Source organism: Ranitomeya variabilis, chromosome 2 (genome assembly GCF_051348905.1).
Source record: "Ranitomeya variabilis isolate aRanVar5 chromosome 2, aRanVar5.hap1, whole genome shotgun sequence".
In the NCBI taxonomy this organism is placed as follows: domain Eukaryota; kingdom Metazoa; phylum Chordata; class Amphibia; order Anura; family Dendrobatidae; genus Ranitomeya; species Ranitomeya variabilis.
The window spans coordinates 262934750-263057251 of NC_135233.1; the positions used below are offsets into that span (position 1 = coordinate 262934750).

Here is a 122502-nt window from a genome sequence, read left to right on the forward strand (position 1 = left end):
AATTTAACACTATATGCTAATTTTTTGAGAAGGACCCGTATAGACATATTTGGTATCGCCGCGTTCAGAATCGCCTGGTCTATGATTTAAAAAAAGGATTCACCTGATCGCTAAACGGCGTAGCGAGAAAAAAATCAAAACGCCAGAATTACGTTTTTTTGGTTGCCATGACAAAAGGTTGATACATAAAATGAGAATAATGGGAATAGGGGAAAATATGTGTAAGTGGGTTAAGAGCTGGCTCACGGATAGGAAACAAAGGGTGGTTATTAATGGAGCACTCTCGGACTGGGTCGCGGTTAGCAGTGGGGTACCACAGGGGTCAGTATTGGGCCCGCTTCTTTTTAACATATTTATTAATGATCTTGTAGGGGGCATTCAGAGTAGAATTTCAATATTTGCAGATGACACTAAACTCTGCAGGGTAATCAATACAGAGGAGGAAAATTTTATATTACAGGATGATTTATGTAAACTAGAAGCTTGGGCTGATAAATGGCAAATGAGCTTTAATGGGGATAAATGTAAGGTCATGCACTTGGGTAGAAGTAATAAGATGTATAACTTTGTGCTTAATTCTAAAACTCTGGGCAAAACGGTCAATGAAAAAGACCTGGGTGTATGGGTGGATGACAAACTCACATTTAGTGGCCAGTGTCAGGCAGCTGCTACAAAGGCAAATAAAATAATGGGATATATTAAAAGAGGCATAGATGCTCATGAGGAGAACATAATTTTACCTCTATACAAGTCACTAGTTCGACCACACTTAGAATACTGTGCACAGTTCTGGTCTCCGGTGTATAAGAAAGACATAGCTGAACTAGAGCGGGTGCAGAGAAGAGCGACCAAGGTTATTAGAGGACTGGGGGGTCTGCAATACCAAGATAGGTTATTACACTTGGGGCTGTTTAGTTTGGAAAAACGAAGGCTAAGGGGTGATCTTATTTTAATGTATAAATATATGAGGGGACAGTACAAAGACCTTTCTGATGATCTTTTAAATCATAGACCTGAGACAGGGACAAGGGGGCATCCTCTATGTCTGGAGGAGAGAAGGTGTAAGCATAATAACAGACGCGGATTCTTTACTGTAAGAGCAGTGAGACTATGGAACTCTCTGCCATATGATGTTGTAATGAGTGATTCATTACTTAAATTTAAGAGGGGACTGGATGCCTTTCTGGAAAAGTATAATGTTACAGGGTATATACACTAGATTCCTTGATAGGGTGTTGATCCAGGGAACTAGTCTGATTGCCGTATGTGGAGTCGGGAAGGAATTTTTTTCCCCAATGTGGAGCTTACTCTTTCCCACATGGGTTTTTTTTGCCTTCCGCTGGATCAACATGTTAGGGCATGTTAGGTTAGGCTATGGGTTGAACTAGATGGACTTAAAGTCTTCCTTCAACCTTAATAACTATGTTACTATGTTACATTGCATTAAAATGCAATAATGGGCAATCAAAAGATTGTATCTGCACAAAAATGGTATCATTAAAAATGTCAGCTCAGCACACAAGAAATAAGCCCTCACAAAACCCCAGATCACGTAAAATGGAGACGCTACGGGTATCGGAAAATTGCACAATTTTTTATTTTTTTTTTAGCAAACTTTGGATTTTTTTTTCACCACTTAGATAAAGAACCTAGACATGTTTGGTGTCTATGAACTCGTAATGACCTGGAGAATCATAATGGCAGGTCAGTTTTAGCATATAGTGAATCTAGCAAAAAGCCAAGCAAAAGCTAGTGTGGGATTGCACTTTTTTTGCAATTTCACCGCAGTTGGATTTTTGTTCCAATTTTCGAGTACACGACATGCTAAAACCAATGGCGTCGTTAAAAAGTACAACTTGTCCCGCAAAAAATAAGCGTTATGGGTCTGGGAAGGAGGGGAGCGAAAAACGAAAACAGCTCCGGTCATGAAGGGGTTAATCTGTGCACACTCTGTAAACGTGATATGCGCCACATCATACTGCATTGGCCCAGGCTATACAACATGACATACTGCGTCAGGGCACGTTGCCGCTGCCACAGTCGCTGCAACATGTGCAGAGTGGAATTCCACCGTGTCGGCACATCGCATATCAACCTGTTAACTGGCACGGACAAAGACCTCTGTATCGTTGCAAGTCGATGACCTGAGGAGTGAGAACGGCGAAAGTGAGCACACAACTTACGTGCTTTCTGGAGCAGCTCACCCAGGCCAGGATAGTGGCGGAGAAAACGCTGTACCACCAGGTTGAGGACGTGAGCCATGCAAGGCACATATGTGAGCTTGCCTCGCCGTAGGGCCACCACCAGGTTTGCACCCTTATCGGGCACGGCCTATCTTGGATGTAGGTTCAGTGGAGACAGCCATTGATCAAACCCTGCACGGAGAGCTGTCCACAACTCTTCAGCTGTATGACTGCGATCTCCAAGGCATATTATTATTATTATTTATTTATAAAGCACCATTGATTCCATGGTGCTGTACATGAGGCATATTAATTTTAATACTGCCTGATTGCGGTGAGCCCTGGCTGCACAATACAGAGGTTGTAGGGATTCGCTCGGCACTGCTGGAACGCATGTTTCTCTTTAAGGCAGAGGTTGAAGGCGCAGGTGGAGGCCCTAGAAGAGATAGCGGAGGATGCAGAATCAGTAGAGGAAGTGATAAATGTAGAGGTTTGTCCTGCAAGCCTTGGAAGTTTCAAGACTTGTGGAGCAGTGCCTGCCCCCAAAGCCACCAGAGTCACCCAGTGCCCAGTCAGGGCGATGTATCACCCTTTGCAATGCTTACTGTATTTTTCAGACTATAAGACGCACCGGACCATAAGACGCACCCCAAATTTGGGGTGAAAATTGCAGAAAAAAGATTTTTTATAAGATGGGGGTCCATCTTATTGTCCGAATTTACAGTATCTTACCTGAGGGCTGGCGGTGGCAGAGCAGAGTCACAGGAGGCATGGTGTCGGCAGAGGTGGGGTGATGCGGTACGGCGTGCACCTAAGCAGGGTCCTGCTTAGGTGGGCAACGCCACAGCCTGGTGTCCATGGGGGGGTTGTAGCAGTGGTCTGAGCAGGGTCCCTTCCACAGGTGAGGTGACGCAGCGGCCCGCTATCCAATGTGAGCAGCAGAGCCGGGTTAATCACCGGTTTCTCGGTGGCGGCGGCCATCTTCCTGAGGCCGCGTGTGCGCAGATGGAGTGCTCTGCTTCCCGGGGCTTCAGGAAAATGGCCGCAGGAGGCCACGCGTGCGCAGATGGAGATCGCAACGGCCATTTTCCTGAAGCCGAGATCTAAATCTGTGAACTCGGCTTCAGGAAAATGGCCACCGCGATCTCCATCTGCGCACGCGCGGCCTCCCGCGACCATTTTCCTGAAGCCCTGGGAAGCAGAGCACTCCATCTGCGCACGTACGGCCTCAGGAAGATGGCCGCCGCCACCGAGAAACCGGTGATTAACCCGGCTATCCTGCTCACATTGGATACCGGGCTGCTGCAGCACCTCACCTGTGGAAGGGACCCTGCTCATGCCATACCACTCATCATCCCCGCTGTTATGACCCCAATGGCGAGGGTCTCAGAGGAACGTGGAAGTCTGCAGAATACAAAAATCCAGCTCATAGGGCAGTGGTAACTGGGTTGACCATATATCTACTCCTAACGCAAACACTAGAAGTAGCCGGGGATCATTCCTACATTGATTCTAGATGACACGCGCCAGCCGGAGAATCTAGCTACCCCTAGTAGAGGAAAACAAAGACCTTTCTTGCCTCCAGAGAAGGGGACCCCAAAGCTGGATAGAAGCCCTCCACAAATAATAACGGTGAGGTAAGAGGAAATGACAAACACAGAAATGAACCAGGTTTAGCACAGAGAGGCCCGCTTACTGATAGCAGAATAAAGAAAGGTAACTTATATGGTCAACAAAAACCCTATCAAAATCCACACTGGAAATTCAAGAACCCCCGAACCGTCTAACGGTCCGGGGGGAGAACACCAGCCCCCTAGAGCTTCCAGCAAAGGTCAGGATATAGATTAGGAACAAGCTGGACAAAAATACAAAACCAAAACAAATAGCAAAAAGCAAAAGGCAGACTTAGCTGATATAACTGGAACCAGGATCAGTAGACAAGAGCACAGCAGACTAGCTCTGATAACTACGTTGCCAGGCATAGAACTGAAGGTCCAGGGAGCTTATATAGCAACACCCCTAACTAACGACCCAGGTGCGGATAAAAGGAATGACAGAAAAACCAGAGTCCAAAAAACTAGTAACCACTAGAGGGAGCAAAAAGCGAATTCACAACAGTACCCCCCCCTTAGTGAGGGGTCACCGAACCCTCACCACGACCACCAGGGCGATCAGGATGAGCGGCATGAAAGGCACGAACTAAATCGGCCGCATGAACATCAGAGGCGACCACCCAGGAATTATCCTCCTGACCATAGCCCTTCCACTTGACCAGGTACTGAAGCCTCCGCCTGGAGAGGCGAGAATCCAAGATCTTTTCCACCACGTACTCCAACTCGCCCTCAACCAACACCGGAGCAGGAGGCTCAGCAGAAGGAACTACAGGCACAATGTACCGCCGCAACAAGGACCTATGAAATACATTGTGAATAGCAAACGACACAGGAAGATCCAGACGAAAAGATACAGGATTAAGGATTTCCAATATCTTGTAAGGCCCAATAAAACGAGGTTTAAATTTGGGAGAGGAGACCTTCATAGGAACAAAGCGGGAAGAAAGCCATACCAAATCCCCAACGCGTAGTCGGGGACCCACACCGCGGCGGCGGTTGGCAAAGCGCTGAGCCCTCTCCTGTGACAACTTCAAGTTGTCCACCACATGATTCCAGATCCGCTGCAACCTATCCACCACAGAATCCACCCCAGGACAGTCAGAAGGCTCCACATGACCCGAAGAAAAGCGAGGATGGAAACCAGAGTTGCAGAAAAAAGGCGAAACCAAGGTGGCGGAACTAGCCCGATTATTAAGGGCAAACTCAGCCAACGGCAAGAATGTCACCCAATCGTCCTGATCAGCAGAGACAAAACACCTCAAATAAGCCTCCAAAGTCTGATTGGTTCGCTCCGTCTGTCCATTAGTCTGAGGATGGAAAGCAGACGAAAACGACAAATCAATGCCCATCCTACTACAAAAGGATCGCCAGAACCTGGAAACGAACTGGGATCCTCTGTCTGACACAATATTCTCAGGGATGCCGTGCAAACGAACCACGTTCTGGAAAAACACAGGAACCAGATCGGAAGAGGAAGGCAGCTTAGGCAAAGGAACCAAATGGACCATCTTGGAGAAGCGATCACATATCACCCAGATAACGGACATGCCCTGAGATAGCGGAAGATCAGAAATGAAATCCATGGAGATATGTGTCCAAGGTCTCTTCGGGACAGGCAAGGGCAAGAGCAAACCGCTGGCACGAGAACAGCAAGGCTTAGCTCGAGCACAAGTCCCACAGGACTGCACAAATGACCGCACATCCCTTGACAAAGAAGGCCACCAAAAGGACCTGGCCACCAGATCTCTGGTGCCAAAAATTCCCGGGTGACCTGCCAACACCGAGGAATGAACCTCGGAAATGACTCTGCTGGTCCACTTATCCGGGACAAACAGTCTGTCAGGTGGACAAGACTCAGGCCTATCCGCCTGAAATCTCTGCAACACACGTCGCAGATCCGGAGAAATAGCTGACAATATAACTCCATCTTTAAGAATACCAACAGGATCAGCGACTTCAGGAGCATCAGGCACAAAGCTCCTAGAAAGAGCATCGGCCTTCACATTCTTTGAACCTGGTAAATACGAGACAACAAAATCAAAGCGGGAGAAAAACAATGACCAGCGGGCCTGTCTCGGATTAAGGCGTTTAGCAGACTCGAGATACATCAGATTTTTGTGATCAGTCAAGACCACCACACGATGCTTAGCACCCTCGAGCCAATGACGCCACTCCTCAAATGCCCATTTCATGGCCAACAACTCCCGATTGCCCACATCATAATTTCGCTCGGCAGGCGAAAACTTCCTAGAGAAAAAGGCACAAGGTTTCATAACAGAGCAACCAGGGCCTCTCTGCGACAAAACGGCCCCTGCTCCAATCTCTGAAGCATCCACCTCAACCTGAAAGGGAAGTGAGACATCGGGCTGGCACAAAACAGGCGCCGAAGTAAACCGGCGTTTCAACTCCTGGAAAGCCTCCATGGCAGCAGGAGCCCAGTTGGCTACATCGGAGCCCTTCTTGGTCATATCCGTCAAAGGTTTCACAATGCTAGAAAAATTAGCGATAAAACGACGGTAGAAGTTAGCGAAACCCAAGAACTTCTGAAGACTCTTAACTGACGAGGGCTGAGTCCAATCAAGAATAGCTCGGACCTTGACTGGGTCCATCTCCACAGCAGAAGGGGAAAAAATGAACCCTAAAAAGGGAACCTTCTGTACACCAAAGAGACACTTTGAGCCCTTGACAAATAAAGAATTTTCACGCAAAATTTTAAAGACCAACCTGACCTGCTCCACATGCGAATCCCAATTATCAGAAAAAACCAAAATATCATCCAGATAAACAATCAAAAATTTATCCAGATACTTCCGGAAGATGTCATGCATAAAGGACTGAAAAACTGAAGGCGCATTGGAGAGCCCAAAAGGCATCACCAAGTACTCAAAATGACCTTCGGGCGTATTGAATGCGGTTTTCCATTCATCACCTTGCTTAATGCGCACAAGGTTGTACGCACCACGAAGGTCTATCTTGGTGAACCACTTGGCACCCTTAATCCGGGCAAACAAGTCAGACAACAGCGGTAAAGGATACTGAAATTTGACAGTGATCTTATTTAAAAGCCGATAATCAATACAAGGCCTCAAAGATCCGTCCTTTTTTGCCACAAAAAAGAATCCCGCACCAAGAGGGGAAGAAGACGGACGAATATGTCCTTTCTCCAGAGACTCCTTGATATATGAACGCATAGCGGTATGTTCAGGTACCGACAGATTAAACAGTCTTCCCTTAGGAAATTTACTGCCTGGGATCAAATCTATAGCACAGTCACAGTCCCTATGAGGAGGCAGTGCACTGGACTCAGACTCACTGAAGACATCCTGATAATCAGACAAATACTCAGGAACTTCCGAAGGCGTAGAAGAAGCAATAGACACAGGCAGGGAATCCCCATGAATACCACGACAGCCCCAACTTGAGACTGACATAGCCTTCCAGTCCAGGACTGGATTATGGGTCTGTAACCATGGCAGCCCTAAAACAACCAAATCATGCATTTTATGTAAAACCAGGAAACGTATCACCTCGCGGTGTTCAGGAGTCATGCACATGGTAACCTGTGTCCAATACTGCGGTTTATTTGCTGCCAATGGCGTAGCATCAATACCCCTAAGAGGAATAGGATTTTCTAATGGTTCAAGAGTAAAACCACAGCGCTTAGCAAATGACAGATCCATAAGACTCAGGGCAGCACCTGAATCTACAAACGCCATGACAGGATAAGACGACAGTGAGCAAATCAAAGTTACAGACAGAATAAATTTAGGTTGCAAATTACCAACGGTGACAGGACTAACAACCTTAGCTATACGTTTAGAGCATGCTGAGATAACATGTGTAGAATCACCACAGTAGTAGCACAAGCCATTCCGGCGTCTATGAATTTTCCGCTCATTTCTAGTCAGGATTCTATCACATTGCATTAAATCAGGTGTCTGTTCAGACAACACCATGAGGGAATTTGCGGTTTTTCTATCACATTGCACCGAATTAGGTGTCTGTTCAGACAACACCATGAGGGAATTTGCGGTTTTGCGCTCCCGCAACCGCCGGTCAATTTGAATAGCCAGTGCCATAGTATCATTCAGACCTGTGGGAATGGGAAAACCCACCATAACATTCTTAATGGCTTCAGAAAGGCCATTTCTAAAATTAGCGGCCAGTGCACACTCGTTCCAATGTGTCAGCACGGACCATTTCCGAAATTTTTGGCAATACACTTCAGCCTCGTCCTGCCCCTGAGACATAGCCAGCAAGGCCTTTTCTGCCTGAATCTCAAGATTGAGTTCCTCATAAAGTAAACCGAGCGCCAGAAAAAACGCATCAATATCAGCCAATGCCGGATCTCCTGGCGCCAGCGAAAAAGCCCAATCCTGAGGGTCGCCCCGTAAGAACGAAATAACAATTTTAACTTGCTGAGCAGAGTCTCCAGATGAACAGGGTCTCAGGGACAAAAACAATTTACAATTATTCATGAAATTCCTAAACTTAAACCTGTCTCCGGAAAACAGTTCAGGAATCGGTATTTTAGGTTCTGACCTAGGATTTCTGATAACATAGTCTTGTATGCCCTGCACACGAGTAGCCAGCTGGTCCACACTTGTAATCAAGGTCTGGACATTCATGTCTGCAGCAAGCATAGCCACTCTGAGGTAAAGGGGAAGAAGAAAAAAAAAAAAAAAACCTCAGAATCTTCTTTCTTATAATCCCTCTTCTGCAATGCATTAAACATTTAATACTGGCCTGGCAAACTGTTATGACCCCAATGGCGAGGGTCTCAGAGGAACGTGGAAGTCTGCAGAATACAAAAATCCAGCTCATAGGGCAGTGGTAACTGGGTTGACCATATATCTACTCCTAACGCAAACACTAGAAGTAGCCGGGGATCATTCCTACGTTGATTCTAGATGACACGCGCCAGCCGGAGAATCTAGCTACCCCTAGTAGAGGAAAACAAAGACCTTTCTTGCCTCCAGAGAAGGGGACCCCAAAGCTGGATAGAAGCCCTCCACAAATAATAACGGTGAGGTAAGAGGAAATGACAAACACAGAAATGAACCAGGTTTAGCACAGAGAGGCCCGCTTACTGATAGCAGAATAAAGAAAGGTAACTTATATGGTCAACAAAAACCCTATCAAAATCCACACTGGAAATTCAAGAACCCCCGAACCGTCTAACGGTCCGGGGGGAGAACACCAGCCCCCTAGAGCTTCCAGCAAAGGTCAGGATATAGATTAGGAACAAGCTGGACAAAAATACAAAACCAAAACAAATAGCAAAAAGCAAAAGGCAGACTTAGCTGATATAACTGGAACCAGGATCAGTAGACAAGAGCACAGCAGACTAGCTCTGATAACTACGTTGCCAGGCATAGAACTGAAGGTCCAGGGAGCTTATATAGCAACACCCCTAACTAACGACCCAGGTGCGGATAAAAGGAATGACAGAAAAACCAGAGTCCAAAAAACTAGTAACCACTAGAGGGAGCAAAAAGCGAATTCACAACACCCCGCACCTCTGCCGCCGCCACCACACCACTGCCGGTAAGCCTACATTACGACTATAAGACGCACCCCCCATTTTCCCCCCTTTTTTGGGGGGGAAAAGTGCGTCTTGTAGTCCGAAAAATACGGCACTCGTCCAAGTGTCTGGTGAAATGCACCCTGGCAGACAGAGATTTAGTCAAGGAATGTGTGATGTCTGCAACATGCTGGTGTAGCGCGGGCACAGCTTTCTTAGAAAAGTAATGGCGACTGGGCAATTAGTTCTGGGGGACTGCGACAGCCATCTGCTTTCGGAAATCATCTGTATCTACCAGGCAGAAAGGCAGTGATGGAGTTCAACCTCTTAGCTTTGTCATGCTTAGGAGGAAACAATCTTTTATGTGACCACAACTGCGGAACCGTGGGTTGGCTGCTGTGGTTAGAGAGGATGGAGTACGGTGAACCGGACAAACTGCGGGACCGTGAGAAAGGTGCAGGCGGAGATGTTACGGTGGATTGAGAAACTTGTGGTGTGCTCATTGTCTGAAATTGGTCAAAAACAACAGGCATGTCAGTTTCTGTTACAGCTGACGGTGGGCTCTCAGTCAGTGTGACTGGAGCAGGTAAAGAACCCAATTTTCTGCGGTCAAAGACCTGCATCTCAAAAGTTGGCACTGTAACAGAGGAGGAAGAAGCAGCAGATGCGATTGATAGGGCGGCTGATGGTTGTTGAGGTCCGCATTTTTGCGCACTGGGATTCCCACAGTAAAGCATGTTCATTGCGCATGTGAAGGTTCATACATGTAGTAATCAAATTATTGCACTTTTTACCTCATCTCTTTTTTTTTTTGCAAAGTTGGCAGATTACGTGAGTTGGCTCATACTTTGCAGTGTCAAAATAGGCCCAGGCTAGGCAACCCTTGCCACCCCTGCAAGCTGCAAACCTGTGGATGTTGCTGGTCACAGCCACAGTTGTGGCTAAGGATGTATTGCTCGTTGTTGATGCATCACTACATGTCTGCGACGTACGACACAGCATAACCTCATCTTCATCCTAAGATGACCTACTCAGCTGTGTGCCTCTATGTTCACGCCAACTGGGATCTAACACCTCATCATCATCATCATCCTCTGTGTTATCACATTCCTCGCCCTTGGAGTCACCCTCCTCCTCTTCCTGTCCTGACAGCACAGTACAGTCAGCTGGGGCCTCAGATATCTGAGTCTCATCAGGATCACCTCCCCTTCCAGTGGTTAACGTCTGATGATGAGGGTCAGGATGCTGTCTGGACCCTACTTCATCCTGCCCCGGATCCAAGCTAAAAAAAATTAGGGGCATTGGTGCAGACTTCCTCCTCTTGACTCTGGGAAGCTTTTGAGTACAGTTCTGATGACCATGGCATAGAATGTGTGAACATCTCTTCAGACTCACCCATCTGTGGTTCCGTACAGTCAGTTGCCATCCACTTGAGCACATGCTCTTTCTGGGCCTCATTAACAAGGTGTACCGCTGTGCATCTGCCAAAGGAAGGTAGTGGTGTAGCCTATCTAGTAGCATAAGTTGTCAGTTGTCTTTGCATAGGATGTGACGTTGGTTCACTAGTGCTTTCACAAATATTACCACCTACCCTGTTGTGAATTTGGATTCTGGGCTCCCCCGGTGGCTACTGGTGGAATTGAACTTGTGACATCATCTTCCCTGTTCACCTGTTCTGATTAGATCTGGGTGTCGCTATATAACCTGGCTTCTCTGTTAGATGCTTGCCGGTCAACAATGTTATCAGAAGCCTCTCTGTGCTTGTTCCTGCTCCCAGACATCTACTAGATAAGTTGGACATTCGTCCATGTTTTGTTTTTGTATTTTGGTTCCAGTTCACAGCTGCAGTTTCGTTACTGTGTCTGGAAAGCTCTTGTTGATCAGGAATCTAGATAAGTTTGCCCCTGTTTTTTCAAAATGTTGTTCGTTTGCATGGTATTCCTGAGAATATCGTTTCTGACAGAGGAACCCAATTTGTGTCTAGATTTTGGCGGGCATTCTGTGCTAGGATGGGCATAGATTTGTCTTTTTCGTCTGCTTTTCACCCTCAGACTAATGGCCAGACCGAGCGGACTAATCAGACCCTGGAGACATATCTGAGGTGTTTTGTGTCTGCTGACCAGGATGATTGGGTTGCTTTTTTGCCATTGGCGGAGTTCGCCCTCAATAATCGGGCCAGCTCTGCCACTTTGGTGTCCCCGTTTTTCTGTAATTCGGGGTTCCACCCTCGATTTTCCTCCGGTCAGATGGAATCCTCGGATTGTCCTGGAGTGGATGCGGTGGTGGAGAGATTGCATCAGATCTGGGGGCAGGTGATGGACAATTTAAAGTTGTCCCAGGAGAAGACTCGGCTTTTTGACAACCGTCACCGTCGTGTTGGTCCTCGGCTTTGTGTTGGAGATTTGGTGTGGTTGTCTTCTCGTTTTGTCCCTATGAGGGTCTCATCTCCTAAGTTTAAGCCTCGGTTCATCGGTCCGTATAAAATATTGGAGATTCTTAACCCTGTTTCCTTCCGTTTGGACCTCCCTGCATCCTTTTCTATTCATAACGTTTTTCATCGGTCGTTATTGCGCAGGTATGAGGCACCGGTTGTGCCTTCCGTTGAGCCTCCTGCTCCGGTGTTGGTTGAGGGTGAGTTGGAGTACGTTGTGGAAAAAATCCTAGACTCCCGTGTTTCCAGACGGAGACTCCAGTATCTGGTCAAGTGGAAGGGATACGGCCAGGAGGATAATTCTTGGGTCACTGCATCTGATGTTCATGCCTCTGATCTGGTTCGTGCCTTTCATAGGGCCCATCCTGATCGCCCTGGTGGTTCTGGTGAGGGTTCGGTGCCCCCTCCTTGAGGGGGGGGTACTGTTGTGAATTTGGATTCTGGGCTCCCCCGGTGGCTACTGGTGGAATTGAACTTGTGACATCATCTTCCCTGTTCACCTGTTCTGATTAGATCTGGGTGTCGCTATATAACCTGGCTTCTCTGTTAGATGCTTGCCGGTCAACAATGTTATCAGAAGCCTCTCTGTGCTTGTTCCTGCTCCCAGACATCTACTAGATAAGTTGGACATTCGTCCATGTTTTGTTTTTGTATTTTGGTTCCAGTTCACAGCTGCAGTTTCGTTACTGTGTCTGGAAAGCTCTTGTTGATCAGGAATTGCCACTCTGGTATTATGAGTTAATGCCAGAGTCCTAAAGTAATTTCTGGATGTGTTTTGTTAGGGTTTTCTACTGACCATGAAAGTATGCTTTCTGTCTTCTGCTATCTAGAAAGCGGACCTCAAATTTGCTAAAACTATTTTCCTGCTGCGTTTGTTGTTTCATCTCATATCACCGCCAATATATGTGGGGGGCCTCTGTCTCCTTTCTGGGCATTTCTCTAGAGGTGAGTCAGGTCTTATATTTCCCTCTGCTAGCATTATTTAGTTCTCCGGCCGGCGCTGGGCATATAGGGATAAAAAGTAGGACATGCTACCTGGCTACTTCTAGATGATGCGGTAGGTTTAGTTCATGGTCAGTACAGTTACATCTTCCAAGAGCTTGTTCCTATTGAGGCTTATGCTAGTTCTCTGGCCATGGAGATCATGACACTACCCCACGTACACCTTGAGCACCAATCCTAATTCTCCTTCCACCACAGCCTCGCTTTTTCCCAGGGCATGTTGCTCAGATAGTGTAGTAGGAGCACAGTATTAGCAACAAGAAAATTAGATTTTAAACTCTGCACCATCTCTGCAAACAGCTGAATTTCAGCGACAGTAAATTACAAGGTGAAATATGGCATGTTTTATCATGGTTCGAACGAAAGCAATTGTTACCATTCACCTCTCGTTACTCCCCTTTTTCCCCATCGTTTGTAAGCTTGCGAGCAGGACCCTCATTCCTCTTGGTATCTGTTTTGATCTGTGTTTATTGTTAGGCTGTAATGTCTATTGTCTGTACAAGTCCCCTCTATAATCTAAAGCGCTGCGGAATATGTTGGCGCTATATAAATAAAATTATTATTATTATCGTGTTAGTCACAGAAGAAAGAATTGTTTGAGTTTGCATGAGGCCTGTATGACAAAGAAGATATGCTGCAAATAATTTGAAAGTCAGATGTCCCCTAACTACTGTATGACATTAGGAACACAATAATTTTTGGTGGTCTCTGGATAAGGCCTCTATAACACACTAGATGCTGCAAACTGTTGTGAAATTGGATTCTGGGCTCCCCCGGTGGCCACTTGTGGAATTGAACTTGTGTGCATCATCCCCTCTGTTCACCTGCTCCTATCAGGATGTGGGAGTCGCTATATAACCTTGCTCCTCTGTCAGTTTCATGCCGGTCAACAATGTAATCAGAAGCCTTTCTGTGCATGTTCCTGCTACCAGACAACTCCCAGCTAAGTTGGACTTTTGTCCTTGTGTGTTTTTGCATTTTGTTCCTGTTCACAGCTGCTGTTTCGTTACTGTGTCCGGAAAGCTCTTGTGATCGGAAATTGCCACTCTGGTGTTATGAGTTAATGCTAGAGTCTTAAAGTAATTTCTGGATGGTGTTTTGATAGGGTTTTTTGCTGACCATGAAAGTGCCCTTTCTGTCTTCCTGCTATCTAGTAAGCGGACCTCGATTTTGCTAAACCTATTTTCATACTACGTTTGTCATTTCATCTAAAATCACCGCCAATATATGTGGGGGCCTCTGTCTGCCTTTTGGGGAAATTTCTCTAGAGGTGAGCCAGGACTGTCTTTTCCTCTGCTAGGATTAGGTAGTTCTCCGGCTGGCGCTGGGCATCTAGGGATAAAAAACGTAGGCATGCTACCCGGCCACTTCTAGTTGTGCGGCAGGTTTAGTTCATGGTCAGTATAGTTTCCATCTTCCAAGAGCTAGTTCTCATATATGCTGGGCTATGTTCTCTCGCCATTGAGAATCATGACAGTTTGACCGGCCCAAAAAAGGGTTAAATTACTGGCTGAGAAAGGAGAGAAAAAAGAAGTCTGCTACAATTTTTTTTTTTTCCTCTAGTTCTGAGTGTGCTCTTAATTGAATCACTTGCTAGTCTGCCTATACTGCAGCCTTCCTCTATTTCTCTCCTTCTAATCCTTGAATGGCTCTGTGTTCACCTGTTTCAAATGGATCTTCAGAGTGTAGCTACAGGTTTGAATAATCTCGCCACAAAGGTACAAAATTTGCAAGATTTTGTTGTTCATGCACCTATGTCTGAGCCTAGAATTCCTTTGCCTGAATTCTTCTCGGGGAATAGATCTCACTTTCAAAATTTTAAAAATAATTGCAAATTGTTTTTGTCCCTGAAGTCTCGCTCTGCCGGAGACCCTGCACAGCAGGTCAGGATTGTAATTTCCTTGCTCCGGGGCGACCCTCAAGACTGGGCTTTTGCATTGGCACCAGGGGATCCTGCGTTGCTCAATGTGGATGCGTTTTTTCTGGCCTTGGGGTTGCTTTATGAGGAACCTCATTTAGAGCTTCAGGCGGAAAAGGTCTTGATGTCCTTGTCTCAGGGGCAAGATGAAGCTGAAATATACTGCCAAAAATTCCGCAAATGGTCGGTGCTTACTCAGTGGAATGAGTGCGCCCTGGCGGCGATTTTCAGAGAAGGTCTCTCTGATGCCATTAAGGATGTTATGGTGGGGTTCCCTGTGCCTGCGGGTCTGAATGAGTCCATGACGATGGCTATTCAGATCGATAGGCGTCTGCGGGAGCGCAAACCTGTGCACCATTTGGCGGTGTCTACTGAGAAAACGCCAGAAAATATGCAATGTGATAGAATTCTGTCCAGAAGCGAGCGGCAGAATTTTAGACGTAAAAATGGGTTGTGCTTCTATTGTGGTGATTCAACTCATGTTATATCAGCATGCTTTAAGCGTACTAAGAAGCCTGACAAGTCTGTTTCAATTAGCACTTTACAGTCTAAGTTTATTCTATCTGTGACCCTGATTTGTTCTTTGTCATCTATTACCGCGGACGCCTATGTCGACTCTGGCGCTGCTTTGAGTCTTATGGATTGGTCCTTTGCCAAACGCTGTGGGTATGATTTGGAGCCATTGGAGGCTCCGATACCTCTGAAAGGGATTGACTCCACCCCATTGGCTAGTAATAAACCACAATACTGGACACAAGTGACTATGCGTGTTAATCCGGATCACCAGGAGGTTATTCGCTTTCTGGTGCTGTATAATCTACATGATGTTTTGGTGCTGGGATTGCCATGGCTGCAATCTCATAACCCAATCCTCGACTGGAGAGCTATGTCTGTGTTAAGCTGGGGATGTAAAGGAACTCATGGGGACGTACCTTTGGTTTCCATTTCATCATCTATTCCCTCTGAGATTCCTGAATTCTTGTCTGACTTTCGTGACGTTTTTGAAGAACCCAAGGTTGGTTCACTACCTCCGCACCGGGAGTGCGATTGTGCCATAGACTTGATCCCGGGTAGTAAATACCCTAAGGGTCGTTTATTTAATCTGTCTGTGCCTGAACACGCTGCTATGCGAGAATATATAAAGGAGTCCTTGGAAAAGGGACATATTCGTCCTTCGTCATCTCCCTTAGGAGCCGGTTTTTTCTTTGTGTCTAAGAAAGACGGCTCTTTGAGGCCGTGTATTGATTATCGACTTTTGAATAAAATCACGGTTAAATATCAATATCCGTTACCACTGCTTACTGATTTGTTTGCTCGTATAAAGGGGGCCAAGTGGTTCTCTAAGATTGATCTCCGTGGGGCGTATAATTTGGTGCGAATCAAGCAGGGGGATGAGTGGAAAACCGCATTTAATACGCCCGAGGGCCATTTTGAGTATTTGGTGATGCCTTTTGGTCTTTCAAATGCCCCTTCAGTCTTCCAGTCCTTTATGCATGACATTTTCCGCGATTATTTGGATAAATTTATGATTGTGTATCTGGATGATATTCTGATTTTTTCGGATGACTGGGACTCTCATGTCCAGCAGGTCAGGAGGGTTTTTCAGGTTTTGCGGTCTAATTCCTTGTGTGTGAAGGGTTCTAAGTGTGTTTTTGGGGTTCAAAAGATTTCCTTCTTGGGATACATTTTTTCCCCCTCTTCCATCGAGATGGATCCTGTCAAGGTTCAGGCTATTGGTGATTGGACGCAACCCTCTTCTCTTAAGAGTCTTCAGAAATTTTTGGGCTTTGCTAACTTTTATCGTCGATTTATTGCTGGTTTTTCTGATGTTGTTAAACCATTGACTGATTTGACTAAGAAGGGTGCTGATGTTGCTGATTGGTCCCCTGATGCTGTGGAGGCCTTTCGGGAGCTCAAGCGCCGCTTTTCTTCCGCCCCAGTGTTGCGTCAGCCTGATGTTGCTCTTCCTTTTCAGGTTGAGGTCGACGCTTCTGAAATCGGAGCTGGGGCGGTGTTGTCGCAGAGAAGTTCCGACTGCTCCGTGATGAGTCCTTGTGCTTTTTTTTCCCGTAAATTTTCGCCCGCCGAGCGGAATTATGATATTGGGAATCGGGAGCTTTTGGCCATGAAGTGGGCTTTTGAGGAGTGGCGTCACTGGCTTGAGGGGGCCAGACATCAGGTGGTGGTATTGACTGACCACAAAAATTTAATTTACCTTGAGTCTGCCAGGCGCCTGAATCCTAGACAGGCGCGCTGGTCGTTGTTTTTCTCTCGGTTTAATTTTGTGGTGTCGTACCTACCGGGTTCTAAGAATGTTAAGGCGGATGCCCTTTCTAGGAGTTTTGAGCCTGACTCCCCTGGTAATTCTGAGCCCACAGGTATCCTTAAAGATGGAGTGATATTGTCTGCCGTTTCTCCAGACCTGCGGCGGGCCTTGCAGGAGTTTCAGGCGGATAGACCTGATCGTTGCCCACCTGGTAGACTGTTTGTTCCTGATGATTGGACCAGTAGAGTCATCTCTGAGGTTCATTCTTCTGCGTTGGCAGGTCATACTGGAATCTTTGGTACCAGGGATTTGGTGGCAAAGTCCTTCTGGTGGCCTTCCCTGTCACGAGATGTGCGAGGCTTTGTGCAGTCTTGTGACGTTTGTGCTCGGGCCAAGCCTTGTTGTTCTCGGGCTAGTGGATTGTTGTTACCCTTGCCTATCCCGAAGAGGCCTTGGACGCACATCTCAATGGATTTTATTTCGGATCTGCCTGTTTCTCAGAAGATGTCTGTCATCTGGGTGGGTGTGACCGTTTCTCTAAGATGGTCCATCTGGTTCCCTTGCCTAAGTTGCCTTCTTCTTCCGAGTTGGTTCCTCTGTTTTTTCAAAATGTTGTTCGTTTGCATGGTATTCCGGAGAATATCGTTTCTGACAGAGGGACCCAATTCGTGTCTAGATTTTGGCGGGCATTCTGTGCTAGGATGGGCATAGATTTGTCTTTTTCGTCTGCTTTCCATCCTCAGACTAATGGCCAGACCGAGCGGACTAATCAGACCTTGGAGACATATTTGAGGTGTTTTGTGTCTGCGGATCAGGATGATTGGGTTGCTTTTTTGCCTTTGGCGGAGTTCGCCCTCAATAATCGGGCCAGCTCTGCCACCTTGGTGTCCCCGTTTTTCTGTAATTCGGGGTTTCATCCTCGATTTTCCTCCGGTCAAGTGGAATCTTCGGATTGTCCTGGAGTGGATGCTGTGGTGGAGAGGTTGCATCAGATTTGGGGGCAGGTGGTGGACAATTTGAAGTTGTCCCAGGAGAAGACTCAGCTTTTTGCCAACCGCCGTCGTCGTGTTGGTCCTCGGCTTTGTGTTGGGGACTTGGTGTGGTTATCTTCTCGTTTTGTCCCTATGAGGGTTTCTTCTCCTAAGTTTAAGCCTCGGTTCATCGGCCCGTACAAGATATTGGAGATTCTTAACCCTGTGTCCTTCCGTTTGGACCTCCCTGCATCCTTTTCGATTCATAATGTTTTTCATCGGTCATTGTTGCGCAGGTATGAGGTACCGGTTGTGCCTTCCGTTGAGCCTCCTGCTCCGGTGTTGGTTGAGGGTGAGTTGGAGTACGTTGTGGAAAAGATCTTAGACTCTCGTGTTTCCAGACGGAAACTCCAGTATCTGGTCAAATGGAAGGGATATGGTCAGGAGGATAATTCTTGGGTCACTGCCTCTGATGTTCATGCCTCCGATCTTGTCCGTGCCTTTCATAGGGCTCATCCTGATCGCCCTGGTGGTTCTGGTGAGGGTTCGGTGCCCCCTCCTTGAGGGGGGGGTACTGTTGTGAAATTGGATTCTGGGCTCCCCCGGTGGCCACTTGTGGAATTGAACTTGTGTGCATCATCCCCTCTGTTCACCTGCTCCTATCAGGATGTGGGAGTCGCTATATAACCTTGCTCCTCTGTCAGTTTCATGCCGGTCAACAATGTAATCAGAAGCCTTTCTGTGCATGTTCCTGCTACCAGACAACTCCCAGCTAAGTTGGACTTTTGTCCTTGTGTGTTTTTGCATTTTGTTCCTGTTCACAGCTGCTGTTTCGTTACTGTGTCCGGAAAGCTCTTGTGATCGGAAATTGCCACTCTGGTGTTATGAGTTAATGCTAGAGTCTTAAAGTAATTTCTGGATGGTGTTTTGATAGGGTTTTTTGCTGACCATGAAAGTGCCCTTTCTGTCTTCCTGCTATCTAGTAAGCGGACCTCGATTTTGCTAAACCTATTTTCATACTACGTTTGTCATTTCATCTAAAATCACCGCCAATATATGTGGGGGCCTCTGTCTGCCTTTTGGGGAAATTTCTCTAGAGGTGAGCCAGGACTGTCTTTTCCTCTGCTAGGATTAGGTAGTTCTCCGGCTGGCGCTGGGCATCTAGGGATAAAAAACGTAGGCATGCTACCCGGCCACTTCTAGTTGTGCGGCAGGTTTAGTTCATGGTCAGTATAGTTTCCATCTTCCAAGAGCTAGTTCTCATATATGCTGGGCTATGTTCTCTCGCCATTGAGAATCATGACAGCAAACTATTTGAAAGTCAGGTCTCCTACTGTATGACACTAGGAACAAGATTTTTTTGTGACCTCTGGATCAGGCCTCTATAACACACTAGATGCTACAAACTATTTGAAAGAAACAATGACCCAGGTACAGAAACCATAGTCATACATATACCTTGGCAGGATCAACAAAGATCCAATTGGGAACAATACCCTGAGATACTTCCTATACAAATAACAACCACAAAAATTGAAGTATAAACAAGCTCATAAAAGATGTTAATTTAATCAGAAAAGTAAGTTTATTAAATAAAATATAAAAACATACAACACAAATTCATGAAACATATACAGAGAATAATCCACTACAGAGTGCTTAGAATATTGGGTGCAGGTGCACCAAAAGAACACGCTACGTGTCACAGCATGGAGAGGGAAAGAAAATAAGAGGGTAAAGTCACATGATTACCGCAACTGGGTCAAAACTAATTTTAGTCCATATGACAATTTCTATCACTAAGGTGAACCACCACTGCACTAGCGCTAATCATAAGCCAGCATAGCAATACAGTAACCACATTTCTCAAATGCGCGTTTCGCCCACCGCTTCGTCTGGAGGCTAGCACGGTCTAGACCGTGCTAGCCTCCAGACGAAGCGGTGGGCGAAACGCGCGTAGGGGCGTGTGTCTGCACCATGGAGAGGGAGAAGGGTAAGAAACTTGAAACGTAGTGTTCCTCCTGCATCTGAGAAATGTGGCATTTGAGAAATGTGGTTACTGTATTGCTATGCTGGCTTATGATTAGCGCTAGTGCAGTGGTGGTTCACCTTAGTGATAGAAATTGTCATATGGACTAAAATTAGTTTTGACCCAGTTGCGGTAATCATGTGACTTTACCCTCTTATTTTCTTTCCCTCTCCATGCTGTGACACGTAGCGTGTTCTTTTGGTGCACCTGCACCCAATATTCTAAGCACTCTGTAGTGGATTATTCTCTGTATATGTTTCATGAATTTGTGTTGTATGTTTTTATATTTTATTTAATAAACTTACTTTTCTGATTAAATTAACATCTTTTATGAGCTTGTTTATACTTCAATTTTTGTGGTTGTTAAACTATTTGAAAGTCAGGTCTCCTACTGTATGACACTAGGAACAGAAGAGTTTTTGTGGCCTCTGGATCAGGCCTCTACAGCTTAATTTCAACCCAACAAAATGAGAAAGTATGATACAGTGGGTTGTCTAACTTTTTGCAACTGAAAAATTATATATTTTTGCTAATGTGTCTTAGGTCTGCAGACAGTGTCATATCACCACAGCACAAAATGACAAGGTGGGACACAGCAGGCTGTTTCACATTTAGCTAGTAAAAAAAATATTAAGCTGCTCAAAAAAATAAAGGGAACACTAAAATGCCACATCCTAGATATCTCTGAATGAAATATTCCAGTTGCAAATTTTTATTCATTGCATAGGGGAATGTGTTCAGAACAATAAAACATAACAATTATCAAGGTAAATCAAAATGAGTATCCCATGCAGATCTGTATTTGGAATGATACTCAAAATCAAAGTGGAAAATCAAATTACAGGCTGATCCAACTTCAATGGAAATGCCTCATGACAAGGAAAAGATGTATTGTGTGTGGCCTCCACGTGCCTGTATGACCTCCCTACAACGCCTGGGCATGCTCCTGATGAGGCGGCGGATGGTCACCTGAGGGATCTCCTCCCAGACCTGGACTAAAGCATCCGCCAACTCCTGGACAGTCTGTGGTGCAACGTGACATTGGTGGATAGAGCAAGACATGATGTCCAAGATGTGTTCACTCGGATTCATGTCTGGGGAACGGGCTGGCCAGTCCATATCTTCAATGCCTTCGTCTTGCAGGAACTGCTGACACACTCCAGCCACATGAGGTCTGGCATAGTCCTGCATTTGGTGGAATCCAGGGGCAACCGCACCAGTATATGGTCTCGCAAGGGGTCTGAGGATCTCATCTCGGTACCTAATGGCAGTCAGGCTACCTCTGGCGAGCACATGGAGGGCTGTGCGGCCCTCCAAAGAAATGCGACCCCACACCATTACTGACCCACTGCCAAACCGGTCATGCTGCAGATTACTCTCCACGGCATCTTCAGACTCTGTCACGTCTGTCACATGTGCTCAGGGTGAACCTGCTTTCATCTGTGAAGAACACAGGTTGCCAGTGGCGAATTTGCCAATCCTGGTGTTCTGTGGCAAATGCCAAGCATCCTGCATGGTATTGGGCTGTGAGCACAACCCCCATCTGTGGACGTCGGGCACTCAGACCATCCTCATGGAGTCGGTTTCTAACATTTTGTGCAGACACATGCACATTTGTGGCCTGCTGGAGTTCATTTTTCAGGGCTCTGGCAGTGCTCCTCCTGTTCCTCCTTGCACAAAGGCGGAGGTAGTAGTCCTGTGCTGGGTTGTTGTCCTCCTATGGCCCCCTCCCCATCTGGTGTACTGGCCTGTCTCCTGGTAGCGCATTCAGCCTCAGGACACTATGCTGACAGACACAGCAAACCTTCTTGCCACAGCTTGCATTGATGTGCTATCCTGGATGAGCTGCACTACCTGAGCCACTTGTGTGGGTTATAGAGTCTGTCTCATGGCATGGGGGGTGGGGTTAAAACAATTAATAACACTGGTCTACAAAAAAAAATTTCTGGCATGGACTTTAAGAACAGTTTTAGACTAATTTGAGGGTACTGAATTCAAATCTGATCTTATAATTTCTCTATCACATCATGTTTTTGCGCTACAGGTATATAGCCCATTTTCAAGAATTCTATGATAAATATAAGTAGTGTATGAAAAGTGCCGGTTTTTACGGTTCACTAAGGTAAATTTAGTTTTCATTTAGTCTCCCAATAAATGTGAGAATATCTTTGTTTTCTTTTAACATGCATAATTCCCATTTGTTATGATAACACCCTTGTTTTCTGTGCTACTGGACAGTAGAGCTATAGCAGAGCATTGGGTGAAAACTGAATGGCCTCAGCAACAGAGTTTGGCATCTGGCGATAAGAATGTCATCCATGATCCTCTAATGGATAGGAAGAATATTGTCTTTCCTCCCTTACACATAAAACTTGGACTGATGAAGCAGTTCGTCAAAGCTCTCAATCACAGTGGAGAATGCTTTAACTATATATGTTCAACTTTTCCTGGTCTTAGTGAAGAGAAGAAAAAGGTTGGAATATTTGATGGACCTCAAATAAGAACACTTATGAGAGACCCAAATTTTATCACATCAATGAATGAGACAGAAGAAAGAGCTTGGAATGCATTTTGTAATGTGGTGCAGAATTTTCTAGGGAATAAGAAAGCAGACAACTATGAAGAGATTGTGGAAGAGCTACTAATGAGTCTGCGAAATCTTGGATGTAGAATGAGTATCAAGATTCACTATTTACACAGCCATTTGGACTTTTTTCCAGAGAACCTTGGGGATGTGAGCGAGGAACAAGGGGAGCATTTTCATCAGTACATTAAAACAATGGAAGAACGGTATCAAGGCCGGTAGGACTCACATATGATGGCTGACTATTGCTGGAGCTTGATGAGAGACAACCCAGAAGCTGTACATCACAGATCAGCCAAGAAAAGAAAGTTCAAATAACTGCCATTTGTCATTCATCTGTGTGCCATATGTGTTTTTATATTTTGTAGTTTAATTCTGTAAGTATATTTGATTTGCTGTGCATAGACTTTGTAATCTTTGTTATTCCTTAATATATATATATACAATGTAGAATTGGAAATCATGTGTTTTTATCATAAAACATTAGATAGGAGTAATTTTCATCAAAAATTGAAAATCTCAAAATCCTGATGTGATAGCCAAAAAAGGAGTTCATATTCGTAATTAGCAGCCAAAATTGACTTAAAATATGTTTTAAAACCTTTTGCCAGAAAAATTACGTTGATCAGTGTAATTTAAGAAAGAATAGAGGTATAGAGAGATACGTAAAGTGTATGTATACTAATGCCAGAAACCTCGCCAACAAAATGGACAAATTTGAATTAATGTTGTTGGAGCATAATGATGACATAGTGGGGATATCTGAAACGTGGCTGGATGAGAGCCATGACTGGGCTGTTAACTTGCAGGGCTATAGTCTGTTCAGAAATGACCGTACAGATAAGCGAGGGGGAGGTGTGTGTCTATATGTAAAATCATCCTTAAAACCCATCCTGCGTGATAATATAGGTGAATCTAATGAAAATGTAGAGTCCCTGTGGGTGGAGATAAGGGGAGGGGGGAAAAATAATAAATTACTGATAGGGGTTTGTTATAAGTCTCTAAAAATAATGGAAGCAACGGAGAATATCCCCATAAAGCAAATAGATGAAGCTGCGACTCAAGGAGAAGTCATTATTATGGGGGACTTCAACTACCCTGAAATAGATTGGGGAACAGAAACCTGCAGTTCCAGCAAAGGTAATCGGTTTTTGACAACTATGAAAGACAACTACCTTTCACAACTGGTTCAGGACCCAACAAGAAGGGGGGCACTGCTAGACCTAATAGTAACCAACAGGCCAGACCGCATAGCAAATATAAGGGTTGGGGGTCACTTGGGGAATAGTGATTACAAAATAATAAGTTTTCATGTATCCTTTAATAAGATGTGTAGTAGAGGGGTTACAAGGACACTAAACTTCAGGAGGGCAAATTTTTGGAATGTTTACAAAAAAAAATGAACATTTAACTTTTTTTTCACAAAAAAATTACTTCAGCTCCAATTTGTTTTATTTTACCAAGGGTAACAGGAGAAAAGGACCCCAAAAGTTGTCGTACAATTTGTCCTGAGTACGCCGATACCCCATATGTGGGGGTAAACCACTGTTTGGGCGCATGGCAGAGCTCAGAAGGGAAGGAGCACCGTTTGACTTTTCAATGCAAAATTCACTGGAATTGAGATGGGACACCATGTTGCGTTTGGAGAGCCCCTAATGTGCCTAAACATTGAAACCCCCCACACGTGACACCATTTTAGAAAGTAGACCCCCTAAGGAACTTATCTAGATGTGTGGTGAGGACTTTGACCCACCAAGTGCTTCACAGAAGTTTATAAGGCAGAGCCGTAAAAATAAAAAAATCATATTTTTTCACAAAAATGATCTTTTCGCCCCACATTTTTTATTTTCCCAAGGGTAAGAGAAGAAATTGAACCCCAAAGATTGTTGTACAATTTGTCCTGAGTACGTCGATACCCCATATGTGGGGGTAAACCACTGTTTGGGCGCATGGCAGAGCTTGGAAGGGAAGGAGTGCCCTTTGACTTTTCAATGCAAAATTTACTGGAATTGAGATGGAACACCATGTCGCATTTGGAGAGCCCCTGATGTGCCTAAACATTGAAACCCCCCACAAGTGACACCATTTTGGAAAGTAGACCCCCTAGAGAACTTATCTAGATGTGTTGTGAGAGCTTTTAACCCCCAAGTGTTTCACTACAGTTTATAATGCAGAGCCGTGAAAATAAAAATTCTTTTTTTCTTTTCACAAAAATTATTTTTTATCCCCAGTTTTGTATTTTCCCAAGTGTAACAGGAGAAATTGGACCTCAAAAGTTGTTGTACAATTTGTCCTGAGTACGCTGATACTCCATATATTGGGGTAAACCCCTGTTTGGGTGCACGGGAGAGCTCGGAAGGGAAGGAGCACTGTTTTACTTTTTCAACTTCCAGAATTGGCTGGAATTGAGATCGGACGCCATGTCGCGTTTGGAGAGCCCTTGATGTGCCTAAACAGCGGAAACCCCCAATTCTAACTGAAACCCTAACCCAAACACACCCCTAACCTTAATCCCAACAGTAACCATAACCCTAACTACACCCCTAACCCGAACAGGCCCCTACTCCCATCCACACCCATAACCCCAACACACCTCTAACCCAACACACCCCTAACCCTAATCCCAACCCTAACCACACCCCTAACTCCAACACACCCCTAACCCTAATCCCAACCGTAACCCTAACTAGACCCCTAACCCTGACACACCCCTAACCCTAATCCCAACCGTAAATATAATCCAAACCCTAACTTTAGCCCCAACCCTAACTTTAGCCCCAACCCTAACCCTAACTTTAGCTCCAACCCTAACTGTAGCCCTAACCCCAATCCTAACCCTAGCCCCAACCCTAACCCCAACCCTAACCATAGCCCCAACCTTAACTCTAACCCCAACCCTAGCCCCAACCCTAACTCTAACCCTAGCCCCGCCACTAACCCTAGCCACAACCCTAACCCTAGCCCCAACCCTAACCCTAATGGGAAGATGGAAATAAATACATTTTTTTAATTTTATTATTTTTCCCTAACTAAGGGGGTGATGAAGGGGGGTTTAATTTACTTTTATTGCAGTTTTTTTAGCGAATTTTTATGATTGGCAGCTGTCACACACTAAAAGACGCATGTTATTGCAAAAAATAGTTTTCGCGTCTCCACATTTTGAGAGCTATAATTTTTCCATATTTTGGTCCACAGAGTCATGTGAGGTCTTTTTTTTTGCGGGATGAGCTGACGTTTTTATTGGTACCATTTTCAGGCATGTGACAGTTTTTGATCGCTTTTTATTCCGATGTTTGTGAGGCAGAATTACCAAAAACCAGCTATTCATGAATTTCTTTTTTTTTTGGGGGGGGGGTGTTTATACCGTTCTACGTCTGGTAAAATTGATAAAGCAGTTTTATTCTTCGGGTCAGAACGATTACAGCGATACCTCATTTATTTTTTATGTTTTGGCGCTTTTGTACGATAAAAACTATTTTATAGAAAAAATAATTATTTGTGCATTGCTTTATTCTGAGGACTATTACTTTTTTATTTTTTCGCTGATGATGCTGTATGGCGGCTCTTTTTTTGCGGGACAAGACGTTTTCATCGGTACCATGGTTATTTATATCCGTATTTTTGATATTGTTATTCCACTATGGTTTTCACTACAGGGGTTAACTAGTGGGACAGTTTTATAGGTCGGGTCGTTATGGACGCGGCGATACTTAATATGTGTAGTTTTATTGTTTGTTTTTTTTAGATAAAGAAATGTATTTATGGGAACAATATATTTTTTTTCTTTAATTATTTAGGATTTTTTTTATTTTTATTTTTTTACATATGTGACTATTTTTTTTTCACTTTACAACATTGCCCCGGGGGGGTGGGGGGCATCATGTTATAGGGTCAGATCGCTGATCTGACACTTTGCTGTGCACTGTGTCAGATCAGCGATCACACAGGCACAGCAGGGAGGCTTACCAGTGCTTGCTCTGAGCAGGCGCTTGCAAGCCACCTCCCTGCAGGACCCGGAAGCAGCCCCGCGGCCATATTGGATCCGGGGCCCGCAGGGAGGAGGAAGTAGGAGACCCTCGGAGCAACGCGATCACATCGCGTTGCTCCGAGGGTCTCAGGGAAGCACGCAGGGAGCCCCCTCCCTGCGTGATGCTTCCCTGTGCCGCCGGAACGCTGGGATCATCTTTGATCGCAGTGTGCCGGGGGTTAATGTGCCAGGAGCGGTCCGTGACCGCTCCTGGCACATAGTGCCGTATGTTAGCTGCGATAGTCAGCTGACACCCGGCCGTGATCGGCCGCGCTCCCCCCGTGAGTGCGGCCGATCCACTATGACATACTATTCCGTCACTGGGAATTAAGTCCCAGGTCACCTTGACGGGATAGTACGCCATATGGGATTAAGGGGTTAAAAATAGTCTGGGTGAAGTGGTGGATGAGGAAAAAGCCAATATGCTAAATGACTTTTTTTCATCAGTATTTACACAAGAAAATCCCATGGCAGACAATATGATCAGTGATAACAAAAATTCCCCATTAAGTGTCACCTGCTTAACCCAGCAGGAAGTACGGCGGCGTCTAAAAATCCCTAAAATTGACAAATCTCTGTGCCCGGATGGGATACACCCCCGAGTACTGCAGGAATTAAGTACAGTCATTGATAGACCATTATTTTTAATCTTTAAAGAGTCCATAATAACAGGGTCTGTACCAAATGTATAGGTTTGTATAGCAAATGTGGTGTCAATATTCAAAAAGGGGACAAAAACTGAACTCGGAAATTATAGGCCAGTAAGCTTAACCTCTACTGTGGGTAAAATCCTGGAGGGCATTCGGTTTACTAGGGACCGTTCATGTCAGACTAATCTGATCAATTTCTATGAAGAGGTAAGTTCCGGACTGGACCAAGGGAACCCAGTGGACATAGTGTATATGGACTTTTCAAAAGCTTTTGATACAGTGCCACACAAAAGGTTGATACATAAAATGAGAATAATGGGGATAGGGGAAAATATGTGTAAGTGGGTTAAGAGCTGGCTCAGGGATAGGAAACAAAGGGTGGTTATTAATGGAGCACTCTCGGACTGGGTCGCGGTTAGCAGTGGGGTACCACAGGGGTCAGTATTGGGCCCTCTTCTTTTTAACATATTTTATTAATGACCTTGTAGGGGGCATACAGAGTAGAATTTCAATAAGATGTATAACTATGTGCTTAGTTCTAAAACTCTGGGCAAAACCCTCAATGAAAAAGACCTGGTTGTATGGGAGGATGACAAACTCACGTTTAGTGGCCAGTGTCAGGCAGCTGCTCCAAAGGCAAATAAAATAATGGGATGTATTAAAAAAGGCATAGATGCTCATGAGGAGAACATAATTTTACCTCTATACAAGTCACTAGTTCGACCACACTTAGAATACTGTGCACAGTTCTGGTCTCCGGTGTATAAGAAAGACATAGCTGAACTAGAGCGGGTGCAGAGAAGAGCGACCAAAGTTATTAGGGGACTGGGGGGTCTGCAATACCAAGATAGGTTATTACACTTGGGGCTATTTAGTTTGGAAAAACAAAGACTAAGGGGTGATCTTATTTTAATGTATAAATATATGAGGGGACAGTACAAAGACCTTTCTGATGATCTTTTTTAATCATAGACCTGAGACAGGGACAAGGGGGCATCCTCTACATCTGGAGGAAAGAAGGTTTAAGCATAATAACAGACGCAGATTCTTTACTGTAAGAGCAGTGAGACTATGGAACTCTCTGCCGTATGATGTTGTAATGAGTGATTCATTACTTAAATTTAAGAGGGGACTGGATACCTTTCTGGAAAAGTATAATGTTACAGGGTATATATATTAGATTCCTTGTTAGGGCGTTGATCCAGGGAACTAGTCTGATTGCCGTATTTGGAGTCGGGAAGGAATTTTTTTCTCCAATGTGGAGGTTACTGTTTGCCACATGGGTTTTTTTGCCTTCCACTGGATCAACATGTTAGGGCATGTTAGGCTATGGGTTGAACTAGATGGACTTAAAGTCTTCCTTTAACCTTAATAACTATGTTACTATGTTACAGAACCACTCCTTTATTGATGGTGTCTTGATAATTGCCAATAATTTCCATCTGTTGTCTATTCCATTTGCACAACAGCATGTGAAATTGATTGTCAATCAGTGTTGCTTCCTAAGTGGACAGTTTGATTTCACAGAAGTTTGATTTACTTGGAGTTATATTCTGTTGTTTAAGTGTTCCCTTTATTTTGTTGAGCAGTGTATTTAGAATGCTATACTCGTGCATGTAGCCATGCTGGCTTTGTCTGTTTACATTTGATAATGGCAAAAAAAATGCTGGAAGGTAAATTTAACAGCCACACTGGACACTTCGACCTCTCCTCTTCCCCATTTCCGACCTCTCCTCTTCCCCATCTCCGACCTCTCCTATTCCCCATCTCCGGCCTCTCCTCTTCCCCATCTCCGTCCTCTTCTATTCCCCATCTCCGACCTCTCCTCTTCCCCACCTCCGGCCTCTCCTCTTCCCCATCTCCAGCCTCTCCTCTTCCCCATCTCTGACCTCTCCTCTTCCCCATCTTCTGGCCTCTCCTCTTCCCCATCACCTTCTATTCCCAATCTCCTACCTCTCCTCTTCCTCATCTCCGGCCTCTCCTCTTCCCCATCTCCGGCTTTTCCTTTTCCCCATCTCCGGACCTCTTCTCTTCCCCATCTCCATCACTTTCTATTCCCCATCTCCGGCCTCCTATTTCCCATTTCCGACCTCTCCTCTTCCCCATTTACGACCGCTCCTCTTCCCCATCTCCGACATCTCCTCTTCCCCATTTCCGACATCTCCTCTTCCCCATCTCCGGCCTCTCCTCTTCCCCATCTCCGGCCTCTCCTCTTCCCCATCTTTGGCCTCTCCTCTTCCCCATCACCTTCTATTCCCAATCTCTGCCCTCTCCTTTTCCCCATCTCCGACCTCTCCTCTTCCCCATCTCCGACCTCTCCTCTTCCCCATCTCCGGCCTCTCCTCTTCCCCATCTCCATCACCTTCTATTCCCTATCTCCGGCCTCTCCTATTTCCCATCTCCGACCTCTCCTCTTCCCCATCTCCGACATCTCCTCTTCCCCATCTTTGGCCTCTCCTCTTCCCCATCACCTTCTATTCCCAATCTCTGACCTCTCCTTTTCCCCATCTCCGACCTCTCCTCTTCCCCATCTCCGACCTCTCCTCTTCCCCATCTCCGACCTCTCCTCTTCCCCATCTTTGGCCTCTCCTCTTCCCCATCACCTTCTATTCCCAATCTCTGACCTCTCCTTTTCCCCATCTCCGACCTCTCCTCTTCCCCATCTCCGACCTCTCCTCTTCCCCATCTCCGACCTCTCCTCTTCCCCATCTTTGGCCTCTCCTCTTCCCCATCACCTTCTATTCCCAATCTCTGACCTCTCCTTTTCCCCATCTCCGACCTCTCCTCTTCCCCATCTCCGACCTCTCCTCTTCCCCATCTCCAGCCTCTCCTCTTCCCCATCTCCATCACCTTCTATTCCCTATCTCCGGCCTCTCCTATTTCCCATCTCCGACCTCTCCTCTTCCCCATCTCCGACCTCTCCTCTTCCCCATCTTTGGCCTCTCCTCTTCCCCATCACCTTCTATTCCCAATCTCTGACCTCTCCTTTTCCCCATCTCCGACCTCTCCTCTTCCCCATCTCCGACCTCTCCTCTTCCCCATCTCCAGCCTCTCCTCTTCCCCATCTCCATCACCTTCTATTCCCTATCTCCGGCCTCTCCTATTTCCCATCTCCGACCTCTCCTCTTCCCCATCTCCGACCTCTCCTCTTCCCCATCTTTGGCCTCTCCTCTTCCCCATCACCTTCTATTCCCAATCTCTGACCTCTCCTTTTCCCCATCTCCGACCTCTCCTCTTCCCCATCTCCGACCTCTCCTCTTCCCCATCTCCGACCTCTCCTCTTCCCCATCTTTGGCCTCTCCTCTTCCCCATCACCTTCTATTCCCAATCTCTGACCTCTCCTTTTCCCCATCTCCGACCTCTCCTCTTCCCCATCTCCGACCTCTCCTCTTCCCCATTTCCGACCTCTCCTCTTCCCCATCTCCGACCTCTCCTCTTCCCCATCTTTGGCCTCTCCTCTTCCCCATCACCTTCTATTCCCAATCTCTGACCTCTCCTTTTCCCCATCTCCGACCTCTCCTCTTCCCCATCTCCGACCTCTCCTCTTCCCCATCTCCATCACCTTCTATTCCCTATCTCCGGCCTCTCCTATTTCCCATCTCCGACCTGTCCTCTTCCCCATCTCTGGCCTCTTCTATTCCTGATCTCCATCCTCTTCTTTTCCCCATCTCTGGCCTCTCTCCTTATGTGAGCCATCAACCTCAGTTGCTGTGAACTATAAAATGATAGTTACAGTCAAAATTATCTCTATAACTTTCTTCAATCTAAAAAAAAAAATCACAGACGCCGCAATTTGTTTTATTTTTACAGGGCAAAAAATGCCCCATTCTTTACAGATTGTCCTGGAATTTGTGGACGGTTGGCGGCTTTGGTCTCTTCCCTCCGGCCTCCTGCACTGACCGTTCAGCTCTGGCCCCGCCCATCTATTTCTCCCAGCCCTCTTCGCTGCTCCGCCCTTTTCTCCCTGTGTGCGCGCTCCTGGGCTGTGTGTCCACGAGAGCGCGCACTAAATCAGAGCTGAGGGCTCTGGGTCTGGCAGAGAACAGCCGGGACCGATTGCCGTACCGTGCCGATAATGCGGGAACCGGGAGCAGAGTCCTGCCGACAATAGAAGACCGAGAGCCGACTCCAAGGGAGCCAAGGACGCCGGAACACCAGTACAGCCTGACACCCAGGATACACTGGGCGCCCGGAATAGCGTGCCCCCTGACACCCTGCGCCCGGAATAGCGTGCCCCCAACACCCTGCGCCCGGAATAGCGTGCCCCTAACACCCTGCGCCCGGAATAGCGTGCCCCTAACACCCTGCGCCCGGAATAGCGTGCCCCTAACACCCTGCGCCCGGAATAGCTTGCCCCCTGCGCCCGGATAGCTTGCCCCCAACACCCTGCGCCCGGAATAGCGTGCCCCCAACACCCTGCACCCGGAATAGCGTGCCCCTGACAGACTGCGCCCGGGTTAGCGTGCCCCCTGCGCCCGGATAGCGTGCCCTAACACCCTGCGCCCGGATAGCGTGCCCCTAACACCCTGCGCCCGGATAGCGTGCCCCTAACACCCTGCGCCCGGATAGCGTGCCCCTAACACCCTGCGCCCGGATAGCGTGCCCCTAACACCCTGCGCCCGGATAGCGTGCCCCCTGACACCCTGCGCCCGGAATAGCGTGCCCCCAACACCCTGCGCCCGGAATAGCGTGCCCCTAACACCCTGCGCCCGGAATAGCGTGCCCCTAACACCCTGCGCCCGGAATAGCGTGCCCCCGACACCCTGCGCCCGGAATAGCGTGCCCCCGACACCCTGCGCCCGGGATAGCGTGCCCCCGACACCCCGCGCCCGGGATAGCGTGCCCCTGACAGACTGCGCCCGGGTTAGCGTGCCCCCTGACACTCTGTGCCCGGAATAGCGTGCCCCCTGCGCCCGGAATAGCGTGCCCCCTGACAGACTGCGCCCAAGATAGCGTGCCCCCTGGCACCCTGCGCCCGGGATAGCGTGCCCCCTGACACCCTGCGCCCGGATAGCGTAGCCTGCTCCCGGGTTAGCTTGCCCCTGACACCCCGCGCCCGGGGTAGCGCGCCCCCTGACACCCCGCGCCCGTGGTAGCGCGCCCCCCTGACACCCCGCGCCCGGGGTAGCGCGCCCCCTGACACCCCGCGCCTGGGGTAGCGCGCCCCCTGACACCGCGTGCCCCCTGACACCCCGCGCCCGGGGTAGCGCGCGCCCCCTGACACCCCGCGCCCGGGGTAGCGCGCCCTGACACCAAATATACAATTTCCACTGATATACTCAGTGCTCATAATACACCCCCACTACAAAGTGCCCCCATACATAGACTGCAACCTGACCATGCGGTGCCTGTCTGTGTGATCTGCTCCTGGAGGTATTGTGCTGGCAGAATGGAGGAGTGGCGGCAGTGCGGCCGCTGGCTGATAGACAGTAAGGTGTTGCCTCCAGACCACCGGGTGGTGTGGCCCTCTGCGGTGGTCTTTGACTTGGCTCAAGCTCTCCGGGATGGCGTCCTGCTCTGCCAGCTACTACATAACCTGTCACCGGGATCCATTGACCTCAAGGATATCAACTTCAGGCCTCAGATGTCTCAGGTATGGGTGGTGGATGGGGGGCTCTTTGTGTCTTAGGCCTCATGGTTGCTGCAGAATCCTGTGTCTTGTCTGTTTGAGATAACTGTTCCCCTGTATAATAGTGATGTACGGGACAGAGACGCTTATTATCCAGGGGTAAATGGCAATGGATGGCACAGAGACACTCTTCATCCAGAGATAAATAGGTAAATGGCAATGGATGGGACAGAAACGCTTATCAGGGATAAATGGGTTAAGGGCAATGGACGGGACAGCGATGCTTATCTGGGGATAAATGGGTCAATAGTGATGGGCGCTACCGTGACACTTTACATCCGGAGATAAATGAGGTAATAGTAATGGACAGGAAAGAGACACTTATCATCTGGGGACAAATGGGTTAATGTGGATGGACAGGACTGTGATACCTATTATCCAGAGTTAATAGTGATGGACAAGACTGTGACTCTTATCATCTGGGGATAAATGGGTTAATAGTACTAGACGAAACCACGACACTTATCATCCTGGGATAAATGGCTAAATGGTAATGGAAAGGACTGCAGCGTTTATCATCTGGGGATAAATGGGTTAATAGTGATGGATGGACCCTCGGACAGCTGGGTGACTGCCCCTGGAGTCACAGTAATGGCGGAGGGTTCACAGTTCGTCCACTTTCCTTGCACACCTGTTACTTGATGCAAATCGTTCTCACTTCTGTATTTCTGACCCTGGTGATGGCGCTGAGTGAACAGTGTCATCGTCGTCGCGTCCCTGGAGACGTTACCAGAGAGGCCTCATTGATCCATGTGGGGGATACAGCCGGTGGTCCCTCTGGCTGCCATATTGGATTTGCTCTCTCTCGTGTTGTGACTTTTGGCTGAATGTGACATTCTTGTTTTGGTGGTGTTAGTTCACCGTCCCAGCGACATTCCTGCTCCTCCGCACAGGGGGTCTCCTGCACAGTGGCGTAAGAGGAGGAGCTGTATAGTAACAGGTGATGGGGTGGAGCTTTATCTGTAGTGGGGCTTTAACCCGCCATATTGGTGCTAATCCAAAACCAGTATACCGCCAGACACCATCACTGTTGGCTGATCGTCAGTTATGTGACGGCCCAAGCGCCTCCACTTAAACACACCCACGCAATATGGCGGATCTTTACCTCTGGGGGTTCTGGTTCTCATGGAGGAGATGCTGCTTAAGGCAATGCCTCACGGGAACAATATACAAATGATTCCTTACCTTACATTGGAAGGTTTGTTACAATGTAGCCAGCTTACACCTGATATAAGCATCTTGGACTCCTGAGTGATACATTGTAACAGACCAGCAGAACAGAAGAATTTAGAGCTGATTTGTGGCTTACACAGATGCATTGGAACAAACCCTCAGCTATGAGGTGACAAAGTAAGGAAGGCTCTTTGCCTCTTTTCCGTTCATTGATGACAAGTGGAGAATGGTGATGACTTTAACAGTGTTATATCGGGGTCCCCATTCTGTTATATAGAGGTATCTCCCCCCACTGCTCATTTCATCATGGAGGTCTCTGATTCTCCAGCGGATGTTGGTGTACTGACGGACGCTGCTGATTTTTGCTTGTTTCCCTCAGGAGATCTCATCACTTCGAGATGATCAATAAAAGAGATTGTCCGGTATCAAAGCCTCGCTCGTCGCCGCTGCTCTTTTCTCCCGCGGTCTCCAGCAGATGGTCGCAGCCTTCTCACATTCTCTGTGATTCGTTGCAGACGTTCCACCGTTCTTCTTTTTATTTTTTTCTGCTTTGATGCGAAAAACTCAACGAAGCAACAAATGTAAATGTCATGTACCTGTCACCTCGCCGCTGAGCGATCATCAACCTGCGATCTCTGTAAGCTCACCGAGGCGCGAGGCAGATACAAGCTTGTCAGCGGGTTTCCTTTGTGTTAAATGGAGCGTGAGCTGCTGTTCTCTGGTATCAGCCATTACTCTAACAATGGTGGTGTGGAGAGCGCTGCCGCTTCACTTGGGTGCGGGCTTCCCCCCACTTTTTGCAGTTTCAGGGTTGTCATATTTGTCGGCCTCTGTGGGTTCAGGTCTGGCACATGTTTGTGGCGTCGTAAGGTACAGCCCGGTGCTGTCGCCATGGACACTGTCTGGGAACGGTGCCAGCGTGAGTGCTGCCATGTGTATTAGTTGGTGCAGCTGCCAGGCTCGGGTTGGCATTGTCAGTGTTGTATTATTGGATGTGGGCGCCGGGCTGTGATTTCCTTACCGCAACACCCGGGCTGCTTCATGCCCTCAGGACAGTGTCACACAGGCTGGCAGCCATTTATTTGCCATTTATATGTGTGTCCAGAAATAAGGGAAAGTGACGCAACATCTGGACAGAATCTGCTGCGGGTCAGGACGGGCAATCGGATGGGTAATTACTGCTCACAGCAACATCTGGGGCTGGAAAGCCGCTTACACTGGACATCGATATGGGGAAAGTCATTAACCACTCATGTCATGTGGAATTAGGCCCAAATCCGATAATCTGCGGCTAGTTGTCCTACGGGCGGGAGACGGGGGTGCGGCTTTGTATTTTACCCTTTTGCACTTGTCCACATCACTTTGGTTTTCTGCTTTCACAGTAAGAGAATGGTGGACATAAGTGATCAGCTGTGTTCAGCGTGAACATCCTGGTTCATGAAAAGATGCTAGAACTGCTATGGATAGACACACTTGTCCCCTACACTTCACCCTTCAGGTACAGGTGACTTGGCGTTGATCCGTAGTGAAGAATAAAGCTATGTTTTCTGTTGCCCCCTGTCCCCAGGGAGTTAGCCACTGTATGTTAATTAGTGTCTGCGTATAATGATGGTGTGTGGTGTTGCTCGTCATCAGATTCACGCCGTTGATTGTCACTTTTAATTGCTGAAACAAGAAATAATCAATTCCAGAGATAGTTATAGAAAGGCTTGTAGGTGTGATGACGCCAATCGTTCGCCATCTTTACATTTGCATGTAAAATCTCTCAGACACGGCAGCGACAACACGTGAAGAAATCCGGAGGCTGCATATGGTGTCATTGTGGTGGGGCGAAGATGCTGCCGATTAGGAGGTTCTCTGTTGCCTGACAGGACAATTCTGGACTCTGTCAGCAGGTGGCTGCTCACTCATATTTTCTGCTCTCACAGTAATGATCCATGGCCTTAACATGCAATGGGTTTATTGGGCACAGATGATTTTCCTTTTTATTGTGGACTGCGGGCAGCTGGCATCTTCTAGCCTGGCTATGTGCCCTCTGGTGGGCTCAGTGTGGGGGTACCGGGTACAGTTATGGTCTGTCCAGCTGTGTATTGTGGCTCCATTGTCTTGTGCTCCACAGCTGTGTACGTCTACCATCCGGCCATGTTCCTCATCATGTCTACGGCTCTGACAATGTGGCGGTCTGTCCAAAGACTACAAAAGTGCGTGACCTCACCCTTTCTCCTCCGTCAGTGCCCAGTCCTCGTACAGTCACCCTCTCAGTACCTGACCCTCCTACAGTCGCTCCATTGTATGTCTTCCCCATACCCGGTCCTCGTACAATCGCCGTCTCAGTACCTGACCCTCCTCCAGTCGCTCCATTGTATGTCTTCCCCAGTAACCAGTCCTCGGTACAGTCACCCTCTCAGTACCGGACCCTCCTCCAGTCGCTCCATTGTATATCTTCCCCAGTACCTGGTCCTCGTAAAATTGCCCTCTCAGTATGTGACCCTCCTCCAGTCGCTCCATTGTATGTCTTCCCCAGTACCCAGTCCTCGTACAGTCACCCTCTCAGTACCGGACCCTCTTCCAGTCGCTCCATTGTATATCTTCCCAAGTACCTGGTCCTCGTAAAATTGCCCTCTCAGTATGTGATCCTCCTCCAGTCGCTCTATTGTATGTCTTCCCCAGTACCCGTTCCTCGTACAGTCACCCTCTCAGTATGTGATCCTCCTCCAGTCGCTCTATTGTATGTCTTCCCCAGTACCCGATCCTCGTACAGTCACCCTCTCAGTATGTGACCCTCCTCCAGTCGCACTATTGTGTGTCTTCCCCAGTACCCGGTCCTAGTACAGTCACCCTCTCAGTATGTGATCCTCCTCCAGTCGCTCTATTGTATGTCTTCCCCAGTACCCAGTCCTCGTACAGTTACCCTCTCAGTATGTGACCCTCCTCCAGTCGCACTATTGTGTGTCTTCCCCAGTACCCGTTCCTCGTACAGTTGCCCTCTCAGTACCTGACCCTCCTACAGTCACTCCATTGTATGTCTTCCCCAGTACCTGGTCCTCGTACAGTCACCCTCTCAGTATGTGATCCTCCTCCAGTCGCTCCATTGTATGTCTTCCCCAGTATCCGGTCCTTGTACAGTTGCCCTCTTAGTACCTGACCCTCCTCCAGTCACTCCATTGTATGTCTTCCGCATACCCGGTCCTATTACAGTCGCCCTCTCAGTACCTGACCCTCCTACAGTCGCTCCATTGTATGTCTTCCCCATACCCGGTCCTATTACAGTCGCCCTCTCAGTACCTGACTTTCCTACAGTCACTCCATTGTATGTCTTCCCCAGTACCCGGTCCTCGTACAGTCACCCTCTCAGTATGTGATCCTCCTCCAGTCGCTCTATTGTATGTCTTCCCCAGTACCCGGTCCTCGTGCAGTCACCCTCTCAGTATGTGACCCTCCTCCAGTCGCTCCATTGTATGTCTTCCCCAGTATCCGGTCCTTGTACAGTCGCCCTCTCAGTACCTGACCCTCATACAGTCGCTCCATTGTATGTCTTCCCCATACCCGGTCCTCTTACAGTCGCCCTCTCAGTACCTGACCCTCCTACAGTCACTTCATTGTATGTCTTCCCCATACCCGGTCCTATTAGTGTCGCCCTCTCAGTACCTGACCCTCCTACAGCCACTCCATTGTATGTCTTCCCCATACCCGGTCCTATTACAGTTGCCCTCTCAGTACCTGACCCTCCTACAGTCACTCCATTGTATGTCTTCCCCATACCCGGTCCTATTACAGTCGCCCTCTCAGTACCTGATCCTCCTCCAGTCGCTCCATTGTATGTCTTCCCCAGTACCCAGGCCTCGTACAGTCACCCTCTCAGTACCTGACCCTCCTACAGTCGCTCCATTGTATGTCTTCCCCATACCCGGTCCTATTACAGTCGCCCTCTCAGTACCTGACCCTCCTACAGTCGCTCCATTGTATGTCTTCCCTAGTACCCGATCCTCGTACAATCGCCCCATTGTATTTCCTCCCCCAGTACCAAACCTTCATGCAGTTGCTTCCTCATACAGTTGCCCCATTGTATCTCAACCCCCCCCCCCGTACCTGCCCCTCATATGTCCCCATAGTACTTGCCCATCATACAGTCACCCTCTCAGTACCTGTGCCATGATGTGAAGAACGGCGCTATCCTTGTATCCTGTTACACATTTGCAGGATGCAATGACTCCATTGTGCAACGGTGTTTCATGGCTTGTGGGCTGACGGCTGTGTTTGGTGGTGTTTTCATACAATGGCCGCCTCGTTAATGCAACCAGGATCCTCTCCAGCTTTCTCTGACCACTGAATGACGCTTCTGAGGACAAAGATCTGTGGCCTTCAGTCTGGTAAAGCTGGTGATATCAATGTGGTGAACGTGATATTGTCCCCCAGCTTCCCTCAACCTCTCCAGTGGTTGTACACCGATATAGCATCAAAATTTACAAAATGGAGTTGTCCTACTGCTGAACCAGAGATTAGTGCATGCAGGGGGAAATATCACATCTGTGAACGATCACCCTGAGGGGAGAGCCATGTGCTCTATACTCACCAGTATGAGGTGCTCAAGGCTGGAGAATACGATAGTAAAATCTACAACTCCCTGCATGTAAAAAAAATCAGTTAACAAGAACTGCCCGGTTACTCATAGCAACCAATCACCATGGAACTGCTGAGGTAAAGCGAAAGCTGTGCAGTGATTGGTTGATATTGGTCACCACTTTACGCTGCTGTTGAAGCTCATGATCCAAAGTTACCAACGCGGAAGTTGAGTGACTCAAATCCAACAACATGGCGTCTGCGGTATGAACGATTATCAATATTCACCAGGGACGGTATCTGCTGCTTTCCTTGACACCAAAATCAAAGTAGAAAATGAAGTTACAGGCTGATCCAACTTCAGTGGAAATGCCTCAACACAAGGAAATGATGCTCAGTAGTGTGTGTGGCCTCCACGTGCCTGTATGACCTCCCTACAACGCCTGGGCATGCTCTTGATGAGGCAGCAGATGGTTTCCTGAGGGATCTCCTCCCAGACCTGGACTAAAGCAATCCGCCAACTCCTGGACAGTCTGTGGTGCAACGTGACATTGTTGGATGGTGCGACACATGATGTCCCAGATGTGTTCAGTCGGATTCAGGTCTGGGGAACGGGCGGGCTAGTCCATAGCTTCAATGCCTTCATCTTGCAGGAACTGCTGACACACTCCAGCCACATAAGATCTGGCATTGTCCTGCATTAGGAGGAACCCAGGGCCAACCGCACCAGCATATGGTCTCACAAGGGGTCTGAGGATCTCATCTCGGTACCTACTGGCGGTCAGGCTGCCTCTGACGAGCACATGGAGGGCTGTGCGGCCCGCCAAAGAAATGCCATCCCACACCATTACTGGCCAACTGCCAAACTGGTTATGCTGAAGGATGTTGCAGGCAGCAGATCACTCTCCACGGTGTCTCCAGACTCTGTTACGTATGTTACATGTGGTCAGTGTGATCCTGCTTTCATCTGTGAAGAGCACAGGGCGCCAGTGGTGAATTTGCCAGTCCTGGTGTTCTGTGGCAAATGCCAAGCATCCTGCACGGTGTTGGGCTGTGAGCACAACCCCCATCTGTGGATGTCTGGCACTCAGACATCCTCATGGAGTCGGTTTCTAACCGTTTGTGCAGACACATGCACATTTGTGGCCTCCTGGAGGTCATTTTGCAGTGCTCTGGCAGTGCTCCTCCTGTTCCTCCTTGCACAAAGGCTAAGGTAACGGTCCTACTGCTGGGTTGTCGCCCTCCTACAGCCCTCTCCACGTCTCCTGGTGTACTGGCCTGTCTCCTGGTAGCGCCAGGTGGGTTGTAGAGTCCGTCTTATGCTACCACGAGTGTGAAAGCACAACCAACATTCAAAAGTGACCAAAACATCAGCCAGAAAGCATTGGTACTGAGATGTGGTCTGTGATCCCCACCTGCAGAACCACTCCTTTATTGAGCTTGTCTTGATGATTGCCAATAATTTCCATCTGTTGTCTATTCCATTTGCATGTGAAATTGATTGTCAAACAGTGTTGCTTCCTAAGTGGACAGTTTGATTTCACGTAAGTTTGATTTACTTGGAGTTATACTCTGTTGTTTAAGTGTTCTCTTTATTTTTCTGAGAGTGTATGTATGTATTTGTGTGTGTACATATATATATATATATATATGTATATATATATATATATTTATTAGTGGATAGCTACTCCTGAAGGAGTCCTAGCGACTTCAAAACGCGTTGAGTAACATAAACCATCATCTTTATTTCAGAATTGTATGACTGAGTTTTTAACAGCGGCGCAGATATCATCCACAAGTTTTTCTCCAGTTTAACACCAGTTGTCAGTAGTCCTCTTATCTATGTGCGAGACAGCAGGCTGACAACCATAATCATTACTATTACTGCCCCTGCAGCAGTGGCCAGAGGCCATCTTGGCTCCTATCTGTGTGCAGTTAGTCATGCGTTTTGTCCCATCGGTTGGGTCAGGAATGTTTCTGTTCCTCTTCCGCAGCTCTGCCATTGTTTCCAAGCAACCAGCACTGCTCCATGGCATTACTGATGGTGTCGGAAGCCTGGTGACAGTGAATGATCTTCTGAGGACTGCAACTTTGGGCAGTCAGCCAGGAAACGTGGATCCCAGCCAAGTCTGCTGTGTGGGCCTTCCCGAAAACCCCGCCATCCAGGAAGCGGAGAATCAGCGGGCGGATTTGTCCCAAATATCCTCTCAGCTGCCTGGAATTCCCGGGATTTCTTATTGGGAGCGTGCACCGCTGTCCTGTTGACAAGCGCTTGCAGTGTGCCGCTTATCTCCTCACACATTGTGCCAAGATGGCAGATGATCATTTGTAGAAATGGTTCAGGATTTATCGCCTTTTTTTTGCATATGGCGGCGGCTTAACCCTGCTGTGGAACCATGGGAAAAAATCACTGCTTTGTTACCATGGGGTCTATATGACCCCAGGCTCAAAATCGTCATATTTCATTAAAATGAACGTGTTGGCTGTTCAGAATAGTCAAGTTTTATTCTGTCATCATTTCAGAACACCGTTATGAAATCAAACGTAACTTTGAAGTGATTTATTTGTCATCATCAAACACAAACTGAAATTTATACCAAAATGCTTTACTAATAACTAAAAGTGTTCAAATTCAATAAAAAAAAATTCACAATAACGGCAACTGTGTGGATTTTAGTAAAAACATAATGACAACGAATGATCTGGCAATAAATTTAGCCCTTGCATTCACTGCACGTCATAGCGCCATGTTCTTCACAAATGAATTTCTTGCAGTCATTGCAAACAAATCTCGGCTTTTTGTCCTTCGATCGAGGACAAACATAGCACCATTTGCGCTGTCCTGTAACACTGCTGGTGTCACTTGGAAGTGACTAGCCATTGTTTATTTACAATTATATTACAAAACCTGTGAATAAACAGAAAATATTAAAAAAAAAAAAAAAAAGTCAGACAAAGGTACTATGGGGTTAGGAGAGTCCCAAACACAGAATATTGAAAATAACTTTAAAACAAAATTGAAAAACAAATTCAAAATATCATCAACATAAGCAGAAATGTTATTTGAAAATACATTGAGGGTCAATGTCTGAGATTGACCAGTTTTAGAAATATTTCAATTTATTAAGCACTGGGGTCTTTATGTCCCCATGGTTCCGCAGCAGGGTTAATCTCACATTTCTATCAAGACGTTCTGGAGTAAGGTTATGTCGGTCGTGTATGCGTGCAACGTCCCTTGTCCTGACTTCACTGCGTCCTATCTGCGAGGGACAGAGATCACCTTTTGTGGCGCAGGGTAAAGGTCTCCTGTCATGGAGGCCGCTGCCTCATGCTCGTGTTTTTTTTTTTGTTTGTTTTTTTTTAAAGCTTTTCCTGCTCGACTGGTTACAGGGAAGATTCCTCTGGTGTCAGTCATCTCCTGGGCAAAGTTCACAGTTTGTCTCTGCTGCGATTTTCCTCATATTTCCTGATCTGATGAGTGAGAAGCGCATCACAAAGGTCACTGAGAGCCGCCGGAAATTCAGCGCAATTCTCCCCTGAATTACTCTGTGCTTTTGGACACTCTTCTTGCTCCACTAAATATCTACAGTTATATGAAAAATTTGGGCACCCCAATTAATCTTAAGCTTAATGTTTTATAAAAATGGTTTTTTTTTTGCAACAGCTATTTCAGTTTCATATATCTAATAACTGTTGGACACAGTGATGTTTCTGCCTTGAAATTAGGTTTATTGTACTAACAGAAAATGTGCAATCTGCATTCAAACAAAATTTGACATGTGCATAAGTATGGGCACCCTTATCATTTTCTTGTTTTAAATACTCCTACCTACTTTTTACTGACTTACTAAAGCACTTTTTTGGGGTTTTGTATCCTCATTGAGCTTTGAACTTCATAGCCAGGTGTATGCAATCATGAGAAAAGCTACTTAAAGTGGCCACTTGCAAGTTGTTCTCCTGTTTGAATCTCCTCTGAAGAGTGGCATCATGGGCTCCTCAAAACAACTGTCAAATGATCTGAAAACAAAGATTATTCAACATAGTTGTTCCGGGGAAGGATACAAAAAGCTGTCTCAGAGATTTAACCTGTCAATTTCCACTGTGAGGAACATAGTAAGCAAATGGAAGAACACAGGTACAGTTCTTGTTAAGGTCAGAAGTGGCAGGCCAAGAAAAACATCAGAAAGGCAGAGAAGAAGAATGGTGAGATCAGTCAAGGACAATCCTCAGACCACCTCCAGAGAGCTGCAGCATCAACTTGCTGCAGATGGTGTCACTGTGCATCGGTCAACTATACGATGTGCACACTGTGTTTTTTTGCCGCCATCCATAACGCCTTTTTGTATGACCAAACAACTCAATCTTGGTTTAATCAGTCCATAGGACCTTCTTCCAAAAACAAATTGGCTTCTCCAAATGTGCTTTTGCATACCTCAGCCGACTGTTTGTGGCGTGCTTGCAGAAACGGCTTCTTTCGCATCACTCTCCCATACAGCTTCTCCTTGTGCAAAGTGCGTTGTATAGTTGACCGATGCACAGTGACACCATCTGCAGCAAGTTGATGCTGCAGCTCTCTGGAGGTGGTCTGAGGATTGTCCTTGACTGATCTCACCATTCTTCTTCTCTGCCTTTCTGATGTTTTTCTTGGCCTGCCACTTCTGGCCTTAACAAGAACTGTACCTGTGTTCTTCCATTTCCTTACTATGTTCCTCACAGTGGAAATTGACAGGTTAAATCTCTGAGACAGCTTTTTGTATCCTTCCCCTGAACAACTATGTTGAATAATCTTTGTTTTCAGATCTTTTGACAGTTGTTTTGAGGAGCCCATGATGCCACTCATCAGAGGAGATTCAAACAGGAGAACAACTTGCAAGGGGCCACTTTAAGTAGCTTTTCTCATGATTGCATACACCTGGCTATGAAGTTCAAAGCTCAATGAGGTTACAAAACCAAAAAAAGTGCTTTAGTAAGTCAGTAAAAAGTAGGTAGGAGTTTTTTTAAACAAGAAAATAAGGGTGCCCATACTTATGCACCTGTCAAATTTTGTTTGAATGCAGATTGCACATTTTCTGTTAGTACAATAAACCTCATTTCAAGGCAGAAACATTACTGTGTCCAACAGTTATTAGATATATGAAACTGAAATAGCTGTTGCAAAAAAAGCAATTTTTATAAAACATTAAGCTTAAGATTAATAGGGGTGCCCAAACTTTTTCATATAACTGTATATCGCCTGGCATAATCAGCACACTCCTCGCCTAAAATCCTCTGTGCTGCTGGGAAATCTGCCGATTTACAACATGTATCTGTTATCGTCTTACAGTTTGGTCTGCACCCTGCATTTCTGACATCCTCTGTGCTGCAGTCTGCATATATAGATATTGTCCAGCTCAGTAAGCGGGGCTTGTTGTTTATCTTGTTATATTCAGCCCCCCACACTGTGAGAATAACAGGTTTATAATGATCCTGTCCTTCCCATAATGCATTGCTCCCCACTCATTAGCAAGGCCTTGTGGATACAGTGGGGCTAATCTCGTACTCTGCAGTTAATGCACCCCCTGCGCGGCGCTGGAGATTAGTGGATTAGAGGCCTCCACGTTTCCGCGCTCGGTGATTTTTTCCCAGATTTTGTTGTGAATTAATTCAAGGACAAAAAGATTAAAAATGTCTTTCATTGGTTCTGCAGCAGGAGGCCGGGGTGTCTGTACGGCTGCTAGCGCCACTTGCAGATGGAAAATGTTATTAACTTCCCCAAAATATTACTTTTGTAACTTTCTAGCATAGCTTTCTACATCTCTGCTTGCTTTCAGTGAATGTAAACAGTATATCCTGTCCTGCTCTCACAACTGCGGGATAGATATTAGTAGCTATATAGGAAAGGGTTCTTTACGGTTAGAGCAGTCAGACTGTGGAATGCCGACCACAAGAGGTAGTAATGGCCGACATAAACAGCTTTTAAAGAAAAGCCGGATGGTTTCCTCGATACACATAACATTGCAGGTCTTTTTTCAACCTATGTAACTATAAAATGTGGGATAGTGGACTGTAAGGGATGATAGGGGTTGTGCCTGCAGGAGGAGGATTAGAGACTCCTCCAGTGATTAGGACGAGTCTATGGAGAATGAGAAATCAGGAGAGTACAGAAGTTAGATTTCCAGAGCTGCGTTCCATTAAAATTAGGTGTATCTGTGCCCCACATGTTCCTCAGTCGTTCTCCCCTGTGAACAGCTACATCGATTTTTATATTTGTCATAATTTAACTTGATTGTTTATATCAGAGGACGAGCACCAGAAAAGGAGCCATATACACCCTGAGCTAGCAGAGAACCCTGCGGATAGGTGCATTGTGCTCTAGTCACACCCAGAACTGTGGTCATTATTCTGCTGTTCCATCCCTTCTTATCCTCCTGCCACATCCAGAGCTGCAGACAGTCAGCTGTGTAGAATAGCTCCTTACAGTGAGGTCTATATGTAGTGAGGCTCTCGGTGGCTGGTGCACGTGTTTGCTGTCAGCCCCACTGTCTCTCCAGATTTTATTCAGCAGCATCTCTCGGGGCAGAACAGCTGTAAACTGTCAGATCTGTAATCCACGTATAATAAGTCGGTGCGGGTGGGAATGAATAATTCATTGGTCACAGCGTCTGCCGGACTCTTTGCTGGGAGTTGTAGTTCTTAGGCTGTAGTAAGGACGGTGACCTGCACTTTCATTCCAGCCACAGGAGATTGGTTCGCACTACGGCACATTTGGGAGTCAGTTTTTCATTCTGGTTCCTTTTGAGGTCCTGTCTGACCTTGGTGACCTCCTATCGTGTGCTTCATATTTCTGGGAATTTTCCTTTTCCGTGTATGTAAATCAGCCTGATATTGTGAGATGTGACCACCACTGTGCCTCTGACATTACTCCTGCTCAGTGACCTTTGAACCTCCCACTTGTTTCTCTGTAATGCATCTTTTTCAGGATCTCTGCTTCCTGTAGGTGAATGCAAACATTAGTTACAGCTGAGTATGTCCTGGCCTAGTCCTGTTGTGACCGCTGAGGGCTTGCTGCAGTGTATCAGTGCAGAGTCCAGACTGGATACTACTGCAGCAGATCCTCAGCTGTTACACGGAGGGGCAGCTCTTTGTCCTGTTCCACACTTTGTATCAGTGAATAATTAATGAGGCTGAGTGCTTCCAGGGATATTGACAAGGGGCGAAGGCCATTGCTCTGATGGGAGTGCAGCATGCTTACTGTCCCCATGTGTCACCATGTAGCCTGGCTTTAAATATTCTCTGCTTGCTGATAGTGAATAAAAACATCCTTGTGATAACCTGTGCTAACATGATGCCTCTCAGAGCGGAGGCTTTGTTGCCCTCTTCTCCAGCTCTCCAGACTGTACTGACACATTGTAGCGAGCCACCGCCTGCAATGTGAAGATTCCTGTGTCCTCGGTCCTGATGGGATCAGTTTGGTGCCGAGTGTTTGGACCCTGGCATTTGTTGCCCTTGACACTGGTTCTGCTCCCTGCGTCTCCACTCCAATTAGATAATTTGAGGTTACCGGCTAGTCATCCACTGAATTATTCATGGAGCGCAGTTCTGAGGCGAACACATGTTCTGTGGGAACGTGCCCCTCCCTCGCTGGTCAGCTGGCCACGCACATTGCTTATATGTGCACCCCTCCGAATCTCCTCCATCATTTGCATTTTCATCTTTAGACCTTGAGGAAATCTTCAATTCCTGTAAGTTTAACCCCGTGCAGTCTAAACCGCTCATAAATGCTCACCAATAGATGGACACTCAGCTGGTTACAACTCTGGGGAGACAACTACTCCCAGCAGTGCAGCACTGACTAGTTCTGACTTCAGGTCTTATGGTGCATGGTAAAGCTATAGCTAGGAGGTGCCAGATTAGCAATATGGCAGGTTTATAGCCTCTCTCACGGGCACTCAGCCACCTAATGTCCTGTAGCATGCTCCTCCACCTCTGGACCCTGACACATTACTGATGAGTTGCACCCCGTGATAATATCACTGCCCTGACAGGTGTCAGGCTGGAACAGGCGCACTGTTATGTTGTGGGATTTCTGTTCCAGTGACACAGGAATGATGGTGGCAATGGTGACTGATGAAAGCCCATGCTGAATGTTGGTGTCTCAGTACCGGGCTCTGCTGGCTGTTGTAGTCTCAGTGCTGTACACAATGAGTGTTGGTCATCAGTTGCCTGTGTGCCGGCCCTCTGCTGGCCGTCGCAGCCTGTGTGCCGGCCCTCTGCTGGCCGTCGCAGCCTGTGTGCCGGCCCTCTGCTGGCCTTCGCAGCCTGTGTGCCGGCCCTCTGCTGGCCTTCACAGCCTGTGTGCCGGCCCTCTGCTGGCCTTCGCAGCCTGTGTGCCGGCCCTTGTCATGTCGGACGCTATTCACACTAGGGCGTCCGACAGACCGCGGTAATTCCGCATTTGTCCACTATGCGCTCAGTGGCACCGGCTAGATTTCATCTAGGTTGTCCGGGGTTAATCTAGCTGGTACTCGGATTGAAGGCTGGGCCCACTGCCTTTAAATAGTTCTGCTGAACTTTGGGCATCACCGATCATAGCTTGTGTCTTGTGCCTGGTGATCTCGGTCTGGAGCGGTGGTCTAGGAGAGGAAATATAGTATCTGGTGGTGTATTATCCTTCGTCATATTTCTCCTTCCTATATTTGTATTTGTTTTGCCCTGTGCACATTATAGTGTTTTCCTGTGTGTCTGCGACGTGGTGCATTTTTTAGTTTTCCCTGTCTGTGCTTTCTGTAGGGGTTGGTGTGAGGTTTTATCACTGGGTGGTGGGTGGAGGTTTCAGCTTAGTACTGAAACATGAGTCAGGGTCAGGTCTGGCAGCCCAGACATGCACACCTTCAGTGTAAACTCTGGGAAAGGGACAGACAGGGTATCCCTAGTCTGAGGGATATTGCAGGGGCCCGGGTAATCAGCTGTAGTCTACCCAGTACCCCCGTGACATTATAATCGGCCGAAAAAAAAAAAATATATATATTTTTTTTTTTTTGTATGTCATGGATCCCATGACTTCCATAAACCGCCAGTTGAGGGTGCTGTTCTTACAGGTCACTGAATTGAAGGGGGCAGTTCAGCAGCAGGGTCTTGTGGTATCTAATGTGCAAGTGGAAACTGCAGGTAGAATTGCAGAGCCAAAAATCCCTTTACCTGAGAGGTTTGCTGGGGAACGCAGTAAATTTGTTGTTTTCCGTGAAGCCTGCAAATTGTATTTTCGTATGCGCCCGCTTTCCTCAGGTAATAAGGCTCAGCGTGTGGGCTTGGTTTTGTCATTACTGAACGGAGACCCCCAAGCATGGGCGTTTTAATTACCTTCTGATTCAGCTGCATTTAACTCAGTAGAGAGTTTTCTTTCTGCTCTTGGACTCATTTATGATGATCCTGACAGATTGGCTCTAGCAGAGTCTAAAATACGCGCTCTCTGCCAGGGGGAGCGAATGGCGGAGGATTACTGTTCTGAATTTCGCCGCTGGGTGGTGGACACACAATGGAATGACCCGGTGCTGCGGAGTCAGTTTGTATGTGGGGTTTCGAGAAGGGTTAAACAAGCCCTTCTGATGTATGAGACTCCTGCATCTCTAGAGTCTGCTATGAGTCTTGTTGTTCGCATTGATCGCCGTTTGGGTCAGGGGGTGCAAGAGACGCCGCCTTTGGGTGAAGGCGTAGGTGCATGTGAGGTTGCTGCAGGTGAGCCCAAGGAGCCTATGCAAATCGCAGGGGTGTCACATCCTCGAGTCCCCTCGCTCAGGAAGCAGGTAGCCTGTTTTTGCTGTGGTAAAGATGGGCATTATGTAAATGCTTGTCCTCTGTTACCTAAGAAAAAGCGCATCAGCGGAAAACTACTAAACTCAGAGGGTGTGGAGGAGACTAATCTGAGTTTATGCATATCTTCCATGGTGGTCTCTCAATGTATGCTCCCTGCCAGCGTTATGGTCGCTGGCAGAGAACTGCCTATCACTGTTTTTGTGGATAGTGGTTCGGCCACTAATCTCATTGATGAGGAGTTAGCGCGCATGGCCGGGTTCACGGTCAAAAAACTGCCTCATCCTATCCGGGTGGTCACCATCAATGCTGCTCCTCTCCCACAGGGGGAAATTAATGAGTTTGTGGCTGAAGTGAAACTCCACATTGGGGTACTACATTTCGAGCAGGTTACATGTAGGGTGCTCAGTAATCTTCCTGCACAAATGGTTTTGGGTTTTCCATGGTTATCTTTTCATAATCCGGTGATTGACTGGAAAACTCAGGAAATAATCCAGTGGAGCGGATTTTGCCAGGAGAATTGCCTGGCCATATGTGTGTCCGCCGTGACTCCTAGCATTCCTGAGTCACTGCTGGATTTCGCGGATGTGTTCTCAGAGAAGGGTTGTTCAGAGTTGCCACCACATCGCCCCTATGACTGTACTATCAGGTTTAAACCTGGGGCCAAATTGCCTAAAGCTAGGATGTTTAACATCTCTGGTCCTGAGAGGCAAGCTTTAAAGGACTACATTGCTGAGAGTTTGAGCAAAGGGCACATCAGGCCTTCGTCCTCGCCTGTGGCAGCGGGGTTCTTCTTCGTTAAAAAGAAAGATGGCGGACTACGCCCGTGTCTGGATTTCTGGGAGTTAAACCAGATTACGGTTCGTGATCCATACCCTATGCCACTTATACCTGATTTGTTCAACCAGGTGGCTGGTGCTAAGTGGTTCTCCAAGCTTGACCTCAGGGGGGCGTACAACCTCAAGAGTCCGTCAAGGTGATGAGTGGAAGACGGCTTTTAATACTCCTGAGGGTCATTTTAAAAATTTGGTGATGCCATTTGGGTTGACAAACGCGCCTGCAGTGTTTCAACATTTCATAAATGATGTGCTCTCGCATGTTTTGGGGAAAATCGTTATTGTGTACTTAGATGACATTCTCATTTATTCATGCGACCGTGATACTCATTTAGAGCATGTCAGGCAGGTGTTACAGCTTCTCAGAGAGAATAAGCTCTATGCTAAACTTCAGAAATGTGTATTTTCGGTTCAGGAGTTGCCTTTCTTGGGTTATATTGTGTCCGCTTCAGGGTTTAAAATGGACGCCGCTAAGGTGCAAGCGGTGCTGAGTTGGGAACGGCCTGATAACCTAAAAGCGCTTCAGCGGTTCCTTGGGTTTTCTAACTACTATAGGAAGTTTATCAAAGATTTTTCTACCATTGTGCTAAGCCGCTTACTGACATGATGAAAAAGGGTACCAATTTCTCCGCCTGGCCTGAGGCTGCTGTGCGCGCATTCAAATTTCTTAAGAACAGTTTTGCTTCGGCCCCCATTCTGGTGCAGCCGGACGTATCGAAACCATTTACCGTGGAAGTCGATGCGTCTGAGGTTGGAGTGGGGGCGGTGCTGTCACAAGGCTCATCTTTGGGCGAGTTGCGTCCATGCGCCTACTTTACAGGGAATTGTTGGCTATCGAGTTGGCTTTTGAGGAATGGTGACACTTCTTGGAGGGGTCGGTCCACCATGTTACAGTTATCACCGACCATAAAAACCTGCTTTATCTGGAGTCAGCCAAGCGTCTGTCCCCCAGGCAGGCTCGCTGGGCATTGTTTTTCACGCGGTTTAACTTTTTTGTTACTTACCGACCGGGGTCTAAGAACACTAAAGCGGATGCTTTATCCAGGTGTTTTCCTGGGGGAGAGCCTCAGAAAGATCCGGTACCCATCCTCCAAAAAGGTGTAGTGGTCTCGGCCCTCACGACAGAGGTTGAGGCTGAGATTGCCGAGGCTCAGGTGGAGGTACCACCAGAGCTTTCCATTAACAAATCATTTGTACCGCTCCATCTTCACCTAAAGGTGTTGGGTGAGCATCATGATGCTGTCCTGGCTGGCCATCCAGGGGTTAGGGGTACCTTGGAGTTGGTGTCGCGTTGGTTTTGGTGGCCCAAAATCCGACAGGACGTGGTCTCGTACGTGTCAGCATGTACCACGTGTGCTAGGGTTAAGACGCCTCGCTCCCGTCCTGCTGGCACTTTACATACGCTAGGGGTACCCAGTAGGCCATGGACGGAGATCTCCATGGATTTTATTACAGATTTGCCCTCTTCAGCTGGGAACACGGTCATCTTAGTGGTTGTTGATCGGTTCTCAAAAATGTCTCACTTTGTGTCCTTACCTTCATTGCCTAACGCTAAGACTCTGGCTCAGGTATTTGTACAGGAGGTGGTCAGACTTCACGGGGTTCCGTCTGACGTCGTGTCTGATAGAGGTACTCAGTTTGTGGCAAAATTGTGGAAAGCATTTTGCTCACCGCTGGGGATCAAGTTGTCACATTCTTCGGCGTTTCATCCTCAGTCAAATGGTCAGACCGAGCGTATGAACCAGAATTTAGAGCAGTATTTACGCTGCTTTGTTTCTGATAATCAGGAGGAGTGGTCGAAGTTCCTTCCTTTGGCGGAGTTTGCGATAAAGAAGCACCGCCAGGAATCGTCTGGGGAGTCCCCGTTCTTTTGTGTTTACGGGCATCATCCTCAATTTTATACTCTGCGTCAGGGGGGCTCTGCTGGTGTCCCAAAGGAGGACCAGCTAGGAGCACAACTGTCATCTGTCTGGAGGAGAGCTAAACAGCGCTTGCTTAGTGTGGGAGCTAGGTACAAACGTGTGGCTGACAGCAGACGTGTGCCAGGTCCGGACCTGAGTGTGGGTGACTGGGTGTGATTGTCCACAAAAAACATCAAACTCAAAATACCATCCCTGAAATTAGGTCCAAGGTTTATTAGTCCATTTAGGGTCGCCGCCATCATTAACCCAGTAGCCTACCGATTGGAGCTTCCTACGGTTTATAAGATACACAACGTGTTCCACAGATTGTTGTTAAAAAAGGTGGTGGGTTCCGTGGACACGATGCCGACGCCATCTCCAGTTTTGGTGGATGGCAATTTGAAATCTCCAAGGTGGTTGACTCTCAAGTAGTGCGCCGCACATTACAGTACCTGGTACACTGGCGTGGTTATGGGCCGGAGGAGAGGTCTTGGGTACCAGCCTCGGACATTCATGCGGACCGGCTGGTCAGTATGCTTCACCGCCACCATCCGGACAAGCCGGGTCCTATAAGTCGTGAGGGCCCTGGGGTCCCTCGTAGAAGGCGGGGTACTGTCATGTCGGACGCTATTCACACTAGGGTGTCCGACAGACTGCGGTAATTCCGCATTCGTCCACTATGCACTCAGTGGCGCCGGCTAGATTTCATCTAGGTTGTCCGGGGTTAATCTAGCTGGTACTCGGATTGGAGGCTGGGTCTCGCCCACTGCCTTTAAATAGTCGCGCTGGACTTTGGGCGTCGCCGATTATAGCTTGTGTCTTGTGCCTGGTGATCTCGGTCTGGAGCGGTGGTCTAGGAGAGGAAATATCGTATCTGGTGGTGTATTATCCTTCGTCATATTTCTCCTTCCTATATTTGTATTTGTTTTGCCCTGTGCACATTATAGTGTTTTCCTGTGTGTCTGCGACGTGGTGCATTTTTTAGTTTTCCCTGTCTGTGCTTTCTGTAGGGGTTGGTGTGAGGTTTTATCACTGGGTGGCGGGTGGAGATTTCAGCTTAGTACTGAAACAGGAGTCAGTGTCAGGCCTGGCGGCCCAGACATGCACACCTTCAGTGTAAACTCTGGGAGAGGGACAGACAGGTATCCTTAGTCTGAGGGATATTGCAAGGGCTCGGGTAATCAGCTGTAGTCTACCCAGTACCCCCGTGACAGCCCTCTGCTGGCCTTCGCAGCCTGTGTGCCGGCCCTCGGCTGGCCATCGCAGCCTGTGTGCCGGCCCTCTGCTGGCCGTCGCAGCCTGTGTGCCGGCCCTCTGCTGGCCGTCGCAGCCTGTGTGCCGGCCCTCGGCTGGCCGTCGCAGCCTGTGTGCCGGCCCTCGGCTGGCCGTCGCAGCCTGTGTGCCGGCCCTCTCCTGGCCTTCGCAGCCTGTGTGCCGGCCCTCGGCTGGCCATCGCAGCCTGTGTGCCGGCCCTCGGCTGGCCGTCGCAGCCTGTGTGCCGGCCCTCTGCTGGCCGTCGCAGCCTGTGTGCCGGCCCTCGGCTGGCCATCGCAGCCTGTGTGCCGGCCCTCGGCTGGCCGTCGCAGCCTGTGTGCCGGCCCTCTGCTGGCCGTCGCAGCCTGTGTGCCGGCCCTCTGCTGGCCGTCGCAGCCTGTGTGCCGGCCCTCTGCTGGCCTTCGCAGCCTGTGTGCCGGCCCTCTGCTGGCCTTCGCAGCCTGTGTGCCGGCCCTCTGCTGGCCTTCGCAGCCTGTGTGCCGGCCCTCTGCTGGCCTTCGCAGCCTGTGTGCCGGCCCTCTGCTGGCCTTCGCAGCCTGTGTGCCGGCCCTCTGCTGGCCTTCGCAGCCTGTGTGCCGGCCCTCTGCTGGCCTTCGCAGCCTGTGTGCCGGCCCTCTGCTGGCCTTCGCAGCCTGTGTGCCGGCCCTCTGCTGGCCTTCGCAGCCTGTGTGCCGGCCCTCTGCTGGCCTTCGCAGCCTGTGTGCCGGCCCTCTGCTGGCCTTCAGACTCAATGCTGTAGATAGAGTATTAGTTATGTTTCCTGATGTGGGGGAGGGGGGCTATTGGCTCTGCCGGGTGTTGTAGTCCCCTAACCTGTTTTCTTCTCCCACAGTTCCTTTGTCTGAAGAACATCCGCACATTTCTGAAGGTTTGTCACGATAAGTTTGGATTACGGAACTGCGACCTCTTTGACCCCTTCGATCTCTTCGATGTCCGGGACTTTGGGAAGGTGAGTGACTGCTGCAGCCTGTCCGATCCTGTGCTCTGATGATTAGGGTGTTAATTGGAGAATGTCTGCAGTGCTTGGGCCTACTATGGGGGATACGTCATGTCTATACACCCCCTTTATGACATCTAGGTACACACACACACACACACACACACACACACACACACACACACACACACACACACACACGTTAACCCTTTCATGTCTAATTTGTTTTTTTTTTTGTTTTTTATCGAAGCTTCATCATCGCAATAGCAAGTTCTGCAACTTTCAGACACAATTTTTTCCCCATCTCAGCCTGCTTTCAGTGACTGGAAGCATTAATCGTTTATATCTAGAGGCTAAAGCTCGATCCAGGCCTCTCAGCTGCAATACAGAACCTTGGCAAAGTGCGACCCGCGGACCGAGATAGCCGTAGGGCTGAAGCACTGCACAGAGCCCTCCCCCAGGCGCCGACCAGGCGCCGACCATCCGCCACCGCTGTCCACATCCTATGGATGCAGACCGCAGTGAATACATTGGTGGAGGAGAGGCCATCTGCCCTTTCTTCCACCAATCAGCATGTGAGAGAGTCAGTGCACCCGAGACGGGTGCAGAGGCAGAGTCGGGGGAACGGAAGCGAGGCGAGTATGTGGGGGTTCGCGCTGTATATTGGGGTCTGTATGGGGGATCATGCGGTATATAGGGGAGGCCGTGTGGGGGCTCATTTGGTATATAAGGGGGCCATGTGTGGTATATAGGAGGCCTGTGTATGGCCTCATGCGATTTATAGGGGTGTCGTGTACGGCATGGTGTGGTATATGGGGGGCTGTGTGCAGGCTTGTGCGGCATATAATTCACCTCAGTGTGGGAATCTTTCCTTTTTATCTGGTCTTTCATCCTCTGCTGATCTGGTTGTTGTGGGTGGTCTCATGTGCAGTGGTCTTGGCCCCAATAGTGCAAAGGAAGACGTGAGCTAAGAACTGTGAGAGTGAAGTGTATGATGGTTTGGAGCGGCAATTATCAGGAATGTGCAGGAACCGTGTCCGGCATGTCCTTCCTTGTATGAGACCATGTATGTGCGCTGGAGGTCGAGGAAGGTTAGGTGTTAAACTTATAGATAAGTCCTGAAAATATCAAGCCCTACCCTCCTGAATCATCTTTTATATGGCCCTCCTTCTGCTTGCGTTTTATCAGATGCAATGTCGCATTATAGCAAGAAATCCTGACATCACCAGAACCTCCACCTTTAGAGACCGCAGGATTTCTTGCAGACTTTACAGTCAGAGGTTCTGGTGATGTAATGATTTCCCTTGGTTGCTTCAGGCGGAGGTTCTGGTGACGGCAGGATTTCCCTTGGTTGCTTCAGGCGGAGGTTCTGGTGATGGCAGGATTTCCCTTGGTTGCTTCAGTCAGAGGTTCTGGGGATGTCATGATTTCCCTTGGTTGGTTCTGGTGACGGCAGGATTTTCCTTGGTTGCTTCAGTCAGAGGTTCTGGTGACGTCATGATTTCCCTTGGTTGCTTCAGTCAGAGGTTCTGGGGATGTCATGATTTCCCTTGGTTGGTTCAGGCGGAGGTTCTGGTAACGGCAGGATTTTCCTTGGGTACTTCAGTCAGAGGTTCTGGTGATGTCATGATTTCCCTTGGTTGCTTCAGTCAGAGGTTCTGGGGATGTCATGATTTCCCTTGGTTGCTTCAGGCGGAGGTTCTGCTGACGGCAGGATTTCCCTTGGTTGCTTCAGGCGGAGGTTCTGGTGACGGCAGGATTTCCCTTGGTTGCTTCAGGCGGAGGTTCTGGTGACGGCAGGATTTCCCTTGGTTGCTTCAGGCGGAGGTTCTGGTGACTGCAGGATTTTCCTTGGTTGCTTCAGTCAGAGGTTCTGGTGACATCATGATTTCCCATGTTTGCTTCAGGCAAAGGATCCGGTGATGTCATGATTTCCCTTGGTTGCTTCAGGCGGAGGTTCTGGTGACTGCAGGATTTTCCTTGGTTGCTTCAGTCAGAGGTTCTGGTGACGTCATGATTTCCCATGTTTGCTTCAGGCAAAGGATCCGGTGATGTCATGATTTCCCTTGGTTGCTTCAGGCAAAGGTTCTGGTGACAGCAGGATTTCCCTTGGTTGCTTCAGGTAAAGGATCTGGTGATGGCAGGATTTCCCATGGACTTTTCAGGTGGAGGTTGTTGTGACATCAGAATGTCACAAGGTTGCTGCAGGTGATGATTTTGGCGACTTCAGGATTTCTCATGGTTGCTGCAGGTGGAGGTTCTGGTGATATGAGGATTTCCCGCGGATGCTTCAGGCGCTGAGTCTGGTAACGTCAGGATTTCCCGCAGTCGATGCAGGCGGAGGTTTTGGTCTTTTGCCATCTAAAATTGACAGTGAATTTTAAGTAGAAAGAAAAAAGATGGACATTCTTAGGTTTTTGACCTAGACTGCAATGGGATGTGACGTGTTTGTCGCCATATTGTCTTGCCTGTGGACCTCTGCGTGGGGGAAGGGGCTTCCGTGATGACCTCTCCTGCTTTCGCTGATCCTCGTTGTCAGGCCTTAGGGTACCGTCACACAGTGCAATTTTGATCGCTACGACGGCACGATCCGTGACGTCGCAGCGATTGTATGATTATCGCTCCAGCGTCGTAGACTGCGGTCACACGTTGCAATCACGGCGCTGGAGCGATGCCGAAGTCCCCGGGTAACCAGGGTAAACATCGGGTTACTAAGCGCAGGGCCGCGCTTAGTAACCCGATGTTTACCGTGGTTACCAGCGTAAAAGTAAAAAAAAACAAACCGTACATGCTCACCATCTGATGTCCGTCCGGTCCCTTGCCGTCCGCTTCCTGCTCTGACAGATCCGGCCGTACAGTGAGAGCAGAGCGCAGCGGTGACATCACCGCTGTGATCTGCTCTCACTTTCCGGCCGGCAGACAGTCAGAGCGGGAAGCGGACGGCAAGGGACCTGACGGACATCAGATGGTGAGCATGTACGGTTTGTTTTTTTTTACTTTTACGCTGGTAACCACGGTAAACATCGGGTTACTAAGCGCGGCCCTGCGCTTAGTTACCCGATGTTTACCCTGGTTACCAGCGAACGCATTGCTGGATCGCTGTCACACACAACGATCCAGCGATGTCAGCGGGTGATCAAGCGACGAAATAAAGTTCCAAACGATCTGCTACGACGTACGATTCTCAGCAGGATCCCTGATCACTGCTGCGTGTCAGACACTGCGATATCGTAACGATATCGCTAGAACGTCACGAATCGTACCGTCGTAGCGATCAAAATTGCACTGTGTGACGGTACCCTTAGGAAGATTCCAGCAGGATCTTCATGACCTTAATGTTAATTCTTTCACTCCATGAGGCTCATCCTACCCCCTGGTGCTGCTGCCTTTGTGGTGGTATGATGGGGGAAGTCATCCAGATAAGTATTACATTATAGGGGGGTGCAGCACTGTTCTGTCTTCACCTGGATCACATGTAGTTGTGGCCAGCGGGGACTCTGGCACATTCCATGACAATGTGCGAAGCCTCAATGTTGCATCAGGTGCATGTTGGAGATGGGCTTGTGTGCACATTGTGAGGTCGGGGGTCTCATGTTGAGTACTGCTTTTATGTTTATTAATTGCGCCGCCGTGCGGGTCTGTACTATTTTGGGACGGTGATGCCGGTCAGAGCTATTGATCTGTATGCCTACGGCATCCTGTGCCACTTATCTCTGGCTGATATTAGTCTGCTTTTACTCTACTTCTGCTGGGAAAAAACACCATTTATAAAACCTGGAATAAGTAAGTCTATGACTGTACACAATTGGCCTCCAGTAGATGCCGTGGTGCCCCCCAGCGTGAGGAGCGAGGAGTTAAGGTACCGTCACACTAAACGATATCGCTAGCGATCCGTGACGTTGCAGCGTCCTCGCTAGCGATATCGTTTAGTTTGACACGCAGCAGCGATCAGGATCCTGCTGTGATGTCGCTGGTCGCTGAATAAAGTCCAGAACTTTATTTGGTCGTCCGATCGCCGTGTATCGTTGTGTTTGACACCAAAAGCAACGATACCAGCGATATTTTACACTGGTAACCAGGGTAAACATCGGGTTACTAAGCGCAGGGCCGCGCTTAGTAACCCGATGTTTACCCTGGTTACCAGCGTAAAAGTAAAAAAAACAAACAGTACATGCTCACCTGCGCGTCCCCTGCCGTCCACTTCCTGCTCTGACTGATCGCTGGCCCTAAAGTGAAAGTGAAAGCAGAGCGGTGACGTCACCGCTGTGCTGTTAGGGCCGGAGCTCAGTCAGTGTCAGGAAGCAGACGCTGGGGGACGCGCAGGTGAGTATGTACTGTTTGTTTTTTTTACTTTTACGCTGGTAACCAGGGTAAACATCGGGTTACTAAGCGCGGCCCTGCGCTTAGCAACCCGATATTTACCCTGGTTACCCGGGGACCTCGGCATCGTTGGTCGCTGGAGAGCGGTCTGTGTGACAGCTCTCCAGCGATCAAACAGCGACGCTGCAGCGATCGCCATCGTTGTCGCTATCGCTGCAGCGTCGCTTAATGTGACGGTACCTTTTCATAGGATTAATGAGAAGTGGCACAGATATTGGCTGCTTCTCTGGTTTCACTTAAGGTACCTTCACACGAAACGACATCGCTAGCGATCCGTGACGTTGCAGCGTCCTCACTAGCGATATCGTTTCGTTTGACACGCAGCAGCGATCAGGATCCTGCTGTGATGTCGCTGGTCGCTGAATAAAGTCCAGAACTTTATTTGGTCGTCCGATCGCTGTGTATCGTTGTGTTTGAAAGCAAAAGCAACGATACCAGCGATGTTTTACACTGGTAACCAGGGTAAACATCGGGTTACTAAGCGCAGGGCCGCGCTTAGTAACCCGATGTTTACCCTGGTTACCAGCGTAAAAGTAAAAAAAAAAAACAGTACATGCTCACCTGCGCGTCCCCCAGCGTCTGCTTCCTGACACTTACTGAGCGCCGGCCCTAAACTGAAAGTGAAAGCACAGCGGTGACGTCACCGCTGTGCTGTTAGGGCCGGAGCTCAGTCAGTGTCAGGAAGCGGACGCCGGGGGACGCGCAGGTGAGCATGTACTGTTTGTTTTTTTTACTTTTACGCTGGTAACCAGGGTAAACATCGGGTTACTAAGCGCGGCCCTGCGCTTAGCAACCCGATGTTTACCCTGGTTACCCGGGGGCCTCGGCATCGTTGGTCGCTGGAGAGCGGTCTGTGTGACAGCTCCCCAGCGATCAAACAGCGACGCTGCAGTGATCAGCATCGTTGTCGCTATCGCTGCAGCGTCGCTTCGTGTGAAGGTACCTTTAGGACGCAGAGTGATGCTGGATGTGTCGCCATTCATACACAGAGACACTATCAGGACTGAATAGAAATCTGCCGTCAGATGGGTGATGACCCACTGCAAGTTCTATAATGGCGGCCCTTATCAGATATGTCAATATAATATCTCTTGACAGTTGGGCACTGTAGTTTAGGGGTGTTGGGTCATGGGGTGACGGTTGAGTGCTGTGTTATTCAGGTAGCTCAGTCATGGGATGACGGCCGGGCGCTGTGTTATTCAGGGGGCTCAGTCATGGGATTACGGTTGGGCACTGTTATTCGGGGGACCCACTCACAGTGTGACGGTTGTACACTTTTTTGGGGGGCCCAGTCTTGGTGTGACAGTCATGTACTGTTATTCGGTGGGCCCAGTAATGGGGTTATTGTTGGACACTGTTATTTGGGGGGGGGGGGGGGGGAAGGGGAACAGTCATGGGGTGACTGAGTACCGTGTTATTCAGGGAGCTCAATCATGGGATGGCAGTCATTCACTGTTATTCGTGGGGACCCAGTCATGGTGTGACGGTCGGGTGCAATGTTATTGGGGGGTATTCAGTTCTTATCTTCTGATCCTGTCACCACGGCTGCTCATTATCCTCTCAATGCAGCCAGCATTTATCAGGCGCTGCCCCATTATCTCACTGATAATAACCGTTCTGTAATATTACATGTCTCATTGTGCCGAGATGACAGGAAATGAGCACGGTCACATAATACAGCACCTGAGCGGTGGGGTTCTCGTCCTGTTCATAGTGACTGCTGACAATGGAGGATCCGCCTGCATCTGCCGCTTACCAGTGTGCCTGCTGTGTCCATATAGTGCAGCATGCCTACACTAATGGCTGATAACAGGGAGCGCTAGATTGGTCAGTGTTGTCGATAAGATGGTGGGATATCACTGTCTGCTGCATATAATGATCAGACCGTTCCACTGTATGGCTCCAGGAGGAGTGTGGTAAATTGCCGATCGTTCCATGTGGTGGGGGTGCCAGCGCTGCGTTGTCTCAATAACCAATTCTTATCTTAGCCATTTGCAAACAGTTTAATGAGTAAAGTCTTTGTTGGCTACATGGAGTGAAGTCAGTAACTCCATCCGCACCGCAGCGACACAGACCCCGTTGCCTGACTGTCTCCACTAATAATACTTGCTCTTGACCTGTACTAAAGTGGATCTCGCTGCAGATTTCACAGCTCTTTATACAGAGATCTCTGTGATCCTTTATTATAAACCAGTAGCATTATAGGATGTGAATGGAGATCTGAAGAGAAGTTGAATGCCCCCTTCACCACCCCCTTCTCGTTCTTTTGTGGACCCCGGGGATGAGTCTTCCCCTCCCGGTCACTTGCCCCGAACACTGCGCTCTTTCATTATCACTGAGGGGATGGAAGTATCTGCTCAATAGAGGCCTTGCCCCAGGCCTCTCCCATAATGCCCTGGGAAAAAGGGTCACTGTACAGAGGGAGGTGACTGATAGATGTTGACAAAGGGTTAATCGCAAATGTGCCCATAACTTCCATATTCTCTGCACCCCCATTAGGTGTGAGAGGCTGAAGACATGGCCATGGGGGGCGGATGCCAGGGATATTCAGGGGTCCTCGGGATACGTTTTCTCACGGCTCTTCAGCTCTGGGTCTTCATGGCTGCAGCGAGCATACCAGCTGTCCGATGCTGATTGAAAGTCTCTGGTAATGTGGTGGGTGTGTCCCCTGCAGTCCCAGATGTCCGTGCAGTTCTCTCACTCCACAGTTGATATCTCCCTCCCGGCTGCAAGACTCCCAGATCATAATCGAAAGAGACAGATGTGACGATTGTCTCCACAGCTGATGAGACACACAGAAATAGGTGGCACTCGGGTGATAGCCAGAATACCACGTGGAAGCAGCAACCAGATTGTGTCCTCAGATGACAAAATATTTGATATATTGATGGAAAAACCAAACATCGTTTCGGGGCATCCTCCAACTCTGGACTGCAGCTGGGGGTGTTCTCCAAGACCAAACAAGCCCTGTGTGGCATCTTACAACTCTGGACCACCGCCACTGGGCATCCTCCAACTCTGGACCACCGCCACTGGGCATCCTCCAACTCTGGACCACCGCCACTGGGCATCCTCCAACTCTGGACCACCGCCACTGGAAATCCTCCAACTCTGGGCATCCTCCAACTCTGGACCACCGCCACTGGGCATCCTCCAACTCTGGACCACCGCCACTGGGCATCCTCCAACTCTGGACCACCGCCACTGGGCATCCTCCAACTCTGGACCACCGCCACTGGGCATCCTCCAACTCTGGACCACCGCCACTGGGCATCCTCCAACTCTGGACCACCGCCACTGGAAATCCTCTACCTTGGCGCGATAGACTGGGATCCCAGGCCCTGTGACCTTGGCGCGATAGACTGGGATCCCAGGCCCTGTGACCTTAGTGCAATAGACTGAGATCACAGGCTACATCGCTCGTTCACAATGGGGACAGGGGGTTTCAGGCTCCCACACACTTATCTATTAATTCTCAGAGGCATAAAGGGGTTATCATCCCAATTTGCAAATTCTTTGTAGCCCAGGTGATGATAGGACCATGGCAAGGATCGGTGCAGCTTGTTTCCAAGGAAACATCTTAAATTGTCTCTTAAGTGTTTGGGTGGTGACAAATCTGAGCAGGTGCTGCTCCCTCCAGTGTTTGCTTTAACATGGCTGATGGCAAGCAGGGTGACATGGAGGGGCGGTCAGTGCACAGTAAAGCAATATTCTGCTGCCTTCCCGCTGGTGCCAATTTCCAGCCCTCATCACATGTAAATCTGCGTAATCTGTACGGATAGATGGCAACTTGTCCTGTTGTATAGTGATGTGCTGCCTCCTTCGCGACCCCTGTTGGTGCATCACCTGGTGCGCGCCCTCCCGTTCCTGGTGCGTGACCTCTTCCTGGTGGGCGCCCTTCCCTTCCTGGTGGGCCGCCTTTTGTCTGCACCTCGACATGTTGCCGCGCTGAACATCATGATGTCATATGCAGCATCCATGTTGTCTGATATGCGCACCCGGCGTCTGGGGTCCTATAGATGATGGACGCTCCCGGCTATGAGCTCACAGTCCCGGAGGATGCCGACGCAGTATCATTATCCAGATTCCCGTCTGGCAGCGCAGCTCATTTTCCTGTCTCTGCAGAGAGATATCCCCGGAGTTGTGGCGTCAGGTGACTTTAACACTGTCCGCACCCACCTGACAACCTTTATTTCTTTCTGTTGTTGAGCACCGTGAAGCGAAAAAGCCCAAACTTCTAAAGTTATTGTATTAATGATGGTGATGTCTCTGAAATGATGAATGTGCCATTCAGTAACTACATCTGCGTCTCCTCACGTCTTCCTCCGTCGGCTCATCCTGAGACATCATCTGGTCGGTGGGAGATCAGTCTTGTCACTTTCACATATCATTAGACGCAATCATTAGCTCCTGAGCGAGCTCCCAAGCGTAGCAAGTGAATGATACAGAACCTGATGAAGGCGAGCGGAGCTCTGTACTCCTGCAGGGGCGACGTACTGTGGTGGCTAAATGTCACCATCCTCGCTTACAGAGCGCCGTATAGGTCACAGGAGAGAATTGATCTGTCCACATGATAGCCCACAGCCGACTTGTAAGCACTGATCCCGCTTACAGGGGTGACCTTTTCCTGGGTCATGTGACAGGGGGTACTTACTTTTTTACACCACCCGTTTACCCAGTAATGGCGGCCGTTAACCCTTTCAGAGGCTACACCTTACGTCCTGGTTCTTGTTCCTTTTCTGTGGGTGGTTTAACCCCTCAGGTGCTGTATCTCCTCGCTGTTCTCTGTACGTGTGTGTGGGGTGCTGCGCCGTGTCTCACCCCGGGGTGTTAGCCCATAGACGAGAGTTATTTCTGGATTTCCCCTTCCTGTCCTCGCTCGGGGATCAGCGTTATTCTTGGCAGCCGGCATCCTCTCTTGCGCGTTTTCTATATCCCCTTTGTTACTGTCCTGAGCGCTTCATGTGCTTCATCACAACGGACAGATGAGCGACGAACGCCAGCAGATCCGGATGGAAACGCTCAGTGTTTCCATTGTTTATCAGGGGGTGTTTAGCCGGAGCCTCCTGCTGCATGAGTACGGTGCCAGCGAGTGAGATGTTAGGGCACAGCTGCCTCTTGTGTGTGATGTCATCACTTTCTGGGGTCCTTGTTGCCCCACATCCTCCTCCGAGCTCTGTACTGGTGTTTTGTATCTCTGCTCAGATTAATACAATGTATTCCTCACCATCCTGCACTGCTGCCATCCTCAGTGTAGCTTTATCACCTACCTGCTCTGAGCGTTTAGGAATAAGGAGCAGTGATATAACCTCCCACGACTCCTCACACAGGGCAGGGGCAGAGACTGAGGTCTTGGGGTCCCGTCCTGCAGCCGCCATTGTTTTTAACTGTTCTTGTTTTTAACTGTTCTTGTAGCTGTCACCAGTCACAATCAGACGAGTGGATACACATTGATCTGTCATTTTCTATTGCGCTGCTCTCGGTTATTCTGCATGGCGCTCACTCCATCCCCCGCATCGTCATCTCCCCTGTAATTACACTGCTGAGGTGAATAGAACACTTTTAATTTCCTGAAAATTTCCGTAATTTTCCCATCGCCCTGAAGAGAATAGAGGAAATGATCGCCGCTGATCGTTCACTTCATTACCGCCCCTTCAGTAATGAAGCGCAGTCTGTAGAGAAGTGAACCGTGGTGATCGTGGCGTGCCCCACGGTACTATATTAGAGCTTTGGCCTTCCAACAGTATGTGTCTGAGGTTGAACTACAAGTCCCAGTGTTTCTTCATGTTCTCTGTAATGTGATATGATGCCGTTATGAATGGGTCTGGTGACATAACTGATGGGAGTGTATAAAGAAAGTAGGCAATATGAACAGAGTGGTAGTGTAAAGTACAGTGGTCGGGGGCTTTTCAGACATACACAATCCAGCTTTGCTGCAGTCGGAATGGAGCAGAGCCATGGTATAAAGCATGGAGGAGGGCCATCACTGATGTAAAACGTCACCAGATTTGGTTGTAATCTAATGAGAGAAAAGAATGGATCCACCTCTCTCGCCTTTTGGGGGGTTTTCAGCTGTGACTTGTCCACATGAGCTCCCATGTGTAGCCTGATCTGACCAGAACCTTTCATCTTAAACTGATTGCAAACTTGTCATTATTCTGCATCTGGTGCAGCGTTCTGGACACACAGGCTCAGTCACCCCCTAGTGAGCCGAGTGCTGGAGGACATACTCGGTCACCTCCTTCTGAGCCGAGTGCTGGAGGACATACTCGGTCACCTCCTTCTAATGAGCCGAGTGCTGGAGGACATACTCGGTCACCTTCTAATGAGCCGAGTGCTGGAGGACACACTCGGTCACCTCCTTCTAATGAGCCGAGTGCTGGAGGACACACTCGGTCACCTCCTTCTAATGAGCCGAGTGCTGGAGGACATACTCGGTCACCTTCTAATGAGCCGAGTGCTGGAGGACATACTCGGTCACCTCCTTCTAATGAGCCGAGTGCTGGAGGACATACTCGGTCACCTTCTAATGAGCCGAGTGCTGGAGGACACACTCGGTCACCTCCTTCTAATGAGCCGAGTGCTGGAGGACACACTCGGTCACCTCCTTCTAATGAGCCGAGTGCTGGAGGACACACTCGGTCACCTCCTTCTAATGAGCCGAGTGCACACTTATTCGCCCCACAACCAGGTCTGTGGTTCTTATCACTGCTTGTCAGGGAATGAACAGAGCCTCTGTGGAAAATAGGGTTTTATCGTCAGCTGCCAGAGGGGGAAGGAGAGAAGTTTGAGGCTAATATTTACAGTTTGATACATTAAGTATGGACAACATGGATATTTTTGTGTTACTTGATTTCCCATTTGGCTGTTGTGTTACAGTGGCACAGCTTCTTGGGTCCTGACCTCTGTCCTCTGTGCTGTAGACTGGGGTCCAGTATGTGTCCGTCGCTCTCGCCAATTCCAGGAAAGCCGGATGCTGGTCAGTATAGCCGCCATTACTCACACAGTGGTTGTCTCGTTCGGAGCATCAGTTGCACAGCAATATATTCAGATGTGAGGTTCTTGTTACTTTCTCTTCTCAAATGTCCTGGATGACGGTGCTGCCATCTTGGTTTCAGACGGTAATTGTCGATTCCATCGGACTTGTGCTGTAAGCGAAGATCTGGTGATGCTTCTCGCTCGACTGCTGATTTCTCTTAGGGAAGCAAATTGTTAATGATCGGTGGTGGGCGTTGCTGATCTCAGCGACAGCACATGGGGCCAGTATGGATGTAGGAATGAATATTTCATGGATATCCGGAAGCATGGGCCGCACGAAGGAGGCGACGACGCTGATGATACAAGACACTGCTTAAATTTTAGGGAAAATTCTCATAGTTTATTTATAACGACCGCGCAGATTCCACCGGAGCAGAAGATTCCTGCACGAAACTCGCGGAACTGTGTATGTACATGTGTAGCGCCCCATGTGCAGGGCGAGCTGTCTGCTCAGAGTCTGTGCTGTAACTTTATAACTGTAATACATGGCATTGCTGGGAGCCTTGTGGCTGAGCGCTGCTTCCATCTGTTCCAAGTCTGTGATGGCGTTTACAGTCACTAGATTTACCATCCTGGACGTATGGTCCCTATAATGACTGTGGTGCGCCAGCCCCCGCTGACGGCTCTGCTTTCTACAGCCAATGGCTCTTACCTCCCCCTGGCACCCAGCGACTGCTCTGTGCTTTTTCTGAACCCCGCTGATGGATTTGTTCTTTTCCCCTTGGCCACCCGCTGACTGCTGTGCGCTTACCCCCTGACACCGCTGATGGTTATGTGCATCCGCCTCAGTTCTTGCCGAAGACTCTGTGCTTCCCCCTGGCCCCTGCCAACAACACTGTGCTCCCCCCCATGGCCCTCCCGGAAAGCTCTGGGATCCAGCCCGCGCCACCTCTCACTATGGGGGTTCTTCCCCTTTTCCCATCTCCATCCATGAGGTTATTGTGTTATTGACCCCCCCCCCCCCTTCTCCACCAGGAATCAATATTCATATAATTCCTCGCAGGCAGCTGCCACATCCGTCTCCTCTCTGCCCAACCCGTGCAGCCGCCTCACACTTCACTCTATCACTGCTTTTGTTTTTTTTTCATTTATTGAATATCAGATCCTGACTACACTCTGATGTTCACTGTTACAGGAGCTCGTCTCAGGGCGGGTGTCTGCCTCCAAGCTTGCTGACCGTTTCCATGACCGGCTCCCTTTGATTACTGATGACCCATGACATCAGACGTCGTACGTCATTACCCCGGACTTTGTGTGACCCCATTGCCCCCAGCGCTGCACTATTACTTCATTTAATTTTACTACTGGTGCCTCATGACAAGCCTGGCACAGTGAGCAGTCATCGTTCACAGCGTCCCATTCCGAAAAAAGCATATGAGAAAAGATAAGGGGTTGGATCGTGTGTTCTTCCCTCCTGTGTCCTCATGTATAATGCATGTCTGCTCCTGCATTGTGGTCAGCCGCCACTCCTCTGTGACTTCCCGCTGCGTTGCTGTCTTTTATGTTGTCTCCTTATTGTGCTGAGATCTTTACTTATAGGGGAGGGGATCATGATGGCAGCGGACGTCCTGACACATGGGGACGATTCTCGCTGTGTGTATAGTGCTGACGCCGCAAACAGTGACTCCGTGATGATCCACCATGATACATAGGAGCTTATTATTACTGCTGCCTTGTTGGAAGATGAGGGGCCAGTTACCAAAATGAGCCTAATCACACAGACCCTTCAGCTACTGGTCAGAAGAATGAACCTCCAGATCTGTATTCACTCTTCTGCTGGTTGGAAACTGTCTGTAAGCATGCGGACAGTCACCCACATAATGAGCTCTGCAATATTGGGGGCAGTAGCGCTACAGTTCACCAAAACAAGTTGTAAGAAGACAGTGGATTTCAGCTCTGAAGGTATCGGAACTGAAAATGAATGTGACAATTTATCTCAGTGGAAGGAGCCTACACCAGCGGGAAGGGTTCAGCTCATGAGGCCCCAAGACTAGCAGAAACGATTCCTACAAACATGGCTGCCATGTCATGTTGTGCTGCAAAGCATGGTCTCCCCCCTCCGCCGTGATGCAGAGCAGCGCCTCCCCCTCAATCGTGCTGCAAAGTGTCGCCTCCTACATCGTTAATGCTGCAGAGCATCGCCTCTTCTGTCGTGCTGCAGGGCTGCGCCGCCTCTCCCTCCGTCAGGCTGCAGGGCTGGGCCGCCTCTCCCTCCGTCGGGCTGCAGGGCTGCGCCACCTCTCCCTCCGTCGGGCTGCAGGGCTGCGCCGCCTCTCCCTCCGTCGGGCTGCAGGGCTGCGCCGCCTCTCCCTCCGTCGGGCTGCAGGGCTGCGCCGCCTCTCCCTCCGTCGGGCTGCAGGGCTGCGCCGCCTCTCCCTCCGTCGGGCTGCAGGGCTGCGCCGCCTCTCCCTCCGTCAGGCTGCAGGGCTGGGCCGCCTCTCCCTCCGTCGGGCTGCAGGGCTGCGCCGCCTCTCCCTCCGTCGGGCTGCAGGGCTGCGCCGCCTCTCCCTCCGTCGGGCTGCAGGGCTGCGCCGCCTCTCCCTCCGTCGGGCTGCAGGGCTGCGCCGCCTCTCCCTCCGTCGGGCTGCAGGGCTGCGCCGCCTCTCCCTCCGTCGGGCTGCAGGGCTGCGCCGCCTCTCCCTCCGTCGGGCTGCAGGGCTGCGCCGCCTCTCCCTCCGTCGGGCTGCAGGGCTGCGCCGCCTCTCCCTCCGTCGGGCTGCAGGGCTGCGCCGCCTCTCCCTCCGTCGGGCTGCAGGGCTGCGCCGCCTCTCCCTCCGTCGGGCTGCAGGGCTGCGCCGCCTCTCCCTCCGTCGGGCTGCAGGGCTGCGCCGCCTCTCCCTCCGTCGGGCTGCAGGGCTGCGCCGCCTCTCCCTCCGTCGGGCTGCGACACCTTTCACTCCTTCGGGCTGCAGAGCGTTTCTCGGTCAGCTTGTCCTTCCCATAGTGGTAGCACAGATGAAGGGGGCTGTCTCCTGCCTGCCACACATCAGTCTCATAGATTGTAAGTTTGTGAGCAGCAGAACCCTCATTCCTCCTGGTATCTGTTTTATGTGTTATTCTGTAATGTCTCTATTGTTGGTATAAGTCCTCTCTAAAATGTAGAGTGCTGCGGAATATGTTTACGCTATGGAAATAGAAATAAAAGTTAAATTTATGACTGCTGGAGGCAGTGAGGGGTCCGTGCAGGGTCAGCCTTTGGAATCTGGGTGAAAACCTGCATGGCTTCTCCCCTGAGACACGTCTGCCATGTTACCCTGCAATTCATATCATACAAATGTGGGAAAGCTGGAGGAATGTTTCCACTCACTGACAGCACACTGAACTTGCAGAACTGCTGAGGCTTTACTTGCATAGGACTGCAGCCTCCCCGAGTGACCATGTTGTAATGATGTATGTGTCACCGGGGTGATTGGTGGCCCTGGGGTCAGAGGCTTCAGCAGCACAGATGGATACATGGGGGAGGGGTTTGCAGACGCACTCATCATGTCTGGTTTTTTTTGCAGGTCATCTCTGCGCTGTCCAAGATCTCATATCACGTCATTGCCCAGAACAAAGGGATACGGTAATTATAACTATATAATGTCTCCGTAGCCAATCAGCAGAGCCTCACGGGTCCCCCAATAGCGGAAGCCGGTGGTCCTTGTGATGTCACTGACATCTTGTGTCCTATGTGTAAGCCGTCGTCAGAGGGGCAGGGCTCTCTTAGGACTATTGGGATCACCATGACGACGGTCTCCTGCGCAGCCGTGGATCTGGTGACATCTGATTTTCTCGTGTATTGCTGTTATTTTCACACTGTACTCACACTCCGTTGCCGTGGTTTTACACAGGATCGTCTCATTTTCTTTTACTCCGCCCTTTTACACCTGGGATTAAGTGACCTTCATACCGTGGCGGTAGCAGACGGACACCCCCATATTGTACATGCCTCAGCCCAGCCAGTCATCCATTTAAAAACCCACATGGCCTAGGATTCATCATAATGCAAATAGTAGGATCCAGTCAACCCAGGAGATCCACAACGTCACCCAACTTTCCACAGACTCTGAATGGCATCTGAAGCTGCATTATATAAAGTTACATCTTCCCCCCCGTCCTTCTCGCTGTTCTTCCTGTCAGTGTTCACTGCTTGTTTTGGCATTGTATTCACCATCCAGATACAGATATGACAGAAACTGCCTGTGAACCAGGATGATCGGTGCGGTCCAGTGTTAGGTTGTTTGGTGACGTTGTTGGTGTCTGACGACTTCTGGAGCAGCCATACCTCGAAGGAGATGATGGCGGCTGTGTAACACAGCAAGAAAAGGTGTGAACCCCGGGAACACCCGCTGCATCATGTCACTGCGCCCCTTATACACGGTCACCTGACACTGCTCTCAGTATGGGGTCTGTGCGTTCTACCCAAAGTCACTGGCGCCGTTATTGCTCCGCCCCTTTGTCCCGCGGTGTCTGTGGCCTCTGCTTGCTCGATCTGTTCTGATGCAGCAATTGTTTGCAGTCATCAGTGACCTCTCTATATGTGATCAGCAAGCGGGCAGCTCCATTTGCAATATGTGGGAGTCTGCCGATAGCATACGCCTCCCCCACACACCACTACTAGCGATCCTACCTAATAGACCAATGCATCTCTGTTTACAAGATCTCTGCTTGCAGTCACAGAATGGACTGTATGCCCTTGTCTGCACCTAAAGGGCTCATTCACATGGCAGTGATATCTTACAGTCTTTTTCATCAGAGCTTAGTCCGAATTTCAATGTTTTTTCTCTGAAAGGAAACCGTTTTCTCCAGCTTCCATGAAAAACTGTAGCACACGGAGGGAATCTGAGTGCTGTCCACTTTTCTCACTGACCCCTAGACTTCTGTCCGACACTCTGATTAATATTGTGCGCCCCTGTGTCCGCTGAGACTTTGTTACCTATAAAGGAAACAAAAGGGTGAGGCTTTGATTTTTTCTGATTAATATCGTCAAGTCTCTGTGCTTATGTGCCACCATCCAGTCCAAGGAAGAAATTAGACGTGCTATAGATTATCATAGGTACTAGTGCTGTGAATACCTGACGTGTGAGCGAGCGCTGAGAGCCGGCCACAGGATTTCTCCTGTTTGTGCTCTCCGATTGGCTACATTGTCTCAGGCTGCTGCTTTTCCCCCATACTTTACACAGCCGCTGATGGTTGCTGGGCTCGGATTACTGAGCAGGGTAACAAATAAAGGCTCTGCACTGACTGCGGTCCCACCCCGAGGTGATTGATCCCCCCAGAGCCATCCGCAGAGCGCAGCGACATCACCGGACGGAGACGAGCGGCCGCAGTGTCGTGTGGACACTTAATTCTGATCATCCCACACAGTCTCAGGGTGTTGTGATCATCTGTCACCAGGCTGATAACTGGGAACAGTAGCTGGTGATTGCTGAGCCGGTTTAACCCCCTCCTGTCTGAACAGACCTGCATGGATAATTTGTAATTTCTTCTCCTTTCAGATCGTTCCCCTCTGAAGACACGACTGAGAACGATGACGACGTGTACCGCAGCCTGGAGGAGCTTGCCGAGTGAGTATTATAACAACAAAGGCAACAACGAGGAGCAGGGACAACCTGCTGAGAACACTACCCCTCTGGGGGTTATTACCCAGGGCCCTCAATGTAGAATAAACCATTGTGTTGTACCTCTTTCCCTTATCCATCTACTTAGCACGGTCCGCTAGATTCAGAAGGTGGTGCGATCCGGGCTGTGGCCATTTTGTCCTACTATGTCATGTGATCAGCTTCCCATCATAATGGGCGGAGCCTGAATAGACCCGCCACTAATTATGTCACGGCGTTGCTTCCAAGAACGCTGTCACCTCCAGATCTTTACGTAGGGAGAGACTTCGTCCACGCCCCAGTGAAAAATGAAAGCAACCTTTATTCTGCCATAAACAACGTTTCCACTTATCGAAAAGATCTTTGTCAAGCACTTCATATAGACGTTGTTGTCAAAACATTATCTTTTATATGGCAGAATTAATTGTGTTTGACTTTTTCTCCCGGGACTTGGATTCACTACTTAATGGATTATTTTCAAGTGAGTTTCTTGAAGCTTTCCACTTTGTGTCTGTTGATACAGTGCTGCTGGTTGCTTTCTTCATTCCTGTGACCTCCAAAGCTTTAGTCTGTATTTTGTTACATCAGGTCTTATCCTCCAGTCACATCCAGAGCTGCAGTCACTATTCTGCTGTTATATTGTCTTATCCCCCAGTCGCCTACGGAGCTGCAGTCACTATTCTGCTGTTATATTGTCTTATCCCCCAGTCACATCCAGAGCTGCAGTCACTATTCTGCTGTTATATTGTCTTATCCCCCAGTCGCCTACGGAGCTGCAGTCACTATTCTGCTGTTATATTGTCTTATCCCCCAGTCGCCTACGGAGCTGCAGTCACTATTCTGCTGTTATATTATCTTATCCCCCAGTCACCTCCGGAGCTGCCGTCCCTATTCTGCTGTTATATTGTCTTATCCCCCAGTCGCCTCCGGAGCTGCAGTCACTGTTCTGCTGTTATATTGTCTTATCCCCCTGTCACCTCCAGAGCTGCAGTCACTATTCTGCTGTTATATTGTCTTATCCTCCAGTCACTATTCTGCTGTTATATTGTCTTATCCCTCAGTCATCTACAGAGCTGCAGGTACTATTCAGCTGTTATATTGTCTTATCCCCCCTGTCACCTCCAGAGCTGCAGTCCCTATTCTGCTGTTATATTGTCTTATCCCTCAGTCATCTACAGAGCTGCAGGTACTATTCAGCTGTTATATTGTCTTATCCCCCTGACACCTTCAGAGCTGCAGTCACTATTCTGCTGTTATATTGTCTTATCCTCCAGTCACCTCCAGAGCTGCAATCCCTATTTTGCTGTTATATTTTGTCTTATCCTACAGTCACCACCAGAGCTGCGGTCACTATTCAGCTGTTATATTGTCTTATCCCCCAGTCACCTCCAGAGCTGCAGTCACTATTCTGCTGTTATATTGTCTTATCCTCCAGTCACCTCCAGAGCTGCGGTCACTATTCAGCTTTTATATTGTCTTATCCTCCAGTCACCTCCAGAGCTGCGGTCACTATTCAGCTTTTATATTGTCTTATCCCCAGTCACCTCCAGAGCTGCAGTCACTATTCTGCTGTTACGTTGTGTCTTACACTGCAGTCACCTCCAGAGCTGCAGTTGCTGTTCTGCAGATTTTCCTCTGGTTTGTGGGGTCCCTTCCTCTCCTGCGCCACTTCTTCCAGCTTGCACAGATTTATTCTGCATGTGGTTTCCTAACATGTTTTCCCCTCCGGACAGCGAGGTTCGTGGCTCCTGATTGCCGCCTGAGGCAAAAAGTAGCAGCCGGCTGAGCTGTGCTGACAACCTGCGCCGAGACAGAAGCGCACGCTCCACCGGCCGCCTAGAGGGAGAAATCGCCATCAATTAACCTTGTCACGCCCGCAGCACTGCAGATCCACTCCGTACAACGGCCACAGTGACAGTTCACTTTGATTATGGGGAGTGACAAAGACAATTTGTATTATCTGGATATTTCGGAGGTGATGAGTGAACAAAAAAATCTCAAAATAAATGTAAATGTCATCATTGGGTTAATTGTGTGAGACAAAATGTTCCTGATTTTGTTCTCGGAAGCTCTCCATAAATAGAGAATGGTGCAAAATCCCGAAACCCGCGCTGTGTCCAGAGCAGAGAATGAGGTCAGGAGCAATGTGGACATTGTAGATTATTCCTGGGGAGGCTACAGGGGCGCAGTATGGCAGAGCAGGTGTGCACCATGCTGACCACCCCCTGTGCCATAGTCTGCTGTTTATAAGGACCTCTCTGGGGGATGTTAGCCCCTCGCTGCATCACTTCTGCCCCTTTTACTGGTCTATCACCAGTGTTCGCGGCGCTTGTCATGTGACTGCAGCCGCGGCGTCTCGTGGGATATTGCGTCATTAGTCACACAGATGGCGACCGGTGGAGAAGCATAGTTAACAGATGGAGCAGACGACGGTGATGAGTGGTCACCTGATATATCAGACAGCCGCAGACGATGGAGCCGCCATATTGGCATCTAATGACTGATGCGGCCCTGGATCATTCCTACCATCTGCCAGTCTCTGGACCTCATCCTGCTCACAGCAGAGGGTTCGTTACAGTGTATCAGTGCATCCAATCTTCCATATTATTTGTTACATTCACAGTGGAGACTGGATACTGTAACAAACCCTCAGCTGTGAGCAGTCAGGATGGTGTTCAGTGTCTTGATGTCAGCAAGAATTAGCAGAGATCTTGACAACAGTGAGGCCGTGTCACGTGTATTTCAGGTTGCATCCATACTCCCAGGGTTGGGGAAAACGATAACCCACGGTTCTCCATAGTGAGTGGCGGATCCTGCCAGCAGGGGTGACCTTCCCATGTGCGAGGTTACCGGCGGTTGTTAGGGTTTAGAATAAATGTTAGGATTGTCCTGGCGTGACGTTCGCTGTAACGCATCTGTAACCTGCGGCCCTAACCAAAAGATGTCTGCGCCCCTGGCGGATTGTACAGGATGGGGAGTGGGCAACAGAGATTTCTGTGAATTATAGTTATGTAGGATGAATAAAGCCTCCTGTCTACGGCCCCGGCCCTTACCAGATCAACAGTCTCTATCACTGGTTATCGCCCACAATGCAGATCTAACTGCCTCTTGTGGCCATCATCCCACTGTCTGACTGCTCTAACTGGAAAGAACTCTTTCTTATATACCTGTCAGAACTATAAAATGCTTAGTGTGAAACATTTGGAAAATGTGGGGGTAGGAAAGCTCCCGGGGATGGGGCTGATGGGGATTATACATTGTGAGACAGATGCCATGTGATGAGGAATTATCTGTAGGTGACTGGTGGAGGAGTTGATAATGGGGGTTGTTGCAGGTGAAGTTCCCCTGCGTCCAGTCGTGCTGATGCTTTTTTTTTTTTCACTGCAGTGAACATGACTTGGGGGAGAACGACACATATGATGTTCCTTGCGAGGAGGACGACATTTACGAAGACATCATCAAAGTGGAAAATCAGCAGCCGATGGTGAGAAACCGCGACACCAGCATCGCCTTCCTGTGCTGCCACCTCCCTTTGCTACCTCATCTTTGTTTGAGGCCATTACTCACCTGTAGAAGTGAATGGCGTTTGTGTCCTTCGTGCCTCCACGGCTCTTCATGTCCACAGAGCAGAAAGTTGGTGCTGACCATTGTGGCATAATGCTCCTTGGCCCCCCGCCTTGCTCGCCACTGACTCCTCCCCCCCCCACCTCGTGCCCCAGTGGCCCCCCTCTGTTCTGTCCCTCTCTTATCATTGTCTTGCGCTCTCCCCCCTTCCCAGTCATCCTTGTCTTGCGCCCACAAGCCACCCCACCCCGGTCGTCCTTGTCTTGCGCCCATCAAAACCCCCTTCCCCCCGTCGTCCTTGTCTTGCGAGCCCCCCACCCGGTCGTCCTTGTCTTGCGAGCCCCCCACCCGTCGTACTTGTCTTCGAGCCCCCCTTTTCCTTGTCTTGCGCCCCCCCCTTCCTTGTCTTGCGCCCCCCCCCCTTTTCCTTGTCTTGTGCACCCACCCCCCCTTTTCCTTGTTTTGTGCCCCCCCTTTTCCTTGTCTTGCGCCCCCCCCTCGTCTACTTTTGATCCCCTGGCATCCGTCTTGCCCCACCTCTGGCCCCTGTCTTATACTCTTTTGGCATCTGTCTTGCTCTACCCCGCTCTGTCCCCCGTCTTGCGCTGGTCTGGCCCCGTTTGGCGCTGAGAGGAGTAGAGGTGGTGAATGTAGAATGGTCCCAGCTGTGTAATTACATAGCACTGGAGAACTACAACCCCCAGCGTGTCTGCTGTTATATTGTTCTCACGGTTTTCTCATCTCCCTTCCCCCTCACATGCGGCAGATTCGTTACATGCAGGTAAGGCCGGCTCTACGTGTGGGTAGAGTGGTAGCGTATTCCCTGTTTCATGTGGTCAGGAGAGGTCATCCATTCTGGGAGGTGATGAGGATTATTAATGATCCAACCATCTGCGCCAATTATCATCCATCCTCTCCATATGCAGAACGTCCAACCGTCACCCGTCATTTCACTGTGGAATTTCTGGGCAGATTCCAGACTTTGGGTTTTGCTTCATCGCCATTTTCAGGAACTCTGCTTTTTGCCCGTGAATGGAAACATTAAATTACATCTCATGGCAGAAACTCGTCCTCACCTAGATCTGCTCAGAGCTGAAGGTTTGTTACAGTGTATCCAGTCTAGAGGTAACCATCCTGGACCCCACACTCATACATGGACCTGCACTGATACATTGTAACAGAGGAGAGGGCCTGCGTGTTTATATTGAGTGCAAGCAGAGATCCTGCAGGACTGTTGATGATTGTGCTCCTGTATCTGAGGGTTTATCACATTTCTCTCTCAGAAGATGGGTATGACTGAAGACGACAAAAGGAACTGCTGCCTGCTGGAGATCCGCGACACCGAGGAGCGCTACTGCCGCACGCTGGAGGAGATCCGCCTCGTGAGTGCTGCCTGCCATTAATCATATATGAGCCCTGAAGGCCGCTAAGAATAGAACAGCGGTGCCTGCTGACCAGAGACCCCCCAATACCTAGAGGTTAGGGTGAGGAACGGCCCCCTGAGATTCACAACCGCCAATACATAACGGTCCAGGAGAGGAGGGTCCAGATATCAGAGAACCCCAATATATAGGGGTCCAGTAGAGGAGTGGACCTCGGAGATCAGAAACACTCAATGCATATAGGCCCAGGAGAATAAAGGCCCCCAGATATCAGAGATCCCCATTACATAGAGGATCGGCTCCCAGATATCAGAGACCCCCAATACATAGAGATCCAGAAGAGAATTGGCCCCTGGAGATCAGAGACCCTCCCTCTTCCCCCAATACATAGAGGTTAAGGAGAGGAGCGTCCCCCGGAGATCAGAGACCCCCCATACATAAAGGTCCAGGAGAGGAGGGCCCAATGATCAGAGAACCCCAGTGTATAGGGGTTTCAGTAGAGAAGTGGCCCTCGGAGATCCAAAACCCCCAATACATATAGTCCCAGATATCCCCAATACATAGAGGACCAAGAGAGGACGGGATCCCAGATATCAGTGACCCCCCAATACATAGAGATCCAGAAGAGAATTGGCCCATGGAGATCAGAGACCCTCCCACTTCCCCAATACATAGAGGTTAAGGAGAGGAGCGTTCCCCAGAGATCAGAGACCCCCAATACATAGACGTCCAGGAGAGGAAGGGTCCTGGAGAACAGACCACATCACACAGTGTGGGGTTCTTGTCCCGCTGTCATTTGACCACAACATTTATATGCTCTGCAGTGCAATAAGTGTGTGACCTGCGCTAATCTCGTATCTACCCCTCAGAATTACATGGTGCCCCTGAAGCACATCCTGACCCCAGCAGAGTTCACAGTCATCTTCATCAATCTGGAGGTGAGTCAGGATACAGTATGGCTGCTGGGGCTGCTCTGGATTGTGAGTAATGGCCGCAGATTTATTACAGGCATAGACTGCAAGTTATGCTTTCCAGCTGTGTTGTCTGTCCTGTCCGTTGCTCACGGTCAGGTGTTATTCTCTGCTCCTCAGGAACTCCTTAAAGTTCATTCCAACTTCCTGAAAACCATCAACATCTCCATCATGTCCGGGGGCAGCAGCATCGGCCAGGTCTTCCTGGACTACAAGGAGAAGTGAGTTATAATCACCAGGACAATGTGTACGATGTATGTACAGATGGGGGCACTATGCGGCGTAGATGCCTGTAGGATGGGGGCGCTGTGCGGCGTAGATGCCTGCAGGCTGGGGGCGCTGTGCGCTTATTTCTCCTGTTCTGTCCTGAGCACTGTTCTCTACATCATTATCGCCATCTAGTGGAAAGTAGAATGTCAGTAGTTCCGTCCAGCAAGAGCATTTTTCCTCTTCAGCCTTCCTGCCTGCAGCGTCTGATTGACTGGTACCTGCACAGCGTAGATACAGACAGTACAGCTAATACTGTCCCTGCACACTACCACTCCTCCTGTACATACGGACCCTGCACAGTACCACTCCTCCTGTATATATAGACCCTGCACAGTAACGATCCTCCTGTATCTACAGACCCTGCACAGTAGTTCTCCTCCTGTATATAGGGACCCTGCCAGGTAACGCTCGTCTTGTATATGCCGACACTGCATATTAACACTCCTCCTGTATACAGTAGGGGAAATAAGTATTTGATCCCTTGCTGATTTTGAAAGTTTGGCCACTGACAAAGACATGAACAGTCTATAATTTTAAGGGTAGGTTCATTTTAACATTGAGAGATAGAATATAAAAAAATAAAATCCTGAAAATCACATTTTATAAATTATATAAATTTATTTGCATTTTGCAGTGAGAGTATTTGATCCCTCTGGAAAACAAGACTTAATACTTGGTGGCAAAACCCTTGTTGGCAATCACAGCAGTCAGACGTTTTTTGTAGTTGATGATGAGGCTTGCGCACATGTCGAGCAATTTTGGTCCACTCCTCTTAGCAGATCATCTCTAAATCATTAAGATTTTGAGGCTGTCGCTTGGCAACTCGGAGCTTCAACTCCCTCCATAAATTTTCTATGGGATTAAGGTCTGGAGACTGGCTAGGCCACTCCATGACCTTCATGTGCTTCTTTTTGAGCCACTTCTTTGTTGCCTTGGCTGTATGTCATGGGTCAGTGTTTATTAAGAATAACATTACAATTGACATGTTACATTCTTGCTTTCAGTACAAAGTTTTCCCACCAAACGAACCCCGCAATCCCAACTTATCCCGCCCCCCCCAATAAGACAGCCCACCTTGTTTAATAGCTCCACACTCAAATCTATAGGATGACTGTCCCCTCAGTTAGGACCATAGGCCACGTGTTATGTTTTCACCAATTCAGGGTCTTGATTCACCCGGTCTCTATAACAAACCTATCCCATGGCAAGCCACGGAGACCACAGCTTATCGAACATTTCAATTTTCCCTCTTTTCTGATAAAACACCTTTTCCAGTTTCAGGCCCTGCTTCACATATTGGAGGAATTCTCTTCTTGAAGGCGGCTCGTCCTTAATCCAATTTCGCGCTATTACCTTCCGGGCTATATACAGCAATTTGGCAATAGCTGTCTTCAGGTTGTTATCCACTCCAATCTCATCCACGAACCCCAGCAAGCACACCATAGGGTCCCTTGGCACCGTGCATCTGTATGCTCCTTCCACACTACTCAAAACTACCAACCAAAAAGCAGCCAGTCTCGGACACGTCCACATCATATGAAATATATCTGCATCTGTAGATTTACACCTCGGGCACTCAGAATCGTCACGCAAGCCTGCCTTATATAACACCTTCGGAGATTTGTAAACTCTGTGTATTACATAAAGCTGTGACAGCCTATACGGCTCGCTCAGAGACAGCCGTGGAACCCACTCCAGCACCGACTCCCAAGTTTCATTCTCCATTGGGCCCAGATCCCTCTCCCACTTAGCTCTCGCCAGTATTGGAAACCTTAACAGGAAAGTGTGCAGCAAGTCTTTATAAAGAGTGGAAATAACCCCCCCAGTAGTCCCTTCACCACACACATACTCTAACACTATATCCCTTTGAATTCTGATGCCTCCGTCCCTATTCTGAGCTCCAAATGCATGTCTCATCCACAAATATTGATATTCCCCCGCAAGCCCGAGATCAAATTCCACCTGCAATTGGGAAAAGGATTTCAACTCTCCCTGCTCAATTATCTGATAGACATATTGAATCCCCTTGGCCTGCCATTCTGGTAGTACCCCCATTGCCACAAACTCCTTTAAATTATTATTATGCCATAGCGGGGAGAATCTGGTCAGACCCGTAATCCCACGTATATGTTTTAGTCTACCCCACAGCTTACATATAAATAACATAGTCGGATACAATTTCCCCAAAGCCCCCAGGGAGCCATCCTCCAGACATTGTACTGCTGGCCTTCTTTTTGTCACCTTTTCCATTAATTGCTGTACCGCCCCGGACGACCCTTCATGCGCCCAGCCCTTTAAGTGCTGACTCTGGGCTGCAAGAAAATATACTTCAGGGTTAGGCAATGCCAAGCCCCCATCTTCTTTGGGTCGCTGAAGTGTCTCCAGTCTGATACGTGGATGTTGTCTCCCCCATACCAAATTCCTGAACAGGGAGTTAATCTGCCAAAATTTCCCGCGCGGTATCCAAACTGGCGCATTATGAAGAACATACAGAATCTTCGGCATCAAAATCATTTTGATAAGATTCACCCTGCCCACCACAGATAAATGCAGCTTAACCCAAGCATCCACTTTTGCCTTAAGAACACCTAAGATCGGAGTCTGATTCCTATGTATGTAATCCGTAACCGGCATAGATACCCATATCCCAAGATATTTAAAATGATTTACCACCTTCAGTCGCCCATCCTCCAGCAGCTCACTCGCCTCCTCCCCTACGTCGTCCACTTTAAACAAAATAGACTTACCCCAGTTTATCGTCAGTCCTGACAGTGAGCCAAGCCTTTCAATAATCCCAATAGCCCCCCCCCCCAAGGAAGCAACCGGGTCAGCTAGAAACAGTAGAATACCGTCCGCATACAACGCCACCCTCTCTTCAATCATCCCATATTTAAACCCAGACACCTCGTCAGACTGTTGAAGTTTAGCAGCTAATGGCTCCACGGCCACAGCAAACAAAAGAGGAGAGAGCGGACACCCCTGCCTCGTCCCTCTAGCTAATTGTATAGTCCGTGATAACTCCCCATTCACCCGGACTCTGGCCATCGGCTGCGAATACAGCAGCCGATTCCAGGACACAAACCGTGAGCCAAACCCCATATATTGCAACACCTGCCAGAGATATCCCCATTCCACACTGTCGAACGCCTTATGGGCGTCTAAAGATGCAATAACTCTCTGGCCACAGTTATCAGACCTAAGCTGCAGATTCATAAATAGCCTCCGTAGGTTGACCGCCGTGGATCTATCAGGCATAAAGCCAGATTGGTCTGGGTGCACCAGGCCGGAGATTACACTCTTCAACCTCATCGCCAACACCTTGGCCAGAATCTTGACATCTATAGTGAGCAATGAGATTGGCCGGTATGACTCAGGTTGCCCCAAGTCTTTCCCCTCCTTAGGAATCACCGCTATTATGGCCTCTCTCATGGATGCAGGCAGACACTCCCTAGTCTTAGCCTCCTCTAGGACCGCCTTTAATCTGGGAATTAGCACCTCCCCCATATGTTTATAGATCTCAGCAGGAAACCCATCTACTCCAGGCGCCTTCCCATTAGCCATAGACTGTAATGCCCGACCCAGTTCCTCCTCCGTGATAGAAGCCTCCAAGCCCTCTCTATCTGCATCACTCAACCAGTCCCTCAAGGAACGCCACTGTGTCTCCCACCGTCCCATCCACCCGAGAGGAATATAGGTCCTCGTAAAAATCCGCAAAAACCTCCAAAATCTCTGGAGTCTCAGAGACACTCGTACCACTTCCGGAAACCAGAGAATGGACTAACGAAGTACTTCTCTGTGCAGAAGCCACCAGCGACAGCATGTGACCTACAGTTTCACCCTCCTGATAATAAGCCAGCTTCATGAATTCCCACTTCCTTTCAGCTTTACCCAGCAAAATTTCTTCCAGATGACTTTGAGCTGCCTTTAATCTCTTCCCAGCTTCCGGAGTACCCAGTGTCACCATCTCATCCTCCGCTGCCCTCAACCCATCAATCGCTGCCTTCTCTGCCTCTCTCAACTTCCGCTTACATCTACTAATGTCTCTAAACAACAGCCCTCTTAAGTACGCCTTCATGGCTTCCCATACAGTAAGGGCATCTACACTCCCATCATTCAGCTCAAAAAATTCCACCAACTCCCGTTTTATCTTACCTAGATCTATATTGTGCAGCCAGTTAGGGTGAATCTTCCACACTCTCCTGTTCACGGCCCCTGTCCCCATCGGCCGAAACTCCACCTCAATTGGACTATGGTCTGAGAGGGCCCTAGGCAAATATCTCACATCCCCTACCATCGTGTCCAACCGACGGTTGCCCAGTGCCAAATCAATTCTGGATAGAGTATCATGAGCCTGTGAATAACATGAATACCCCCTTTCCCCAACATGCCTAACTCTCCATAGATCAGTCATACCCACTTCACGAATATAAGTCCCAAACGTAGTAATGTGTCCCACTGTCCTATTCTGGGAGTTTTTATTTTTATCCCAAAAGTCATCACATATATTATTAAGATCCCCAATAATTAGAAATGGTATCGGGCCCCAGCTTTCCACCCTCTCCAGCACCTCTCTGATTTTCTTAGTTGAGTATGGAGGCGGAATATACATCGCCGCTATACACATCAACACTCCATTTATTTTGCATTGCACCACCACATACTGACCATCCACATCCTCCTGTACCATCACCTCTTCATACTGCACTCCCACAGGTACCAACACTGACACACCCCTAGAGTAGGTAGAATGGTATGCCCTCTGTATCCAGCGCCTGTTCAATACATCCACCTTTTCCCGCACTAAATGTGTCTCCAGCAGGCATATCATTGAGACCCTCTGTTCTCGAACATACTGCAGACTTGCCGCCCGCCGAGTTTTATCCGCTAGGCCTCTTACATTCCAACTCAATATTTTAATGCGGTCCCCCATCATACGGCTCATCATCCTTCATAGTATCCACTTTTCCAAGTATGAGCTGTCTAATCCCTCCCACCCCCCCTACCAACTCCCAACTTGCCCCCCTAACCCACCCAATACAACACATTCTTCCTCTCATCAAGAGTGGGGCTCCACCGCCCATTGCGAACACTCTCCCTTACTTAACTTTCTCCATGCGCCTCCCGCTGCAGTAACAATCCGAATCTCCCACAGTTTTTGTTTTTTTCCCAACATTCCAACTTAAATAAACATGTAGAGAAATTACCAAACCAATTTGCAGTACCCGGCATAACCCACCTCCCCCATACTTATTAATTGTTACTATCCCCTCCAGTCAATCACTCAATATGGCACAGCCGAGCCCTCAACAGCTGCTCAACCCTTTAACCAATGTGCCATTAAACGCAAATCCCTCCTCCAGCAACAGAGAAACAACTCCCATCCGGATCTCGCCGAGATGTCAATCGTCCTTTCCCTTAAGTTTTTTCGCATTAGTATCAATCCACTGGGTAGCGTCCTCTGGTGTCCGGAAAAAGTGGACCTTATCAAAAGCCACCAGTCTCAACTTTGCGGGGAACAGCATAGAGTATTGCACTCTTAGTTCCCTCAGTCGTCTCTTAACCCCAGTGAACTTCATCCTCTGTTTCTGAACCGCAGCAGAATAATCCAGGTAGATGGCAATCTTTTGACCTCCAGCCGTCAGATCCTCCATTTCTCTAGCCTTTCTGAGGATAATGTCTCTGTCCCTGTAGTTCAGTATTTTGGCAAGCATGGTACGGGGATTCGCTCCTGGGGCAGGGTGCTGCAACGGGACCCTAAGAGCTCTTTCAACAGCAAATACTTTTGTCAGCACTGTGCCACCAATTTTCTCCAGCAGCCAGCTTTCAACAAACTCTGTGTGGTTTCTCCCCTCAGTCTTTTCAGACAGCCCCACTATACGTATATTATTCCTTCTGGATCTATTTTCCAGATCCTCATTCTTGGCTGCGAGCTCTGATATTGCTTGGGCGAACTTTTTCTCAGCTTTTTGCAGTTTAACTATGTGGTCTTCTGCCGTGCTCACCCTCTCCTCCACCGCTCCCATACGTCTGTCCATCTTTTGCAGGGCTGCATTAATCTGTGCTGTGTCCCCTTTTACCTCCTGCATCTGCAGGGCTAGGGAATTCAAGGATTGCTGGCACGAGGATATCAGCACAACAACGTCTCTGAGGGTCGGCTCCTCTTTCTGCATTAAGCCTTCAGGTCCCCCCCCCCTGCCCCCACCATGCTGCCTCTCTCCTTCCCCCTCTGTACCTCATGCTGTGCAGCCAGGACTGTATCCTCCTCCTTATCAGCTCCAGCTCCGGTTCCTTGCTCTGCCTCCTCCGCAGCTTCCACTCTGGCATACTGCTGAAGCTTCGCCGCCACCTCCATACGCCGTTGACATGCGGCGTTCTCCTTGTCAGCTTCTTCTCTGACCTCGGCGCCATCTTGGCTGGCTCCTGCATCACCAGCACCTGCATCCTTCTGCCTCCGTCTGGTCATTGCCTCTGATGCCGGATCCATCACTCAGCACCGCTTTGCTCCCCAGACCTTCAGCTAACCGGTTTGTGGCAAAAAAGTCCGGTAATCAACTTTTGCACAGGATATTTGTCCCTTTAGCAGCGAGAGCACTCTTCCCTGTGTCCACTCACATGGCCAGCTAGGACACGCCCCCTCAGTCCTGTGCCCTTAGCAGAGAAACCTCCATGCTTGACAGTGGGGATGGCGTTCTTTGGGTCATAGGCAGCATTTCTCATCCTTCAAAAACGGCGAGTTCAGTTAATGCCAAAGAGCTAAATTTTTGTCTCATCTGACCACAGCACCTTCTCCCAATCACTCACAGAATCATCCAGGTGTTCACTGGCAAACTTCAGATGGGCCTGCACATGTGCCTTCTTCAGCAGGGAGCCTTGTGGGCACTGCAGGATTTTAAACCTTTACGGTGTAATGCTTTACCAGTGGTTTTCTTGGTGACCGTGGTCCCAGCTGCCTTGAGATCATTAACCAGTTCCCCCCGTGTAGGTTTAGGCTGACCTCTCACCTTCTTCATGATTAAGGATACCCCACGAGGTGAGATTTTGCATGGTGCCCCAGATCGATGTCAATTAAGTCATTTTGTATTTCTTCCATTTTCTTACTATTGCACCAACAGACGTCTCCTTCTCACCCAGCGTCTTTCTTAGGGTATCTGCTCACGTTGCAGATTGGCCTGTGGAATTTTCCGCACAGAATTTGCATCTCTTGACATAATTCGCAGGCCAAAATGCTTGCGGAATTGATGTGGATTTCTTGCGGATTGTCATGCATTTCTTAATGTGCGGATTTGCCTTACTCAATGTATAGTCAATGGGTGCAGAATCGCTGCGTTTCTGCACAAAGAATTGACATGCTGCGGAAAAAACACCGCAGCGAATCCGTGCAGATTTTTCCGCAGCATATGCACAGCAATTCTCAAATTCCCATTGACTATCATTGTTACTGTACTACACTGTGAATTTGATGCAATTCCGCACTTCAAAAAACGCTGCGGAAATGCACACACCAAAATCCGCAACATGTGCACACAGCCTTAGGGTATGTGCACACGTTGCGGATTTGCCTATGGAATTTTCCATGTGAATTCTGCATCTCTTGGCAGAAAATGGTCAAAATCTGCGAGCTTTTATGCAGATTTTGTGCGTTTTTTTTTTACTGCCGATTTGCTGCGGATTTTATGCTTTTTTTACCCCTCCGTTTTCCTGTAATGGAATAAGTGCAGAAACGCTGTAGAAATGCACAAAGAATTGACATAGTCCTTTAAACACGCTGCGGATTCAGTGTGGAATTTTCCATTAGCACAGCATTTTTATTTTTCCCTTCCCCATGACAGCACCGGTACATGAGAGATGGTCCCGCCCCCAAGAACAGGAAACCTGCATAGGAGATAAAAGATGGGGGCGGCACCTCTCTCCTCAGTTTGGTTTCCTGTTCTTGCGGGGAACCTGCGGTGCTGCATGGGGAGAGGTCTCCCGTGCTTGGCCGGTCTCTGACCGAGGTCCGCGGTGGGAGCAGCGGTGGCGGCGTGTGTGCGTCGCCTCCATACCTGGAGCTGCAGGTGCGTCCTTCCCACTGCGGACTCCCCGGCGTCCGCTCCTGGCCGGAGGCTGGGCCGAGGGAAAAGAGTGAGCGTTCCCATCACGACGCTGGCGCCGACTGAATGGGGGAACTTCCGGGATTGAACCGGAAGTGACGCTACACGCTGAAGAAGCGGTGTGCTGACACTCCCCGGGGGGGAGGAAGTTCAGAGGCGCACACACCGCTTCCTGCCCGCCATATTTAAAACTGCAAGGCGGCAAGCAGGCGCTGGGAACAGTCTCCTGCAGGATGGCAGATCTAAAGGAATCGACGATCCCAGCTGAAATCCCACAGCCTGTCGTGGTACTGAGGGTCCGGTGGGTGAGTGCCTTTGTAAGGCAAAAAACATGTCAGTGACACTGTGTTTTTTGTATATATGCAGGGAAAAAAAGTCACCTCTAAACAAAAGCATAAAGTATGTGCACTCTGTGATAGAAGCCTCCCCAAAACGTATGAAAAGCGTATGTGCCGCTCATGCATAGAAAAAACTGTGTCTGAAGAGTCTTCATCTTTGCTTCAGAATATAAAAGATATAGTTAGAAGCGAAGTACAAAGCACTGTAAAGGAGCAGTTAAAACATCATGGATTGCAGAGCTCCGTAAACCCATTCCCTACGTCTGCCCAGGCATCTGACGTAGAATCCGAGGGTGAACTGGGTGAGCTTCCGCCCGACGAGGGTTCGGACCTGGACTCTTCAGATGAAGAGTGTGGCCGGCCTTATGTGTTATCAGAAGATGTGGGGAAGTTGCTAAAACTGGTCAGGTCCACCCTGGGGGTTGAGACGCCAAAAGAGAAGCAAACGGTTCAGGACTCTATGTTCAGTAATTTGGAGGATAAGAAACGAAAAGTTTTCCCGTTTCATGATAACATTCTAAATCTCATCAAAAAAGAATGGAAAAAACCGAATAAAAAGATTTCAGTTCCCCAGGCTTTAAAACGTAAATATCCCTTTAGTGAGGAAATTTGCGAGAAATGGGAAAAGGCGCCTAAGTTGGACGCGGCTATCGCAAGTACCTCCAGGGGCATAGCACTTCCCTTCGAGGACATGGGGGCCCTAAAAGACCCCCTAGATAAAAAGGCGGATGCCTTTCTAAAATCAACTTGGGAGGCCTCAACTTGGGCGTTTAAACCTGGAGTAGCGGCTACTTGTACTGCCCGTGCCATGGTTAAATGGCTGGAGGAACTTAGTGACCAAATAAAAAACAAATGTCCAAGAGACAGACTTCTAGAAGTCATCCCTCCACTTCAAAATGCAGCGGGATTCCTGGCGGACGCTGCCATTGATTCTGTTCGGTTTGCTGCCAGAGCTAGTGCCCTTTCAAATTCAGGAAGAAGGGCGTTATGGTTAAAGAACTGGAATGCTGATTTCCAATCCAAAGTGAAGCTCTGTGCAGTCCCCTGTGAGGGCCAATATTTATTCGGCAGCGCTTTAGACGAGATTTTAGAAAAAGCAGCGGACAAGAAAAAACACTTCCCTCCACCTCCCTTCTTTAGACGACGTTGGTATGACAATCGTCGGTCCTTTCGAGGATCAGGTAGGGGCCGAGGCCGCCCAACGGATAGAACCACACGGGGGAAACCCTGGGGTGAGAAAAGAGAAAGAGGTTTTCTTTTCAACAAACCCCCAAAACCAGATCCTAAACAATGACGCCATATTCCAGGTGGGAGGAAGGTTACGGTTTTTTGTCCATCAGTGGGTAACCTTACAGCCGTCCCAATGGATAATCAACTTGTTATCAGACGGTCTACGGTTAAATTTCATCTCCCTTCCTCCCCACCGAATAAAAGTTACTCGTGTGGCCAAAAAGAACCAGTTAATTCTCGAGAAAGAAGTTCGTCTTCTTCTAGACAAAAAAGTCCTGGTAAGAGTACCTTCACAGGAAATAGGAAGGGGATTTTACAGCACCCTTTTCCTCACTCCAAAACCGGATGGATCTTTAAGAACTATTTTCAATCTAAAAGAATTAAACAAATTCATCCGAGTAGAAAAATTCAAAATGGAGACTCTGAGAACGGCGGTAAAACTGCTCTATCCAGGATGTTATATGGCAGTGATAGACCTTACCGATGCCTATTATCATGTGCCAATCAGCAGAGAGCATCAACAATTCCTGAGGTTGGTTGTGCAGCTGGGGCAGGTCTACACCCATCTACAATACCAATGTCTCCCCTTTGGGGTATCGGTAGCTCCTCGTATTTTTACAAAAATAATTTCGGAAGTAGCATCCTTCGTAAGGAGAGAAAACATTCTGCTAGTGCCATATTTAGACGATTTCCTCTTGATAGCAGACAATCAAGAAGAGTGTATAAAAGCAGTTACGACAGTACGAGAGCTACTAACCAAACTAGGTTGGATAATAAACTTTAAAAAATCAAGATTGATTCCGGCCCAGATACAGGAGTTCCTGGGGATCCAATTAAACTCAATCAAACAGATCTGTATCCTTCCAGACAGGAAAATCGAGGTCATAAAACAAAGAATAACACAAATACAGGTGGCCCAATACGTCTCGGTGAGGGAAGCCATGTCCCTCCTAGGCATGCTTACTGCAACAATTCCGGCGGTCCAATGGGCACAACTTCATTCAAGGGACCTACAGTGGGAGATCCTGTCAGAACAAACAAGAATACCCTACAATCTAAACCGGAAAATCGTATTGTCACAACATGTCCGGGACTCTCTAAACTGGTGGCTAGATTCCGGGAATCTAAAAAAAGGGGTCCCATGGTCAATCCAGAATCCGGTGATACTGACCACAGATGCGAGCCCATTAGGTTGGGGAGCACACCTATCAGATCGGATCCTACAGGGTCTATGGAATCCACAGATGCAATCAGCCTCCTCAAACCTGAGGGAATTGACAGCAGTAAGGCAGGCAATTCTTCAATCAGAAGAAGATCTCAAAGGGAAACATTTAGTAGTATTGTCCGACAACAGCACAACGGTGTCGTATATAAATCGACAGGGAGGAACCAGATCAAGTTCCCTAATGGAAGAAGCAGGAAGACTATTTCTTTGGGCCGAAAACCACCTTTTATCCCTCACAAGTACACACTTAAAGGGGTCGGAAAACTTTGTCGCAGATTTTCTGAGTCGTCACGTCCTGCACCAGGGCGAATGGTCGCTAAATCAAAGAATATTTGGAGAAATCTGTGCAGTCTGGGGGCTTCCTCAAGTGGATCTTTTTTCCACAAGGCAGAATCGAAAAGTAAAAAGGTTCTACTCTCTAAACCCGAAAGAGAACCCGGAAGGAGTAGATGCGTTACTACACCAATGGAAATTCCAACTAGCCTATGCGTTTCCCCCGATCCCATTGATCCCTACAGTCCTGAAGAAGATCCGAGAAGAGAAATCACGCATAATCTTAATCGCACCCTTCTGGCCAAAGAGAGCTTGGTTCACTTGGCTCAGACGTATGTCCATCTCGGACCCGTGGATACTTCCAGAGGTCCCAGACCTTCTACACCAGGGTCCGGTGACACATCCTCAGGTTCACAGCCTACACCTCACTGCTTGGAACTTGAGAGGGGACTTCTGCTAGCAAAGGGGTTCTCGGATCCATTAATTACTACTCTACTGTCCAGTAGAAAAAAAGTCACAACTGATAAATACCAAAAGGTATGGGGAAAATTTTTAGAATTCTCGGGCCGAGGGATAACTGATACCGTTCAGAAGGTCCCTATATCTGAAATCCTAGAGTTTCTCCAAAAGGGTCTGGAGAGGGGATTATCTACCAGCACTCTAAAAGTGCAAGTCTCGGCGCTTAGCGCCTTGTTTGACCAAAAATTGGCTGATCACCCCTGGGTGTGTAGGTTCATTCGGGCCTCCTTTACAGCCAGACCATTCAAACCTCGTCCAAAGGTCGCTCCCTGGGATTTAAATTTAGTTTTAAACGCCTTGACCTCCTCTCCCTTCGAGCCTCTTTCCTCCATATCGGAAAAAGCGCTAACTCTAAAAACAGTTCTCCTGATTGCCCTTACCTCAGCCAGACGCATTAGTGAGCTTCAGGCTATATCTATTGACCCTCCGTATACTGAAATTCTGGAGGATAGGGTAATTATAAAATCTGATCCGGCCTTCTTACCTAAGGTCAACTCGAAATTTCACAGGGACCAGGAGATAATCTTGCCTTCATTCTGTGCCAACCCAAAATCCCAGGGAGAAGAAACCTTCCATTGCTTGGACGTCAGACATTGCCTTCTTCAATATATAGAAGTGACAAAACCATGGCGACAGTCTACAGCCCTTTTTGTCTCCTTTCAGGGGGCAAACAGGGGAAAAAAGGCCACAAAATCAACTATTGCACGTTGGCTCCGTATGGCCATATCACTTTCCTATTCCTCTTCGGGACAAGTCCCTCCACCTGGTGTTACGGCCCACTCTACGAGGGCTATTTCCACATCTTGGGCAGAGAGGGCAAATGCATCGATAGAGCAAATCTGTAATGCAGCAGTATGGTCTTCACCCTCTACTTTCTTCCGCCATTATAGATTGAATCTGGGGCTATCAGATCTTGCCTTTGGTAGGAAAGTACTATCTGCTGTTGTCCCACCCTAGAGGTTCTTTCTATTTCTTCCTCTCATGTACCGGTGCTGTCATGGGGAAGGGAAAAAATGATAATTACTTACGGGTAATTTGATTTTCCAGATCCATGACAGCACCGCTCTAGTTCCCGCCCTATCTTGGTGATGGTGTGTGATTCACAAAAAAAAAAAAAAAAAAAAAATCTCTTAAAAAAAAAAAAAAAAATATATATACACAAATGAAAGATGGGGTAATAACCACTTAACATAACAATAGATAAATAGTCTTAGAGTTAAATATAATTTTTTATATGCCTAAAACTAACTTAGCGGTTACCTTACATTCTCTGTAAACAAACTGAGGAGAGAGGTGCCGCCCCCATCTTTTATCTCCTATGCAGGTTTCCTGTTCTTGGGGGCGGGACCATCTCTCATGTACCGGTGCTGTCATGGATCTGGAAAATCAAATTACCCGTAAGTAATTATCATTTTTCCCATTGATTTACATTGTACTGTAAATCACAAGCGGTTCTGCATGGAAAAAACTCTGCGGATCCGCAGTAAATCCGCAACGTGTGCACATAGCCTTAGGGTTTTGTAGCCCATTCAAGCTTTATGCTGGTCTATGATCTTGTCCCTGACTTCCTTGTTGTAGAGGTTAGAGTTTGACTGATCAATTGAGTCTGTGGACAGGAGTCTTTTATAAAGGCGACTATTTAAGACAGCTGTATTTAATGCAGGTAACGAGGTGATTAGGAGCGTCTAACTTGGTCTGTGGGAGCCAGAACTCTTATTGGTTGGTAGGGGATCAAATACTTATATCTCACTGCAAAATGCAAATAAATTTATATAATTTATACAATGTTATTTTCTGGATTATGTTTTTGATATTCTGTCTCAATGTTAAAATTAACCTGCACTTAAAATTATAGACTGCTCATGTCTTTGTCAGTGGGCAAACTTACAAAATCTGCAAGGGATCAAATACTTATTTCCCCCACTGTATACGTACCCTGCACAGTAACGTTCCTCCTGTATATACAGACCCTGCACAGTACCGCTCCTCCTGTATATACAGACCCTACACAGTACCGTTCCTCCTGTATATACAGACCCTGCACAGTACCGTTCCTCCTGTATATACAGACCCTGCACAGTGCCGTTCCTCCTGTATATACAGACCCTACACAGTACCATTCCTCCTGTATATACAGACCCTACACAGTACCGTTCCTCCTGTATATACAGACCCTACACAGTACCGTTCCTCCTGTATATACAGACCCTGCACAGTACAGTTCCTCCTGTATATACAGACCCTGCACAGTACCGTTCCTCCTGTATATACAGATCCTGCACAGTACCGTTCCTCCTGTATATACAGACCCTACACAGTACCATTCCTCCTGTATATACAGACCCTACACAGTACCGTTCCTCCTGTATATACAGACCCTACACAGTACCGTTCCTCCTGTATATACAGACCCTACACAGTACCGTTCCTCCTGTATATACAGACCCTGCACAGTACAGTTCCTTCTGTATATACAGACCCTGCACAGTACCGTTCCTCCTGTATATACAGATCCAGCACAGTACCGTTCCTCCTGTATATACAGACCCTGCACAGTACAGCTCCTCCTGTGTATGCGGACCTTGTACAGTACCGCTCCTCCTGTGTATGCGGACCCTCCACACTACCGCTCATCCTGTATATACGAACCTTGCACAGTACCGCTCCTCCTGTGTATGCGGACCTTGCACAGTACTCCTGCATATACGGATGCTGCACAGTACCATTTATGTATGTATGGACACTGCAGTACCGTTCCTCCTGTATAAATGACCCTGCACAGTACCACCCCTCTTATATGGATGCTGCACAGTACCGCTCATCCTGTATAGGTGACCCTGCACAGTACCGCTCCTCCTGTATATATGGATGCTGCATAGTGCCACTTCTGTATGACTAACCGCTTATCTCCTGCAGGTTGTTGCTTTATGGGGAGTACTGCAGTCACATTGAATATTCTCAAAAGACACTGGACCAGCTGATCGACACCCGGGATGACGTCCGGACAAAGATTGAGGTGGGTGTCTCTCTTCTGTGAGTTTTAGTATTACAGTGTAGGGATTCCCCCCGAGTTCTAGCTTTCTGACCTTGATTTGACTTACAGGAATGTTCCATGAAGGTTCAGGATGGGAAGTTCAAGCTGCAGGATCTAATGGTGATACCCATGCAGAGAGTCCTGAAGTATCACCTGCTGCTAAAGGTACAAACGGGGGTCCACCATCTGGAAAATTGCTTCCCTCATATACCGGGTTATGTTCATCTGCTGCCTAGGGGGTATGAATACCTGCAGCATGAGTGGTGGTGGGGTGCAGATATCTGCAGCACGGGCGGTGGTGGGGTGCAAATATCTGCAGCACGGGCGGTGGTGGGGTGCAGATATCTGCAGCACGGGCGGTGATGGGGTGCAGATATCTGAGCACAGGTGGTGGTGGGGTGCAGATATCTGCAGCACGGGCGGTGGTAGGATGCAGATATCTGAGCATGGGCGGTGGTGGGGTTCAGATATCTGAGCATGGGCGGTGGTGGGGTGCAGATATCTGAGCACGGGCGGTGGTGGGGTGCAGATATCTGCAGCAAGGGTGGTGGTGGGGTGCAGATATCTGCAGCACGGGCGGTGGTGGGGTGTGGATAACTGCAGCATGGTGCAATGGTGGGGTGCAGATATCTGAGCACGGGTGGTGGTGGGGTGCAGATATCTGCAGCACGGGCGGTGATAGGGTGCAGATATCTGCAGCACGGTCGGTGGTAGGGTGCAGATATCTGCAGCACGGGCAGTGATAGGGTGCAGATATCTGAGCACAGGCGGTGGTGGGGTGCAGATATCTGCAGCACTGGCGGTGGTAGGGTGCAGATATCTGAGCACGGGCGGTGGTGCAGTGCAGATATCTGCAGCACGGGCGGTGGTGGGGTGTGGATAACTGCAGCATGGTGCAATGGTGGGGTGCAGATATCTGAGCACGGGTGGTGGTGGGGTGCAGATATCTGCAGCACGGGCGGTGATAGGGTGCAGATATCTGCAGCACGGTTGGTGGTAGGGTGCAGATATCTGAGCACGGGCGGTGGTGGGGTGTGGATAACTGCAGCATGGTGCAATGGTGGGGTGCGGATACCTGCATCAAAAAGGGTCCAGGAGTATGGTTACCTGCAGCACAGGGTGGAGACGGGGTGCTGTTACCTGCAGCATGGGACGGAGGGTGGATCTGGTTTTATTGTCATGTATGTTCTGTGTGTGCAGGAATTGCTGAGCCACACGGCGGAGTGCCCAGAGCGTCTCACCTTGAAGGAAGCGCTGGAAGCCATGCAGGTGAGTGACCTATGTGCGGCAGTGAACACCCCTCCACTTTGCAGAGCTCAGATGCTCCTTTGTTCTGGTCCTCTGTCACTCCTCTTGGAAATGTATTGACAAATGTACTTTACTGTCCAGCTTGGTCCAGGGCTAAGTGCTCACATCGCCAGATACCGTCAGACTTCACTGGGATAATCCCTACTGATGCCCAGCTGTCATTGGATTTATAATTCCCGGAGGAGTAACGCAGGAGCAAAACAACACAGACTTCTAATAAAACATAATCGAGAGTTCTCATTTCATCAAACTTATGACTCCCATAAATGTTAATGAAAAGTTCTGCAGGTTTTGATTATTTTTCTTTTTGTTAATTTTTAAGATCTCTGCTTGCTGTCAGTGAATGAGGGCCTTCTTTACATCCAGGGGCTGCAGTGAAGTCTTCTCTGAACATTGGTGTGAAGAATGAGGATTTCCATTTACTGACAGCAAGCCGAGGTCCTGAAAGTGTTGTGTATTTAATAATCCTTTTATAATGAGCTTGGGTATCCTGTGATCTAATCTCATCTGATGAGGTGAGTTGTTCTACAATCACCCCCAATATCAACAGCCCAGACAATGAGGCCGCTCCCCTCCCCTCTGTGGAGGCGGCCATGCTCAGCACATTCCTCCACAGCTGGATCCATCAGGCCACCACAGCCAAGATCTCCCATCATCCCTCTGTGCTGACCTCTGACCCCCCCAGGCTTCTCTTTCAGGATTTAGCCATGTACATTAATGAAGTGAAAAGGGACAAAGAAACTCTGAAGAAGATCAGCGAGTTCCAGAACTCCATCGAGAACCTGGTGAGTCAGCGCAAAACTGGGCCGAACCGCGCAGTAATGACATCCACAGCAAATACACACAACTAGGTCACTGCAGGCGCTGGGCTGTCTCCACTCCAGTCACTTCCAGAGCTGCAGTCACTATTCTGCTGTTACATAGTGTCTTATCCTCCAGTCACCTCCAGAGCTGCAATCACTATTCTGCTGTTATATTGTCAAAAATCATAAAGTCCAAATACAGAAAGTAAGCGTTAGGCTAGGTTCACATTGCATTAAAGCAGCCTGTTCAACGCATGCGTTAAACGGACTGCGTTAACGCAAGTGCCGAAATGCGATCGCGCTAGCGCAGATAGAGCTAGCAGATGCTGTATCTGCGCTAGCGGTGACGGACCCGAAAACGCTGCACCCCGCGTCCCAGGGTCCGTCACTCAATTACGGCACATCGCTGGTGCACGCCTATTATGGTGATGCGCTCGAAATAGGGGTTAATGGCAGCGTTAACGGATTGCGTTAAGCTGGGAATGTCCCAGACTCGCCCCCGGAAGAAGCATTAGCGAAACTGGGGCATTCTGTTACCTCAGCTTACTTGCTATAAACTTACAGCCTCATTCTACCAATTCCATCCGTCCTCATTCAATTTGCCTTCTTTTGGTGCTTACCTCCCCATTAATATAAATATTTTGCTTGCAGCAGTTTTCCCTCCCTTCACTGGAGGTTTTATACTCTGTCTTTTTAATGGTGTCTTATCCTTCAGTCACCTCCAGAGCTGCAGTCACTATTCTGCTATTACATAGTGTCTTATCCTCCATAGAATGGGGGGTGTTTCTTTGGCACTTGGTCAGGGGTCACCGGCAGGTGTGTGGTTTCCTTGGGTCTGGGGTCTCATGCAGTCCGGGGTGAGATTGTTCATTTCTCTAGATTAGGGGCCTCTTGCAATGGAGGGGAATCTCTCTTGCAATCGACGGGAATCTCTTGTAGGTTGGAGGGGGTCTCCTGTAGTTTGGGGCTGATCCATGCCTCCTCTCCCTGTATTACAGCAGGTGAATCTGGAGGAGTTTGGGCGGCCGAAGATCGATGGTGAGCTGAAGGTGCGATCGATAGTGAACCAGGCGAAGCAGGACAGGTGAGTGAGGGCGACCATTCACTGCGAATGCAGGTCAGAACCTCCCAGACATTCCTGTAGGGGGCATGGCCTGGCGCTCTATGCCCCTCCCCCGCATCCACTAATGACGTCACCGCCACCCCGCAGGTATCTCTTCCTGTTTGATAAAGTCATCATCGTATGTAAACGTAAAGGTTATAGCTATGAACTGAAGGAAATGATAGAATTGCTATACCACAAGATGTCTGACGACCCCACCTACAACAAGGACATCAAGAAGGTGAGAGGACAGTGTGTAGACCAGGGGAGAGAGGGTGAGATTTGTGTGAACCGGAGGAGAGAGGGGAATGCGATGTGTGTGGGGAGTGAGGGAAGGGAGGGCGAGATGCAGTGTGTGGGGGGCGGGGGCAAAGGCGAGAATTGGTGTGCGTGGACTGGTGGAGAGCGGGACTTGGTGTGTGTGGACCGAGGGAGGGAGAGATGCTCTGCATATGTGGGCTCGGGGGGGGGGGGGAGGGAGGTACAGATTCAGTGTGTGTGTATGTTTGGACCGGGGAAGGACTCAACACGGTGTGTGGATTGGGGGAGATACTGCACCAGATGTGTAGGTGGGGTGCACAGTATGTATTAGGACCCCCACTTGCTGATCTGTAAATGGCACTTTTGGTGTGGACCGGTTCTGTGGGTTTGAATACATCTCCCCTGGTCCCGTGGTTGTGCGCTGTACGCCATGGCATCCTTGGAAGCCCCATTTCCAGGGCAGTGACTGGTGTGATGTGTCGTTACTTTGTTTCCTTGTGTTTCACAATCAATTTTTCTTGTTCCTTAATGCTGGCGACAGTCACATGGCAAAATGGTAAGACGCCATAATCCAGCTGCCTACCCCCATCCCCATAACATTGGGCCACTATGGAAGCTGGCACTTACCTCCTGCTCTCCCTACAGTGGTCGTATGGATTCTACCTCATCCACCTCCAGGGAAAGCAGGGATTCCAGTTTTTCTGTAAGACAGAGGAGATGAAGCGGAAATGGATGGAGCAGTTTGAGATGGCGATGTAGGTAGTAGCAGCATGACGGCCATTCTGTGGCATCAGCTCTATTCTTTGAGATCCAGGTTATGGCCCACGTGATGGCGACTTATCATATGTCTGGCGCCTTTGATCTCATCTTTGTATTCTCAGTTCCAACATCAAACCAGACAAAGCAACAGCGAATCACCACAACTTCCAGATGTTCACATTTGACAGAACCACCAGCTGTAAAGCCTGCAAGATGTTCCTCAGGTGAGAGCAGGCGGGGAGGTGACCACAGCAGGCTGGGAGACATTTGAGGTGGGAGGGGAGGTGACCAGGGCAGGCCGGGAGACATTCGAGGTGGGCGAGGAGGTGACCAGGGCAGGCCGGGAGACATTTGAGGTTGGCAGGGAGGTGACCAGGGCAGGCCATGAGACATTCGAGGTGGGCGAGGAGGTGACCAGGGCAGGCCGGGAGACATTTGAGGTGGGCAGGGAGGTGACCAGGGCAGGCCGGGAGACATTCGAGGTGAGCGGGGAGGTGACCAGGGTAGGCCGGAAGACATTTGATGTGAGCAAGGGCGGTGGAAGGCACAGCGGCCAAGTCAAGCAGTGACTAATTGGGCATGGCTCCAGTGGTCCCAAGATAAATGATTGGTGGGGCTCTGGTGGCTATAGAGACGGTGGGGCTCTGGTGGATTGTGTGGCCCCCGTATTCACTTCTCTGCTGACACTACTTTCTCTTCCAGGGGAATCTTTTATCAGGGATACTACTGCACCAAGTGTTCGGTTGGGGTCCACAAGGAGTGCCTGGAAAAGATTTCCCCATGCAGAATCGGTGCGTCCCCCTCTTATATACAGTAGTGTTCAATATAATAGCAGTCCAATATGACTAACCAGATTAATCACTGTTCTTGGCATGAATTATATTACACATGTCACACAGTTTACCAGTTGGTGCTGTAGATTCTAAGAAAACCACCAGACTCTGCGTTCATGATCTGCAGGATTTTGGAGTCTGTGTATTAGAATAATTAATTGAAAGGCGGTGTTCACAATAATAGCAGTGTGGAGTTCAATTAGTGAGGTCAACATTCTGTGAAGAATCAGGTGGCCAAGATTTAAGGGTGAAGCCAGGACATATTGTACATGCATTTCTCCTTGAAAGCCTGAGAAATATGGGTCATTGTTCAGAAGAACAGCGTACTTTGATTAAAAAGTTGATTGGAGAGGGTAAAACTGCTAAAGAACTGATAGGCTGTTCAGCTAAAATGGCCTCCAATGCTTTAACGACCGCCGATACGCCTCTTAACGGCGGCAGTTTAAGGTTACTTATTCCACAGCGCTGCTTTTTAACGGTGCTGAAAGATAAGGTTATAGCGCCACCTAGTTTTGGAAATTCTCCAGGTTCTTGGCTGCCGGGGGTAGGGGAAAACCCAGAGAACATGATTGGGGTCAGTTTTTACCGACCCCAGTGTTGCAATCACGGAATAACGGCAACTGCAAAAAAAAAGTCAGATTTCCCATTTTTCTCTCTTCTATGATATGATTTAGCACATCAGAGAAGAGAGAAATGTGATCCCCTGAGACACCTCCCCCCCCATTACCTCCGGTGTCGCTGGACCCTCCTGCATCCCCCGGTCCTGTCCCCCAGCCGTCGGCGTCTTCTTCCAGGAAGAAAATGGCGGGTGCATGTGTAGTTCGCCCTCCGAGATCTGCTGGCCGCCACCCGGCAACAATTGAAAATTTTTCCTATTGGTTTATTTTGAACACTGTGATAGACCCTATTACAGTGATCAAAATAAAAAAATAGTAAATCAAACCCCCCTGTATCACCCCCTTAGTTACGTAAAAATAATAAAATAAAAAAATGTATTTATTTCCATTTTAACCTTAGGGTTGGGGCTAGGGTTAGGGTTGGGCTTAGAATTGGGGTAGTTCCACTGTTTAGGTACATCATGGGGGTCTCCAAACGCAACATGGCGCCCACCATTGATTTCAGCTAATTTTGGGTTCAAAAACTCAAATTGAGCTATGTGCACATACAGTTTCTTCCCTCACATACGGGGTATCGGCGGACGCAGGAGAGTACGTCGATACCCCACCACACATTTTGTGGTCCATTTTCTCCTGATACCCTTGTGAAAATAACAAAAAGTTTGGTTCCAAAATAATTTCTCTTTCCCCCATGTCGGCACCACGGAGAGAGAGGGATCCGCCCTCAGGGACAGGAAACCTACAGGTGAAAAAGGCGGTACCTCTCTCCCACATCAGTTCGGTTTCCTGTCCCTGACGGGGAACCTACAGCAAATAGTGGACTCAGTCTCAATAATGAAAGGAGCAGCTGCGTTCCTAGCAGACTCCTCTATAGACTCGGTGAGACTGGTGGCAAGGTCTGCTTCCTTTTCAAACACAGCAAGAAGGGCTTTATGGCTCAAATGTTGGCCTGGAGACCTACAAACAAAGGCCAAACTATGCTCCATTCCCTGTGAAGGAGAATTTTTATTTGGGCATGACAATCTTGAAAAAGCAGGGGATAAGAAAATAGCCTTTCCCAACCAATCCTATAGACCGCCCTTTCGGAGCAGGAGATTTATGCGTAGCAGGCCCCCTAAAAATCAAAAAGAAGGATGGGAGGATAAAAGGCTTCATGTTCAACAAACCTGATAACAAAAAACAACCCCAATGAAGGTGTGCCCCAGGTGGGAGGGAGGTTGACACACTTTCTTCCAGCCTTGGAAAAAATATCTGGGAGTGTATGGATATATAATAAAAACAGGGCTGAAGCTGAAGTTCCATACGATGCCATCTCATCACTTTATCATGACTCCACAAAGGAAAGTAAACAACTGGGCCTTCAAAAAGAGATACAGAGTCTGTTAACAAAGAATGTCTTGCAAGAAGTCCCAGACCAGGAGAAAGGCATGGAATTCTACTCCCCTCTGTTTCTTCGAATACAACCGGATGAAACTTACAGGACAATCATAAATTTGAAAAAAATAAACAAGTACCTAGTGACTCAAAGTTTCAAAATGGAGACAATAAAAACCTGTGTGAGAACGCTTTAGCCGTCTTGTTTTATGACTGTCATCGATTTAAAAGACGCATATTACCATGTAACCATCCACTCAGATCACCAAAAATTCCTCAGAGTGGTGGTATTAATGCAAGGGGAGTTAAAAATTACCAATTCAGGGCCCTTCCCTTCAGCCTAGCCATAGCCCCGAGGGTGTTTACGAAACTAATGGCAGAGGTCATGGCTCACATAAGAGAGCAAAATATATTAATAGTCCCATATCTGGACGACCTCCTGGTAATTGGGGAATCCTCTCTTCATTGCAGTCAACAGTTGGACAAAGTGATGACATCCCTGACAAATCTAGGTTGGATGTTGAACCTAGCAAAGTCCACAATTATTCCTATCCAAGTACAACGGTACTTAGGGATAATGATAGACTCGAACAGGCAAGAATGCCGTCTCCCCGGGGGAAAAATTTCGAACATGATTCAACTGGTAGCACAGTTGAAGGGGTCCCCAGTCGTCGCTTTGCACAAAGCAGTGTCCATACTGGGATCAATGACAGCCTGTATTCCAGCGGTCCATGGGCCCAGAGTCATAACAGAGATCTCCAGTGGGAGATACTAGAAGCAGAGTCTCGCTTAAAGGGGGATTTAGAAAAGCGCTTACAAATCTCACAAACAATACGTTCCCTAGCTTGGTGGGTGGATCCAGACAGCCTAACCAGGGGTGTTCCGTGGGTATGGCCGATATCTAAAACACTAACCACCGACGCAAATTCTGGGATTGGGGGGCTCATTTAGACAATTAAATTGCTCAGGGGCCGTGGTCGGAGGAGGAAAAACGCATTTCCTCAAACATGAGAGAGCTCCTGGCAGTGAAATGTGTGCTCAACCACTTCTTAGACTCCCTCCATTCCCCACCACGTGAGGGTGCTCTCAGACAACAGGGTGGTGGTAGCATACTTGAATCACCAGGGGGGCACGAGATCTCGAGCACTGATGGAGGTAACAAAATCTATCCTGCTGTTAGCAGAGGCCAATCTGTCTTCACTGTCAGCCCTTCATATCAAAGGGATGGAAAATCGGGCCGCAGATTTTTTAAGCCAAACACAACTGAAGCAAGGGGAGTGGGAATTGAACCAGGCGGTATTCAACCACATAGTAGAGCTTTGGGGTCTCCTGGGGATAGATTTATTCGCAAACAGCCAAAACCGGAAGACTCGTGCCTTCTGTTCAATCGACCCATGGGGGAGCCCGGTGACCCTAGATGCCTTTTCAATTTCTTGGAATTTTCATCTATGCTATGCCTTTCCCCCAATAGCGTTAATTCCCTTAGTGTTGAGGAAGATTCGGGAGGACAAAGCAAGTGTGATCATGATAGCTTCCTTTTGGCTGAAAAGAGCATGGTTCCCGTGGCTACGGATAATGTCTATAACAGACCCTTGGGTTCTTCCAGATATCCCGAACCTTCTGTGTCAGGGGCTGGTAAATCATCCGCAAGTAAAGAACTTGCATATGACGGCCTGGAGTTTGAAAGGGAGCTTCTAACTAAGAGAGGATTCTCTTCAAACCTAGTTTCTACTCTCCTGTCCAGTAGGAAACCGGTGACTACTAGGGCGTATGGGAAGGTTTGGAGGAGATTTTTTTTCAGTTTCGGGTGCCAGTTTATCTGAGGAGATCCCAATTCAAAAAGTGCTAGAGTTCAGAAGGGGTTGGAAAAGGGCTTAGCAACAAGCATATTTAAAGTTCAAGTGGCAGCGCTAGGGGCCCTTTACAACTGCGATTTAGCGGGAAAACGCTGGATAAAGAGATTAAGGCCTCAAGTAGATCTAGACCAGTTGCCACCACACTACACCTCACTGGGATCTAAACTTAGTACTCTCTGCATTGACTAAAGCACCTTTTGAGCCTTTGTCACAGGCCTCTTTAAAAATAGTATCCCTCGAAACTTCTCTTCTTATAGCACTAACGTGTGCTTGCAGAATTAGCGATATGCAGGCTTTATCAGCATACCCACCTCTAACCCAGATACTAGATGATAGAGTAGTCCTTAAGACTGACCCATCCTATCTTCCTAAAGTGGTGTCACGTTTCCTTAGATCTCAGGAAATCTCTCTGCCCTCTTTCTGTCCAAACCCCAGAAATAGAAAGGAAGAACTCCTACACACACTGCATGTTAAAAGATGCTTAATCCAATATATAGCAGCCACGAGGGACTGTAGGAGGGATAGGTCTCTGTTTGTGTGCATTCAGGGTCCAAAGAAAGGACATAAAGCATCGAAGGCCAGACTGGCGAGATGGATAAGGGACGCTATCATCCTTTCGTATTCTTCGTGTAATGAAGCCATTCTAGAAGGGGTCAGAGCTCATTCGACCAGATCGGTAGCGACCTCATGGGCAGAGAGAGCGGGAGCATCAGTTGAACAGATATGTAAAGCAGCTACGTGGTCTTCTCCCTCTGCGTTCTTTAATCATTACCGGCTAGATCTGACTTCTTCTTCAGACCTCATCTTTGGCAGAAGGGTCCTGGAGCCAGTGGTCCCCCCCTAATGTACATTCTATGAAATTCTCTCCGTGGTGCCGTCATGGGGGAAAGAGAATATCGTAGTTCCTTACCGATAACGGTATTTCTCTGATCCCATGACGGCACCCGTACATTCCCTCCCTTCACGTGTGGGTGTGCACACTAGGATTAGTTATTAATATTTAGTCACGCGGTGCCTCTGATAAGCCTAAAAAAATTAAAATATTTTTGTTTGGTAACTATTTAAGTTACAGCTGAAGTTCTGTTAAGGCTCTGTAAACCAACTGATATGGGAGAGAGGTACCGCCTTTTTCACCTGTAGGTTTTCTGTCCCTGAGGGCCGATCCCTCTCTCTCTCCGTGGTGCCGTCATGGGATCAGAGAAATACCGTTATCGGTATGTAACTACGATATTTTTTGTGAAAAAAGTAAAATGTTAATTTTTTTCCTTCCACATTGCTTTAGTTCTCGTGAAGCACCTGAAGAGTTAATAAACTTCTTGAATGTGGTTTTGTGCACCTTGAAGGGTGCAGTATTAGAGTGGTGTCACTTTTGGGTATTTTCTGTTATATTGAGCCCCTAAACTCCAAATGTGAGGTGGTCATTAAAAAAAAATATGTTTTTTTAAATTTTGTTGGAAAAAAATGAGAAATTGCTCATTTTTTAACGTCCTAACAAAAAAAATTGTTTCCAAAATTGTGCTGATGCTAAGAATACAAAATTTAAAAGTTTGAAAATTGCAAAATTGTCAAAATTTTGGCTGAATTTCAGTTTTTTTTAAAAAAATATTTAGAATTGAGAGTCCTCAGTGGTTGATACCAGTGATGAGCACGCTCGGGTGACCTCCGAGTATTTTTTAGTGCTCGGAGATTTAGTTTTTCTCGCTGCAGCTGGATGATTTACAGCTACTAGCCAGCTTGATTACATGTGGGGATTCCCTAGCAACCAGGCAACCCCCACATGTACTTATGCTGGCTAAAAGCTGTAAATCATTCAGCTGAGGCGATGAAAACTAATACTCCGAGCACTAAAAAATACTCTGAGGACACCCGAGCGTGCTCGGGAAATCTCGAGTAACGAGTATATTCGCTCATCACTAGTTGATACCTTTTTAATGGCTAACTGAAAAGATGGTAATAAATTACAAGCTTTCGAGACTACTCAGGTCTCTTCATCAGGCATAGACTAATACAAATTCTGAAGAATCACATATTTATGCACAACACGGCACAGAAAAATGTCATAGATAAGACAGGTGACATGAAGCAGAATTACCATGAGTGATAAACAGTTATGTCCATAAATATTGGACCAGTTCTTAGATAAGGAATGTTTTATTGTCCTCTGATTGGGGTCTGGTTCTGTTGTGATGACCCCACATGGTCTGAGGGGCAAATTCCTTAGTTCCTTAGTTGATGTAAAAGGACATAAATCCATGCGGCACATTCATTCCTCCACTAAGACTGTCAATGATCATCATCAGCTTATATTCCCAAACTCTTCTGTCTCTTTGAGATTTGAAGTTAACTTTTAATACAAGTAATTTCATGTCCATAATGCTATGATCGGGGAGACTAAAATGTTTTGCCACAGGTAGATCCATTCTTTTTTTCTCTTATTGTATGGGTTGAGAGTTCATCCTTGTTCTCAGTTTTTGCCCTGTCTCCCCTACATACAGACCACCAGTTGGACATTTAGTACAAATAATTAAGTACACCACATTAGATGTGACGCTGCTGAAGTACCTGGTATCTTGTAGTCCTGATGTGAATTGGGGATCTTTATCTTGTTTGTGGTCATTATAAATGGACAGGTTTTACATTTTTCTGATTGCAAGGAAAGGTTCCTGCAGCTGTTGGAGAGGACAGGGAGCTTCTGACAATGATACTACTTAAATTTGGGGGCTGCCTAAAACAGTAGTGGGGGGTCTGGAAAATGGATTGTAAGCGGGCATCTTTTTGTAGTAAAGGTTGTAATTTCCGTGCAGCTCCCCTTAGCACCTCCAGATTTGGATTGTAGGTGACTACTAGAGGAACCTGGTTGTTTTCTTCTTTAGCTTTGTAATGTAGCAGGTGATTCCTTGATATTCTCGTGGCTCTTGTAATCTGGTTTTGAATTGTTCTTGGATGGTAGCCCTGATTCAAAAAGGCCTTTCTGAGGCGACCAAGGTGTTCATCTCTATCCATGGGGTTGGAACATCTACGATTGTATATGATTGCTTGGCTGTAGACAATAGAGTTTGTGTTTTGGATGGAAACTGTCCCATTTAAGGTATGTTGGGATGGTCGATTGGCTTCTGATACAGGGATGTTTCTATTTTATTGTTCTGCAGCTTAATGATGGTGTCCAAAAAGTTAATTTCAGTGCAGGAGTAGTTGAGTGTCAAGCTGATGGTAGGATGAAATTTATTAAACTGTTCATGGAACTTCTTTAGCTATGGCTCAGACTCCGTCCAGATGATTAAAATATTATCAATGTAGTGGTAGTAGGCCAGAGGCCTGATGGGACATGAGGACAAAAAGTCGCTTTCAAGCTTGGCCGTGAAAAGATTTGCATACTGTGGGGCCATTTCACTTCCCATTGCTGTGCCAGTCTTCTGTAGATAGATCTTGTTGTCAAATTCAAAGTAATTGTGGTTTTTTTTCATAAATAAACACAAGTTATATCGAAGAAATTTTACAATTAACATGGAGTACAATATGTCATGAAAAAACACTCAGAATTAGTGGGATATGCTGAAGCGTTCCAGAGTTATAACTTCATAAAGTGATAGTGGTCAGAATTGTAAAAATCGTCTTGGTCGTTAAGTACAAAATTGGCTCTGTCACTAATGGGTTAAAATGGAAAGCCAAACCAGAGATATGTGGAAGAAAACGGAAGACTACCATTCTAATGGATGGAAGAATAGCCAGAATGGCAAAGGCTCAGCCAATGATCAGCTCCAGGATGATCAAAGACAGTCTCAAGTTATCTCCTTTGTTGACGGGGCACTATAGAACCATATAATATGGGATCCACCCGGCCTAAATTGTGCAAGAAGTCAATTACTCAAAGAAAAATAAATAGGCCATAAAGAGGGGATCACCGTGAGACATGGACAATATATAAATCTTTTATTAGGTACAAAAAGCACAATCCAACACGTTAAAAAAACTTAAAACCGGTCACACATGTGACATGACAACGTGAAACATGAGCTCATAATAGAGCACCCAGACTGTCAACAGATTATCTATGTGTGCTGACAGGGATTTTAGAAATATAAACAGTATCCCATCATAGATATATAGCAAAATCCATTCCAAAATGAAAATGCAAGTGCATCGTGGACACCTCCTCCTAACCCTAGGTCAATAAATAACCCTTCCTTATTAAGAGCCAAATATGGCTGTACGCCACCAATTCCCTAATCAATAGTGAAAATGGGAGGGCTAAAATGGCAGAATGCTATATAGGGAGAGAAAGATGCAAAAGTGGAGAAAGCAGGTATTAATAATACATGATTGGATATAAATAATAACAAGTAAGGTGCCCACCAGCGATGGTTACCTGTAGAAAATCCCTGTAAGGAATCAAGAATCAATCATGGCATGAATATGCCAGAGCACACATAGGAACAGCTGCGGCAGAAAAGACCCGACGCGTGTCGCTACTCACGGTGACTTCGTCAGGGGTAATCAATGCGTGCGCTTGAAGACCTATGTATGCAAAGATCATTAGGCTATAAGATTGAAGCAGCTGTGCTAGTTACCTGCCTAGGCGTCACTTGCACTGCACCGAAGGAAGCCGCGTCTTGTGTAACGGCAGCAGTCGGATCATTATCTGTCAGGACAGCGCGCCCAGCGTGCGCACATGACCACCGAACCGGAAGTCAATCAACCATGTCGTAAGCATAGACTTGCCGAGTTACCACAGGGGGGAGACATGTCGCGCATGCGCCATTACACTACAAGTCTATCCAAATTCCATATCGCGCTGCTGGAGAGCCATATAAGTAAACAATCTCGGCACATATATGTAGTAGGCCCAATCAAAGACAAAATAATTATTGTCCAGAACAAAATGTAGGAGATCCAAAAGGAAGGAATCATGTTTCCTGTCTTCCGAGGATTGTTTATCCAGAAACAACGACACAACTTGAACCCCTAAGTCGTGTTGGATACTCGTGTAGAAGGACTCCACATCAAGAGTGACCAACAAGGTATTCACTGGAAGTGCAAGGTCCTGTAATTGTTGGATTAAAAAGGTGGAGTCTCTCACATATTACCTAAAGGAGAAGACCAGAGGCTGGAGAAAAAAATCTAAATAAATACAGGGGCGTTCTAACAAGCCACCTATCCCCGATACGATATTTCTCCCTGGAGGATCTTGAAGGGATTTGTGGACCTTAGGCAACATATAAAAAGTAGGTGTCCTGGGGTGGTGGTTCGTCATAAAATCTTTTTCACTTTTATTAATAATGCCACAGGTCCATGCCGAAGTTAGTAGCCTATCTAATCTGGCTTTAAAAGCCTGTGTGGGATTTGAGGGGAGAACCTGATAGCAGTTACCATTGGTCAACTGTCGTTTAGCTTCTTTTAGATACAGCTCCACTGGCCAGATTATTATGTTCCCCCTTTATCTGTCTCACGGACCATAATATCCCTGTTGGATCCCAGATCCCTGATGGCAGCCTGTTCTATCTTGCTTAAATTCCTGTCCCCACTTGGGTTAAGCTTCAAGGTCCGTATGTCACCACAAACGGTGTCAAAGAAGCTCTGTACAGCTGGAAATAACGACAGGGATGGTGTAGCTTGAGATGGTAGCTTACCAGTAAATTTCCTCCTTGTTGGTTCTCCTTCATTTTCCTCCAATAGATCAACCAAATCTCTGAACACCTGTCTTTCCCCCACCGGGAGATCATCAATCACCGATGTTTGGTGATATAGTGTGAAAGTCAGTTGTCTGCAAAATAAGTAGAGGTGTGACGCTAATCTCTTGGCAAGAAGTCTCCACAAAGTCCCACTGTAAAAAAAAAAAAAAAAGACTTGTACTGAAGTGGACACAATTTGCCAAAGAGAACATCAACTGGCCTAAAGAGAAATGGAGAAACATTTTGTGGACTGATGAAAGTAAAATTGTTCTTTTTGGGTCCAAGGGCGGCAGACAGTTCATCAGACGACCCCTAAACTCTGCATTTAAGCCACAATGCACTCTGAAGACAGTGAAGCATGGTGGTGCAAGCATCATATGTACATGTTTCTCTTACTACGGTGCCAAACCTATTTACCACATACCAGGGATTATGGGACAGTTTGCTTATATTAAAACACGTGAAGCGGTCATGTTACCTTACACTGAAGAGGATATGCCCTTGAAGTGGGAATTTCAACAAGACAACGACCCTAAACTCACCAGTAAACGAGCAAAATCTTGGTTCCAGTCCAACAAAATTGAGGTTATGGAGTGGCCAGCCCAATCCCCGGACCTTAATCCGATGGAACATTTGTGGGGTGACATCAAAATACAGTTTGAGGCAAAGCCAACAAATGCCAAATCATTGTGGGATGTAGTCCGAGCATCCTGGGCTGGGATAACAGGTGACAGCGGCCAGAAGTTGGTTGACTCCAGGCAACATAGATGTGAAGCAGTTATAAAAACTGTAGATAACAACTAAATATTAGGTTAGTGATTCACGTAAATGCTAAATCGTAATAAAAAACTACATATTGTGAGTTTGTAAAGACAAATGCAGATACCGCTATTTACTCTGTCGCCTCATTGGGGGCTGTGTCCCCCAATTAGAGGCTAAGAGAAAGAGATTTTACGGTGAGTACACAAAAATCTCCTTTTTTAGAACAGCACAATGTACGGTACTTTTTTCGTTATTTTCTGTAAAGTAGTAAAAATTATATACATTTCTCTTCATGTTTTGAATAAGAAAACTGTGTGCAATGTGCCCAATGCTGGAAATAACAAAATCTTTACACTAGTTTTTATAACTCGTGTTCATGACCACACTGTTATTATTTTGAACACTACTGTACCTCTGTTTCTTTCTGCATTCACTGTCCTGATGTATTAATGGTGTTTTGTTTTTCCAGGCCCTGCTGAAAATGTGGTAAGATGCTCCTTTTTCTCCCTGATATTACTCCAATCTGCAGTATGGGCAGAGCTGCTGCAGAACATCATTAATATCATCCATAGTGCCCTGAGATATCACTGTGGGCGGGGCTTGTTTGATTACAGCAGGGCTGCTCCTCCCCATTGTAGATTACTTTGTGATAAGGTTGTCATGGTTACAGAACTGCCATAATAAATGAATGATTGATTGTCCCTGTGTTACATCTCCCAGCATCCCCTCCTGGAGCAGAGCATGATGGGACGTGCTGCTGATAACCAATGTGTTTTCTCTTACAGGATCTGCACATCACAGTGTCAGGTGAGACCGTGGCGGCCGCTGATCTCCGCTCTCATGGGATCGCAAATTTTGCACATTTCTAGTATTCTGTGAAATCTGTTAGAAATGGTTAATAAGCGGTGCAGACACTTTGTGGAATCTGTGGCTCCATGTCCTCACTGTTTTCCAGATCTCTTCTAGCTGTCAGTGTATGACAACATCCAGATGCTGAATCCCTGGACACACCGAACCTGCCACAGCTGAGGGTTTGCTACACTGTATCTTCCTTCACGTGATACATTGTGATAAACCCTCCGCCTGTAGCAGGACTCGGTGAGTTCAGCATCTATATGAAGACTTTTTTTTTTTTCATTGACAGCAAGCAGAGATCTCAGAAATGAAATAAGCGTTGTTGGAGTCTGTCTGCAGAACTTCTGGAACATTCTCTGCATCTTGGGCTGTGCTCTGCTTTCCTGTTGGCACTCAGGCGGCGAGAGGCGAATTCTGGCAGCTCAGCTCAGTCTTCCTCTGAATTGTGACTGGAGTAGGAGACGCCTTGTAGCTGAGAAGCAGCTGGTATATAGACTTACCGCAAGGCGGCCATGAATAATATCCCTTGTGTCCGTCACTGCCTCCAGGGCCCAAGATGCTGGCTGTCCAGAACTACCATGGGAACCCCGCGCCCCCTGGGAAGCCAGTCCTGACCTTCCAGACGGGAGAAGTGATAGAACTGCTGAGAGGTGACCCCGATTCCCAGTGGTGGGAGGTGAGTGACCCCAGTATTAGGGCAGCTGATGCCTGTGTGCAGTGTGACTGACTGCGCTCTTCTCCTGTCCGCAGGGCCGGTCACTGCTCAACAGGAAATCCGGCTATTTCCCCAGCTCCTCGGTGAAGCCCTGTCCTGTGGTGAGTGGCACCTAGAATACTGATGGTAATGTAGCCACCATTAAAGGGGTAGGGTCCATTGAGGGGAGGTAGCAGCCCTCTATGTTGGGGGTCCTGACCTTACATGAGTGGCTTATGCTGCCAGTGACATCAGTGATCTGACACCTAGAGGCATAAAACCACCATCATCTATTAATCTAGCGTTTGTGTCTGTTGCAGCAGCCAGTGAACCGCACAGATTACAGCAGATACCCCTGGTAGGTGCCCACCTTGCTCGGGTGCTGGGGTCTTGATGGCTCTTCGATGCTCATACGTTGTTGCTTCTTCTAGGTTTGCAGGGAACGTGGAGCGGCCACAAGCTGACAACCTCCTAAAATCCCATCTGAGCGGAACATACCTCATCCGGGAGCGGCCGGCCGAAGCTGAGCGATTTGCCATCAGCATCAAGTATGAAGCATAGTGCACTTTTGGGTGGTGTCTGTTGTAGTAAGGCAGTAGTCCAAGAACAAGGCGGCAGTGGACAGGAGGGGTCTGTACTGTGCTGTGCCTCATCTACCTGACAGACAGGTCATTCTGCAGCCGCCACTAGGGGCGCACCACTCTTTGCAGCCACTGAAGTTAAAGATCTGCCAATATTCGGTTGGATTGAGTAAACCTTTGTGACCTCGGAGCCGCACTAAGGATGATGGTGGTAGTAGTCTCTGGCATTACTTCCATTTTGCTTTTTCTCCTCTCAGATTCAATGATGAAGTAAAACACATAAAGGTGGTGGAGAAGGACAGCTGGATCCACATCACTGAAGCCAAGAAGTTTGAGAGTTTACTGGTACGTGTCGCCCCTTCTCCCGGGACAGTCAGCAGGAGGGTGATGGCCACAGTGATTGGAGGGGATCCGTAACTGACGTGCGCTGATGTTTTGTAGGAACTGGTGGAGTATTACCAGACGCATTCACTGAAGGAAAGCTTCAAACTGCTGGACACCACCTTAAAGTATCCGTACAAACTGCAGAAGACGCGCAGCTCCCCCAGATCCCCAGGTGAGAGCGGCGCTCCACGGTCTTCAGGTACTTATGACGTAGCCGCAGTGTTTACCAGCAGGACAGACCCATGTGTGGGCCACAACATTCACTTCTATGGGAGCCTGCTTGGCCAGCGATTTTCCCTCATAGACCTGAATGGAGAGGACAGATCGCATCCTTAAGGCCCCATCTGACATTGGGGGGTAACGACTTGTGGATAATCCCAAGTCCGGCTGCAAAATGGGGTCGCTGGTGGTCAGTCGTATTTTAACCCTTTGCCTGACTCTCCACACAGATCTCATCTGTCAGGTTCTGGCCGTAATGTACAACAAGTCCCAGCAGCCCGGTCGGGTGCCTTTTTATTTGCTCTTATAATGTGCCCTCCCTGCAGTTAACCCTTCCTGCTCTGACATGTCTTCTCTTTTTCTTTTGCTCTCCTACCTTCACGTTTTCTCTGACCTTTCTGCAGCCTCCTGTGCTTCCTACAACTTTTCTTTTCTCAGTCCTCAGGGTCTCAACTTTCCCTGTCAGAACCCGTCCACACCCTTCTGGTCAGGTACTGCCACTATATACTGCACCCAGCCACAGCGCCACCTGCTGCATGACATAGTGTGTGACGCCTCGCACTAAATTCCACTTAAAGGGCCAGGGCCTGTACACAACACTTTATCACTGTGTAGTGACAAGTGGGGCACTCGCCAGTAGCAACAAATCAGATCTCCCTCTCTGAGTTCCTGCTCAGGACATAAGACGTAATCTTATGGGCTACTAAGTTTATAGCCAAAGGTTACAAGAAAATAATCCAAGTGCTGCTTACACATCTGACACAGCTGATGTCACTGTGCATAAGTGCAGGCGATCTTCCATCTTCCACACCTTTTCATTACACAGTAAAGATTATTACATGAGCCCTTATATCCCAGTGACTGCAGGCTGAACAGACATCATGGCGGCCTCTGCTGGGTTGTTAGGTGCCCAGGCGTTTGTCAAAGCAGTTCCTGCCATCACCCTGTGCCACCATTTTTCTTTATAGGGTTATTTAGTCTCATGGCTCTGAAGGGAATAACGGCGCCATCTGCTGGGTGTGGAGTAGTGCAGCCATATCGGCTGTTTCTGTCGCTGTGCTCCCTGTGTCAGCCAGTTTTCGCAGCTCAGCCATGAACACCATTGCTGGAGTATCTCTTCCATATCATCATCATTGCACCCTCCATAGATGTGTACAGGACAACTCTGGCTCACATGTTCTATTGCATGGAGGGTAATGGATTGGGGGTGCATGTTGGGTCGCCTCACCTCCGTCCGTCTCGCCGCGCACCTCTTCATAGTCACATCTAAGTTACAGTCCCCCAGGACAACAGATGAGGGCGAATTTACTTAGTGGGGGGAGGGGACAATCCCAGAATCATCTGCTGAGCGTTTTGCCAGGAATCCGCCATTTTCCATGGTTTTCCTCCTCACCTTTCATTCATCTTCTATAAGCACATGGCCGCTATCTTGTTAGCTGGTGGCAGGATTCAGTCTAATTTGGTTTGGTCACTGGTGTTTTGGGGGCGTACCGTCCCTGTAGTAACTCCACCCCTTTTTCTCTTCTGCACAGTTTTCACGCCACGTCCTGTAGGAACCGCCATTGCCAGGTACAACTTTGCAGCCAGAGACATGAGGGAGCTCTCGCTGCGGGAAGGAGATGTGGTGAAAATCTACAGCCGGATAGGAGGGGATCAGGGATGGTGGAAAGGCGAGACGAACGGAAAAGTGCGTATTCTGCTCCTCCAGGGCCGTGTGTTGTGAGGCCACAGAATGAATGAGATTTCTTTAATCTGTTGCACGACCTCCAGGTCACGGATCTGCACAAGGGACTTAGGCTACGTTCACATTTGCGTTGTGCGGCGAAGCATCGGCGACACAACGCATGCAAAAACGCATGCAAAACGCAGCTTTTTGTGACGCATGCGTCCAATTTTGGCATGATTTTCGGCACAAAAAAAAATGCAAGATGCAGCGTCCTGTGCGCCCTGAATCTTGCGCCAAAAATGACGCATGCGTCACAAAACGCAAGACAACGCATGTCCATGCGCCCCCATGTTAAATATAGGGGTGCATGACGCATGTGTTGCTATGCGTCGCCGAACCTGCGCCCGACGCAACGCAAATGTGAACGTAGCCTTACAGGGGGTTTCCATCATATCACACTGATGACCTATTCATCGCATAGGTCCCGACTGTCAGATCAGGGGTCCAATGACTAGCTGCTACAACGTAAACGGAGCTCCAGAGTCCAACTCCGTGCAGTGGACGACATGGGTCTCCTCAGAGCCCAACTCCATCCAGTGCGCAGCAGCCGACGCAGGGCTCTGCAAACCCCAACTCTATCCAGTGTGCAGTAGATGATGCGGGTCCCTGCAGAGTCCAACTCCATCCAGTGCGCAACAGCTGTCGCATGGCTCTGCAGAGCCCAACTCCATCCAGTGCGCAGCAGCTGTCGCATGGCTCTGCAGAGCCCAACTCCATCCAGTGCGCAGCAGCCGACGCAGGGCTCTGCAATCCCCAACTCTATCCAGTGTGCAGTAGATGATGCGGGTCCCTGCAGAGTCCAACTCCATCCAGTGCGCAACAGCTGTTGCATAGCTCTGCAGAGCCCAACTCCATCCAGTGCGCAACAGCTGTCGCATGGCTCTGCAGAGCCCAACTCCATCCAGTGCGCAGCAGCTGTCGCATGGCTCTGCAGAGCCCAACTCCATCCAGTGCGCAACAGCTGTCGCATGGCTCTGCAGAGCCCAACTCCATCCAGTGCGCAGCAGCTGTCGCATGGCTCTGCAGAGTCCAACTCCATCCAGTGCGCAGCAGCTGTCGCATGGCTCTGCAGAGCCCAACTCCATCCAGTGCGCAGCAGCCGACGCAGGGCTCTGCAAACCCCAACTCTATCCAGTGTGCAGTAGATGATGCGGGTCCCTGCAGAGTCCAACTCCATCCAGTGCGCAACAGCTGTCGCATGGCTCTGCAGAGCCCAACTCCATCCAGTGCGCAACAGCTGTTGCATGGCTCTGCAGAGCCCAACTCCATCCAGTGCGCAACAGCTGTCGCATGGCTCTGCAGAGCCCAACTCCATCCAGTGCGCAGCAGCTGTCGCATGGCTCTGCAGAGCCCAACTCCATCCAGTGCGCAGCAGCTGTCGCAAGCCTCTGCATAGCCCAACTCCATCCAGTGCGCAGCAGATAATGCGGAGATCTACAGAGCCCAACTCCATGCAGCATACAACACTATGTTGCGCAAAGCCCAAGACCATTCAGTGCGCACCGGCCGACACGGGACCAAACTCAATCCAGGGCGCAGCTACGCAACACTTCTTGTGCCATTGTAATCGTTAAGGTGCTTAAAACAAGCAAACGTCTCCTTATTAAAGATCCTCTCCATCCTCAGGAGCAGTGGCTTCTCCAGTCTATACTTCACGGCTTGTCTCTGCAGTCTCTCCGTGGTGGCTGGCTTGCTAGCGAAGCAGCGCCTGCACGGTGTTTGCTGTATCTGGCCAGCCTCGTTGCCCCTGTGCTTCTTCCGTGCGCCCATGCTGCGGCCCTGACCTGTCAATCTATATGAGTGGACTGTCCTTCAGGAGGCAGAAGAGCAGAGCGACTGTGCACACCCCTTTAATAACTTTAGGAACCAGGACTTTTTTATTTTTCTGTGGCTCTGGTCCCATGAGGACGATGATGACAGAATAAGATGGACTGGAAAACATGTAAAAGAAAAAAAAATCAATTCCACTGCTGTTTTTTGGGTTTTGTTTATATGGCTTCAATTGTGCTATAAAATGACCTGAAAACTCTATTCTTCAGGTCGTTATGGCAAAACCAAACTTTGACAGAACCTTTTTCATTTATCTGTCCTTGTAGCGATGCAGGGGAATAATTCTTGTGATATCTACATTTTGATCGATTTGAGCAGTGACCGAGAAATTGCGATGCTGGTGTTCCGATTATTTGTTTTTTGGCGTTAAAATATTTTATAAAAGAAACATTTTAAACTTCTGTATTTCAATATGGGAAAAAAGGGCAAATTTAAACGGATATTTGACATAAGCCTCAGACCGTCCAAGATGACGACCCATGGCCTGCCCCCAATCATCTCGCTGGAAGCCGATGTGCACAGCGGCATAATTTAAATACTGTGTTCAGATATTGACAGCTGCATTTAGATGGTTAAACTGCGCCAATTACATCAAGCTCCCTCGCTGATGTTCAGGCAGGTTCTGTAGAACGGATGCCACCTCATGGTTATGTAGTGGGCTTTGCTCCTCAGCAGCCCTGCAGATGATGATAGAGGCCAGGGCAGCGGGGAACTCGACCCTGCAGATAAGAGGCCAGGGCAGCGGGTAACTCGACTCTGCATATAACAGAGGCCAGGGCAGCGAGGAACTCGACCCTGCAGATGATAATAGAGGCCAGGGCAGCGGGGGGAATCGGCCCTGCAGATAAGAGGCCAGGGCAGTGGGGGCCTCGGTACTGCAGATGATAATAGAGGCCAGGGCAGCGGGGGGGAATCGGCCCTGCAGACGATAACAGAGGCCTCGGCCCTGCAGATGAGAGGCCAGGGCAGCGAGGGCCTCAGTACTGCAGATGATAATAGAGGCCAGGGCAGCGGGGGGAATCGGCCCTGCAGCTGATAATAGAGGCCAGGGCAGCGGGGAACTCGACCCTGCAGATGATAAGAGGCCAGGGCAGTGGGGGCCTCGGTACTGCAGATGATAATAGAGGCCAGGGCAGCGGGGGGGGGGAATCGGCCCTGCAGACGATAACAGAGGCCTCGGCCCTGCAGATGATAACAGAGGCAAGGGCAGCGGGGAATTCGGCCCTGCAGATGATAATAGAGGCCAGGGCAGCAGGGGCCTCGGTACTGCAGATGATAATAGAGGCCAGGGAACTCGGCCCTGCAGATGATAAGACGCCAGGGCAGCGGGGGCCTCGGTACTGCTGATGATAAGAGGCCAGGGCAGCGGGGGCCTCGGTACTGCAGATGATAATAGAGGCCAGGGCAGCGGGGGGAATCGGCCCTGCAGACGATAACAGAGGCCAGGGCAGTGGGGGCCTCAGCCCTGCAGATGATAACAGAGGCCAGGGCAGCGGGGAATTCGGTCCTGCAGATGATAATAGAGGCCATGGCAGCGGGGGGACTCTGTACTGCAGATGATATCAGAGGCCAGGGCAGCGGGGGCCTCGGATCTGCAGATAGAGGCCAGGGCAGCGGGGAACTCGGCCCTGCAGATGATAATTGCAGGTCCGAGGCCCCCGCTGCCCTGGCCTCTATTATCATCTGCAGGGCTGAGTTCCCCGCTGCCCTGGCCTCTAGCTGCAGGTCCGAGTCCCCCGCTGCCCTGGCCTCTACTATCATCTGCAGGTCCGAGGCCCCCGCTGCCCTGGCCTCTGATAGAGGCCAGGGCAGCGGGGGTCTCGGACCTGCAGATGATACTAGAGGCCAGGGCAGTCGGGAACTCGACCCTGCAGATGATAAGAGGCCAGGGCAGCGGGGGGGCCTCGGTACTGCAGATAATAAGAGGCCAGGGCAGCGGGGAACTTGACCCTGCAGATAAGAGGCCAGGGCAACGGGGGACTCGGACCTGCAGATGAGAGGCCAGGGTAGCGGGGGACTCGGACCTGCAGATAAAGGCCAGAGCAACGGGGGACTCGGCCCTGCAGATAAGAGGCCAGGGCAGCAGGGGACTCGGCCCTGAAGATAAGAGGCCAGGGCAGTAGGGAAATTCGGTGCTGCAGAGGATGGGAGACTCGGCAGTGCAGACGGTGAGAGGCTGGAGCAGCGGGAAAGAGTGTTCTGCAAATGATAACAGATGCTGGGGCAGACTTTGCGTTGCAGATAATGACAGAGGCCGGGGCAGCAGGGGAGAGTCAGTGCTGCAGACGATAACAGAAGCGAGGGCATTCGGGGTGATTCGGCGCTGCAGACAACGAGAGGCAAGGCAAGACTCGTCACTGCAGAGCATAAGAGGCCGAGGCAGCGTGGGAGATTCTGTGTTACAGACGATAACAGAGGTGGAGGGCAGTCTGTGATGCAGAGGATAAGAGGTCAAGGATGTGGTTGATAGTTGGTGCTGGACCTGGGGAGGGGGAGAAATGAAGTTTGTCTTTATATACAAAAAAGTGCCTCTGTCCAGGGGTTCTCTGAAAAGGGGAATCCTACATTACCGTCTGCTCTCCCACCTTATCTGAAATCAGGCATGGAAAGATGCCACAGTGTTACTGCACCCGCTTGACACCCAACATGGCTTCAGTTGGTTCCAGCACCTATGATTGAACACTGCTACTACTGCGCCAGATAAAATCACTATAGAAAGGGGGTCACTCAGAGGCACTTACCAGCTCCTTGTATTGGGTAAAAATGTTTTTATCTGTAGTTGAAGTTAATAGGTCCTGTGCAGTCCCATGTCAGGGAAAAACAACTTTGGTTTAGTTGTAGTTTCTCTTATCCAATGTCTGCTTGCAGTCAGTGAATAAGAAAATGTACCAGGGCTGATGTTTGTCAGTGCAGGCATAAGTCTGCAGAGCTGGACTGATATGTGCCTGCTTCACGCTGATACAGTGTAACAATCCCTCAGCTGTTTCCTCTGTAACCCATGGCTCTGTGTCTCTGCAGATCGGCTGGTTCCCCTCCACCTACGTTGAAGAAGAAGGGGTGCAGTGACCCTGGCGCCTCCAGATGAAACTTTGCTTCCTTCAGATGTTTGCACAGCAAGGACGTCGTTCCTGTAACGATTCCTCCCGGCGTCTCCAGAGCCCCGGCCCACACGCTCAGGGCAGGGGTCTTCCTCGCTGGTATTACTTGTATATAAGATTTATAATTCTGATGAGCAGCAATGGAAATAAGAGAAACTGTGAGGAGAGGGTGAGGGGCTGCGGCTGGATAAGGGAATTAAAAGTCATTCCATTTCTGACCTCCGTCTCCTACTTCTGAATTGGCACCGTTCTCCGTCCGCAGTGGCACAGGTCACAGGAATTCCTTCCTGTTAGCTCTCAGGATCTCGCCTCGCCACTGGTCCCCAATTGTGCTGCATTTTGAAAGATGTAGTGTTTGCTGCACCCAACTGAATACAATTGAATCCAGAGGTACTACTACTCCCATCATCTCATCTAGGTCAGAGTCTGAATCAATAATGACACAATGGGGAGATCTATCTGTCAGGGTGCCAGAAATCTGATTTGGGCTTTTTGGGGCATAAACTTTTTCCCAAATCACTCTTTATTTATTTTGTGCTTCAGCCATTTTATGCGCCAAATCCAAGAGGGGACGAAGCCCAATATCAGTTATCCATCACATGTTCCTGCCTATTGATAAATCTGCCTAATCGGAAGGTTCAGGATCTGTCCAGCAATCTACCCCATAATGCATCAGGTGACCTGTGTGCAGCTCTAGATTTGACTAGAGCACGGGACATTTTATGGACACTATCAAATAATTGCTATCTAATAGTGAAGAGAAGAGTTAAATGGGTTTATGCAGCTGAAGCCTGTGATTGGCTGCAGTGGTCGTGCTATCAGCCACATGACTGCTGACCCACAACTGCAGGGAGTCTTGTGCTGTACAGTAAATGAGGGGGGAGGAAACGCCAGTCGATACTGCTGTTACGGACTGGGGCTGTCCGCAAGAGTTCAGCACTGCAAGAGTCAAACATGGCTGCCACCTATAAATCAGGTTCGCTGACATTAAATATTGGAGAGATGATGGTGATGGCAGGATTGAAACCCAGAGATCACACAAATAGTGATGAACGAATATACTCGTTACTCGAGATTTCCCGAGCATGCTCGGGTGTCCTCCGAGTATTTTTTAGTGCTCGGAGATTTAGTTTTCATTGCTGCAGCGGAATGATTTACAGCTACTAGCCAGCTTGATTACATGTGGGGGTTGCCTTGGTGCTAGGGAATCCCCACATGTAATCAAGCAGGCTAGTAGCTGTAAATCATTCAGCTGCGGCGAAGAAAACTAAATCTCCGAGCACTAAAAAATACTCGGAGGACACACGAGCGTGCTCGGGAAATCTCGAGTACCGAGTATATTCGCTCATCACTAAACACAAAGCACGGGGCTGATGTGTCTAGTGGCAGCAGTAGGACTGTCCCCATAATCAACAGACACTGCAGGGTCCCAACTCGCCTTCATCTGAACTCTGCTGCCTGGTCCAAATGTACATTTACTAAAGCTGAGCAAATTCCACATGCATCCCCCGCAAGGTCGTGTGATGTCATCGGACCCCCGGAGTTACTGTGCACCCTGCGGCATGCATACTTCACAACAAGGCACAGACAGCAGTACAGAGAATTACAGCTCAATCACCTGCAAGAGTACAATCTGCTAGAAGTGTGATCTTGCTCCTGGGTGCTGGCTTACAACGTTGGACAAACTTTATTGGAGCCCATGTGCACACGTGTTTTTTTTAATGCAGATTTGTTCGAAAACCTGAAGGGTTTCCGGATGCCAGCAGAGAGAATGAGAATCCTAAAGTCTCATGCACACGATGCTTAGTTGTGACTAGCAGATTTAAATCTGTAGCATATCCATTCTTTCAGCATTTTTGCTGCAGATTTCGCCTAAACTAATGAATGGGGGAAAATCTGCAGCAAAAAAGCACACTTTTGCCGCTGTTTTTCTGCACCAACTGCTTAACGTGTGTACATACATTTAAGAATTATTTGTTTTTCTCTCTCCTGTACCTCTGAAAATATTATGCTGGCTCTGGGGTTGCCATGGTAACCTGGAAAGATTAATGGCACAGATTCCGTTTTCTTTATATAAAATGTCTCCGCAGCTGTGTGGGCTAGTGCCATCGTTGGCACCAACAATTAGGAAGTGAGTGGCACTGGATTAACCCTTTAAGAACTTGAGACAACACTGTTAAATGGATAAAATTGAAACAGTTTGTAAAACTGAGTAACTCTGCAACGCCTCCCTTATTAAAAATTATTTTCTCAAGAACAAAGTTACCGGCCACCTCTGTAGTCCAGCCTGACTGGCCCAGAGGCTCGCATTGCTCTTAAAATTCTGTTTCCCTGCACTTCTCCCATGCTGCACTGGCCAAACTGGCTTTTCTAGTAGCCGGAGTGCACAGATTGTGCTCGCGGTGTGATAATTCCCTGTCAATCTTCAGGAGCCCACAACCCGCTGCAAGACAGGAAACCAAGAGCCGAGAGTAGAGCACTCCTGAAAGACCATCTCCAGACAACACCTGTAAGGACACATGCAGCTGTGGAGACGAACAGCTGATCAGCCGGCACGATCCAGGAAGCTGGATTCCCTCTGCAGCTTATTCGGTAAGCGCTATAACTTGCCGAATAAGCAGGGATCCAAAGAAATTCGCTCATCTGTAGTCTTGAGGCATTTCCACTGAAGTTGTATCAGCCAGTCATTTGATTTTCCACTTTGATTTTGAGTATCATTCCAAATCCAGACCTCTATGGGATATTAATTCACATTTTTATTTTTTTATTGTTCTCAACGCATTCCACTATGTAATGAATAAAGAATTGCAACTGGAATATTTCATTCAGTGATCTCTAGGATGTGGGATTTTAGTGTTCCCTGTATTACACACACACACACACACACACACACACACACACCTACCTGCCCAGTCCTGAGTCCTCGCTTGTGGAGTCGTTTCACATCCTCAGACCATCCCAGCCATTTCACATTCATCTGATCCTGTCCCAGTGTCTGGTTACAGCTGTTAGGTCGGGTGCAGATGGATCAGGTTCTGCAGTAACTTTACCATGTGAGCCGCGGAAAAGAACAATTCACCCACAGGCAATAATAGCGAATGAGGCAGCGGCGCAAGGAGCAGTCGTTTCACCAGCACCATGCAGGTGAGCTCCCATCTTCCTACTCACTGGCCTTGCTCACATGGCCTCACTCTTTTCAAGTGTTCCTACCACCCCTCCTCACCTGGCCTTGCTCTCTGCAAGCGTCTCCCCTCCTCACACAGCCTCACTCTGTGCTCCTCACCCCGGTCTCGTTCTCTGCAGGTGCCTCCGCTCCTTGCCCCTGCCTTGTTCTATGCAGTGGTACCCTTATCTGCTGCCTCCTCCTCACTATCTGCAGGTGTCCATCCCCTCACCAATTCTCTGAAGGTGGTCCCCTGCTGCTCTGGTGCCTTTTTCTCACCAGACCTTGTTCTCTCCAAGTGTTCCTCCACTGCCCTCTTCTTATCTCTCAATTTCTGAGGAGTCCCTTTTGCCATCCCCTCCTCCTGTCTGCAGGTCTAACTCCTGGTATCACTTCACCTCAGTTATCCATAGTCGGCTTATTTTCACCCTACCTTAATCTTCACAGGTGTCCCTCTGTCGGCTCCGTACCCATCAGTGCTGCTTCATCCTCATCGTCCTCTTCCACGCTCTGCTGTTTGGCACAGATTTGATGGAGGAATACTTACTGCGCTCAGCCCCGATCACTTACAAGGATGGAAAGTTCATGGCGCTCCAGGACCAAGCACAGAGACTAAATCTGAGTCTGCAGAGTAAGAATATCTCCAGGTCCTATGTCATCAGCAGCTCAAGGCGCTGCATGGATAGGAATGTATTCCTGCTCGTGGTCATCTTCAGTTCTCCTGAAAACAGGATGAGACGGGAGAGAATCCGACAGACTTGGGGGAAGGCACCATCACTGCGGGGCCTCCGGGTAACACGGGTCTTCATGCTAGGGATGCCCCAGATGCAGGCCACTCAGTACAGCATCCTGAATGAATCTCATCTCCACCAGGACTTGGTGCAAGGGACTTTCCTGGATCCTTCCAATGACACGCTGAAGGCAGTGATGATGATGGAGTGGGTTGTAACCTTCTGCCCCGATGCCAGGTTCATCCTGAAAGCTGATGACTATGTGTTTGTCAATGTTGAGAGCCTGAGCAATTACCTGCTAAGCCTGGAGGTCCGCACCAGTGACGTATATACTGGGAGAGTTATACACCAGGCCCGGCCAGACAGAGACCCTCACAGTCTAAGCTTCGTCCCCCTGACATCCTACTCCAAGACCTTCTATCCTGACTACTGCAGCGGCTCGGCCATGGTCATCTCCCAGGGGGTCACTAGGAAGATGTACCTGGTGTCTGCCCAGGTGACAGTGGCCGTGCCATCTGAGGTCTTCATCGGCCTCTGTGCCCAGAAGGCCGGAGCCCTCCCTCTCCATAGCTCCCGGTTTTCTGGGCCTCAGCACATCCGATATAACCGATGCTGTTATAGGATCATCTTCTCATCGTCCGGGATCGGAAACAATGAGATGTCTGATGTGTGGACCGACCTGAGTGGGGGCCATGGCTGCTCCAAGCTGGAGACGTACTACAGCCTGGTGGTCTGCAAGGTCTGGTCCTACCTGGACAGGATAAAATATCGCAACTCGGAGGATGGCAGCATTTGATCTAAAGCTTGCAGCATCCCACATAGGGTGTGATAAAGTGGTGAAGCCGTCTTGTGGACAATGGTGGAAATTGTGTGCTCAATACCGGGCAGTGCGGCTCCCAAAAGATCTCCTCTCAATTACTGCTCAGTGCGCCCCGCATCACCTTGCCAATCACATCCAGAGCTGTCACTCATCACCCCACTGGTTACATTTAGAGTTGCAACTCGTCACATTTTATACTCCAGTCACAGCCAGAGCTGCAGTCGTATCATCTGACACTACACTCGTAGCCAGAGCTACAATCACTATTCTGCTCTGACTGGAAGATGAGGCCTGAAGTAACTGCTGCAAAACAGCAAAAGAACGATGTCCTACCTTGTCCCTGAGAGCGGTGGATATTTTGGGTACAAGTTGGCATTCTCTGTTCTGGTGTGAGGTAAATGTGATAATTGGGCCGGTCGTTATTTATGAGGCCGGGGCAGCTTAATTCTCCAGAATAAGTAATTAATGGTGGTTGTCTCCTGGGATGAGATCACAAACCGGCAGCGGAGCCTCACCTGTACACATGAATTATAGAGCTGTATCACTATACCGTGCTGCGCTGGCAACTGCCTTATCACCTGATATTTCGTACTTTTAGTACAATTTGCTTCATAGTATCAGACCACGGAGAATAGTAATCTGTAATCAATACCATCATCATATCTCATACTCCTTTCACGATGTAACAGCAGATTAGTGACTGCAGCTCTGGATGATAAGACATGATGTAATGGCAGACTTGTGCTTGCAGCTCTGGAGGATTAGACAATATAATTGCTGCAATACAGCAAAATAAAGATTTACATAATTAGTCTTAGATGGAGATTTGATGTTCTCTGTCTCTTTCCTGGAGTTTCTATAGTAGACCGCTATACACTGCTCATGTAGATGTCTATAAATAAATGCTGAACTGAAAATTTAATCATACAACTCATCTGAATGCACAGGAGGTGTACCTAATGGAGGGATCTAGGAAAAGGGGCAATCTAAATGAATACAGTTACATTTACCAAATGTAATGCTTCCAAAAATATTACTACTATAAGACAACCACTGTGTACAAGACTATAACTACAATAATACTGTAGCAATAAAATAAAAAAATCTCATGGAATAAAGATCCCTGATGTGCAGACAGTTCACATGTAGGAAAAATGTAGAAATCCAGCAAAGAGATTGTTAAAACATCTTCATTGAAGATCCTTTACAAACCCAATGTAAAATAGCATATGCATTTCTGACAACAATACTGCTCGTATCACAAGAATATAACTACTACAATACTGCCTGCTTATATACAAGATTATAACTACTATATTACTGCCCCCTATGAACAAGAAAATAACTACTATAATACTACCCCATGTAAAAGAAAATACTATAATACTGCCCCCTATGAACAAGAATATTACTACTATAATACTGCAACAATGTACAAGAATATTACTATAATACTGCCCCAAAGTATAAGAATAGAACTATATAATATGGCCCCCTATATACAAGAATAACTACTAAAATACTGCTGCTATGTACAAGACTATAACTACTATAATTCTGCCCACTATGTACAAGAATAAACCGTAACTACTTTAATACTGCCACCAATGTACAAGAATATAAGTACTATAATACTGCCCCTATGTGCAAGAATATTACTATAATACTGCCCCAAAGTACAAGAATATAACTAATATAATATGGCCCCCTATGTACAAGAATATAACTACTATAATATGGCCCCCTATATACAAGAATATAACTACTATAATACGGCACAAATGGCCAATAATATATCTACTATAATACAGCAACAATGTACAAGAATATAACCACTATAATACGGCACCAATGTACAAGAATATA

At 48.3% G+C, this 122502-nt stretch overlaps 2 protein-coding genes across 14 annotated transcripts; both read left to right on the forward strand.

The window, feature by feature from the left end:
* The first annotated feature begins 31162 nt into the window (after positions 1 to 31162).
* Positions 31163 to 116140, forward strand: VAV2 (vav guanine nucleotide exchange factor 2). Of its 13 annotated transcripts, none has more exons than XR_013221247.1 (30): positions 31163 to 32791; positions 53194 to 53310; positions 68220 to 68278; positions 70194 to 70262; positions 73683 to 73779; positions 74626 to 74640; positions 75143 to 75241; positions 76111 to 76179; positions 76333 to 76433; positions 91074 to 91173; positions 91261 to 91356; positions 92392 to 92460; positions 93198 to 93284; positions 94301 to 94386; positions 94513 to 94645; positions 95207 to 95221; positions 95311 to 95420; positions 95547 to 95648; positions 96127 to 96215; positions 107005 to 107021; positions 107321 to 107342; positions 107939 to 108066; positions 108141 to 108206; positions 108405 to 108442; positions 108516 to 108632; positions 108923 to 109010; positions 109107 to 109221; positions 109707 to 109759; positions 110801 to 110955; positions 115843 to 116140. XR_013221247.1 is itself a non-coding variant. In XM_077284825.1 (30 exons), exons 1-30 carry the CDS (start codon positions 32588 to 32590, stop codon positions 115888 to 115890), a joined length of 2595 nt encoding a protein of 864 aa, XP_077140940.1. In that variant the 5' UTR covers positions 31163 to 32587; the 3' UTR covers positions 115891 to 116140. The 13 variants fall into 13 exon arrangements, 11 of the variants coding, with proteins under 11 accessions (XP_077140940.1, XP_077140938.1, XP_077140939.1 ...); XR_013221248.1 differs by having other exon boundaries at positions 108408 to 108442; XM_077284825.1 differs by having other exon boundaries at positions 75146 to 75241; positions 109673 to 109759.
* A 3219-nt stretch (positions 116141 to 119359) lies between these two features.
* B3GALT9 (beta-1,3-galactosyltransferase 9) lies at positions 119360 to 121577 on the forward strand. The gene has a single exon (XM_077292416.1). The coding sequence runs from the start codon at positions 119617 to 119619 to the stop codon at positions 120610 to 120612; it is 996 nt and encodes a 331-aa protein (XP_077148531.1). The 5' UTR covers positions 119360 to 119616; the 3' UTR covers positions 120613 to 121577.
* Positions 121578 to 122502: the final 925 nt, after the last annotated feature.

Coding starts and splice junctions, on each gene's coding strand:
- VAV2 (XM_077284823.1), top strand. CDS start 32,588: ATGGAGGAGTGGCGGCAGTGCGGCCGCTGGCTGATAGACAGTAAGGTG. Junction 53,311..68,219: donor ATGTCCGGGACTTTGGGAAG/GTGAGTGACTGC, acceptor TTTTTTTTGCAG/GTCATCTCTGCGCTGTCCAA. Junction 76,180..76,332: donor TCATCTTCATCAATCTGGAG/GTGAGTCAGGAT, acceptor TCTGCTCCTCAG/GAACTCCTTAAAGTTCATTC.
- B3GALT9 (XM_077292416.1), top strand. CDS start 119,617: ATGGAGGAATACTTACTGCGCTCAGCCCCGATCACTTACAAGGATGGA.